Genomic DNA, 144,179 nt, shown 5'->3' with positions numbered 1-144,179 from the left:
CGAGCCGCCCATTGCAATCCCCTGAAGCACAGTTGAAAATTCTGACACCTCCATCCCACCCCAGAGAGACTGACTGAATTACTGGAGAAGAGGAGAACCTGGACCTGGTTGTTGATTGTTTCAAATTCCTCAGGTGAGACTGAGAACAACCGGACTGCAAGTTTGAGTCAAATCAGAGTCAGCAAGAAGCCCAGCTTCACATTCGGGGGGAGCAAGGCTCAACCTCATGTCCAAAAAGCCAGCAAAATGATTGGAGTCCACAATGCAAAGCCAAGAGTTTGAAGCGGGGCACAAATGAAGCACAGGATAAAAAAAAAAAAAAAAAAAGCCAACCAGACGAGAGCCACAAGGACCTACAACAGCTTCTATAAGAGCTGTGGCCTGGTGGGACCCACAGCTCAGCCTCAGAGGCCAGCCAAAGTGTCTGGAGACCCACTGGGTCAGCTTGGCTTAATGTCTGAGGGAGGACCCATGGGGAGGTCTGTGACTTCTTATACACACCTCTAAGGCCCCATTCTGCCTGTGGTAGCTAAGGATTGAACCCACTTCATGACATTGCTACACTGATTATAATGACAAATACGATGGCATAAAGGCATAGAGTGTTAGAGCCCCAAGAAATAACGTAGTCTGACCTCCTCCATTACATCAAAATGAGATCAGAGCCTGTTTCTCCTCCCCAGGTTCTCCATTATAAAGACTTAAAAGACTCAAGTCAGATGTTCATAGAGACAAGCACTAATGGCTTAGAATATTAATAAGAAAATTTCAGTTATCGTCAACTCTGTTATTTATAGGGTAGTGAGAAATGGGAGAGAAACCCTAAATCAGTCTTTTCTGAACATCATTGTGTTTGAAAAGTGCCCAAGGGGAGAGTGTGTTAAAAATGTAAAGTCCTGGGCCCACTGCAGAGACTCTGATTCAGTAAGTCTGGGCAGGTGTCCAAGAATCTGCATTCTTAACATGTGAGATGCCTTACTACCTCAGGGATTTCTGGTGTATGTGGTTCCAGAGCCAGGTTCTAAGAGATTCCAGCTCAAGCAATGATATCATCACCTATTCCCAAACAGAAAAGCAATATCCCAAACGGGCAGTCATCAATCATGGTTGTACATTACAGTCACCTAGGCAGCATTTTGAAAAACATTAATGCCTGAGCCCCAACTCAAACCAATTAAATCAGAATCTTTGAGGGCTGAGGCCTTGTATTAGTCAGACATTGCTATTATGATGCTGTGGAACAAACATCTCAAAATTCAGTGGCTTAAAACAACAGACATTTATTTCTCTCTTGAAGGTCTATGGCTGGATTGGAGTTGGTGTACCTAAGCTGGGCCCGGCTGGGCAAACCCTACAGAGTGCAGGTTGCATTCAGGTCAGCTCTAAGTATATTTCATTGTCTTTAGACCAGTGGCTACCTAGGATATGCTCTCATGACAGATCATTGCAATACAAGAGACAAGCAAAACAAAGCACATTTAAGGTTTCTGCTCATATCATGTCCAGTAATATCCCATTGGCCAAAGCAAGTCCTATGTACAAGCCTGCTATCAATAGGATGGGAAAAAATATTCCGCTCAGTGGTCCAAACTATCACAGGGCCCCATCCCGGACTGGTTAAATAACAATTTCTGGGTTAGGGTATGGGCGATGAAAATGTCCCCTAAAATGTGCAGCTGGGTTGGATTCTTCCTTCTAAAGGATGATTCAGGTCCCAGGCCAACCCACAGATAGGCAGTTAACCCTGAATGAAGGAATTACAGGGCTATGTAATTGGAATAAAACATGATAAGTAGCACCATGGCAATATAATTGTTAATAATAGAGAAAATAATAAAAATCAAGCCAAGTACATTATTTGTCCATGTCCTCCTTCATATATTTGGATGTAGTGCTCTGCACTCTGAGCCTTACACAGCCTGTTTTACCAATTGTCGTCCACATGCCATGCTTTCAATTCCCCTCACCATCTGACCTCACTCTTCTCCTAATTCACTCTATATATGTGTACCCCTTAAATCCTGGATGCCCCCTCCCACAATATCCCACAGTGCTTCTACTCTGGCCTTGATACAGAGATAAATTAGATAGCCTCTCCCCTCATCTTAAGACCAAATTCCTATTAATTCAGCTCAAGTGAGACCAGCAGGGAGGGGGCATCACCCACCAACCCAGCTCAAGTACAACAAAGCTGGCTCTCTGTCAAGACCAATTTCTCAGCCAGTTACCCTCCCTTTGGGGTCTATGCCCAGCTCTGCCTCTGACTCCCTGAGTTTCATTGGATAAGTCGTTTCCTCCCAGCTTGAGCCCAGCTTCCTCATCTGGAAAAAGGGATGTCTGGAGATAGCCATGCCCTTACTACTCTAAACTTGAGTATGGGCTTATGCATGCATGAGAGTGGTCTTCAGAAAACAATGTGGGGGGATCCCTGGGTGGCGCAGCGGTTTGGCACCTGCCTTTGGCCCAGGGCGCGATCCTGGAGACCCGGGATCGAATCCCACATCGGGCTCCCGGTGCATGGAGCCTGCTTCTCCCTCTGCCTATGTCTCTGCCTCTCTGTCTCTCTGTGACTATCATAAATAAAATTAAATTAAAAAAAAAAAAGAAAACAATGTGGAGATCATTCCTCCAACTGCCTTTATCCTAAGCAATGAGGCCATCTGTGGCCTGGCCCTGCCTCCCACCCTGTGCTTGTCTCCTCTCTCCCCATACTATACCATTGACCCATCGTATTGGCCTCCTGGATATTCCTAGAATATACCTCATTCTTCACCTCTCACCAGCCTTTATGACTGCTATTTCCTCTGCCCGGAACACTCTTACACCAACCATCCTGATTTGCCTAAAATTGTCCCACTTTTAGCACTGAAGTTCCTGCTTCCCAGGAAATGCCTCAGTCTCTGGCAAATAAGAGGCCTGGCCACCCTACTGTCCTAAATACTCATGTGGATGGCTTTTTCATATACATCAGGCTCTGTTCCAGTGTTACATCTTTAGAGAAGACTTTGTAGACTACCATTATAAAATGATCCACCTAACTTCTTTTCACTCTCTTTTTAGAAAGAGAAAAAACATGTATAAGCAGGGGGTGGGGGGAGAGGGGCAGAGGGAGAGAGACAATCTTAAGAAGGCTCCACACTGAGCATGGAGCCTGATGCAGGGCTTGATCTCATGACCCTGAGATCATGACCTGAGCCAAAATCAAGAGTCATATACTTAACTGACTGAGCCACTGAGTCACCTTTTTTCACTTTTTTATCACTTACCATATGCTGAACTTGACTGATATTTACTTATTGTCTGTCTCCTCCTTCTATATGGAGATCAGAGGGCTAGTCTTATCCCCTATTTAGAAGAAAGTCTAGTGCGTAGAAGGCATTCTGTAAGTATTTTCTGTTGGGAGTTATTTTAGGTAAACTGAATTGCTGTCTTTTCTTCTCCAATCACAGACTAGAGTCCAGGGACATTGCTTTCAATACCACACTGTCCTGGAACATTTTAGGGAGTCCTTGGGTCCCAAGAACTTGGACCTTTGCTCACATCACTATTTGTTTAACAACAGAATAAGCTGCCCAGAGATGCAATAGTCTAGGCAGCAAAGAGAATTCCATTAGCTCTTTAAACCTGCAGCAAAGTTTCATGGAGAAACATGGGACCTGCTAAGCACAAATTCAAAGAGGAGAGGGATGGTATGCCCATGAATTGGAGAGTAGCTCAGGATCATGCATCTACTCTTTAATCGTAATGAACGTGGCAAGCAGGTATAAAGTGCCAACTCTCAAGGTATTTTTCCTCATTGCATCCTCATTCCTCTATAAAAGTTAGATGACATTGCTTCACTTTAGAAATGAGGTAACCAAGGAACAGTGAGAGCAAGTAATTCACATCAACTGGTAAGTGGCAGCAGATATTTGAAGAAAAGTCTGTCTGACACTAGAGCCTTTTGTCTTCTCTCAAGACCAAGTTGTTCCTTATTTCACTAGCTATGCAGAAACTTAAAACTATAGTAGGATGTTTCCATAACAACTTGGAAATTACCATGTTGTAATGTCTCATTAAAAAAAAGTAGGGTACAAACATGTATGTATGCTTTCTTAACATTTACCACATTTTTAAAAATTGTACATAGGAAAAAGCTTTAATCTAAACCAAAACGATAAAGTGGTTGTGCTGAGTAGCAGATTTTTAAGTAATATTTAAAATAGTTTCCAAATACATGGTACTTTTATGCTTTTTAAAAATCTATGTTTTTATTCAAAGGGAAAACCATACCTCGTTTACCTGTGATGAGGTGGGAGGAGAGCTCTGGAGATGTCTGATAGGTAACTTCATTTAGTTCTTCAGTGGCTGGAGGGCAAGAGGAGACTAGAGAATGTAAGCAATTTTTTAAGCAAGGAATTGGACATGGAACAGAGAAAGGTTGGTGGGACTGGGCAGTGTTTTGGTTGGCATCAAAACTAAGGCAGGGTCTCAGCAACAAAGGCCAAAGACTCCTGTGGTCTGACCACCCTGAGTTAGTGCACCCAGGATGAGGCCACTAGCAGGGAAGGGCCTTGAACCAAGATTATTTCAGAAAGAAGGTAGAGAATGATGCGCAGCCCACCTTTCACTCACAGGAGAAAATATCAAGCATGATTTCCTTTTGTCTTAGGTATTTTGGATCTGATGAGTTCTCTGAGAAGCTCTCAGTATGGCTCAGCTTTACATGCTCTGATGAAATGTATGCTCGACCATGAACAAGCTTTGTATGCACTTTCAACTCAGTCTATTTTTCAAAGGCGAAAATTAGAGAATAGTGAAAGAAGGACTTCTCTGTAAGGGTAAATTTTATTGTTTAGGATTTTTAAATAATTTCTATGAAATAGAGTTTTTTAAAAAAGATTTTATTTATTCATGAGACACACACACACAGAGAGAGAGAGATTGAGAGAGAGGCAGAGACACAGGTAGAGGGAGAAGCAGGCTCCATGCAGAGAGCCCAACGTGGGACTCGATCCCGGGTCTCCAGGACCACACCCTGGGCTGAAGGCAGCACTAAACCACTGAGCCACCCAGGGTTGCCCTGAAAATAGAGCTTTATACAACCCAGAACCATATATGATAGATGGATTTCTATGGATGGTGGAATCACTGATTATAGATTCCTTTCTTTCAAAGGAAGCAAATTAAATGTCTCTTTTTGAACAGCATCCTTATGACAAGTTTAAAGACCAAAAAATATCCCAAGAATATTACAGATTTCTCAGGACAGTTTACATGTGCTTTGTCCTAAATTATTTTATCATTATTGTGTGATATGTTAGCAGAATGGCATAGTAGAATCATGGATCATCCCAAAGAGGTGGCAGGGTACACTGGGATGAATATGGCTGCTCCAGTCAGAAAGACAAGGATTAAAACCCAGTGTCACAGTCAGCTCAGACTTCCATAACAAAATACCATAGACTGGGTGGCTTCCATAACAGACGCTTATTTTCTCACAGTCCTGAAAGCTGGAAGTCCCGATCAAGGTGCCAGCATGATCGAGTTCTGGTCAGAACTCTCTTCCTCATTTGCAGACCAGCCACCTTCTTGCTGTGTCCTCACATGCAGGAAAGAAAGAGCAAGTTCTCTGATGTCACTTCTTATAAGAGTGATAAGCCCATCATGAAGGTCCCTATCCTCATGATTTCATCCTAACTTAATTATCCCCCAATGGCCTCATTGCCAAGTACCATTTTATTGAGGGTTGGGGCTTCAACATAGGAATTTGGGGGAGATACAAACATTCATTCCATAGTACTCAGGCTCACCACTCACTAGCAAGGGGTTCTTGGGCAGGCTATGTAACCTTTCTGAGTCTCAATTTTGTCACCTGCAAAACTGGGAAAGTTGGACAGCTCTCCAAGTTCAATGAAAACCTCAACATAGTTCATGGCACATAGAAAGCATCCCACATATGTTATTGGTGCAGAATACTTTTTTCATAGACAGAAGCACCATCTATGCAGGTAATAAGGGCAGAACTGCTTCTGTTCAGGCAGCCCTTCCATCTGAGTCTCACTTCCCTCTGGAAACAACACTAAGACCCAGGACTTCAAAGGACATCATTTCAAAACTACTCATCTGGCACAAGTCCACCACATCTGCTGGGTGGTGAACCCACCCTCACTTCCAAGGTTCTAAATATAAAACGCATATTCATGTGAAGACACTGTCATAGTTCAGGCAAGCCTAGACTCCTGTGGCCACATCCACACTCTCAAAACAGGTCTGCACCACCAACACCCTATATTCTCTCTTCGATGTCTGTACTATGCCTCCCTCTCCAAGCATGCACTTTGAGAGATTCTCACCCCCTTTCAACTTGTGTTTAATGCCCCACACACACACAGAAAAGGAAAAGGAATCCAAAAGATTTATTTATTTCACATTCCAGTTTTAAAAATTTGGAACAGCACAGTGTGTATATGTACCATGGGTCTCAGTGTAGACAAACTTACTAGATTTAGGAGTCTTATTTTCTCTTAAGGAGTTGTACAGCAGGTTAAAAAGTGTATGATTCATAAGTTTTGCATATATTAGTATCATTTCTGTGCTGCTGAATGCATAATTCTGACTCACATTTCCCACTGAACCTATAAGGAAAAGGATTTATTTTATCCTTTCATTTTATTTATTACTTTTCCTTTCAGTGTTTCCCTAGGATGTGTCATGGGCAAAATTTCAGCTGCGGGTTAGAAGTGGGATTACAGCAGTGGGAGTTGGGAATCTGGGTACCAGTCTCCCATTCGCTGGTACCTACACCTGGGTGGGTTGAGGATGTTTCTGAGGAGAGTTGTGGCCACAGCCAAAATGTTTCTAGCCAAGGCAGAGGAAGACTTAGCCCTAAAGTATTAGGACCCCCTCCTTAGTGTTTTGTATTTTTGCTCAGTAGCTCAGACACTATATTTTCCTTTTAATCTGAGTATTCTAAAATTCACAAGTAGTTTCCATCATGAATAGCAGTTCACAGAAGAAAGATAAGAAAATACGTTCATTCTCACATATAATGAAATAATTTGCATTTAAACCAACAAAATACCATTTTTTTTCCACCTAGCAGATGGCAAAGATCAACAAGTTTGATACAATGCTATATTAACAGGTGTGGAGAAACATTTTGATGGAAGAGTATATTTGCATAGCTCTTTGGCAATGGCCACGAAAATGTAAAGTGTGTATGATCCTTGATTCAGCAGTTCTGTTCCTGGGATTTCTCAGAGCTACAGTGGCCCACGTGAACATAGCTGGAGAAAATCTCATGCCTGTACAGATTGGACTCCCTTTAGGTTTACCCTGAAATCTCAAACAGGAACCCAGATCCTGCTCAGAGATTCCACCATTCTTTTCCTGGTCTCATGACTTCCTGCTTTTCTAGATGACCGCATCAAATGGGCACCAGACTTCTTAAACCTCCAACTTGGCTGGAGACCCCTCCTCAGTCTTCAAGGAGAAAGAAATGTGGATACAAACTAGTTTTCCCAATTAAAAAATCGTGGCAGGTCTATCTATCATGGGAAGGGAAGACAGCATAGGATTTGCTAGTCAGCCTCAAAGGTAAATGGGTTTAAATGTCACATATTAGCATGAGATTTCGGCCAAGCCATATAAACTATCTGAAATTCAGCTTTTTCCTCTAAATAGTCTAGATCCTGGCCATGCCCTTGAAGAAAAGAGAATTGAGAATAATCAAGAATGACCAAAGTCTCATACAAATCAGTGGCATTTAAGTCCTTTTCCCTGAGGCTGACCCATCACCAAATCCTGTGCTGTCTTCCCTGCACAGACAGACCCTCCACAAATTTTCAGCATGTTTTTTTTCTCCTCTGGGTTTGTTTTCCTATAGTTATGAGAAACAAACTAAGTCCCCTAGTTATCCCTCAAAGCCTCTTGTCAGGAAATGACTTTTTTAATTAGAAAAGTGATACTGTTAGACAGAAACAGGGATGAGTCCCTAGGCAGGTCTTTGTATCTTCAAAAGCAAAGAAAGACCTTCTACTAATTTCCTCCCCTAAGTACTTTCACAGAAGGGGAACATTCAAAGACACAACGGGGAGAAGAAAGATCCACACTTCTTCTCCTTGATTGTTTCAGGTTAATAAGCCAGTATTTGGGCAAACGGATTGGTTCTGATGGCCACATGAATATGACCTTGCCAAAAAAGATTACTCCAAAAATGAGCACAACATGGACAAATCAATGCCACACTGAGATGGGGTCATGATCTGCCTGTCACTCACTGTCTTCCTAAAGACATCAGATGCCATTACCTCCTAGGGTCGGGGCCATCAGATGGGCCATTAAATATGAATTCATCTTGTGTAGATGCAAAATGCACATGATTTAGTCAACTCAAGAGAGGCTGAAAACCAGCAGAGGGTTCCATAAAGGTTTTAAAGTTATCTCCTGATCAAGAAGGATGTGAGTGCCAGCCAACACGCACCTGCAGAAGCTGGGGGAATATTTGTGGGTGCTTTATCAAGGGAGCCAGACATAAGTTTGGATTGGGCAGGGCTGTGGGAATCATTACTGTGTATGCTTGCCATGGTGTAGGGTCCTTCCTCCTGGGATTCAGGCACCTCTTTAGTGCCTGAATTTAGCCACCTATTAGTCACTTTAATCTAAAACTGGCTGAAACCAAGAATACAGGTAAGGGGGTACAATATTTTATTGAGGTGATTGCCTGCAGCCTTTTACTCATCCATCCTTAATTTATTCTGCCTGTACTGCTTAGAAGTACCTGGTTGGATTTCATATATTTCATTTCTAGTGCCATTGGTTCTACTACCTGTGTCCATAAAGCTCTGAATTTTCTGTGGGTCAAGCCTCTTGGATGTCACTCCTGCCCTGGTCCTCATCATGATAAATGTGCCCACCTGGTCTTCATTGTTCCAGTACCCTATCATTCCCACTGCTGCCAGTGTGCCCAGCTCCATGATAGCTCCTCCTACCACCAGCCCCCTGGCTTACAGAAAAGTGATACCACTGAACTTCTTAGTGGTCATGGTGCCCTCACCATTGGTCTTAGAAAATGGTATCTTCTTTGAGACTTCCTTAGAACATTTATTGAATCTCCTGGCTTTACATGGTATGTTTACTCCAGTCCTTCATAAGGGACCTACAGCTATTAATTTATATAGCTTATACCAGGGGAAGGGGAATACTCAAATGTTTGAATGGACACAGGACTAAGTTAGCACTGACACTCATAAGCCTAAAGCATCACTATCCTCCCATGCTCTGTTAAAGTGGGGAGCACATGGAGGCCAGGAGATAAGTGAGGTCTGGCCAAGTTCTGGCTCATAGTAGATCCTCTCCATGCATGGACCCACCTATTAGTCACTTCTGAACTCCAAATGCATATTTAGAGTTTTACATACTCAAGAATTGATGCAAACCAAATATTGGGTTCTTGATCTATGGGGTGAAAACTATCATAATGGGGAACACCAAATGGAAGCCTCTAGAATGGTATTATTTGGAGGTGATTCTCCATAACTCTGACATTTCTGCTTATCTTTTGAGCCTAAGGCCCTGCAAAGAAAAAAAAAATGTTTCTATAACAGACAGCCTTCGAAGCTAGAAAGAGTGTCTCCCTAAAGATAGAAATCCTAGGAAACATTCCAGGAAAATAAAATCTCCCTCCTCCCAGGAGAGGATTTTCATACCTTCCAGGATAATAAGTCTAATCTTTCTCTGGAGAGAAGGATGGGTATGTTTGCCAACAACCCTTATAAGATTTAGCATTCTCTAAGCTCAATGTTTCTTGGCTGTGACACAGATCTGTGTGTGCAACATCCACTAGGCCCACTCCACATCAACCCATGGAACTTGGGGGTAATGGGAAAATCCATGCAAATATGTTGTGTCATGACTAATAGATTATCTAAATTCTTTTTGCCACATTGTTCTCTTACCAAATTTATGGAAATGTGGAAAGCAAATTTTAAGAACTGCTTGACTTCACACATCCTTCTCCACAGCAACATAGCAAATCTTTCTTAGGATGGCAGAAATTAGTGACACTCTTAAAGACCGAAAGCTGGGATTGGCAAATTCCACAGGCCAAATCCAGCCCACCACCTGTTTCTCTAAATAAAGTTTTGTTGGAACACAGCCATGTTCATTTGTTTATATATTGCCTATGACTGTTTTTGCACTATAGCAGTAGTGTTAAACAGCTATAATAGAAATTATGTGGCCACATAGCCGAAAATATTTATCTGGTGCTTTAAAGGTTTGCTAAACTTTGATTTAAAGATGGCAGGGGACGCAATTCCCGTCATACCTCAAATGAATTCATCAATCTGGTCTCTGGCAAAAACCAAATGGATCCTGAAAAATGACAATAAACTACCACAAACTCAATCAAGAAGTAGCCCTAATAGCAGCTGTTATGTCAGATGTATTGACTTTGTTAGGGCACATTAACGTGGTCTCAGGTACATGGTATGAAAAGAGGATCTGAAACAGTTTGCATTCACCTGGAATGGGCAACAAAAAAAGTCATAGTTTTCTTCCAGGAATATAGGAACCCTCCTGATAAAAGAGATATGGATGATTTGGACATCCCACAGAGCCTCACATCTATCTTCTACATTGATGACAGTGTGATAATTGGGCCAGATAAGGAAGAGCTGGCTAGCACACTGGTTGAGTTGGTATGACACATGCTCCTGATGTTGGAAGGTAAGCTATGTATAAGTAGGTCATGCTACATCAATACAATTTTTAGGGTGACAGTGGTCAGAGGTATGCCAAGACATCTCCTTCCAAGTCTAAGATAATACATTTTATATCTCTGGCCATGAAGAAGGAAGGAAACACAGTGTCTGGTAGGCTTAGTGAAGTCCTGGATGTATCATATTCCACACCTTGCAGTATGGTTCCAGCCCATATTGGGGGTAAATTGAAACACTGTATACTTTGAGTGGAGCCCAGAACCAAAAAGGATTTTGCAGCTGGGCTGTAGTGAAAGCATGTGGCTATTTCCACCATATGACCCAGGAGGACCTATAATATTGAGTTATTGCTGGTGGGGAAAGGTGCTGTGTGAAGCAAAAGGTCCATTCCAGTTAAAAAACCACAGGGCAGGTTGCTAGGATTGTGGCAAGACCTTGGCATCTGCAGTGGAGAATTGTATACCTTTTTGAAAACAGCTCCTAGTACAGATGGAGCACTTGACCATGGAAACATCACATGTGGTCATGAGTCCAGAACTTTCCATTATGATCTAAGTTTGTCAGACCCTCTATGCCCTAAGGTTGGATTGGCCCAGTAGCAGCCCATCATAAAATGGAAAAGGATAAGACTGGACAACAGTGTACCCAGGGAGGCACAAACAAGCTGCATGAACAGAGAGCCCAGATGTCCATGACTTCTTCCTCAGTCCATGCCTGTAGCTATATCAGAACCATGTATGACTAGCTAAAGGAAGAAAAAGCCAAACCTTGGCTTATAGATGGATCAGTACTATAGGGTACATGCTGTGTGCTCTCAAAATTCATATGTTGAAGCTTTAACCCCCAATGTAATAGTATTGGGGGCGTCTTTGGGAGGTAATTAGGTTTAGATAAGGTTGTGAGGGTAGGGCCATTGTGATGGGATAAGTGTCCCTATAAAAAGAGGAAGAAGCACCAAAACTCCCTCTATCTGCCATGTGAGGATACAGAGTGAAGGCAGCTATCTGCAGGCCAGGAAAAGAGCCCTCACCCAGAACTGAATCTGTGAGAAAATAAATGTCTATTGTTTAAGCTACACAGTTCATGGTAGTTTGTTATAGTAGCCTGAACTAAGACAGCTTGGTATATGAATTCAAGCCAAAAATGGACGACAGATGCACAAGAACCTCACTCAGGTGCAAGGGGGTGCCTTGGAAGACAGTGGTGAGGGACATTCTTCCAATGGGTGGCACTTCCAGCAGTGCACTTCATTGTCCACTTTATACAGAAGGAGAAATGGCCAAAGGTGGGAACATATATGGCTTATGGGTAGTGTGACTAGTCTGACTTGGTGGTCAAGAGTCTGAACAGAAAGTATTGGAGATTAAGAACAGAGAGATTTGGGTAGTGCCATATGGATGGACATAGGCAGTGGACACAAGGTGTGAAGATCTTTATATTGAATGGTAATATCTACCAGTGAGCATCTACTGTGGATGAAGCACAAAACAGCCACTAGGACAAAATGACTCAGCCATTTGAATCATCAATCCTAGGTTATTGGTCACCTCAGTGCTGGCATAATAGGCAGAGTGGACAGAGAGGGCTGAATGCTATGCATGATCCCACCTACTAAAGCTAGTAAACTACTGCTGCTGTTGAGGTCCATTTGCCAGCCACAGAGAAAACACTGAGTGCCTAATATGGCAACAAACTTTAAGGAATACAGCTGGCCACTTCAATTTTTCCTTTCTGGAAGAGCTAGAGATTCCTTCTAAGAGAAACATATATATTCCAAGTATGGATTTGCCTTTCCTGCCCACATGGCCTTGGCCAGCACCACTCTCCAAGGGCTTAAAATGTTTGACCCACCAACATGAGAGCTTATACAACATTGCATCATAAGAGACACACTTTGCAGCAGAGGAGATGAGGAAGTTGGCTCATATAGAATCCACTGGTCATATCACATAATGCACCACCCAGAAACTGCCATGCTTATGGAGCAATGGAATGGTTTGCTGAAAGTTCAGTTGAAGCACCCTTTAGATGCAGTACTTCATAAGGATGGGGTACCACTCTCCAAGATGCAGTATGCACATTGAGTTAAAGACCTATATATGGCGCTGTGCGCCCAACGGGAAGAGTGCATGAGTCTGGGAACCAATAGGTGGAAGCAGGAATGACCTTACTTAACACCCCTCCCACAGGACAACTTTGTGTTTTCCATTCCTGTAACTGGGTTCTTCAAAGTTAGAGGTCCTGTTTCCCAATGGGGCTATACTTTTGCCAGAGCCAGAGCAAGAATTTCTTTGAATTATAAGCTGCACTTCCCACGGGGCACTTCAAAATCCTTCGGTCAAGAGACAAACAGGTGAAGCAAGGTATCACCATCTCAACAGATAAAATGGTCCCTGAATGTGAGGTAGAGCTCCAGGTGATCTACCCAGTGCCTCTTGGTCAGTCCTCCCTTCCAAATGTGAAGGTGAGCAGGTAAATGCACAACCCTGGCCTGAGGAAGGCACAGTGATGAGGGACTCAGACCTCCGAATCACTTTAGCTGGTAAGCCGCTGAGACTAGCAGAGGTGCTAGGTGATGGTAAGGGAAATCTAAAGAATAATCAGTTCCAGGTGGGGCCCCAAGACCAACTGCTATAAGTCCTTCTAATCTACGTTTCCACAGGAAGGGGGGAGTACACTGAGGTCTTGAGAATGTATATAAAGAAGTGGATGTTGGTGATACTAATAGTAGACCATGATCACAGAGACATCCACCAAGATACCTCCAGGAGAGAAGACTTGCTGTCACAGCTGTGGGAAGTGCTGCCAGAGGACAACTTCTGGTTGTCAACTCCTCCAGGTTTTCTCAGCTGCAGAAAGTCACCTCACCTAACGGCATGTCTTTCCTAGGATAACACATCCAATGACCCATTGTGGGGAATATAAATATCTAGCATTTTCCACTCAATGGGGAAAAACTCTGATTGGCCAAATATAGTCAAGATTTCTCCATGTGGTTTGCCAAACTTTTTGTTAGGTCCACGCAGTAGTTCCACTCCCCCCTCCCATTCAGCCCAGCCTTGCTCTTTTTCCCTATTTTCCACTGTGGTTGACAGAGAAATGAGCTGCCCAGAATCCCATTCAAGGAAGGATGTGGTGTCCAGTGTGGAAGGTGCAGTCAGCAGCCTCCAGTGTCAGCGCCTTCCAGGTCTTTGTCAGGGGCAGAAAGCCACCGAGCAGAAGCCACTCCTCTTTCGGGGGCAGCCTGCATTCAGTGGCTCAGCAAGCAGGGCTATAGAGGCTCTGCCATTTTAGCCCCATTCAAGATACATCTACTGGACAATATCTGCTCCAGAGTCCCTCAATCCTGGTTAGATGAGGCTGTATTAGACTGCATTGCAGTTCAATTTGCTTTCTGCTCAATCCTGTTCCCCCTACCCTCCTTTCACAGGTGTTGATCCCTGGTAAACATCTTGCAACCCAAATTCTGTTTCAGAGAACCCAACCTGCAACAAAGAGAAGGGGTAAATGTGAATTAAAGTCACCCCAAATCACAGTTCCCACCATAAATACAGAGTGTGTCTCAGAGACATGATAACTCTGTCATAAGTATATGAAACCAGCCAAATAAATTGTAAACTGTTAAGTCACCCTTCTGTTTACTCAATGACAGTGTCAAAATCTCAATGTTTTCATCAGGGTAAAATATAAAAGCCTGCCAGTACCTCATCTAAGTGATGTGTAGTCCCCAAACATTTTAAGAATGCTACATTTATGCCATCAAGACACACTGACATCCACTATTCTCCTATATATACCTCCAGATCTCTCACCCTGGGTATTAGTTGTCTATTGCTATGTAACAAATCACCACAAATGTAGTAGCTCAAATCAGCACACATTTATCTCACAATTTCTGTGGGCCAGGAATCTAGGTATAGTTACACAGCTTAGTTGGATCCTCTTTTTTAGAGTCTCCCAAAGGCTGCAATCAAAAATATTGTCCAGAGTAGGGTCTCATCTGGAGGGTCAGTGGGAGAAGCTCACTCAATGGTTGTTGGCAAGAATCAGTTCCCTATGGGCTACTGGACTGAGGGCCTCAGTTCTCCACTGGTTGTTGGCTAGAGGCCACCCTCCATTCCCTGCCACACGGCTTTTCTAACATAGTGATTGCCTTCATCAATGTGAGCAAGCCAAAAAAGCAACAGAGAGAGCCCAAAAGCAAGACAAAAGTCACAACCGTTTGTAACCTAATCATGAAATTGACATCCCCTCAAAGTTCCTGTACTCTGTTGGTTAGAAACAAGTTATTTACAGGAAAAGGGTCATATAAGGCTGTAAATACCAGGAGGCAGACATCATTGGGTGCCATCTTGAAGGATGCCCACCACACCATGCAAATATATACATGTTAATGTTTGCAAAAATGGGATCATATTGTTTTATAATCCTCAACTTACTAAAATGCAAAGTGACTTCTATATATATAAATTTCAACAATTTATGACTGTTAATGACCACACTGAAGAACTGTCACATGATTTGTTCATGATGGCCTACTGCCAGCCGTTAGATTGTTCTCAATATCTCATTTCTATAAATGATATTGTTATAAGCATCTTTGTATCTAGACATAGCCACATTCATTTATGTATTTCCTGAGGAAAAAATTTCTAAAGATTTGGAATTTAGATGGGTGTTGAGGGCATGTCCTTTTTAAAGACTTCTGTTACGTTATGAGATGTTTCCAACTCCAATTAATGGACTTGTTTGGTTAACAAGAGGCCTCCATTCCTCTCTGTAAATCATACTACTAACTGCTCCCAGGGCATGCGGCTATGCAGGAGGAGCAGGCCTCCTGGTGGGTCTGCATACTTCTCACTGACCATCAATTCACCTTACAGACAAGCGCCTCCTATAATAGGGCTTCCATATATCACTAAATTGCCCTCCAGAGAAGGTGTTCTAATTTACCCTCCTGTGAACAATATGTGGGATTCTCCCCCATTTATTTAAAATCTATTATATGAGAAGGTGCTGACCCATCATCAGTGAAGTACACATATTCTGGGTTCTTTTTCCCATTAATATGGGTTTCGTGTTGGTCTAATTCCTAGATGCCCATGGGGTGAGGCAAAGCTCACAAGTGTGTGAATCAGACCAGATGTAAAAGAACAAGTGGTGGGGTCTATTGAGAGCTGGGAAGTCTGTGGTCCTCTAAAGTTTTCCAGACTCAAAAACATTTTCAAATACTTTGCTGGTCCAAGAAAATATTTGAGGGGGCTCAGATTAAACTTGGGCTATGAGATTATGATCCATAATTTACACTTGAGAGAAAGTTGGTGAAGATCAGTTATTGCCTCTGCACATGGAAAAAAAGCACTGCCTAAGTAAAGCTGATTGCCTCATACAGGTCATTTCCTTACTACAAAGAACAACAACAACAAAAAAAAGCAACAACTGAAACACCTCATACAAAATGGGTCAGTATGGACTGCAAGATGGGTGAAGTACACAAAAATTAATAAGCTTTCTCTTCTTGGGAAGCAAAACTAAGTGTCATAAAAAAGCATAAATGAATGAACAAACGATGACAGCTTTTGGGTACGGTGCTCACTTCCTCCTTATCTGCTGCAGGAGCAGAGCTCACCCGCTTTCAGAACCTGGGAGCAGTGGGAGACGCACTTATAAATACTCCCACACTTGCTGTGAATCGCAGTCGCTTCAACTCCACATCCCTGGGGGACTGACTACACGAATCCATTAAGTTAATGAGGGGTTGGGTGCAGCTATATCTGTGCAACATGTGACAAGCATCACCCCATAAGTGAAGCAGGGATCTTTCCCAAAGACTCTAGGGAGAGTATGCAGGGCTGATGTCTATTTCTTACTATCAGAGCAGTGGGCACAGTTCTGGGCTCAGAAAGGGGAGATACTGTATATAGTGCCTCATGGCTGGTGCATGAGCTGTGAGGACACAGATGCTGCACAAATATCACCCTCTTCCTCCATCCCCAAGGAAGTGGGTTTGCTGTTTCATATACCTGCCTTGGGGGAGAGGGAGGGGCATCCAGAGAAAGGCTGATTCTTGGTCTAATTATATGTCAGGATAACTGAGGAAGTGGAAACATTTCATATTTTTCTAACTCTTCAGTTTAAACAACTAGAAACGCACATCTATTATAGTTGTGCCCAAATCAGGAACAGTGCAAGGTATTAATCTATTATTGATTTTCACTGATAGTGCAAAGTGTCTATTATTGATTTCCATTACTGATTATCTGAAGAACTGCTCAAATTTCATTTCTTCACCAAGACTAGAAGGGGCGTTAAGAAAAGGACCCCTCTGCAGAGATAACTGGGATCATCCAACCAATTTTTTGGTGATTCACACCCATCTCCCATTTTGTTTGCCTTGCATACTGATTTCCGGAGACACTGTGTCTACTTCTTATCTCAATTCCAGTTACATGCTTGAAATTGATGGCTAATGGAAACTGGCTTCCGTGGGTCTAACACAGGTCAATAAGCAAAATGCAAGATTTTTGTCCTCTGGGTGGTTGTTTCCTTTCTCTGTTCGCATTGTCTCGATTTCTCTTTTGACCCTACCTTGCCCAGTATCTACCTGGCACGCTCAGCCCTGCAATTCCGCTTCATTTTGGAGACCCTGATCTAGCACAGTGCCACCTGGTGGCCCTTCTCCACTATCGCAACAGGACAACAAAAGCCGCGAAAAGACCACCCCTCAGGTGAGCATGAGTACACCCAGGATTGACCCCATGCAAGAAATCAAATGACAGAGAGAGAGACAGAGAAATTCCTCCTTTTGTGGAATTGCCCATAAATTCCCAAGTTGTATGAAGGCACAGGAAGGACTGATTCTACAGAGACTATTTTACAAACATCAAAACTATACTCTCTATGCCTTCTCTCAAAATACCTTTTCTATTGTATGTTGTCAGAGGACAAGGATCACTTTTGAGTGGGTAACCAGTCCCTCTGGAAGCCTTGTCTTTACTGGCTTCTGAAAGCAAGACTGTAAAATGGTTTTCTATTATCTAGCAAATTATGATGAATCATCAATATTATTGATACTAAAGAGATTATCCTTTCAAATGGTTGCAGCAACCTTAGAAGGATAATTCCTGCTTCCCGGGAGGCCACGGGCTCTCACAATGGCTAGCTGTGTGCTACAGTCCCAGATCCGGGTGGGTAGTCTGCCCCATAAACAGGAAAACACACACACACACACACACACACCCCAAAGCGGCAATTATCCCTTTTCTTTTAGCTATGCTTTGGAAATGACAACAAAAATGTGTGTTGGGTGTGATTTTTAAATTTCTTCACCTTTTAAAGTGGATGCTGCTTAGTGATTTCCACCCCATCATTATTTGTGGTCAATTCAATTCTAGAAACAGAGAAATCGTTTTTTTCTTGCCAGCTTCATCTTTCCTATTGGTTTCCCTGTGCCATACGTGCCCCTAATGGATCCTGAAATGAATGCAGCATTGTTATTGCTTCTTTCCTTTGTGGGCACACGTCTGCCAGGGGCCAGCTGTTGTCAGAGCCCTGGGACCCTCATTCTGCAGGAAGGGTGTTGGCCCCTCCCAAGAGATGGCCAAGAGGAAGGAAGAAAGGGGAAGGGAAGATGTGTTCCCCTTTGCTGGGCCTGGAATTAATTATAAGAGAATGTTATCCTTTGACACGAGCCTCACTACAGAAAGTAAAATCTTCCTGAAATACATGAGAGTCAGGAAGTTAGCAATTCACATGGAAAGGTAGAAGGGCAATGCTAGAAACATGAAAGGTCCTTAAAAAAAGCCAGATGAAGTCCCTTATACCTTTCATGTTTTTAAACTACAAAATAGGTACTACAAGACTCATCTTAAATGGTCCAAATTGGGGATTATTCACATAGAGAGTAAGAGAAAAGGAAGGACATTGTAAAGAAGATCTTTTGAGTCCAACCTTCAATGGTTCTTCCTTTTTCACCTTCCCTGCGCACTCAAGAACCACAATCTACACACACAGCCGAATCAGCGGACATGAGCCAGTGGGTCCCTCTAGTAAAATTTAGAGTTTGGCCAAGAATCTTATGGGCACTTAGAGAAGTATAATAACTCGCTATGGAGCCTTTTTGGATATGAGACCCTGGCATTCCTTTTGGAATAAAACTGAAAGATCATACTTCCTAATCTCTCTTGGATGTATGTTCTGCTGTATTGGGAAAATCACATAGCATTTTTTTGACTCAATATGTGAGTAACTAAATGCTCACAGGGGTTGCTGTTATGTGCCCAATCCACCTCTCGTGATATCAGATGGCTGGAGGCCACGGCTGCTCCCAGGGCCACTCAAGAAAATTTATTAAACTGCTTTCAGACTGAAAGAGTGACCCAGCACTTATTTGTCATCTCTATGAGTTTCCAGAAAACTGCAAAATGGACTATGTTTCCTCCATTGGATCAACTCTATAACTGGGGTTCTGTTACTGATCAAGGTCTTAGAAGAAATAAAACATAGCTATTACCAATAATATGTTGACCCAAAGGCAGGTACGCAGCCACAAATCTCCATAATTGTTAAGAATTATCAAAATTATCTCCCTATTGGTAAACATTTAAACTTTAGTTACTTTTTACTTTTATTTTATTTTATTTTGAGAGGAGGAGAGAGATAAAGGAAGGAGGGCGGAGGGAGAGGGAGAGAGAGACTCTTAAGCAGCCTCCATACCCAGCGTGGAGACCTATGTGGGGCTCTATCTCAATTCCCTGAGATCATGACCTGAGCTGATATCAAGAGTCTGACACTTGATCGACTGAGTCACCCAGGTACCTTCTAAGTTTTAGTTATGTGCGGTATCCCAATGCTCTCTGAAAAATATTTGTAACAAAAAAACATACAATACTACTACATCATAAAGATCATCTTTCCCGCAAAAATGTTAATGATGATGAATGTTAGATAGTAATAATGCCCTCTTAGAATTTGGACAAGTTTCAGAGTTTGTATTTTGCAGCTTGAATTAAAAAATAAACCATTGGGGAGACTTAAATTATTGCCTTCTTTTTCATCTCAATGAATTTCATCCCACCAAAAAAGGCGGGGGGCGGGCAGATATTCCAAAATATGAAACGGTCACATAGTTGCATTCAAGACAAGGATCATTTTCTCAAAGAGAGCTTTGCATAGTGAGATGACCTGATGATCTGGCCAAGGACTTTATGTGAGGACTTGAAGAGGAAGGTTGTCTTCATTATGACCCTCATGTTTGTCCTTTCCCCTTGGTCCCTCATTTTAATATGTCCTCAGTATCACTGCCTGCACAGAACTATCAGCAGCAGAGTTTGAGCCATGGTGAGGAAGAGGGGAGAGTCAGTCCCTTCAGCCCTGGGGGCTGGGGTGGGGTTGGGGTGCCATGTGGGTATAAAGCTATTGCCTGCTTTCCTTGCACACAGCTCTCTGAGTCACCGCTTTGCTCTGGAAGCTGGGACTTGGCTGTGACACAGAGCAATCAACAGAGAAGTCCAGGCTAGGTGATGATCGGGTGACATCAAGTGAGAAAATAGGGGAGGGAAGAATCTCCAGGGCTTTCTGATGCCAGTGGGCAAAGTTTTGTAGACCGTGTTTTTCTTCATCAAAAACTGCAGTGTGAATATCAGGTAGCTGCTCACAAAACATCAAAGAAAGGTTGGAAATTGTTTGCAAAACCAATTTTCTTTACTAAATATGTGTGTTTCTACTGGGTTATTAAGAAAGGATATTAAACTCCAGCAGAAAAAAAAAATTCAGTGCAGAGGAAATAGGCACCACAAATTGTAATGACTTTTTTCCTGATTACAGAGTAATTTATGGTCATCGTAGAAAATTTGTAAAATGGAGAAAAGTGTGTAGAAAAATAAAGATCAACCCAAATTCCACCATCCAGAGATAACCAGTTTGTATTTTGTATATATACATCCTTTCTATTTTTGCATTATCCTAAATAATAAATTGAAGTCCATACGTAATGAACAGTTACTTTATGCCAGCATGCTCCTAAGTACTTGGGTTATATAATTTAGTTCATTCTTACCAAAACTCATGAGCTAAGCATTATTATCTTCTCTATTTAATAGAGAGAAAACTGGAACTTAGATCAAGACCACACAAAAAGCTAAGTTCCGAACAGCAATCTGTGTGGTCTCAAAATCAGCTCAGAACCAGAACTACTCAAAGTATGGTCCAGGGGCCAACGTATGAACTGGACGTTTGTGGTCCATGCTGAGATAAGTACAGAAATTGAAGACAAGAAACGTTTAGAAACATTCATAACAGTTTCACATGTTGCAGCATCTGAGTATGTGATCAGTGACTCTCCTGGATGAAGAGTTTGAAGATTCTCCACATGCATGGTGAGTAGCACATGACGTGAACTGCATACTGGTATGTGGTAGGAGACTTGTTGCTCTGCAATGGTTGAGATTTAAAAACGAATAAAAATCCTGGTCCTATACCGCAAGTAATTTGAGAAGTTCTGCTCCAAACCATTTTTTAAATGTAGGTGTTGTTGTAATTCAGCTATGGTGAAGCCCATGATCAGGAGACTGTAGCCATTGAAAAGATCATTTGTTATAGCTCCCAAGAGAAGGTCACAGGCCATGACATACAGGAACACAGGGAGAGGCTCCAGGGTCGGTCAGCAGTCAGAGGAGTGGGAAGAAAATGTGGGCAAGAGGCTTCCTTGTGGTTTTCATGGGAAGGAAGAGGCGATCGTGGTAAACAGGCTTAGGATTCATTCTGTGTAATTTCAGTCAGCTCTGGGGCACAGGGGCTGTCCCTGCCTGTCTGGTACCAGGTATTGCGGGGGATTAGGAAAGAGGGGATAGTGGCCTAGAGAGTGAGAGGCCATACAAGACTTGGATGGGGTATGGGACCTGGACTGGCTGGCTTACACATGAAAAGAACACTCCCAGGCAAACGCTTTACTCTCTCCAGGATCGACTAGCCCGAGGAGAGTACTTTCCAGGTTCAGCGAAGCCCTAGATGTCAGAACACTAGAAAAAAAGAATCTTCTTGATACAAATCACTATGCTGCCTCCCTAGGGTGATAACAATGACATAGTGTGGCAAAGTAGGGCACAAAGAAATAGGAAGATATGACAATATGAAACTTGGCTTCAGGAACAGATTCGGGTGTTTCTGGTCAGTCCACACAATCATCTTAAGGCAGGGCTAACAAGGAGAGAAAAACTCTATGGTGGTCTTTTCTATCCCAGAGCCCGCCACATGTCCCTCACACCTGCCCTTCCCTTCTTCCACAGATTCCCTTCTTCCTGCAGGTTCTCAGTCTGGTTTGTCAAACCAGACTGGGGGAACTGGGAAGAGGGTATGAAACAGCCATAGGGACCTGTCTGAGCCAGGGAGAGGGAAAAAAAGGATTCCCAAAGGGCCATTTCACAAGAAGCCTACTTGGGGCCCAGGGCACGCTCCTTTGGCCATGCTTTATGCCAAGATCCTAGCAAGTGGACATTCCGTTGAGTACTGAGGCTTTGGAGACTATCCCATCTGGAGTTTCCTTTAGAAATGGTATTTCACCCAACCATGCTCACCAAGTTAATTGTAATTGTGCCAAATTCCCGTTGCCCCTGATCACCAGTATTGTGCTGGAGGTGGCTCATGCTGATGGTGAAACAGAGCCGTTATTAGAAATGGAAGCATAAAAACTTCCAACTACAAAAATTCATTAAAAACAAAGACCACACATACTCAGAACTCATCACTTCCTAATCTGATTATCTACCTTTTGCCATTATCCATACTCTCGAGATTATTTCATTTATTGTATGTAAGTGGTGGACATTCTACATCATGGCAGGCCCATGCACATGTCAGTGACATGATGGGGGTGGCTTGTAATTAGCCATGGTGGGAACATGTATTCACTGGGTCTCTACCATGCTAGGTAATGTGGGACCAGAAGAAGAATAAAGCTCCCTTACTCCTTGGGAGTTTACAATCTCATTGAACTGTCAAGAAAAAGATGAAAGAGTGTATGTGCAGGAAATCTGGCTCCAACCTCAGCTAGGAGACAGGAGAGACAGAATTCTGCTCTCGGCTCTGAAACTAGCAAGACCTGTGAGCCAGCTCTTGGTCTCCGGGTCCCAGGGTTTTCTATCGGTAAAATCCCATGGGACTCCAAATTCCACAAGGGTAGAAACTGTGCATGCCAGCCTTCTAGCATGATTCCAGACACACCATAGTTGAGTGAGTGAATGGTCAGGGGTGCATCCTCTCTACCCAACTTCCTTCCCAGCTCTGAGAATGCCCAGAAGTCCGTGATCCAAACAGAGGTTAGAGAAAGTGACACAAGACAAGAGGGAGAGTCAGGGATGGCTGACCAGGGCCAGCTTCCTTAGATGCTCTTGGGGAGGAGGTCATGCTGGAGTCTGGGCAAAGCTGGATGAGTTGATTCAAATATCCCAGTTTTAATTTCATAGAAGCACTGATGAGAGTCTGAAAGAGGACATTCCTTTTCATTTATCTCTGCCATCTGGTCCTTGACTTCATGCTTTGGTTCAAAACCACCTTTAATCCTGACTGAAGAATTTGGAAAAATCTCAGGAAAAAAATTGAACCACTGCCCTCTCCCTCCACCTTCTGCTATCACTTCCAGCTCCCCATGGAGTTCATTCCCACGTCCCTCCCAAGGCCTCTTGCAGATAATCCCAGAAACATTTAGCACTTGCCTGGGTATATTTCTTTTCTTTCTTCAGCTAATATACAATCTTGCTATTTACAAAAGCTACAAATGAAATGCAAATGTGCCCGTTTATTTTCCCATATTGTTATCGCTGGATTCTGATTTTGAAGGGGGGAAACGTTGCATTTGTGAGAACATTCAAATTTAGTGTAAATTTCAAAAGGGAAGGCAGGTTCTCTCAGTTATGGGATGTGCAGAAATACAATAGCCTATTAGTCTATTCCAACTAGGCTATTCTCCTTCTTTCCACACACCCCTCTTCCCCCACCCCACACTAAGCAATTCACAGCTCCTCATTCAGAGATGATGATAAAGCAAGGCTGTAACCACTCTAGTTTTTTTTTCTTAAACATTCTAAACTGCTTTCAGAGTGAGTTAAAGGGTGGTCGATACTGGTTCAGAATTTTGGATCAGAAATTTATTATTTATTATTGAGGTGGGTTTTTTTTTTTTCTAAAAAAAAGATTGGATTAAAAGGATTGGTATCTTCTGTGTGGAGAAATGAAAATTGAGATTTATGATTATGGTCTCATCGATGATGGAGGGTGTGCAGTGAGTGAAGATAAATTTGTTCCCCAAATCCTGACATACCAGAATGGAGGGGATTTGGTAAAAGTCAAAGGTGGTCCCTATTTACAAATTCATTCAGAATTGCCCAATGTGTTGGAGGGGACCTTGGCATTCCCAGGATCCCAGAAGTTGTTGAGGCCCAAGGGAGGCCGGCTGCATTAAAATTCCCTCCCTGCCAACTAAGCTATCTTGCACAATTGAGCTTCTCCTGACCTAGGTTGCCTCCAATGTAAAATGAAGTTGATGGTATCTGTGTAAGAAGAATGCCAGAAGAGTCTTTATTTCCAGTTGCTGACCTGAAGAGTTGAGATGAAAACTCTCCACTTCTGGAGAGAAGACACGGAGTATTTAGTTGATGTGCAAATGATACATATGGTTTTGGTGTTTTTAGGAATTTCAACTCTTCAGGTCAGCACCTGGAAGGAGAAATACACCCTTAGTCCGAGTCAGAGATGAGGAAGGACTGCCTGATTGCTGCATGTGACTCCACTGGACCCCTTCTGGGCTCTGCAGAGCTTCCTGCTCCTCTACCCCTCATTAATATGAACTTCCAGAGCCTTATCAGTGGTCAAATAGCTAATCTACTCTATTAATTTGAATTAAAATGTTAATGGGTAGTAATGACTTTTAATTTGCTACCTCTCCCATATAACTCTTATGTTTTAACCCAAATATACAGAAACTTGACCTAAAGAAGTGATTACTGTGGGTTCTCCCAATTTTTTGGAAAGACCAAGGCAGGAAAGGGGACTTGTTTAAACAGAGGGGTCAGAAAGAGGGGAGGGATCAGGATGGCTGTATGCCTGTGTGGCATTCATACAGCATTGGCAGACATGACACTTGCTGCCCATCCAATCATCTTCCCTCTTTCCAGACCCCAGGAATAAACTCAGTTTTCAGAGACAGCCTTGAGGCAGTGAGTGTGAGCAGACACCACTGTAAAAGGAGCTGGCCCACGCAGATTCAAACGCAAGCGCTTCCGGACAGCATTCTGGGTCAACTATCACAAGGATCCCCTACCACTCTCCAAGTAAAATCCTGTCTCAGTGACTCTCAGTGCAAGGATAGCCTCAACATCACAAAGTTAGCTCTTTCTCAGCAGGTGTACTTGGCAGGGGTTGTTCTGTGGGTCTGGTTACAAGGGTTTCTATATAAGGATAGAAGGATAGAAGTGTTCAACGATTTCCACGTTTCCTGTCCACTCAAGTGAGTCCAAAGAAGGGAGGCCCTGAGCCTGGGATAACAACTGGGTCACCTGACAGGAAATGGGTACAGCAACCTCTCCATGAGGTTCAGCATAGTAAGAGTGTAGTTGGTAGAGAAGCAGAGAGCAGAGAAGAGAGAGGCCAGCCAGTTTCTTCTTGTTCTCTTGCATGGTCTTATTAACCAATTACAAGTTATACAGGAGACCATAGCTGTACTGTAGCTTGCTCACATCCCATACCATAATTACATCTGTCTTCCTTCTTCTAAACCATGAGCCACTAGAGGGCAGGAAATGCCTCTCTCTCTCTCTCTATCTCTATCTCTATCTCTATCTCTCTCTCTCCTTTTTGTAGCTCTAGCCCCAAGCACAGAGTGTCTAGCACAGGGTAAGTGCTCAATAAACATTGCTGAGTAATGCAGTCAATGAATGATTGAAATATGAGGCAGCATAACAGGTGCACCTCGTTCTTACCTCTCAGAAAAAAACAGACAAAGCAACAACAAATACAATTCTACAACTCCTTAACCACTCATGAAGCAAGATGAGGGAAAGATCAAAGCATGCAGAAAACTTAGAGATACAAAGGTTATACCGCATGGCCAGCGACCCTGATGGTAAACCCTCTTTTGATGCCTGCTACCACCTCTAATGGACTGGAAGACTTAATTTTAACATTGTACTCAATATCACAAAATTGCAGTCCAATCAAAATATGTGGTATTCTGGAGGAGCTCACTGCGGGAGTGGAGGTACACAGATTTTGCAAGGGGCTAGGAAAGAAATGAAGTGCTGTCACGCAGATTGGTACACCCCTCCTCTGGGGAAAAGACATCTGTTCCCCACACCCAGAGCTTTCCCGTCTCTCTCTGGGCTGCTTCCCTCTCCTGCTCTCTAGGCAGGGTTCTGGGAACACCTCCTGCAGGAGAGAACTGATCTTGGCTTCTAGGGCCAACAAGAGCTGTCCAGCAGCCCCTAGCTTGGAAGGCTTCCACCTGTCCCTCCTTCCTACACAAAAAAAGTAGAAGGACTCTGGGCACAGACAGCCCTCTTATCCCCCCAAGGTACCCATGAAGGGACTTAGCCACTGCCAGCCGGTCCCCAAACCCCTCTAAGAACTGGCTCTGTGTGGGTGGTCCTGGAGGAAACAGTCAATCTGCACTGCCCCCCACCTTCATTCTTGAGTCCTTTCCAGGCAGTTAGGATGTTCCACATGGCTTCTTGAACAGGACCCTTTTCCCCAAACTCAGACCTCAAGGACCCTTTCATAAACCCGATGACCACTTCTGGGAAGTTACGTTTCCTGATTTGAGGATTGTTACAATTAGTGCAAGAAAAAAAATTGGTAATTATCTAATTCCAGTAAAACTTAATGGGGCCCTTCCCAGGCTAATGGTCGGTGCAAAATGTAATTTGAATTAAATTGTCTCAGGCTGGGGAAGCGAAAAATATTCAGCATGGGGGGCATTGCCCCTTGTGGGAGCCATATTTTCTAGCAGGCCTTTAGATCAAGACAGGGTGGGTACTGATTTTGCAAGGAGAGGGCAAAAGCTGGGGAGGCAAGCCCAGTCCGGAGTCAGAAGGGGGAGGGCCCAGGGTGGGCAGGGCGGACGCCGCGGAGTCTGCCTTTGTGGGTAGAGCAGCCGCTCCAGCAGGAGCCCAGAGTTCTAGCCAAGACTGCGAGACCTCGGACAGCTCGGGGAGCCTCTCTGGATCCAGTCTGGGTTCTCCCAATGGTGACCAGGATGACCGGCCCCGAGGGGGTGGTTTCCCGCGGGCTGAGCACCTCGCCCGGAGATTGCGATCAGCATCTCCGCTGAAGTTGGCCTATCCTGGATATCTCGTCTCTCCTCCCCTTCCCCCACCACCCCTTCTAATTCGTCAACTGCTGAAACATCTGCCTGGTTGAAACCGCCTCCTCGCCGCCGAGCGCTGGGGGCTGTCCCCAGGTGTAGGTCTTTGTGTCGCCAAAACTTTGCGAGAAAGCGAGGGCGCTGGACAAAGAGCGAGCGCGGTAGGGCGTTTGCCGGCGGGCGGGGGACGCCGGGCGCTGCGCTCTCTGCCCCGGGCTCAGCTCGCTACCCGGACGCCCGCCGTGCCCCGGGCCCGGCCTCCCTAGGCGGGGAGTGGCGGGTTGTGGCGGGTTGTGGCGGGTTCCGGCCACCTCCCGGCGCCCTCGGGGGCTGCAAGCAGCCAGGCGGGAGGAGCAAAGGCGGAGGGCTGGACGCCGGAGTTGACTGGGGTGGGAGCAGGCGAGCAGAGGCGCGGAGCAAAGCTGTCAAACTGCACTGGGAGCCCGGCGCGGGGCGGAGGAGGGAGGAGAAGGGAAGGGGAGGGGAGGAGAGGGGAGGGGAGAGGAGGGGAGAGGAGAGGAGGGGCGGGCGGGAGCGGAGAGGGAGCGAGCGGGCTCGCCGCGCCTGAGCAACCCCTGTCTGCCGCTGCCGCCGCCGCCGCCGCTGGCCCGCGCTCCCCGAGTGCCGCGCGCGGAGGCTCCGGCGCCCGCCGCTGCGCCCTCCAGCCCCCGCTCCTCGCGCCGGCCCGCGCGGCTCCAGGCGGGCGCGAACCCACCATGCAGCTTCAGTTCCGGAGCTGGATGCTGGCTGCGCTCACGCTGCTCGTGGTCTTCCTCATCTTCGCAGACATCTCGGAGATCGAAGAAGAAATCGGGTAAATAGCTGCGCCCAGGCCCGTGCGGAGCCCCGGCGGGATCTCTCCCTCCCCGGTACTCCGCCCCCCGCACCCGCTTTGTGTGCGCCGCGCCCCCCTGCCGCTCGCCGGGAGAAGTGGGGGAAGGTTTCGGCCCGGGAGGCGGTGCCGAGGGACCGGGACGGTTTGGGGAGCGGAGCTTGGGGGCGCGGCCGCCGTGGGGTGTCCCCAAGAGGGGAGCACGGGCAGCCTCCGGCTGGCCCGCGTCGGGGGGCAGACTCGCCCACCCACCCCCCTTCCCCAGTGCGCCCGCGAGCGCTGTCGCCGGGGTCGAGGGAGGGCGCCGGGGAGTGTCTGGGGCGGGCGGAGGGGCCGAGAGTGGAGGAGGCAGGAGTTTCTTTGTCTCCAGCTCGGCCGTTTTCTCGCCTTGGCAAAGTGGGCAGGGGGCGCGCGGGTATCTCTGCGCTGGGGGAGGGGATGCCCGGGTTGGGGCGGAGGGCGGGGGCTCTGCACTGGCTCCCGGGAAGGGGAGTGTCCCCAGTACCTACGGACTGGCACACGCTCCTCCCGCCGGCCCGGGAGCCCGGGAGCCGGGGAGCCCGGGCTGGGGGCGCCGGCGGGTAGCGCTGGAGGCGGCACGCGCGGGGCTGGGCTGAGACTCTCGTCCTCGCCTGGCTTTGCACGCTCGGCTAACCCCGCGGCGGCCCCTGAGCCCCCGATTCCCGTGCGCTCTCAGCGCGGAGACCGAGACCTTCCGGGAAAGTGTGAACCGCCGCCGGTGGTCTTCGCGGCCCCCAGGCGCGCGGTCTCGCCTCGGCTTCTCTCCGGATCTCTCCAGGGGTGGGGAGGGGCCTCGAGCCGCTGCCCCCGCGCGGGACTTGGAGGAGCGCGCACTTGCGGCGCGGGACGCACCTGCGGCGGGCCCCGGAGGCTGAGAGCGAGCCCGGCCGGCGGCCTCCCGCACGCTCGGGGGTGGCTCTGCTTCAGCGCCGCAAAGAGCGTCCGGCCCGCGGCGGGCAGGTGGGGAGGCAGCCAGGGCGCTCAGGGGCCCTGAGGAGCGCTCCCTGGCCCAGGGCAGGGAACAGGTGAGGTCGCGGAGTGGGCACGAGGTCCCTCCCTCCTCGGGGCTAGAGCCGAGCCTGGCGCCCCGCTCGAGCCCCGCGCCGCGTGCGCCCACTCCTTTGTCCCATTTGTTTCATTCATTATCTGCGCGAGTTGAGAGCCCGCTGCGCTGACAGGTCCCTCGAAAGGGAAATGCCAGGATCCCAAGGCCCTAAGGACCCAAACCTGGGGCAGACGCCACTTCCTGCTCTCTCCTTCTCTCCCTGCCCCTTCCCATCTCAGGAACGCAAGAATTCCTTCTGTGAACTCCACTACACTTCTGTCTGCCTCCTCCTCTTCCTCATCCTGGGCTCCCCAAGAGCTCCAAAACTTTCACAAATACTATTCAGCTAATACGTGACGTGTTCCCAGGCGGAGATAGAGAAATACGTTACTTTCCAGAGCTGTTAGCCTCAAAAACCAGGGTGGGAGAGGAAATCAGGCAAGCCAAGTCTTGGGGTGGTAGACGGCGGTGGGGAGGGCCTTCCTCTCCATTCTCCCTCTCTTCTCCCACCTGTGGGCTCTGCTTGGCCCAGACCACTTGCTGACCTTGACAGGTGAGCGGGAAGGAGCAGCAGCTGCCCATTGTTCTGCTATAAAATCATAAGAAGTGCGGAGCTCATTCAGGCATCCCTGGCTTAGCCATTCACTGAACTTTTACTGAATAGCTTCTACATGGCCCAGGGACTTTTAATTTTTAAAATGCAATCAGGAAATCACTTTGCACATAATGTCGCACCTTCCTGCCAAATGCGTTGTAGGGACCCCCACCGCCACCCCACATCATGTTATTCCAACAGGGTATCTAGAAGTAAGCTCCTAGGCTGGAGCTAAGAAGGGCATTTACACATGTATTTAAAACCCAGGGCTCCTCTGCTATGGGTATGCCCCTGGGACCTGTTTCATTGGTGGGGGGAGAGGGGTCCCTGTTTGGGTTGACCCTGGAGAAAATTGTCGGATGGGTCAAACGTGTTATCTTCTGTGGCATTATCCTTCCTTTTCGGTGTCTGTCCCCAGGCTGACCCCTGGCTAGACCAGTTTTGACTCCAGCTTGAGACATCTCCCCGCTCCACACACACACACACAATCCCTCTGTGAGTCCCACTCACGGTCTGTCCCACACATATTTAAGGAGAATGGAGGTATAACTGGGATTTGCCATAGCTGGAGGACGAAGGACGTGGAGCAGAGGACTAGAATACCAACAGGTCTGATATCTGCTTAGAAGCCAGGTTTCAAGCTCCGTCGCTTTAATCCTTGGAACCACCCCAACTTTGAGTAGCCAGCCAGGGCTCAGTGGGTTAAGGGTCCTGGCACAGTGGCCAGTGAGGGGTGCCAGGAGTAGGGCTCTGTCTTCCTCATCATATTCCTTCCTGGGAGACCTGGGCTCAAACTCAAGACCATGGTGCTACTCCACCAGCCGTGCCCACCCTTCCCCAACTTGATCTCAACCTGTGCCAGGGAAGATTGCAAATAACCTGCCAGTGTCAGTCCCTGGAAGAAAACATTGGTTCTATAAAAGGATGGCTTGTTTCTGGAAGGTAGGACTCTGTGATGCTGTTAGGAAGGCAGGAAGGAAGACGTCTCTTTCTGGAGTAAACATCTATGTATGATTCAGGAATGAGAAGTGAAAGAGAATTGTGTGTGCATTGTCTGGTGGAACAAAACTGAGACACACTTTTCTTAAGCCCTTGATCCTCTTTCTTATAAAATGAAGCTTTTGGTGTGGTACTCTCAGAGGTCCTGTCCTGCCCAAGCAATCATGCAGTGGGTTACCAGGGGCAGGTTTTTCTTCCTGAAGCTTTTTCTGGGAGACTTGTTTCTTTTCCTCAGTGATGATTTTCAACTCCTAACTTGCTTATGGAAATGTCTCCCTGGGGCTGAAAGAGAAAAGGAAGTGTAGCAAGATGAGATCTCTGCAAAGCACTCAAACAAAGAGCAAATTCAAATTCTACATCAGACGTTGGGTGGGACTTTGGTAAACTGGCCCCCAACAATTCATGCAGTGCCCCAGTTTTTAGACCAAGTTGCAAGCTAAGATGTTTTTCCAATTGTCCCTTGAGCTTTAATCTTGAGTGTAACCTACAACAGAGGGGTGTGAGGCATGACTCCCTTGCCCACCGAGGTATCCCCAGAACTGGGTGCACAAAGTCATCCAATAAACTTCTATTGCACTGGCCTGGTGACAGACGCACATGGCATCATTGGGCAAAGCAGACACCCACAGAGCCTTAGGATGGGAAGGAAGTGTGAGGTTCTGACTAGGAAACTTCCTCTCTTTTTACGGTGAGGGTAAATTTGACCCTGCGAAGCAATATTATCTATCCAATATCACACCCTGATCTGGTAAAAGGGAGGGCAAGCCTGCACACGTCTCCTTGTTTGCAACCCAATGCCCTTATTCCTAGATGAGCTCTTCAGACTCTCCAGAAGAGTCTCTGGTTTAAAAGAATGTAACTAGTAATAATAGCAATAATCATCATAATGGTGAAGATGAAGGTGATGATGGTCATTAGCATTTATTGATTTGCTGAGAGCTTACTATGAGCCAAGAGCTATTCCAAGTGCTTCATAGGTATTAACATAGGTTCTCCTCATGGCAACCCAGTGGTCACATTCTGGTGGCAACAGGAGCTACTATTTGACAAGTTCTGTGTGCCGGACACTAGGCTAATGGCTCTAAAGTACTACTTCATTCAATCCTCCTGAACTTCTTTAAGCAAGGTACTGTGGCTATCTCCAGATTATCAGTGAGGAAACTGAGGCTCAGAGAGGTTTGGTGATCAAGTAAGTGATGCTGGTTCTATGAGAAGCCAAAGCCTGTGTTCTTGACTGCCTTGCTAGACCTGCCCTGTCCTCTGGGTTCTTCCACACTGTGGTAATACTACAGACTGGGTCTCAGGACTTAACCCTTTCTCCAGGGATCTGACAGGCCCACAGTTTTCCTAAGAGCATGGTCTGGCCTCAGCAGCTTACAAAGAGGGAAGATGAATGAAGGAGACTAGGAGAAGGACTAGTCTCCCTGAAATGCCCCTTTGGTCCTGTCAAGTTCAGCGTGATGCTAGAGGACAGAATGGCACATCTCTCTCCCTGGCTTGTCAGACAAGCTCACATGCCACAGACATGAGCATCCTAGACTCACAGGTGGGGTCTTGGGCTGAAGCTTCTGGAGGGAAAAGCCATCTCTTTGCAAATCTGATTTGGTTATCAATTGAAAGAGAATTCTGGCATCTGCATGCCATTTGATTGGGCATCTGGGGGCCTGCAGCAGAGGTGATAGTAGAGATATTTAGTAACAGGTCCCTGTGAGCACTGGCCTATTGGAATGGACGTCCTCAAAACGGATGCCATCCAGTCACCCTCGCCAGGGGTCCCCAGTGCACCCCAGACAGACCTCAAGCCACATCTGGGGAACAGTTAAGATGGGGGCGGGGCAGCCTAGCTCTGGTCCTTGGCTGTGACCAGGTCTGTGAGCAGGCCACAGCTGTGGCCATTGGCCAGGAGTGAGGTGAGGTGCACCTTTTGGTGGTGGATGAGTCCAGGCTGATGTGAAAAAAAGGAGCTCCTTTTTTGAGCACTTGAAGTGCAAGGAGCATACATATTTGCTCAAGAAGATGCAATCTTTTTTTTTCATTCTTTTTTTTTTTTTTTTTTGGAAAAGCTCATTCTTCTTCCCAGTCCTGGTGTACTTCCCTCTCGTATAAACATGACTGGAGGATAAAATAGGAGAGAAAGCTCTGGTTTTTAACTCACTTGCTCCAAGTCCTGTTGCCAACTGTTCCTAGCATCAAATTTAAATTGTAAATAGATATCCGTCTTAGAAACCAATTCACCACTCAGGGCCTCTTTCCCCTTATAAAGCAGGGTTGCTAGGTTTTAAAATTGTTTAGGTTTTACAAATTGGGGACGTTGTAAATTGCAAATTATAAATACTTCTGAGAGAGAGTGGAATTCTAGAAAGGCTCCTATGCTTTTAGCACGGTGTACAAGGTAATACATAATCTGGCCCCCGTCTCCTGTTTCTGCCTCCCTGGGCTCCAGCCTTCCTGTTTTGCTCACAGTTTCCTAGAATGAGCCATGACTCCATGCCTCCACGCTTTTGCACACATTCTTCCTCCTTTCTAGAAAAACCTCCTTCCACACACTATCCTCCCTGACTCCAACCCCACGCTATCCTGCCTTCCCTTAACTCATCTTTCAAGGCTAAGGTCTGGTAGCCGTTCCTTTGTAAAGCATTCTCAGGGCCCAGACCCTCCTTGGACAGTCTGGGATAGCTGCGCCTCCCGTATGTACCCTTAGCATGCCTTTATGCCGGTATCTATGCCAATGGAGATGGGCTCACTGATTCTGTTTTATTTCTCCCTGCCCCCAGATCCTGGTGATAAGCATATGGTTTAGTGCTTGAAACCCATAATATATTTTTCAGGCCTAGGACACGGCCAAAATAAGATTTCAGTCTTCCTGCCCCCGGAAGCTCTATACTATTTTAATAACAAGGAAACACCCTCTGCTTACACAGAAGGCCCTGTTTTTCCCACCTTATGTATCCAACATAGAGGGCACAGCCCAATTAAGGGCATTGTCCATCATCTTAGAATGTTGGAGGCGGGCCAGTGGAAAAGCCCTTTCTAGTTTGTAAAAGAAGAGGACCAGTGGTATGTTTCCAACTGTCAGTTCAGATAAAAACCAAAGCTGCAGAAACCCACCTCCACACCTCTGTTTAGCCCTTTCTTCGCCAGAGAGCTCTTCCTAGCCCTGCCACTGCTAATAGTGCCACTGCCCCCCAGCCACCGTCCTTCTGCCTGGAGAGAAAGTGCCAGCTCTGTCCCCCTTTGTCACCCTAATGCTTCCATACTGGAGTCAACTGTTTCCTTCCAAGGGCTGGTGGTCCCTAGGAAGGATGCTAGAAGTTGGATGTTTGAAACATTGCAAGAGCAAAGGAACAGGAGGTCAGATCAATGTGTGTGATCTCCAAGACATTTTTTATTAAGCATTTTTAGGTGGCGTTTTGATTCTCAAACACTGATCAAACCAGGGAATCGTGATGGATGGACTTGTGGCAACTGTGTGGACCCTAGAGAAGCTCCTAGAGAAGCTCCAGATCCTCCTATCTCTTAGCTCTCTGAAGCAAAAGTGAGTTCTGGAGACGATGGAAAGGTATAGGGAGAAGATTGTGGGAGGGGCAGGCACATAAACACCACAGAGGGCAGGAGGGGGATGCCTGTCAGGTGGCTGTCTCCTGCCAGGGAGGGGGATAGGTCCATTTCTCCAAGAGAAGCCACAGGGTGAGACACTTGGGTGCCATCTGCGTCCAGGAAAACCGTCTCTTGTGTCTGAACGACTGCCGGTCTGGGGCTTGTCCTTAAGTGTGGAGATTAGTCACTCTCCTGGGTGGCAGCTGGGCTGGTTTTAAATTCTCCCCAGTCGCCTGCAATTCGTCACTCTGCTAGGAAGCCGCCCGGTGTCCTGACGGGACCTGTTTGTCCCAACATTTTCTCAGCTTCAGCTGTCACAGACCTCACAGTGGCAAAGGGAACTGCTCCATCTGGGGAAAGAGCAGTGGCCGTGACAAGCCTGTATCTGTGTTTTGCGCCGGCAGGAGTGGCTCCTCCCGACACTTGTCCACTTAGAATCCTGATCCGCTGCTCTTGGAAATCCGGTGTCCCGCCTTGTGGTGTGGGTGTGTGTGCCAGTGTGATTCTTCGATTTCTCTGCCAGAAGAAGGCTCTCACTTTGTCGGAGAGTTTCCCAGCACTTTTTTGTTCTTGGGGGGATTGGGAGAGACACGGAGTCCCTTAGCCCTGCCTCCCAACCTGTTTCTGAGGCTCGAGATGACAACAATTTTTCCTCCTCCTCTGGCCTCTTAGCAGCTAACGGGGGGGGGGGGGGGGGGGGGGAGTGACCCCAAGGTCAGTGGTCCCCAAAGCTGATTTGCAGAAGGCCGGGGATCCCAAAGGGAGAAGAAAAGAAAAAAGAAAAAGAAAGAGCACCATGTGTCCATGACGATTATGTTCATTTGCTAACCACCATTCCTGAGAATGACTTTTCTTTGTTCTGAGACGACATTCTTTTTTCCTATAAAGGGGTCCTCTCTTTCCTGAGAGAGGGTGATGCTAGGATGGTGGTTGTGATGGTCTTCCATAGCCAAAGAGGCTGTTGATCCTATGACTCCCTGACCTCAATTTTGGGGAATTGTTATCTGATCCCTGAAATCTAACAGTCTAGGCTCCAAGTTCACTTTGAAGGGTAAATGGAGAGCATCGCTCCTGGAAGCACAGATAGCTTCACTCCTCACCCGCCTTTTCCTCCCAGAGGCTGATGCCGCAGAGAATATCACATCACTTTGGGGTGTCTTCTCTGCACCAAACGATACTCAAAGCCCATTAGCCTTCTTCATACCTGTCCTCTCAGCAATCCTATGAGGTCTGGGCTACTGTTACCTCCATTTCACAGATGAGCAAACCGAGGAACAGAACAGCTAAAGAAAGTGGCCAAAGTCACACAGCTAGTAAGTTGCATAGCTGGGATTTGAACCCAAGCACCCAGAAACAAGGAGAACTACTCAGAAATGATGTACTAAATGGCATTCGGGTGGGGAAATCTTCATGGTCCTCATTCCAGAAGCTAAAGCTGGAAAACATGAAAGTCTGTAGGGAGCAGTGATGCTGAAAGAGAGCCACAGGGCAGCGTGCCAGCGCCAGGCCAGGGTGGCATCCTGGCAGCCCACAGACCTATGCCACTGAGGGCTGCCTGCTGTGACTCAATAACCTGTTGCACAGCGGTGCCCCCACTCTGCCCGCCCTGTTGCTGCCTCTGCTAGCTACCTGCTTGTCCCCATCTCATCTCATCAAAATGGCTCTGGAGCATGGCATTTGTGTGACTGTCTCATTACCAGAGAGACAGATACACACTGAAGAAAGAGGAACACAACACAAATGATTAAGGCCAGGAGGAAGTTTCTTCTGGGGAAAGAGAAAAGGACTAGTGCTTCCAGCTTCCTCAGGCCGGGAGGGGCCTGGCAAGGAAGAAGGAAGGAAAGAAGGAAGGAAAGAAGGAAAGAAGGGAGGAAGGAAGAGAGGAAGGAAGCTGGCAGGGAGAGGGTATGTGCCCAGGGAGCCCTGTTTCCCAGGGACTGACGCCATGCTTGCCATTCTACTGGGAGCTCCACAGCTCACTTCCTTAACCACCACAACCACCCTGTTTGCCCTCTTGCAGATGAGGAAGTGGAGGCCCAGACAGATTCCAGGATTTGCTTAAGGTCACACAGGTGGGAAACTGAGGCACCAGAATCCCAGACTTCATGGCCCATGTGGGCCTTAGCTACTTTCAGGTACTAGAATTATGGGCCTGCTGCTCCTGTTCCCTCCAGCCCCCTAGGCCACCTCTGTACCCTCTGTACCACACCAAGAGTTTGTAAAGGGCAACTAGGGACATCTAAGACTGCAGACAAGGCTCATGGCATGTCAGAGGAGCCCCCCAAATGCATCAGTGGCCGCTGCCATCGGGTGCCCCATTTCAGCAGATGCTTAGGAAGGGGCAGCCACACTTGGACTCTGCCCAGTGAGGCGTGGGTGAGTGTTCTTAGTTCCCCATCTCCAATTTCAAGAACAGGAACATTGGCAGTGCTCGGAGGAGTGATACTCAGGATTAATTCACACTTTCTTTCTTGGTAAATGCCAGCATGGCTTAAATAATGAAGCGAGGAGGCCGAAGATCTCTGGAGAAAATGAGTTGGTAAATTGATAAGGCCGGTGACTTTCTCCTATAAGAAGCAAAGTTTCTCCAACTGTACCTCCGTGGTTCCCGAAACTTGGGAATTGACGCTCCAAGGACTCTGTAGGATGTCTGAGTATCCCTGGATCAATAAACTGAGTTCCAAGGAGAAGCAAAGAGAAGGGCAAGACAGAAACCCCCAGTGCTGAATCCATCCGGGCCTGGGCAGGATGCCTTTTAGGCCGCTGTACCTGAGGGCCGCATGCTGACGAATGGCCTCGCACAGACCCGCATGGTCCAGCCAAGGCTCTGCAGCCCCTTCCCTAGCCTGCCTGGTGCTGCCCACTAAAGCTCTAGCCTCTAGCAATGTCAGAATAACTCACTTAGGTCTTCACTGTAAATTTTTCCCAGGCTTCAAGCCAAGGGTAACTGTGGGAAGATTGAGGCTGTATCTCTGGAGGAACACTTACTACCTGTGTGACCTCAGGCAGGTGACCTCATCTCTCTGAGCCCCAGCTCCTAACCTAAATAACGGGGTGAATAATACCCAATTCACAGTGCTCTGAGGATTAAATAAAACACAAGACATGAGAAAGAAAAATGGTGCAGCCATTATGGAAATCAATATGGCAGTTCCTCAAAAAATTAAAACTAGAATTACCATAGGATCCAGTAATCCCACTCCTGGGGGGTACCCAGAAGAATTGAAAGCCCTTGCTTTCAATTCTGTGTCGTATCGATATTATTTGCAATAGCCAAAAGATGTCCATGGATGGTTGGATGAAAGGATAAGTAAAATGTGGCATAAACTTACAATGGAATGTTACTCAGCCTTAAAAAGGAAGGACATTCTGACACAGACTACAACATGGATGGACCTTGAGGACAGTATGCTAAGTGAAATAACCAGTCATAAAAAGATAAATACTATATGATTCCACCTCCTTGAGATGCCAAGAGTCATCAAATTCCCAGAGACAGAAAGCAGAATGATGGTTGCCAAGGGCTGGGGGAGGAGGGAGTTACTATTTAATGCATGCAGAGTTTCAGCTTTGCAAGATGAGAACTCTGGAGATTGGTTGTACAACAACGTGAATGCACTTAACACTACTGAACTCTACAGTTAAAAATGGCTAAGATGGCAAATTTTATGTTATGTGTATTTTACCACAATTAAAAACACACATACAGATGCGAACCGCCAAAAAAGCGCCTGGCAGGTGTTCAAGACACATTGATTTATTTTAAGAGAGCAGTTATGATCTTAACAAAGCAACATCAATGGGAGTATTATTTAATTCAAAAAATAATATAGTACCAAAAATCATGGTGGGAAGGAAGTAGAGGGAGAAAAGGAAGAAGGAATATAGACCTAGATTTACAGATATACAAACCACTTGCTGGAGGTGGTGGCCCAAATACCCAACACCTGGGAATTAGGACTGTGGAAAGTGCAAACACATAACTTTATGGGGCACTCTGTAAATAGTTGTTGGCCTGCCTGCCTGTCTAAATTCAATGGAGGGGCCCAGGAGGTCTTGTAAAAGCCCAAGCCACATAGAAACATGGAATGGTGGAGGAGTAGGTTGGGTAGGGATGTAGACAGCCCAAACCACTCTCCCTTCCAGATCTAGGTCCCTAGCTGCCTCTTGCCTTACTACCTGCCTAGGGTAGCCTTGTTTAGTGTTTTTTGGGGTCAGTGGTGAATCTGAAAAGAGAAGAGAGCCCCCAAATGCTAATCCCCAGAGTTTTGGCTGTCTCTGGTCTAGGAAGGGCTGAGATACAGCTGTCTTTCTCCATTTTAGGCTCAGGCCACACGCTTCCCCTAACAAAAGAGGAATGAGCAAGTGCTGTGGATTGCAGGGCCAGGAAGTGCCAAAGCTGTGGCTCAGCCTTACATGAGGGTTGTAAGAAACAGTGCTAGCTCCTCAACATCAGTGTTTCTGATTCAGCAGATCTGGAGCAGGGTCTTAGTATCGAAATCTCAAACAAGTTCCAGATGATGCTGTTACCCTTGATCCCTCCAAGGACTGTACTTGGAGAACCACTGGTCTAGAGCCTTGTCATTCAAAGAGTGGTCCTCAGACCAACCACATGGCATCATCTGGAGTTTTGGTAGAAATGCAAAATCTCAGGCCTCACCCAGATCCAAACCTAATGAAATTGAATCTGCATCATTAGGTAATTTGTATGCACACTCCTTCCACTGGGGGGACTAGTTGGTTTCCTGGCTTTTCACAGAGCCCCAGCCCAAGACAGTGACATTGACCCATCAGACCAGGGAGGAGTTGTCCAAAGATCCCTGTTACCCATCACAGAGTTGGCCTAGAGTGACCCTCAAATGGATGTCAGAAAAACTTAATAATAGTTATTATAGTCACTTGCTGGATGCCTGTATATGACCAGGAGCTTTTCATACATTATTTCACACATTTATTATGAAACCCCTACAAAACCCACTTAATGGAGAGGTAAACTGAAACTCTGGTAAAGTAACTGCTGAATAAACACATGCAAAAAATCCCCCGAATTTTCTCAAGGTCTAGCTGGCCATGTCCCAGGTGCTGGAGATTTAGCCCTAGGGATTAGCCTGCTTCTCTTTCTTTGTCCTTCTAGATGAGGCTCGAGACAGAGGCAAGACAAGGAGAAGTCCTAACCAAGGGTTGAATTGATTTATGAAATCAGTTTTTAAGGAGGTTGCAGTGTGCCCATACCAGAAATAACCTCGACCCAGGACTATAGCACATGATTGAAATTTCTGGAGAAGCTAGACAGCAAAGCACTTTTTGGCTGGATCATTAAGCCCCCTCATGAGCTTGGCTGGGATGTGGTCATTCATACAGCAAATGACCCCTCTCTATAGTTGGTGTACACAGTAACAGTGCCCTGGAGTTCCTGGGGTTCATGAGATATTCTGGTGGCTTACCCAGCCTGCAGTCTCATTCCAAACTGAAACCATTATAGAAAGCAGATGAAAAAAAAAAAAAAGGCAGATGAATTGATATGGGGGAAGCCTCTGGGGATGATCGAAAAAGACAAGTATAAGGGAACCTTTTAGAACCAACCTGCTCCTTCAGGTAAAGACAGCCTCTGGGCAGGCTGGTAGCCAAGAACTTAATTATATTTATTTTTGCCATAACTTTCTATTTAGAGCAAGGGATATTGGTATTCTATTTGCGGCAATGATATAAAGATTCCTTTTATGATAAATTCATTTACGTTTTTTAGTGGGTCATTGCAAAGAAACATGTTAGGTCAATGAAGTGGAGTTCACAAAACACATGAAGGTAGATCCAGGAGAAGATTAACGTCTATGCAGTGATGATGTGCTGGTCTTAACTTCTTCCCCCAGAGCTACCAAAGCTCTGCCTCTTTGGTAGCAAAGCTATGACAATTCTTGCAAAACTTCTATAGAGAGGAAGTGAGTTAATCTTCCCCAAAAGTACCTAGCTACAGAGATACTTGCTCACTGTACGTGGGAAATTGCCCAGTGTACAAATGAGGAATTGCCCAATGAAACCGTCTTGTGAATGACACAAAAGGCAAGGGCAATTTAGGCCGGAGAGGCCCCTCCACCCCAGCAACACCACTAGATTAGACCCCTATCTTGTAGTCTCCAGGCACACTCTACTCTTTTGTGCAGCTCCCTCCGCTTTGTGTGTCTTGCGTGGTATCTTTCTTGCCTACTAGATGGTAGCCCTAGGAGGGCTGGAGCCATTTCAGAGCTGTGCTACGTTGAGCACAGTGCCTGGCAGAGACTAAGTGCTGGTTTGGAAAACACAGGAAGGAAAGGAGAGACAGCAGGAAAGGGGGGGATTTGTTTCTTTTTTTTTTTTTTTAAGATTTTATTTATTTATTCATTAGAGACAGAGAGAGAGAGAGGCAAAGACACAGGCAGAGGGAGAAGCAGGCTCCATGCAGGGAGCCCGATGTGGGACTAGATCCCAGGACTCCAGGATCCCGCCCTGGGCCGAAGGCAGGCACTAAACTGCTGAGCCATCCAGGGATCCCTGGGGAATTCGTTTCTTGAGGCTCAGAAAGACCCCTGCCACCTACACCCTGAGATCATGTCTATATTTCTCTCCATAGCCAAAGGAGAGAAAATGTGCTGGGTTATACAAGCCCCCATAGAACAGTCTGATTTGAAATCCATTGAGTTCCATCTATTTACAGATGAAGCACCCTTTCCATTTCCTGTTTCCATGAAGCAACACCAGCCCCCTATTAACATAAGTATTCCTCGCAGGGATCTCATGGTTCTATACAGGCTCCATGGCCTGGTACACAGAAACCCAAGGACTGGAGGGATGTGGCCGGAATTGGGAATCAGACGAGCTAGTTCCTGGCAGGCTGAGATCAAGCTGATAACAAGGAGATTAATAAGGGTCTGCAACCTCCTCCATCCTGTACCATCAAGGAGGGTTTTTAAATCAATGCTAGTCTGGCTGGCTTAATGGTACCTAATCTTACCTTTTGAAGCTGGAACATTTGGGAGTTGAGATCAATTGAGAGAAAATAAAGTAAAATGTGTTGACTTTTGGATTTTTTTAGTCCTCATCAGAGTGCCATTGTGTAGCGTTGTTTTTATTTTCTGTCTTGGAAATCGGCAGAGATTAGCCACTGAGAGGATCATTCAGCCTGGACTAGGAAGGTAGTGTATTTACTTTTGTTCTTATTGTTTTCATCTACCATAAGACAATCTCCATAAGGAAAGGGTCCATTTCCGTCCCGTTTACCAATGTGTCCCCAGTGCATGGCACGTGGTAAGTGCTCAGTAACAGTTTCTCAAAAGCAACTTTTTGGTGTTGTTTTTGAGACCAGCGCATGCTATCTGACATGGGCCAGCCCACTGGAAAAGTTAATCTGCTCTCGATAAGGTGCAAGAACAACAGCCTTACAAGGTACTCATGGTGCCCCTGGAGAAAAACTTCCCTGGTACCTGGTCTCTGGGACAGTTACCATGAGCTTCATGTGGTTGTCACAAAGCTATATGAGTAAAATGCATCCAACTCACTATACACAGGTACTCACAAGCCCGGTGTTGAATACTGGTGCCATGAAAAGCTGAACCCAGTACAGAGAAAAGGCTCAAGGCCTTTATGGTCTGGCGGCACAGAGACTTACTAGGGGTTGATGACAGATGTGTCTGCAGTGAGCAGCAATTTGGGAATCTGGGCTTTGGTTGTGGATTCACCACTACTAGGCCATTGCCTTAAGGGCAGGCCCTAAGCTCTCTAGGCCTCAGTTTCCCCATCTGTAGAATGAGTGTTAGATGAACCCATAGGTCTTCTCTGGCTCCAGTGCATCACAAGTGGATGTCTCCCTCAATGAATTTCCCTGTTGTATGGAGTCCAGACTCACTGGAAATAGCAAATCCTTTTGTGATGCCTCTGAATTCCTTGCCCTGAAATTTTAGAGCAGGGCAAAAAATAGGTGCTGGTTTATTTTCAAGCACCACCTGCTCTACATTAAACAGGAAAAAAAAAAAAAAAGGCCACCATCGAGAAGGCAAACTAACATACTGAGCACCTGCTACATGCCAGACATTGCAGTAGACACTCTCACATCTCAATGAAGTGCCTTGATAAACTTGCAAGAGAGGTTCAGTTAGCATTGCTGTTTCCCATCTTCCAGTACCACTTGGAGAATCATTATATTACAGCAGGATTGGTGTTCCAGATAAATTATGCTCAATATTCCATGTGTTAGAAAAGCACCTGAGTGTGGGTAATAAAATATAAAGAAGCTATTATCAACATAACTAAATTGGGGACTTTGGAAGCCTTCTTCCTTCAGTTATCAGGAAGATTCATCGTCACCAACAAACCTCTAGTGTGCACAATGGCAGTGCCTGTCCTCAGCAGTGAGCCCTGCCTTGTAATAAAAATGAAAGTGACATTGTTGTACTAATGATACTGATGATTCAGACAATAGGAGCTGCAAAGAGGACTGAGGACCTGAAAGACATTTTCCAGAGAAGGCGGGATCAGAGTAGGACTTCAGTCCAAAAAAGGGTCCAAGGACTTAGCCGAATAAAGAATGAAGGTGGTAATCCAGATGGGGATAATGGCCCAAGGCAAAGAAGCAATGAGCTTGACAGCAAAGAGCTTGGCTGGAGTGGAGGTTTCAGGAATACCTGGAGGTGAAGGGAAATACAACAGGACAAAGAGCTCTGAGCAAAGCTGTCAGTGCTGAGGATCTCACAGTTGGTTCTTTTGGGAACCACTTTGGTTTAAGCTGTGGTCCAAAAACCTCTAAAGAATCTGTGATGGATTTCAGGAGATCCATGAACCTCTTGAAATTTTAGGCATTTTTCTGAGCAAAAGATTTATATATTTTAAAGGATTCTCAAAGGGATCCACAAAGCTAAAGAGAAGATGCTATGGACAATAGGGACCCTTGAAGAGTTTTGAACAGGATGGTGCAGAGAATATGTGAGTTGCTCAGAGGGGACAAGTTAGGGAGACCACTCAGGTAATCCACAGGAGGAACATGGGGGGTATGGGCTGCAGTCGTGTCAATGGAAAGGAAGAGAGAGTTAGGGCATCATGGTACAGAGAAGAAGAAACAGCACTCGGGACCACCAGTGGTGGCAAGGACAATGGTTTGGTCTTAAACATGATGATTATAAGAGGATGGAGTTTATCTATGTGGAAATGAAAACATTTAAAAATCACTTACTGAACCACCAATTATTGGAGAATAGGGACAAAAGTCCAGCCAGCCCATTCCTCTTTATTTTTTCAAGTATGGCAACAAAGACCTTGAGATGGGAAGAGATTGTCCATGCTCACATAGATGGTGGGCAACCAGGGACCATCCATAAGAGAATAATATTTAGGAAGGAAGTCATGGAAGATGGAGATGGAAATTGGAATCCATTTGTAGGGAGATGTTAGTTGAAGCCATTAAGTGGAGACAAAATCCCTAAAGAAGCAGAGACCCCAGGATTAAGCCTTGGTCATCACCCTCATTTAGAGGGTGGGAAGGAGAAGCCAAGGTAGCAAAGACCATGGAGAAGGATGGACAAAGAGATGAGAGGGGAACCAAGGGAGCAAAGCAGTAAGAGAGGCAAGTGCTCCCAGCAGGAGGATTTTAGGTTTGAGAGTGCTCAGAGCCACTGGGCTTGGCCATCAGCAGGTCCCTGGTGACATCTAGGAGAATGACGAAATGGAAGGAGATTTCAAAGAGAAGTCCCTGATCAAAGGGGCAGTGATTACAGCGTGGCCACGCCAGAGTTTTGAGAAGGAAAGAGAAGCAGATCAGGGGTGGGGAGACCAGGCAGGAGGAATTTACATAGGAAAGAGTGCATTTGTAAAAATAAGGTAGGGAAACAAGCAGTGGGAGAAGGAAAGGAGAGGTTATAAGACAAAGCCACAATGTTGAGGTGGAAATAGGACCAATAACCAGAGGTGGGGAGGGGAAGAGGGAAATGAAGCCTTACAGACCATATTCTGGAGTGGGGAGGGTCCAGAAACATGAATTTAAAGGAGGGAAGATTTGGGATCCACTGACCCATTGGGCTCTTCTTGCCTGAGCAGACCCCTCTTCCTGAGGCACTTCCCAAAGCCCTTTGTGGGGCTGGCTCCTCCTCAGATTTCAAGTCTGATGGAATGCTGGCACCTCCAGCAGCAATTCCCTGTCCCCTGCCAAGCCCACCCCCAGTCCATACACCTCCATCACCATTCCTCCTACTTCCTTCTCAGTGTCACTGGGTACCTGAATAACAGGTACTCACTCTTCCTTTGCTGGGGTATTTGCCTTTCTTGTATGTGTATGTGTGTGCTTCCGGTCTCCAAATTTAGATTTTAAGCACCTTCAAACTGGAGTGGAGCGGGTGGCTATCTGTCTATCCCCACTGTGCCCCCAGGGCCTGTCACATAGTAGGTGCTCAATAAGTGCATGCTAACTGGAACAAAATGACAGGAAGGCAGAGGAATCCAGCCATGACCTATCTCTCTTCTCAGAAATGATTTAATGAGAACAATAATAAAAATAGAACAAAAATAGCATCTGCCAAGCTGTTTGTATGTATTCATTACCTCATTTACTCTTCAAAGTTTACTCACTTTAAGGAGTGAGGAGGCTCAGTTTTAAATACTCTGCTCGTGAAGACAGAGCTAGGGATCACACCAAAGCCCATGTTCTTCTGCCAATCTTTTTTTTTTTTTTTTTTTTTGACAGTATTGGATCAAAGAGGCATTTCTGTCAAAAAAAAATAATAAAAATTCAGAGATGCTAGATCCTTCTGCCAACCCTCTACCAGGGGGTGTGTAGTTTCTGGGCATCCTCTCCCCATTCCTCCCCATTCTGATGTGGCCACACAAAGCCCTTCACATGCCAGGGTGTTCTACAAGAGCTTAAGAAGGGTTAAATTTCCATCCACTTGTCCAGTCCACTGTAGTCACATGAAGAAGTCAGCTGGCAAAGAATTTTCTTCGCCTCTGGTTTATTCTAAAGTCCAGGGAGGGGCAGACTAGCCCCCACTTCACCATAGCTTCTTCCTTGGTGTTTTCTAGATGAATTCGGTGGCAAGAGAAGTGGGGAGGGGGTAAAGGCTTTGAGGCAGCCCCAGTATCAAAGCCCAAAATGATACCTTGAGCTATTGACCCCAGAGCACCGTGCAGAGCCCCCAGCCCAAACTTGGGAGGCAGACAGGCAGACTCTCCCTGGAAGTCCAAACTGATGCTCAGGGCAAGAGTAAAAGCAAAGGAGGTGCCACTTGTCCCGTTCTCTTTGCTCCTTTCACTTTCGTGTGTTCACAACAGAAACCAGGCTCCTGGCCTTTCACACAGCCTGAACTTCCTGAAAAGCTGCTAGAAACATTCGAAGCATGAGGGCCAAACCCTCCTAGAATGAGAGGGTAGCAATCTAGTCAGATGCACACACCTCCTATAGGACGTGGCTTCGTGCTTCCTCCTCTTACTCTGCCAGGTGATGTTTGGAGCATCTGTCTGGAGTCAGGTGTAGTGTCTCAGGTACAATGGCTGTCTGGCCTGGCTCTCCGGCTTCTCTTCTGGGTTTGCTTCAGTTACACAGAACCCCAGTTTTGACTCCACTCAGGCTTTGACCGCCCCCACCCCCAACCCCTTGCACCATGTTTCCAAATTGGAGACAGTTTCAGACAAAGCTGGGTTCAGATTCTGCCTCCAGCCCCTCTTTGCTATAAATCCTTGGATTCAATGCTTAACATCTCTAATTGAATGGGAATACGAAAACATCCACCTCATAGGGATGTGATAGAGACGAAGCAAGACAATCCACAGCCAGTGTGTGGCCTGCGAGTGCTGCATGCTAGGTGCCCAGGCAATAGTAACTCAGGATGGTCACTCCTCTGGGCTCTGTCTATCCAAGCAAAGTCCTTCTCAAGTTCCCACCCAGACACCTATTTCTAGCATCAACCTGACATAGCCTTGGGTGCCACCATCCTCCCTATGCCCATCTCCACCCCAGGCCCACCAGCTATAAGCTACAGTGACGTTTGTTGAGTGAAGTCATTTTCCATGCCCAAACTCAACATGGCTGGAGGTCCTGTTTTCCATCCTGAGCACTGTCTTTGGGCTTTTCTCCAAGGCAATCAGGAATTGGCTCATAGGGAGGACCCAATTGGCAGAAACCCTCCACAATTCCTCCTCAGAGCCTCAAACTCCTACAGAACACAGGGTGGGGGTGGGGATGGAGGCCATGGCTGACAGCTGAAGACATCAGGGCTAAGTAGCCTTCCAGAACTGGGGCTGGCTTCCTCTTACTATGCTATTAGTTGGTGATTCAATTAGTAAGCTCTGGGGAGCAGTTTCTTACTGCATGGTAAGAAGAACGAAGCTCCCAGATTTTCTTTCCAGCAGCTTTGTCTTCTACATGTTGCAGGGGGCAAAGGACTGGGCCCCTGGGTGTTCTTCTGCTTATGGTTGACTTTATCAATAAGCATCTTGTAAATTGTCGCTGGGAAGGAACAAGAAACTAGTACCCCTGCTGCTCCCTGCCCACCCTCAGGTCCAGCAGGCTTGGTATACCTGGCATAAGAGGGGTTTCTGAGTCAGGGAAGTTAACGGAGAAGGTGACATGCACGGTTGTGCTACCTGAGTAGCAAGGAGTTGGTCCAGGTATCTCAAACTACCAAGTCCAAGCAGGGCACATACATAAGTGAGGTATCTCAGGGTAAGACAAAAGGGAGTGGTGAGGACTGTGGGGGAAATGTAGCATATACCTCCTCTACCCCTAGTCCCACCAACCTGATGCATGGCTGCTTCTCAACTCAACTCAACTCAACCAATGACTATGGTTCAGTATGGCCAGACCTTCTGATTGTTCAAAAGAAGCCAGATATTACCATGCTTTACAATAACTATTCCCTTGAATTTTAAAATATTGGCCTCTGATTTTTAAAATGTTTAGCATATGCAAGCCACCCCCACCCAACCAGGTATTTAGGCCAGATATGATGGGGGGTTCATAAATTCTGAATTAAATAAATGGAGATAGAATAAAAGATTCCCGAGGGGGAGCCTGAGGCTCAAAAACACAATCTTGGATCCGACCTTCATTCCAGAAACTTCCCTCTGCTTGGTGGTGTTAGCAGCTGTCTCTATGGGAAAATGGAAGACAAGGACAGAGAGGGCCAGCTCAGAAAGTGTCTCCTGTGTTCTGCTAAGGATTCTGAACTTTATTTTGAAAGCTGGGAGGGTCTGTGAGGGAACCCAAAAGAGTTTCAAGGAGGGAGTGCCACACTGTACTTTACATCTGCAGTGATCCAGGGTAAGGACATGAAGGTTGACACCTGCTCCCCTCAGGTGTATAATCTGAAGGCTGAGTGGTCTTGGAAGGGGGAACATAGTGAGAGGTGGAGAGTGTAGATGCCACCTTGATTCTGAATGAACTGGGTGGGCTGCCATCCTGGTCAGGTTTGAGTTCTGTGTGGAGGTATCCAGGATGTGCATGATTCTGGGGCCAGGAGTGAGGGATGCCTGCCAGTACATCAGGCAGTCATGGCCTATAGACAAGCGATGGAAATTGGGGTTTGGACAAGTGACCCATGCTCAGAGGGTGCTGAGCTATGAACATGGAGAGGAGAGCAGGTGTGGAGGAGCTGGGAAAAAGTAATGGGAAAGGTTCAAGGAGCACTTGGAGAAGTGAGACCACTCAAGGGAAGAGGACAATGTCCATGGCTCTCAGCATATTTTGGGTCTTGCTCAGTTTACCATCAGAGCAGAGAGAACAGAGAACCACTAGGCAGTCAGACCTGCCCAAGGACTAGGTGGCACTTCAAGAATCTCCACAAGACAGTCCCTTGGGGGCTCAGTCCAGCACAGCTTGGCAGCCAGTGGACATACCATGCCCAGCTCTTGACAATGTGATCTTCAGAGGTGCCTCCTGCTATTTATCTGAGAGTTTCTTTGGGGAAGAAAAGGAAATGCACTAATTCAATCTCTGGCACACCATCAGTGAGAGCAGTGGCAGCAGGAACCATGGCTCTGCCATGGTGAACACACCCATTTGCTTCCATCCGCTGATCCTTATTTCTCCCTTGTGGGCTGTACTGCTGAAAGGCAGGTTCCCTGAGGATAGCTGTTCCAAGGCGCCTTGGCAGAGTCCACGCACAGCAATGGACTCTAATGCCCTCTAATCAGAAGGGCAGCAGCCATCCCCTGAACACCACAACTGACATCCCTGTCTGTCCAGCGCTTCTCACTGCAGCCCCACAACAGGACCCTGCTTTACCAAGAAGGACATCAGGACCTAGAGACATCTGGAGCTGCAAAGCCAGAACCATCAGGAGCCAGACCCCAGTTCCTTACTGATGGTCCTGGCTATCTTCTTTCTGCATGATGCCAACTCTCCCTGCATGGTGGCTGCTGAAAAGGCAGGGTGGGGGACACATCTGACACCCAGAAGAAATAGGACTTCAAAGTTCACTCCAACACTGGTGCCCTTGTTGGGGGGGGGGGGACAGTTTCCTCAGGAAAAGGCTGCAGCTGACATTAATGGGGATGCTGTTTCTGAATGCGGCTCCATCAAGAATTGAACAAAAGAGAGGGAAGAAAGGCTGGCTTAGGGTAAAGGCCTTTCAAGTGCTGGCGAGGCGAGGAGGGTTCAAGAGCAAAGCACTGCGCATTGGACAGGTATTCTGCTTCTTTTTAAAGAGTAAGATTTATCCATAGCAGTCCACATGAATGAAATGAGAACTTTTCAGAGCTGCCAACCTCTTGCTTCAGGTTTTTTTTTTTTTTTTTTTGCAAGAGTATATTTCTAATGCAATACAAAAGGAAAAAAATTACAGCCCAGGTTAACACTATGTCTGTAGCAGGAGGCCCAGGGACTGCCAATAAATGGACACCAAGTGACTGGCCAGTGGAGGTGCTATGGTCGAGTGTTTGTGTCCTCCCAAATTCACATATCGGAACCCTAACCCTCACTGTGATGCTGTTAGGAAGTGGAGCCCTCTGGGTGGGAATTCAGTCATGCAGGTGAGGCCTCATGATAGGATGAGTGCCCTATCCAAGAGACCCCACAGAGCTCCCTCACTTGTTCCATCACTAGAAGTTAGAACAAAAAGTCAGATTCAGATGAGGGAGGAGGGCTTCACCCTACCAAGTTGGCTCCCTGATCTCAAACTCTCCACCTCCAGGACTGTGAGGAATACATATCTGTTTATAAGCCAGGCTATGGTATTATGTTCCAGTACCCCAAATGGAATGAGACAGTAAGATTGAAAGATTTTTCATATAAAACCACTCCTGGATCACATTTTATCCGTACTGGTGCGGTGCAGGTGAAGAATCTAATTTGAATATTTCTCCAGTTAGCTCACCAACTGTCTCACATCTACTTGTTGAGTTAACCTTTGCTTCCTCTCAACTTCCTGGTGTCTCCCTGACAGTATATTAAATCCTTATCTGCAGCAGGTGAAGGGCAGGATGCTGGGGCCAGCTTTCTGCAGGCACAGAAAACCCCAATGCCGGCTCTGCCAGTGTTTTCACTGCACAAATCACTTAATCTTTTGGAGCCTGTCTGTCTTATTTCTAAAACCAAAATATGGAAATTAACATGTCCCTGGTAAAGAGTCAGCACATGGTGGGGTCAAGCAAATGAGGTTATTAATATTTTTCACTGCTCTCTTGAAATCTGCATCCCCTTCCTAAAAATATGTTTTATTAACGTATCCATCTGGGACAGGGATTGTCACCTGGGTTGCTTCCTAATTCTTAGGAAGTAAATTTTGCTGGGGAAAGAGAGGCTGTTTCATTTGAAAAACAAAACAAAAGCATATTCTGGTATACTTTGTATTTGAAAATTTTATAAAACTAATATTTTGTAAGAAAAACTATAGAAAGTAATACTGGATGAAATCTTGCTGGGTGTGAATATAGCGAAAAATCAAGACTTTTAATTGGGGGCTCTCTCGGTCTAGGGAGTAGTGAGAATCAAGGAGGGATTTTTATGTCATTATAAGTGGAACCTTAAAGTGTTGAGAGGAGATGATTTAATATAATAATGGATTTTCTGAGCCAGAAGGAATCTTAATGATGCCCCGAGGACTTTAACCCATCTCTTTGTTGGGAATCGTTCATCATGTCCCTCCATAGTAGCATATTTCCTATTTCCTCCAGAGGGAGATCTGTCCCATGGCCAGACCCAGGAAACCCTGATTTTACCTATTCAGGAAGGAAGAAGCGGCCACTGTCATCACACAAGATTGGGATTCGAATAAGATGGGGAATGAGTAGCATCCATTGCAAGATGTTCACACAAGAGCTCGTTTGATAGTGTGACAGGCACATAGACCAGATTGGAGTGATGCCAAGAGAGGGCAGAATGAGGAACACAGAGGGTTAGTGTAGACAATGCTGTAAGAAGTTTGCAGAGTACTGGCAAGACATAGAGAAGATGCTGAGGGGAATATCGAGTTAAGGTTGGGTTGTTTATTTAAGATGAGGAAAGCAAACATATATATAAATGCTGGTGGGTATGAGCCAGTTACATGGCAGATAATCAGGAGCTGGGCTCCTGAGCCTGTCTACTGGGTTCAAATCCTGGTGTCCCTACTTAGTTTCTGTGCTGCCCACAGAGAAGTATTTCACCTTCTTGGTGCCTGAGTGTCTTCTCACATAGAATGGATAAGCATTTCTGCTTCACGGGGCTCTTGTGAGGTCCAAGATAAGTATCAGAAGTATTAGCAAGCTGAAAGGATGCTGTTGAATATATGGAAGAGAGAGGAAATAGTTGATAGAACAAGAGTTTCAAAAGGCAGGAAGGGATACAATCCAGAGCACAGGTGGAGGTGCTGGGTTTGGATAAGAGAACAGCTAGCTCCTCTCTTGTAACAAAGGAAGGGAGGAGGCAGGCTCCTTCTATTTACAAATATTCACTGAGCCCTTATGATGTCCAGGCACTGTGCCCAACACTGGGGGTGCAGCAGTCAACAAGGCAGACACACGCTTCTGTCATGAAGCTTACAATCCAGGAGCAGAGTCAGATAGTGTGTTTAAGACATGAATATGGTGATAAGAAGACAAAAGGAGCTGGGAGTGGGGAGGGCCACGATGAGGGGAATAGCAGAGCAGAGCAGTTAAAGGGGCTGGTCAGAAAAGGCCTCTCCAAGGAAGTGACATCTGAGCCAAGGTTTGAAGGATCAAGGAGTGAATCATGGAGCTATCTATAGGAAGAGTGTTCCAGGGAGAGGGAATAGCCAGTGCAAAAGCTCTGCGGCTGGAGCACCCCTATGGGGACATGGGTAGGTGGGCAGTGGTGATGGAAGTGAGACTAGGGTTTCCCTACTTCCTACCCTGGCCATGGTTCTGGGAGGCTGAGTCCTCTTCTCTAAAATGGAAGGACACCTTCAGCTTTTCTGACTCATCTATTCGTTCAGCAGCCCTCTCCCGAGCATGTTTGGCATACAGGAGAAACACACCCCACTCCTCACAATACAGAAACGAGCAGGCCCCTGTCCTATGTTCAACCCCAGTCTGGCAAAGCCACAGGCTAGTGACGCTGCAGTGGTAGGGAGAACCTTGGTGCAGGTAGGACCAGGACATGGAAGTAGGATGAGTACACTGGCCCACTATAAAGCAGGGCCTTCAGAATGGGTCAGGGGGACTCAGGAATATCTCTATAGCCATGAACGACTAACAGAGGTCTTATCTACCAAGAACCTCACTGTCTCCAGCTTAAGCAACAGAATAAGTATGTCTCATCTCTGAGTTTTAACTGTCTTGGTTTCTGGTTTTTGAGTGGTCAGGGTTTTGGAACACAGCATTCTCTTAGAAGTCTCTCTATTATAAAGTCTGTCTTTATAAAATGGGTACAGATGGGAGGATGGCGAGTCCCACATGGATTGGTGATCAGTGCCTCAGTTTACCCTGAAAGGGCTCTGGTTTGGATGATAAATCATAGGGCCCCCTCCCCACCACCACCCCATTAGAGGTGACAGTTTCATGATGAGAAAGGATCAGCAATAAACATGGTACAAAATGTTTGGCATCCAAGTGACTTGTTTACTTGAATGTTGATCTGCAGATGCCTATCTGTACTTTTATATGAAGACTAGGGAAATTGGCTGGAATATAATCAAAGCCCTAAGTTCACACAGATGTTTTCTGAAGTTGAGCGAAGGGAGAGCCAGGAGTGAACTGGTTCCTTTTTGTATACTGACAGAAGCTGATTAACAAGCAAAAGTTTCCTAAAATCAAAGCAAATGAGTAATATTTAATAATTTAATAATAAGCTAATATTTAAAGTGAAAAAAGGGAGAACAGCCGAGAAAGGAGCTGAACAGTGGATGAGGAGAGCTCAGGGGCATTACAGATACACCCATGAGCTTGCCGACCTCACCCTTGTCCCTGGTATCAACAGCAGAGATCTCGATCGTCATGGGAACATCATTGTCAGGGACAAACCCTACACAGGTCTCTTCAGAGCTCTCTTCCCGGCATGTTTCAATATCTGTGAGGTTCAAGGGATCCACAGGAAGACTCGCTGTATAGGAAAGCTGTCCCAGAGACTGTTAGCAGGTAAGTAAAGCTTTAGACTTGACCTGATGAGCAAGAAGCTGAGTTCATGGAACCAGAGAGAGACAAACTGGTGACAGGCATGAGGGCACTGGGGATAAGTCTAAATTTGATGGAACTACCATAGCAGAAGTGTCACTTGCTGCCTATAAAACTGACCTTTACGGTCACACCCAGTCCTGGCTGGCAGTCCAGAAGTGACTGGCCAGTTCCAGCTCTCAGTATGATCCACAGTAGTTGTCACGCTAGCGAAGAGCTGGCAGTGAAGTTCATGGTCCTTCTTGTTGGAGCTATGACTTCAGGAAAGCTGTGCTCAATCAGAAGGATGTCATCAAAAAGAAATACGGCAAAGACGCCTCCCACGTGGAGGATGAGAGGCATTTTGCTCTTCACTCCCTAGAGCAGAGGTCAACAAAGTGTAGCTCATAGATCGTATCCAGCCAGCTACCTGTTATCATGTGGCCCTCAAGCCAAGAATGTTTTGACATTTTTTAAAGGTTGGGGGAAAAAAATCAAAGGGCGTGTAACACTAATATCGAGTGCTTTATAATATGTCCTGCAGTGTTCTAAAGCCTTGCATTCATTAGCTCATGCAATCTCTACAAAAACTCCGTGAAGTGGATACTGTTACTCATTCTGTAGATGAGAAAACAAACGAAAGCTTCTAGATAGGTTAAATAATGGTCAAAGATCACACAGCTAATGGCTAGTTCAGCTAGAACTCAGACCCAGGGAGTCTTATCACAGAGCCTTGTGCTCTTAACCTGCATTCCTGAATGAAAGGTTCTCCAACCCTGTAAGCGTAGATAGAGTAGAAGTCCAAATGAGAGATTCGATGAGTGGCAAAAATTAGAGAGGGTGACAGAACATGAGAGACTCTTAACTCTGGGAAACAAACAAGGAGCAGTGGAAGGGGAGGCGGGTGGGGCATGGGGGTAGGGTAACTGGGTGATGGGCACTGAGGGGGGCACTTGACGGGATGAGCACTGGATGTTATACTATATGTTGGCAAATCGAACTCCAATTAAAGAAAAAAGAAAAAAAAACAAAAGAGAGATTCGAGACACGTGTTCTGATGAGTTCACAGGAGGAAAGAAGGAAAGGAAGGCTCTATAGAGGATATCATGATGACAGGACTACTAGCTTTAAGTCTCAATTAAGCAAATTCTAATCTCTGCCCCTCCCCCAAAGAATTGCATTCTTCTCATTGTAAAATCTTCCATTTTTTCCTCTTGGTCCACAAAGCCTAAAATATTTGCTGCCTGGCCCTTTAAAGGAAAAGTTTGCTGACTCATAATCCTGGAGAATGCAGCCCCTTGGAGTTGCTATGAAATGTGACTAGAAAGGCTGGCTACACTTATAAGGTTGTGAATGGCATGAATGCAGTAACCTCTAGTTCTTAGAGTTTGGAAAATATAACCTCGAGCTTCAGGTCTCTTGATGACTTCAGCCATTATATCACTCCTGACTAGCTTGTGGCTGGGTGCAAGTCCTTCATCAGGGACTACCCAGTGTGTCTACTGAAGATGCCTTAGATCAGGATGACTGGAAAGCTGGGAAGAAGTTCCCACTAATGCAGGTAATATACAGGTGGTAGGGGATGGTCTCACAGTGCCCAACCCAAAACGAATCACTAAGCCTATGGGCAACAACACATGTTACTGCCTTCTGCTCCGAATGAATCAGAAACCAGTGACAGAGTCTCCTCGGGAATGCAAATTGGCCTAGTCCAAAGGATGGGGGTGCCATGTTTCCCACTGTGCTAGGGCAACTGAAAATAATTTTATTGCCAGCCTCGTGGTGAGGATCTGCAGTGGATCAACGAGGCTGGGCCTCTTGCCCATGTGAGCCCTTGGCCAAGTAAAACTAGCCCCATGGAGGAGGAGATGGACAGAAAAGCTTAATTTTCCAGCAACGAATTCAGGAAGCTCCTAGCCAAGTAAGCCCTGAGCAGAGGAGAGCCACTGAACTATTCAAAGCCGGGTCAGCTGGTAGAACCTGTACTCCTCTTCTAATCACAGATGCTCAAGGATCAAGATACAAACATCTTGGAGGAGTCTTTCCCTCTTTTGTCTTTGTGATGTCCTGCCTCCTGAGAAGGGCCACATCAAAAGTCAGGTTTCTGATGCATGAGCTACGTGGAAGAGTCTTTAAAAAATTATACTAAGTGAAAGAAGCCAGACACAAAGGTCAAATATTGTATGATTCCACTTATATAAAATATCTAGAATAGAGAAATTCATGAGGATAGGAAGTTGATAGAGGTTACCAGGGTCTAGGGGCAAGGGGATTATTAGGAAGATACTATTTAATGGGTGCAGAGTTTCACTTTGGTTGATTAAAGAAAAACTTCTAGAGCTACATAGTGGTAATGGCTACACAATATACTTATGCCACTGAATTGTACACTTTAGAAGGGTTAAAATGGGAATTTCATGTTAAGTATATTTTGCCACAAAAAAATTTTTAAAAAAACTCACCCTTAAGGCCTGTAGGAAGCCCTTGCTCTGTCCATGTGACTGACCCCAAATGAATCATCCCTTTCCTTACTGTCCTCCCCACATGCATCTCTGGGGCCATATACTTAGTGTGTCCCTTGGATGTCAACAGGTACAAACTACAAGTGGTTTTATACAAAAATTGGAGGGGGGAAAAAAAAGCACTTTCAGTATCCTCCCAAAACTGTGAAGGAAGAACATCTGCAAATTCATGATTTGTGCTTTAGTTTAATCTTTTATTCTCAAGACTAGTCAGTTGTTTAAGTTGGGTCTAGACTCTTAATTAAAGCTGACAGTTTGTTTACTGGGCCTGATTCTCCAGTGAGAAACAGAGAAGACAGGAATTCTAACACAGCTACAAGACTCCAACCCACTGGATGTTACCTTACCCATAAACAACTGGGCTTGGGTGAAAAGTCAACATAGAAATGCAGTTCTCAGGTTTGCTAACTGCTTTGCATCAAAAACAGAACTAATTGTGCATGTTTTTTTTTTAATAACATAATATTTTTCTGTATTGTCTTATTAGTTTACCAAGTATAATCTACTTGGAGAGAGTATTGGGTCAGTGGTGGAAAGGAGATCACTGTCCTAAAATGTAGAGCTCTAAAGCAGTGAATCTCTATCATTGCTATGGCTGAGAATATTTAGCAGGGTCAAATATACAGTGGTTATTACCAGTATTATTCCTCATTTTATAGAGTTCTTTATGTGGGCGTAGTGCTTTCCCATATATTTTTTTCCTTTGGATGATCTAAGCAACTTTGTTTCTATGACTTCAGCACACTGTGAATTATCTCTAGCAAATTCTTCTCACCTGATAATCTTCTTATGTTACTCAACCAAGCAGGTATCAGTAGTCTCCCATTGTAAGGAATATAAATTCATTTTAATAACATTGAAGGCAAAACCTAATTAGAAGAAAAAAAAAACCCTCCTTGTCAATTCATGTGATTCTTGCTGAGCCGAACATCTGCAGTTTACTTCTTTTAGTGACAGTCTGCCCCGTTCTATGGATATCTGAAAGGTGAAACTGTGTCTTGTATAGTGTAAATAATATGCACGGTGTGCACACTGGGAAGGGAAGATTTGGGGAAAAAGTCCCACTTAACCTTGAAGTTAGATTTGATTCACTGAGCCCCATTTACACAAGGCTGTGAAGGTGAACAAGACAGAGTTCCCCCCTGTTTTAATATTAGTTTTATTATTATTTAGGTATGGTCAGGCCAACAGGTCAGGAGACAATTGCCATTAAAAAGATGATTTGTTATACTCCTAGATCCCAAGGGGCATGCCACACCATACAGGGCCACATAGAGAAGCTCTAGGTCACTCAGAAGGCAGTGAGACAGGGAAAACTGTGGGCTAGAGCCTTTATTGTTGTTCTCACAGGAAGGAAGAGTAAGGCAGGGCCAACAGGCTGAGGTTGGCTAGTTTGAATAATGTCAGCAGGCTCTGGGACATAGGGGCTGGTCCTAGCTGTCTAATACCTGGCTCTGGGGTGATTAGGGCAGGGGGATAGTAGCCCAGAGTGCAAGACACCAATAGGGAGGTAGCAGGGGTGTGGACTGTAAATTGGTTGGTTTGTCTTTGAAAGGTACACTCCCAAATAAGTTGTTTATTGTCTCTAGGAATTGGCTAACCCTCAGAGGGGCAGGCCCTTCAGAATACAGAAAATAAAAGACCTGATTAATGCATGCTCTCCAGGGGCTGATATTCTAAAGTGGCGAGCAGCTGGGGAAGCTGCAACGAGGACCAAATCTCCAGGCCCTGGTTTCAACTCTAAGAAGAGGAGTTTGGACTAGACACCTAAGATTTCTTTAAAGTTCCTCCATTTGTGAGTCCATGAAATAGTTGAAATAATTAAATACAGAATGAAGGTGACAAATGGCTATAAGACAATTGAATGCTCTGGAAAAAGAAGGAAAAGATGGTAGAGAAGTGAAAATGGGGATGGTTTGAAAGGGAGGCATAGATGTTGGCTTGGTGTTCAGCTTGAGAAGGTGATGCAGATGGGCTGGCTGGGGGAGGAATCCATGTTCCCCGGGGCAATGGGCAGAAAGCAAGAGTTAGAGCAGAGATTCTGAATGGAGACAATTTTGCCCCCCTGCCCCCAGGGGATATTCGGTCATGTCTGGACACATTTTTGGTTGTCATAACTTGGCGGGTGGGTGCATAAAGTGATGGAAGCCAAGATGCTGCTGAACACCCTACTCCCAACCGCACCATTAAAGAAATCTCCCACCCAAATGTCAACAGTGCTGAAGCTGGGAAGTCCTGAGGTAAAAGAAGAACTGATATGAAAAATGCCCCAGAGGGATGCCTGGGTGGCTCAGTGGTTAAGCGTCTGCCTTTGGCTCAGGGCGTGATCCCAGAGTCCTGGGATTGAGTCCCACATCAGGATCCCGGCAGGAGCCTGCTTCTCCCTCTGCCTATGTCTCTGCCTCTCTCTGTGTGTCTCATGAATAAATAAATAAAATCTTAAAAAAAAAAAAAGAAAGAAAAAAGAAAAGAAGAGAAGAGAAAAAGAAAGAAAAAGGCCTTGGATTTGCAGTGCCCACATCAGGTCTTAGTGCCATTCGGGATCTGGCCTGGTGAGAAAGACTCAGGGAAGTAGTTGTTGTTGGGCACATGGTTCTCTCCAAATGCTTGGTCACATTAATTCAGAGGGCTGCATAGAGACAGTGCTCTCTCACCTGGTCCCTGCTTCAATTTCCTGAAAGACACTATGCACAGAGTTTACTGAGGATTGCTTTTTTGTATAAGCAGAGTCTTAGATTTTTATAAAGTCAAATCTGTCTTATATTTTCTCTTATGATTTATGTTTACCTTTCTGAATTTTAAAGTCTTTCACATACACTCTTCATACCTCATCAAAGATTTGATAAGTATTCTCTTTCATTTTCTCACCAATTTCTTATGGGATACCTTCCTTAAAAATGTGCCTCTTCAATTCATTCTTTCCCAGATGGTACTACAAGTATTCTTGGGGATAATATGACTTTAGGAATTCCACTGATAAATATTTTTTTGTTAAGGACTTTGTGTTCTTTTCAAATGCATATATAATCATGGTTTCAAATCTGTATTTTTCACAGATGGCATTGCTTAGGATAAGGAGTTTTTAAAGATGAGTCCATTTTAAAACTTAAGTAGGTAATGGTGTGAGTGATAAATGAAACATGGTGAACTGGTGGTAGGAGTATGAGAATCTCTATTGTTTAGGAAACACTAGTTAAATCACTTGAAATTTATTTTGCTGTGTAGAATAAAGTATCACTCAACTCGTTCCCCTCCACCTCATCTCTAGATTGTTAACCAACTACTCCAAACCATTTATTGAATTTCTCATTGATCATGACTTTTTAAAGCCATATATCAATTCTTATATGCAGTCTTTCTGCATGATCTTTTTTTGTTCCATTAACCTTTCATTAGCCTTGAGCTATTACCACACTTTTAATTACTGCACTTGACTTAATATCTGGCTCTGCAGGTCTTCCCTCCCCACAAAGAGTACTGATTTTGAGGACAGGGGTCAGGGTGCAGGGATGTGAAAGGTCAGTGACATGTGGACGGTGGTACACCCAAGAAAGCCCTTGGGGTTTGATCTGAGTAGACATAGTTACAGGGCCAGAGTTGGACAGATATGCCCAGATCTCTGAGTTAAAAGTGCTAGAGCTCTGTCATCTCAGGGAGAAATGAGGAGGGACAAAAAGGAAATATTAGGCATTGATTTAAGATGTGAAGAGCCAATCCATGAAATCAAGAACTAGACCGGGAATGATGGAAATTTGAGACCTGAGGAAAGACCTGAGGAAAGAGACTCTGGACAGGACATAGCACACTTCCTGTTGTCTGGCTATTTGGCTATGAAATAGGAGAATGTTGCCTGTTGCCAAATAATGCTGAAAGGACATTTCAGTCCATTAGGAAAAGACATGTATGCTTTCACACACATGCATACACACAACACACGCACAGTGTTATAACTACAGATATGATAACCCTAAAAAGCAGACAGAAAAATCCAGACTTACAGCCAGTGTAGAGATAGGTGTTAACTTCCCCCAAAGAATTTTCATTAAATCACAGAATCCCTTGAAACACACAGCTTTGCCAGTGATTTAATTGTTTCTTTGGAGTGCTCCAATACCCTGACTGAAAGGCAAGATGGAACTTTAAAAAATAAGAAAAGTATGAAGAAATAGCTCCTCAACCACACATCCTATAAATCAGTGGGGGAAAAAATATTTAATTTAATAAAAATAATTAGTCTCACCACTTTTTAAAAACCAACACAGTGCACAGGGTGGACTAAGGTACCAAGGGTAAAAGGATTCATCTATCCCCCAGCCCAATGTGATAACAAAGCAGGGTGAAACTTCATGGTCCTACAGCCCCCCTTCAGAATGGAATTTTCCAGAATTGAATGGATGGTGGGGCTAGAAAGGGCCTTGGAAGGCTTTTACCCCAAAAACATATTCCAGAGTGAGAAGCAGAGGACTGACTCCATTATTCACAGATCACCTGCTCCCCCCTACAAAGTGACACGACTTATTATTTTTTTCTGCCACCAAAAGGCAAATCATTATCACATCTGGTATCACATTGAGTTAATCATTGCTGCCTCTGTTGAACTTCTGGTGTCTCAGGTTTGGAATGTGATGGACAACATTCTAACACATGTGAGAGCAAGAGAAGACTGGGGGCAGATACTGAATCATGCTAGAGTGAATGCCAAGTCCTGCTGAGTCATGGAGAGCAGATGCTGAGTCATGTTAGAGCAGATGCTGAGTCATGCTGAGGGGTACTATCCTGTTGGATTAACTAGGGCAGATTAACCCAAAGGAGTTTGTCTCAAGACTCAAATGAAAGTCTCAACTGGAAACCCTGGTATGAATTAAAATAGTGTTCAAGTGGGAGGTGGGAAGGATCTGGGAGGCCTACTTCCCTGTAAAATGCTTGGGTCTGTGTCTGGGCCAGGATGATGCCCATTCTGGAGAAGCCAGAGTGAGATCTCATTCTCCCTCTATAGTTCTCCAGGCCGGCTGCGGGATCTCCTGGTGATTGAAGAGGGCTTTACAAAGAAGAGCTGGGTTTATAAATAATGCATTTCCTTTGTCTTGCAGGGATTCTGGAGGCAGAGGTACAATCAGATCAGCTGTGAACAGCTTACATAGCAAATCTAATAGGTTTGTAAATTAGATTTTGTGTTCATTTGTTTTTGCTGTAAGGCAGCTATTAATCTGCTTCTCCTCTTTGCTGGATGGTGCCCTTCTTACTTAGCAAATAGATCTGTTTCCTTTCACTTTGGCTTTGCATTTCCCTAATCACTTTTGGGGAGGAGCTGTCGATAGAAGAGACCATGAAATGGCCCAGGGTCTAGAGGCTGCAAAGATGGAAGACTCAGATGGGTAAGAGCTACTTTCTGGAAAAGAGCCCACATACTTTGAAGCACTTGAGCCACCAATGTGCTTATTCATAACTTGTGTTTTTGCTGAGCAATGGAAGCTCTAAAGAGAATCAGGAGTTTCTCTCAGTTTCATTGTGGTAGGTGGCTTATCTAGGAGTTTAAGATGGAAAATAAAACATTCTGGAACTTCACAAAAACCTCTTAAAAATATTTAGGGAGTCAACCTAATAATATTTATCTTGATTGTTGAATGCACAAGCTAAATTCTGAAAGAGTGTTTTCTCCTGTGATGATCGTTGGCCAGGGGCAGCTCAATACACAGGAGTGAGCAAATGCTTTGCAAGCCACAGACCCCACTTGCCACTGACTATAGTTGGGCCATACCTCTGAGTCCCCATTGTCCACTGATGACAACTGTCCCATAGCTCTGACCTACAGTCTATGAGCCTGAACTCAAGGAACATTGAAAGGAAGAAAGAATGCCACATTATTTGACATAAGCAACCACTACTAAAAATGAAGGCCTTGTTTTACTTCCTAAATATCCTATCGTGGTCAGTCTGGGAATGAGAAATCCAAATTATTTGGAGTAGAGTCTGCTATTTGCCCTTACATAGATATTTTTTAGGTTTCTTGACCCTATCAGACCTATTCAATATATCCATTCCTAACCCCACATGATTCAGGAAAGTGACCTCTCTCTCCCTGACATCATTGCTTCTAGATCTCAAATGACCTCTTAACTACCTGGAAGCTACAAATGAAGTTCACACTATGCCTGGTTAAATGCAAGAAAAAAAAAAGAGAGAGAGAGAGAAGGCCATGTGGCCTAAGTTTCTTTCTCCTCTACTGTGGAAAAAAACGTCCCCTTTTGGAGAAAAAAGATCTTGCCCCTTGATCTTGCCACAGCTAAGCCCCATGGTAACTTGAGGGTGGAAGAGTCTTAATCAAAATTGATTATGAGAAGCAGGAAGAAAGAGTCTTAAGAGCCAGTCAAACCTGGATTCATTTCCTGTGCTTGTTAAATGGGGCCATGGGCAAATTATTTCTCCCCCTGAGCCTGTTTCCTCATTGAATTAGGACAACTCCCCAATCCAGCTGGGTTTGTGCAATGTAAAGCATGTAAAACCAGTGACCTGAGGTGGTTCCTGGGTCACCTAATCCATCCCCTCAATCTTACAGAGAAGAAGGCAGAGGCCAGAGACCTGAAGTGATTTGACCAAGTCCCCTACCTCAGTAGCCACAGAGCCAGGGTTGACATCCAGGAAGACCATGGTTGGCAGTGCCAGGTCCCCTCCACAGTTTCACTAGGAAGTGGAGAGAGAAATGGAATTTTGCCAATAGTCATGCCAGTGTTTACCTCTTTCCCTTCCTCACCTCCTCCACTCTGTCCCAGAGAAGCCTAGAAACTCCTTCTGGAGTTTTCCAAGCAAATCCCCTGGGCAAGCATCCAGGATAGGAACCTCTGCAAAACCTTATGGCCTCAGAGAGCCTGGGATCACCCAATGTGCCCCAGTTTCTAGGGAGCTTCACTTTAGATGAAATCCACATCAAGCCATAAGAGGCCAGGTTCTGGTCACTTATTACCAATGGGAACATCAGCTAGCCCCTTAGGAAGACAATGCCCCATCACAAGCAGTCAAGTTTTTCTATCACAGATTTAAGCTGCAGTGAAGTTTGTGCTCTTGGGGTGTGGCAGCTGGATCTGTGGTCCTGAGCATCACTGCTCCTGCCTGTGGCCTGTGCAGAAGGAGGCAGTACCAAAGGGTTAAAGCCACAAGCAGCTCCTCCTGGAGCTTCATGAGAGGGCAGTTAGTGAGAGGTGCAGGAGACATCATGGTCCTTATAGAATTCCAGAACCTGAATGTTAGATATCTTCCTCTTCTATACCCTTTTTCTATAAATGGGGAAACTGAAGCTCAGAGAGGTAAAGTGATTTATCCACAGTCACACAGCTTGTGGAATCTTTTCATGCACACCTTCTGCTTCCTTTCATGGAAACAGCAACATTTCCAAGGTCGGGTCCTCTGTTTCCTCTTCTAGTCCTCTGCAAAAGTTACATATGTTTGAATCCAAGACCAGCTATAGCAGCCAGAAGAGTAAGGAATATTGAGAAATGAAGGTATGCGGGGAGAATGTGCAGAGACAATTTGCACCCCCAACTGAATTTCTTCTCTACCTATAAAAAGCAAAGTAGAGCATTGGCTGTAGACCTTGTTAAAAGGATTGCGTCTTTTTTAACTTGGCTCTTTCGAGATAAATGCTGAGGACGTAGATGTTTGGTTTGAACTCTTTAGAGCTCCAAAATTTGGCATCACAAATCCACTTATCACTCTAAGTGGGAGAATCTGCTGTCAGCACAGACAAAAGGAAGTTCTGATGTGACCCACATGCATCTGTGTCTGACAGAGGCAGGCTGGCTACTACGCTGCATTTAGAGATGTAATTGTAACCTAGTTTCTTAGAAACCTACTAGCATAGATTTCAAACCTCAGAATTCAAGCAGACCCGGAATACCTAGTGTTCCTGATTCAGGTGGAGAAATGGTGTGCAGCCAGAACTGTGATTTGCCTCGGGCACACAGGGCCAACCAGCTCCTTCATCCATCCAGGCTCCCCCAGGGTAAAATTCAAATTTCAATTCAACAAACATTTATTAAACACCTGCTATGTTAGACCACTGGGAATAAAGAAATGAATGAGGGAGCTCCCCTGCTTACAGCCTAGTGATAGAGCGAGACATAGCACTGAGAACTGTGAAACAAGGTGTGAGGTGGCATCTGAAAGTACAAACGAGGTAGTGATGGGATAAGCGGAAGTAGGGGAAGTTGCAGGCTGCATCGCATTCCCCTGGTATGAGCTTTGTTTTCTCTTTATTAAGTTTGTAGACCATCTTATGACACCCAGCTGCTAATGCAACTGTGGACTTTTGCAAAAGTCACTTGAAGATCTATTACTATTCCAACAGTGACAGCTAGGTTTCACTGGGAGGAGACACTGGGGCGGGGATGTCGGGAGGAAAAACATTCCTTCCTTCTCCACCACCCCCTCCCCCATCTCCAAACTGTATGCAGCTTATACCTGAGGGAGAGAGTTTGTGCATTCTAGAGGATAAATAGACTTCCTTCCCTTCTCAGGTAATAACTGCAATTTTGCTCTCCCGAAGTTTACATCCAAGCCCGTGCAAAAACAAAACTATTAGACTTGTCATCGGCATGCTAACAGATCATGTCTACCCTCTTTCTCTTTTTTCTTTTCCCTTCCAGAGCTGAAGTTGTAATAAATGGCTCCTCGTCGCCAGCTGTTGTTGACAGAAGTAATGAAAGCATTAAGCACAACATCCAGCCAGCCTCGGCCAAATGGAGGCACAACCAGACGCTCTCTCTGAGGATCAGGTAGTGGTAATTACCTATAGGACAAGAGACAGCCTTGGCCTTCTTTGGCGCAAGCCAGCAAATTGCCGCTCTCCATCATCTAAAGAAGTCAGGATAGAAATAAAATGTTTACCCCCCGCTGAGACAAGTGTCATCTGTAAGCGATCAATTGGAAATAAAAACCTGAGACAAGCCCAGCAGCCCAGCACATGTGTGCAGTGACTGGGGCGTGGGAGGTGGCCCTGCTGAGGTCCTTGGTTCCAGAAGGAGCGAGGCCCTCGGATCTGTGGCAGCAGGAGCCTGGGGGTGGAGACCACAGGTGGCTTCTCCCAGAGGATGCAAAGCAGGAGTCCTTCTCTGGCAGGAGACGTTTCCTGCTTGCGCCAGCCCGGCACCTGTGCCGCCTTTCTGTGGAGGCGACCCAGGAGCTGACATGAAGAGAAGAGGTGTGCTTAGCCAGAGAGCACTCTTGTCCTGAGCTTTCGAGGGTGATGTCTCAGAACTCTGTAGTCACTGCTGGCTGGCAGGGACGGAGAGCTGTAAAGAAGGGATTACAGTGTCAGCAGTTTGAGTACTTGACTTTCATGTAGCCACGACTGACCCAGGAAAGCTTGGTCAGGATAACCCTGGCATCGTACTGGGGGCCCTGGGGTGCTGACATGAGCCGGACATGCTGGCGGGGAGATGCAGCTATGAGGCAGCACAGTGCCATGTGATGCACACATTAGGTGCATCTCATGAATAGGTGGAAATCCAGAGATCACACTGAGGAGAGGACACTTCATTTTGTAAGGGGATTAAGCAGGATAGCCAGGAAAGGAGCAGTGGGTTTTGAAAGGTAATTAGGAGTTTGCCAGGCATGCCAAGCTGCGTCCCGCTTGCACACACAGCCTGACGTCTGCTATTTGTGCTCAGTGCTGCTGGAACCCAAAGTAGGAAGTAGGAAACGTGGGTGGCGAGGTCAGTGAGATGGTGGCTGGTGGGGGGGGGGGGGGCGGTGGGGAGAGGGGAGTGCGGCTAGAAAGGTGTGAGACCCAGGACCCAGGAGCTGAGAAGCCATCTGAAGGAACTAAATCCTGTTGCCATCATTCTGCCACCCTCACCAGTGCCCTTTCTAAGGCCCCCTGGGTGGACCAGCTGCACGCCTACGTCACTCACCCTTGGATCAGCAGCACCCTTAGGTTGGTCAGTGGAATACCTGCAGTAGTCTCCCAGGATTGGCTTGCTCTTAAGCAATCCCTGCCCCCTAAGTGGCTTAGGACAATAGAAACATATTCTCTCGAAGCTCTGAGGCCCGAGTTCCAAATGCCCCCTCCGCAGGGGCGGGCGGTGCCCCAACCCTTCTGCAGGCCCTGTGGCCTCATCGCTTCAATCCCTGCCCCCATCTCACATGGTCTTCTCTATGTCTGGGTGTTTCCCTCTCCTGCCTCTTGTAAGGACACTTGTCATTGGCTTTAGGGCCCAGGGTAATAATCCAGGACCATCTTGATGAAGGACCATCCTTCATTTCATGACATCTGCAAAAATGCTATTTCCAAATAAAGCCACAGCACAGGCTCTGAGGGTTAGGAAGTAGATATATATTTGGGGGGACCCCCCCACCACACCATCTGAGAGTGAAATCCTCCCTGCATCCCCATGGCCCTTCCTCTGCCACCGGGTAGACAAGTGGACGCTTCACACATACACATTTTCAGAGACCAGACCACGGAAGCCTGCAAACACACAGCCACCCTGGCAGGAACAATGTGCCTTTCCCCAGGGGGAGAAAAGAATTTCCTTCAGCTTCTTTCAATTAATCACCAAAATTATTCTTCATAAAAGATGCTGTGAGTGATTTGGAATGATGTTTAATAATTGATAGTAATTTTTCATAATTAGTTATAAATTAATTCGCTCACAGAGGTGTTTATGAAGTTTCTGGGGACTCTCCTTACTTTTAAATACTTTGGGGTAAGTTATTATGGAGGTCTTAGCAATTATCACACTGTATCAGTTTGTCAAGTTGTATAATCCTTGGTAAAGGGCAGTGAATAAGTATAATGCCTCTTTTCCCATCCAGAGATACAAATTATTCAGCATGGGGGTGCCTCTCCTGCATGATGGCTATAGATCCCAGGTCACTAATAAGGAAAGGCTAGTGGAAGAAGAGCCTTGGGCCCCACCCAGCATTCTAGCTGCCCCTTGGCTATGCCAGAGTGCTCCCAAATCCGGGTACACTTTAGAGCCACTTGCGAGCTTGAGAAAGGATGCAGAGACCTGAACCATTCTCAAAGTCAGGATTTCTCAGCTGTGAGCCCAGCGCTTCTGGATTTATCATTTCCCGAAGGGTGGGGGTGGGGTGGGTTGTTGAATGGGCACCCTGCTGGGACACACCACAGATTGTCAACATCCCCAGTCACACAGGCTCTCAGGCATCAGTATTACCATCTACACGATGGGGCAACCATCTTGCAAATTCTCACATTTGCAAAGTGCAGGAAGGTTTTGTGGAAAAGAAGACTGGCATCATTGTATCTATGCTAGATAAGGGCTTGTTGCAGGAAATGAAGTTCGTTTAGGCTAATGTGGGTACCAAATTTCTTTCTCTCTATGACTTAAGTCATTTCTAAAGATCTTTTAGGAGAGTCAGACAGTAAACACCCAGCTAGGCCTGGGTGGTTTGAGTAAATCTCCCCAGGTGATTCTAAGAAGACACCTACCCTCTTTCTGACCACACCTCATTCCTGTTGTGTACTGTGCTAGATGATTCTAGAACTCCACCCCCCCACCCCCACCCCAATCAAAGTCATCCTAGAGCCTAGAGAGCCATGCTTTGCTCATCTTTGTTCTGAAACAGCACAAAGGAACTTGCTCTGAGGGACCAGAGAGGTATCAATTTTTACAATCCCCGAACTAGACAGCAGTGGAAGACAGGGCAGCACCCTCCACGGAACGGACTAGTTCAGGGACGGCAGGCCACATTCTCAGTCTCTCAAAGGTAGAGGGGTTGACACACCTCACAGTATCCACACTCCCATTCACCCCTTTGCCCAGAGAAGATCTTTGTGGAAGCAAACAGATGACTGAGGAGTGAAGGACAGGTGTCATCCTGGCTTCCTATTCCTGGATCAGGACCTCCTGTCAGATGATCTCCCAGAACCCCATGAGAGGGAAATGACAGTACAGTGACCACTGTCTGGATTTGTCCAAGATGGGGAAGGGCTCCCTGGGGCATGAGATTTTCAATGCTAAAAGCAGGCTGTCCTGGGCAAACCAGAATGCTGGATCACCCTTCTTTACAGGGCCTTCTATGATGAGCTCATGATATGTCTTCATGGAGTTATCTCCCTGGGCAGTTATTGCCCTTCATAGGAAGAGGCCATAACCCCCCAAAACCAGACTGGCCCCCGCTATAATTGCCTCTGGGCCATCTCTGATGCTCCCCACCCAGAACCCATCCTCAGAGGGCACCTGAACTCCGCTTCACCTGTGTACTGGCTGCAGCACGCTACAAGGTGACAGGGGACAGCAAAAGTTGGGTTGGCAAAAGGCAGCTAGCAACAGGGAAACTTTTTCCTCACGTGTGTTTGGTTTTTGTAGGAAGCAAATCTTAAAGTTCTTGGATGCTGAAAAGGACATCTCTGTCCTCAAGGGGACCCTGAAGCCCGGAGACATTATTCATTACATCTTTGACCGCGACAGCACCATGAACGTGTCCCAGAACCTCTACGATCTCCTCCCCAGAACCTCACCCCTGAAGAACAAGCACTTCCGGACTTGTGCCATCGTGGGGAACTCCGGGGTCTTGCTGAACAGTGGCTGCGGGCAGGAGATTGACACACACAGCTTTGTCATAAGGTAACCGCAGCAGGGGCTCTGGGTGCAAAGCCACAGGCAGTTTTTAAGTTGAGCATGGCCAGTTGTCCCAAGAGGTTGAAACAAGAGACAGAGACATTGCTTTGGGTTAGTCCTCATTCTCAAGTTTGTGCATTAGAATTTCTTGAGGTATCCAGACTGCACCCCAGATCAGTCAAGTCAATCTGAGGGATCTGGAGCCCTGGCATGTGGCCCAGGGAGCCTAAATGTTTCTGGTGCACAGCCAAGGTTGAGAATCCCTAATCTGGCACAGAGGTAGGCAGACTATGGCCCACAGCCTGTTTTTATCAATAAAGTGTTATTGGAACATGGTTGTGCCCATTCATTTTCATATCCTCAATAGCTAGATTAGTTGGGCAGAGTTGAAGTATTGCAACCAGAGAACAAATGCCAGAATCCTAAAACATTTATTATCTATCCCTTTACGGAAAAAGTTTGCTGACCCCTAGAAAAAGCCTCAGCCGGCCAGTTGTCAGTCCAAGTTTACAAACCTCTTGTAAGTGTTCTTGAAGGTGGTGCTCTGCCAGTAACTATTATCCTGTAGTCAAAATCTGGGAAGTGAGTGGGGGGTGGGGGGACAGAGAAACTTGGACTTGACCATCATTCTTCCTGAAATATCAGCTCTCGTTGTTCATTCCCCTGGGGACACATTTGGAGTCAGTTACCAATGGCCCTGCTACCTGACCCCCAACCCAGACAGACTCAGAACAAGGCCTTGCTGTCCCCTCATCAGAAGTAGGGCACACAGAGCCTCGAGTTTCATACCAAACAGTGCCCCAGCCCTGGCAGGAGTGCATACCGCATCTCACGTTTCCTCTGGGGCTGTCCTGATGCAAAGAGGGCCTTGTCCTGGGGCTTTGGGAATCGGCCATCTCACAGGACACCCTGAACTTCAGGACGTGGGATTAGATGGTGTGTTTACTTCTGCATCCACCGCAATGGAAGAGCCACAGCTGCCTAGCAGCCAAACTTGTTTTAGTTCGGAAGCCTTGCCGGATTCTGCTTGCACCTGGCATAGCCAGTGGCTCACCCCCATTCTTAAAGCCCCCAGTCTGGAGACTCAGGGATGGAGTGGGATGCAAGGGGGGAAGGAAGCAGGGCTTCCTTGCTCTTGTCTGATGGAAGCCAGAGCAAAGGTGGAGTGGGGTGACGGAGGTATTAAGGCTGCATGCAGAGGGTACAAGTATGGGTGCCAGGCACATGGAATGGGAGGCCTTCCTGACGTGGTGTCACACCTGTAAGCCACGCCTCTTACTTTGTCACAAGCTTCAGTGGTGAGGTTTGCATGCTCCACCCAGCCCTGCCCTAGCATTTTCCAGAGGCAAGGGCAGATTCCAGCCAGCGGCTACTTACAGAGCAAGATGAGCAATGTGGTGTTAGGGTCCAGTCTTGGCTCTGCTGCTCACTTGTCACATGACTTGGACCTCAGTTTCATCACCTGTAAAACGAGCGGGCTGGACTCAGCCTGTTGGAATCCTTCCATTAGGAATAGTCTGTGCTCTGGCCCCGTGCTCGCAAACTCGGACCAGCCCAGGAGTCCGCTGAGTGTATTCACGTGCAGAGTCATCAGGGATGGGGCCTGAGACTCTGCATTCCCAATACCGTTCCTGCTGCTGCTTGGACTGCGCTTTGAGAATAAGCACAGCCACAGTTTGCTTTGCCTTTTCCCAAAGGTCATGTCCACACCTGTCCACACGTGCTTAGAAAGGAGGGCCCTGAGACACGGAGAGCTCCCCAGAGCACCATGAAGTTGTCCGTTGACCTTTAGGTCTGTCTCTTGCACACACCTGCATGTCTTGGGGAGGTGACCTTGGTGCTCTTTTAGGGAAAAATTACCAAACTGTACTGTGCACAGACCCTTCTCGATGCCGAGTGGTAGCACTGGCTCCTCCACCCCACCAGGGCAACTCCTCTGGGCTCATCCCACTTGGGCAATCATCTGCCTTCCCCCTAGGGGATCCTATGGGCCAAAGCCCTCACAAAGAGTAAATGGGGTGCAATTCTGTGGCCACTGCCTGAGTCAGCATGTGTGAGTGTGCTGGATGGTGTCTCCCACAGTAGAGCACACTGAGTGTTCATTCCCTCCCCTGCCTTTCCGTGGGGTGCCAGGAGGTGACCCTACGACTCCACACTACCTCTCCTGTAGCATTTGCCTATCTGAATGAGAGTGCACAGTGGAGCCTGTGTCTCCACCCCAACTGCCTCACACTGACCATGAGCTCCCCAAAGCAGGCTGCTCCCATCCATCTCTGGACACCTGTTCAAGCCTGTGCCTGGCACAGACAAGGGGCTCCCAGTTCAGGCTCCAGTCTCCATGAGATAACAGACACCAGGAGGTCCTGATGAGATGTTCTGGGTCTCTGTCAATTGAAGTCTTCAATCACTTTGCCTAGCTCCTCGTTAATCGGGCGCCTTCTCTGCCCGGGAGACACTGAGACCTTGCCCCCCTCTCAGAACGCTTTACACTATACAGTGAGAAGACGCCCTGTGTGCAAAACAGAATGAGCTTGCAAAACAGCCTCCTGGAAGAGTTCAGGGCAGGCTTCTGGAAGAAGCATAATTCCTCTTGGTTGACTTTGGCAAGTGAAAAAGGTGAGCAGGAGAAGCAGCGTGAGGAAAAGTATAGAAGCAAGAAGCTCAATCCATGGACCCTGGAGGCTGGTGCTTGACTGACCACAGGTTGCCAACCTCAAGTACTGCTGAGAATTGGGGCTGGACAGGAAGGCTGGTCCCCGCAGGGTCCCCGTGAGCCTTCAGGGGCAGCTTGAGGAGACTGCCTCACTCGGGATCATATATGTACAAAATAAATTCCCAGATGTTTGGGGATCAAAACTTCATTGTGTGCTCACACTCTCACACACACACACACACACACACACACACACACACTCACTCACCTAATGAACCAATGCCTCTTCACAGACAAATCTCCACCATCATCGTCATGTTCATTAGGCACTTAGCATGTACCAGGTGCAATTCTACACACTTCATGTTCATTAACTTATATAATTCTCACAACAACCCTGACAGGAATGTTCTATTTTGCCCTGGCTTTTGCAGTGAGGAAACTGAGGTGCAGAGAGCCATAGGTCCATGGCAGGCTGGGGCAGCTGGGCTCATGCTGTGGGCCCAGGCAATATGGGTCAGAGCCAAACATGAGCTGCCTCCTTCCCCAGCAGATTACTCCTCACCCTATACCTGTGGACATGCCTGCTTCTGGAAGGGACAGACTCCTTTCCAGCCCAGAGCCATGCCCATAAAAGCAGTGCAGCCCACCCACAGTCCACCCAGAATTTGCTTCAGGAGGCCTGGCCTACTGTTAGATCAAGCTTACTCCCATCCTGATTCCCCCCAGCCATCTGCTTGAAGAAAATTGCCTTGTGAGTGAGGGGCACGTCAGGGCAGAGCTGTCCCCATCATCCTCACTAAAGAAGTGGCCCTGGGACATGGTCATGGGAATAACCTGGCCCTCACAAAACACCTGCCTAGAACACCTGCCATGAGTCGGGTCCCATGTTGAGTGAGGTTGGGAGCCTGCCTCACATTGCTTACAGCCCCAGGGTTCCCCCAGAGTCTCCAGCACTGCACTTGGATGACACCCCAACTGACCAATATTGTAGCTGGGTATGCACTTCCCCATTTCCTTTCCCCTGACCAACCTGGAAGCCTACTGGGGGCAGGCTCCACATCACTTCCTTCTTTGCCTCTCCCACAGCCCTCACTGGCCCATGATAGATTTGGTAGATCTGAACTGCATTGAATCCATCTCACCCTGCCCTTAGGACTTGGAAGTTGGCCCAGAAGAGGTCCCAGGCTCTTGGGAATGTCTTGGAAGCCTGGCTCAGCCAAGCTTCAGGACAGTAGGAATAATTGTCTCAAACTGGTGGACATGAAAATGACTCCTCGTTTTTCTGAGGTCTGAGGCAGGGGCCCCTAAAGCTGTCCCAAAGCAGTTCCACCCCCTTGCAATGTGTAGCCACAGTCAGAGATAGCAAGGCCAGGGTGAGAATGGGGACAGTGGCTATTTTAGGGAGTCTAGTCTGAGCACCAAACAGGCTTTTGAGTCAGACACATCAGAAACAATCCTGGATGCCCTCCTACTAGCTCTGGGACTCCAGCAAGTTACGTTGCACATTCTGGCCTTGGCTTCCTCATCTGTAAGGCAATGGAGTCAGAATACTGATTCAGAATAAAATACTGAGTCAGAATAAAATGAGCTTAGTTAAAGGACCAGGGGCTAGCACACACCAGGAGCTCAAGGATGTTAGTTTTCTTTCTGATTGTCTTACCTTTTCTCCCCAAATGTTGAAGGAAGAAAGTCCTGGCTTGAAAGGAGGCTAAGTGGTAACTCTGTGGATCACATCATTTGGCAATGACCCATGGCCCTGGTCTTCATGTCTCCAGCCTCCATTCTGTAAACACTTATTCTAGCTTCTCAGACTTGATTCCACTGGTCAAAGGGCTTTTCCACCATCAAATCCTCCATGCAGGCAGCAGCCAGCCCTCCTCAGCAGCACTCCATGGCCACCTCAGTCCCATCAGCTTGCAGCATGGACAAGAAGCTCCAGTGTGCACACCCAAGCTGGACCCATGAAGGTGGGAAGGTCCCCCACAAAGCAGGCCTCTGGTGAGATATCAGAGGTTTCCCACCCAGGGTCCCTGGCTAGTTCAACAAGAGATTGTCATGGCCTTTTTAGTTTGTCCTCCCAGACCTAATTCCATCCAATCCAATACCTACTACAACTTCATCTTATTGTTGTCTATCTGCTGCCTAAAATGCAAGTTTGTCATGTTACTCTCTTGCTCAAGAATCTTCTGTGGCTCCCTTTTGCCCTTGGAACTGCATCCCTGACATACAGGCTCTGCTTGCCTCTCCACTTCATCTCCTCCACACAATATGCCCCAAGCAGAGCAAATCACTTGCCTCCCCCTAAATACCGACACTGTTTCACACCTCTATGACCTTAAATACACTTCTTGTGCCTGCAATGCCATAGCATGATGTTTCTTAAACTGCTTGGTCATAAGAGTTACCTGAAGACCTTGTAAAAATAAGTATCAGTTCCTAGGCTCACTGGCTGAATCTGGATCCCCAGGTAAGAGACCTGGCAAATCTGTATTTTTACTGCCTGAGGTGATTCTTCTGCTCTGGCAAGCTGGAGAAACACTCTTCTAATTGCCCCATCCACAAAGGGATTAATGCTCATCCATCCTAGATTTTCCTCAGTGGTCACCGCCTCCAAGAATACCACCTAATGTTCCTCCTTTCTGTAGTAATATAACACTACTTCACGTTTATTGAGATCTTAGTGTGGTGGAGCAGTGTTCTAAGTACTGGCTATGTGGCGACTCCTTGAATCCCTGGGAGGGGGTGTTGTGATCTTTATCATAGCTAAACAAACTGTTGTGCATATTCCTTTGTGGTAGGGAAGCACAAAGAGGTTAAGCAAGTTGTGCAGAATCACACAGGTAGAAAGTAGCAGAGCTGAATTCTGAACCTGGGAGTGTGCCTTCAGAGCCCTCACTGTTACCTAACGTGGCCAGGTCACACCTGCCTGTAGCATGATTGTCTTGTGGGCTGAGGCTGACTTACCAGCTTCCTTTGTCCTCTACTAGATCTGGAACTGCAGAAGGCAGGTATTGTATAGCCCAGAGACCTGCACAGCTCTATGTGTGTGGTAAGAGCCTAGTAAACATATGGGTCACAGAAGAAGAAGCAGGGATGATTGGGGGTGGGGTGGGGGGGATGGTGCTGGAAGATGCCCTTGGGTCTTTGGGGATGAGGAGGAGGGGAGAGGAGGCAAAAGTTGGATAAAATGAACTATAAGCAGCAACATCTTGTGTTTCCCAAAGGGACTGTGACACCTTTCTCTCTGACAGGTGCAACCTGGCACCCGTGCAGGAGTATGGCCGGGATGTGGGGCTCAAGACCGACCTGGTGACCATGAACCCCTCTGTCATCCAACGGGCCTTTGAGGACTTGGTCAACGCCACCTGGCGGGAGAAGCTGCTACAGCGGCTGCGCAGTCTCAATGGCAGCATCCTGTGGATTCCCGCCTTCATGGCCAGGGGTGGCAAGGAGCGTGTTGAGTGGGTCAACGAGCTCATCTTGAAGCACCACGTCAACGTGCGTACTGCATACCCCTCTCTGCGCCTGCTGCACGCCGTCCGCGGGTGAGCCGCCTCTCCAAAGCCAGCGGGGCCATCACCAAGTCTGGGAGGGGCTTGGTGGGCCATGTTCCTTTCCCAGATGCACTTCCATCTCAGCTTACCACTCACTCGTTGTATGACCTCAGCAAGTCCCCTGGCCTTTCTGAGCCTCCCTTCCTGGAGAAAGGAGGAGGGCTGGCAGATGAGTTTCATCTGCCCAGAGAGCTGTGTTGAGAACGATGGTCCCATGACTGCTGTGTGGGGAATAAACCAGGAGGGGCAAGGATGTAAGGAGGAATGTGTGCTGGAAGCTCTTGCATTAGTCTGGGTCACAACTGACTGTGGCTAAGACTGGGATAGTGGTGGAGGATAGGCAACAGGTAGCTCAGATCAGCTGAAAATTTTGGAGTAGAGGCAGCAGGATTTACTGATGGGTTCTATTTAAGGACCTTAAGGAGTGAGAGAAAGAGAAACATCCAGGATGGCTGTTAGGATTAAAGTTTGAGCACATGGGTGGACAGTGGTGCCATTTTCTGTGAGAGGAGAGTCTGGGAGAAGCCCATGCATGTTTTGGGGTATTAAGTTTGCTCTAATTTCAAGATACCTGTTACAAAGACACCCCTCCACATGCCTGACCTTACAGCTTGGGATCAGGCTCTGCATCCATCTGCCCATCCAACCAAATGGCAGTTTACTGACCTGCTCTAGGGGGACAAGTAAGCTCATTGTACAGATCCCCACTGACATTAAAATGCTCTTTTGCTCTTTACTGGAGCCTGAGCATAACTCAGTGTGACCCAGGGAAGCTCTCTGACCAACTCACAAAGGGCTCTTGCTGTCTCACAAAGGTGACCCCTGAAGCACCCAAGCCTGCGACCAGCACTGACTGGTCTCATTAGGTTGAGTTGCCAGCACAGAAACCCATTGCCTCCAAGAAAAGCCAAGAGAAACATTCAGAAAGAGGTGGACATACTTGTGGCTGATGGAGCAGAGTGATACCTGATGGACACAAGGTTCACTGGAACCACATCCTTATTCTGGAGGTTGACCTGTTAGATCTTCCTTGAGCATCCACTTCATCCCTGTCACAGCGTGGGTCTGCCACAGCAACCCCCATCTCACAGATTTAGGCTCTGTGCCTTAAATGTTGTCTTTTTCCAGAGGAGGAAAGTCTTTACATGGTTTGGGGGTGAGAGGAGATGAGAGAAGGAGAAGGGCTAGCCCATGGTAAAGAGAAACAGTCCCTTGGACAGGGAATGGGCTACTCCCTAGAAGAAACTTATGCAGCCAGAGCTATTTCCAGCTATAATTGACTCACTTTCATCTGTCAAAATAGCATTAAGCACCAGTAATAAGTCCTTTAAACAAACAGGCTGTTAATCCTGAGATGGTACCATCTTCCCTTGCAGGAACTCCCGGGAGGAAATACTGCAGGAGAGAGAACAGGGCAGGCTTCTTCTTTTAGCAAGGGGAGAAGGTGGTGAGGAAGAAGGCTTCAGGGGCCTTAGAATGGATTTCTGCCAATAGCCCTCTCTCTCTGTAGGATGTGGGGTCCAGTAGGGCATTACAGGAAAGGTGGGCAGCATCTGTAGTAAGAGTGAGGGCTTGCCTGGACTTGGTGGGAACCTACCTGTGTTTGCTGCCAAAGGAGGAATGGGCTGGGGGCTGGGGGGTATGCAGAACAAAGCCACAAGAGAAAAGACCAAGGGTTCGTAGAAAAGATAGCTGAGAAAAAACCTGGCCAGGGCAGTCTGGTCTAGCATGAGAATCATGGGCTCTGCAGTTAGGGACAACTGGGTTCAAATCCTACTTCCATGACTCATGTGGTTGAATAGGTCCCTTGTTTCCCTGAGCCCTGCTTTCTGTGTCATCACTGTGGAACGCTGCCTACATCCAAATGTGTGTCCTGTGCTGGCCAAGGGAGACACACAGTCAGTCGATCGTACCTACTGCCACCATGGCAGCTGCCACCACCCACCCACCAAGAGATTAGATTTGTCCTATGGATTTAAGCGGTAGAAATAGGACCAGAGAGTGAAACCACAGGGAGGAGCATATATATTTAGGCTCAGTTTGATCAAAGATTCTGTAGTAGAATGGTGGATTAAGTCAAAAACATCTGTCAAGACTTGTTCACCTCAACATTCAAATATGGAACAGGATAATCTTGTTTCCATATTTAAAAATCTATTGTTCAGTAAACCCCCTATTTATGAGATTGGGGTGATAAACATTTTCATTGTGGCAAAATATATACACAACCTAAACTTTACTATTTTAACCATTGTTAACTGTGCAGCTCAGTAGTGTTAAGTATATTCACACTGTTGTGAAACAAATCTCCAGAACTTTTTTACCGTGCAAGTCTGAAACTCTATACCCATTAAACAAGTCCCCCTTCCCTCCCTCTAGCTCCTGATACTGTAACCTTTCTACTTCGGTTTCCATGAACTTGGCTATTTTAGATACCTCATATCTACCTCATACAAGTAGATGCATACTGCTTTTGCCTTTTTGTGACTGATTCCACTTAACATAACATCCTCAAGGTTTATCCATGCTGTAGCATGTGTCAGAATGGCCTTTCTTTTGAGGACTGAATAATACTCTGTTGTATGTATACGCCAGATTTTGTCTGTCCATCCATCCATCAGTAGACATTTGGGTGGCTTTCACCTTGTTGACTATTGTGAAGAGTGCTATTGTCAACATGGGTGTGCAGATTATCTCTTTGAGACTCTGCTTTCAATGGCTGCATCGTATGGTAGTCCTATTTTTTATTTTTTTAAAGAATCTCCATCCCACTTTCCATAGTGGCTGCACCATTTTACAATCCACCAGCAGTGCACAAGGTTTTAGTTTCTCTACATTTTCACTGACACTTGTTATTCCATCTCCACATCTTTGCCAACACTTGTTATTTGGTAGTAGCCCATTTTAACCACTTTTACGTGTACAATTCAATCAGAAGAAATGTACTGTTAGAGGAAAATGTGGCAGAAAATTTTTATGACATTAGGTTTAGCAGTGGCTTCTTAAGTATCACACCAGAACACAGGAAACAAAAGAAAAAAGAGATAAAAGGGACTTCATCAAAATTCAACCTTTCATGAACCAAAAAGTCAATATATTATAAGAGTGGAAAAAACCCACCTGTAGAACAGGGGGAAATATTTGCAAATCATGTATCTGATAAGGGATTAATATCCAGAGTATACGTGGAACTCCTAGATCTCAACAACACCACAAATAAATTAAACAACCCAATTTTTAAATGGGCAAATGACTTGAATAGACTTTTCTACAGAGAAGATATACAGATGGCCAATAAGCACATGAAAAAATGCTCAACATCACTCATCATTTGGAAAGTGTAAATCAAAACCACAATGAGTTACCACTTTCCACCCACTGGGATGGCTGCTATCAAAAAAGGGAGGAGGAAAAAAAAAAAGGGAGGAAGTAACAAGTGTTGGTGAGGATGTGAAGAAATTGGAACCTTGTGTCTGCTGGCGAGAATGCAAGTGGGAGTCACCTTTGAGGCATCCAAGTGTCTTTGTTCTGCAAAAGAGAAAGCTGACGCCCAGATAAGTGGGGTGATTTGTAGGAGGACACCCAGCCAGTGAGGAACACATCCAGGAACTGAAGCACAGCCCTTTACTCTAGCCAGGGCATCAGATGCAGCAAATTCATACCTAGCCAGTTCTAGATTAGGGGCCTCAGGGAGTTCAGTGGTCTGAGTACTGTCACACCTGAGAATTGGAGTTAGGAGACCACATTGGATAGCAGTGTATGAAGACTCTCTGTGTACATGGCAGTTCTTCTGAGTCTGGGACAGCTTTTCCAACAGACAGAACAAGCTGAAAGGTCAGAATGCCTCAGAGTCTCACCAAACACCCGCTGGCAGCTGAGGCTTGATAGAGCCCTGTGGAAAATCCCGTTGAGGTTCTCAGTTTTGTTTGCCCCTTGACCTCACCTTGGCCTTTGCCTCCCTCATTTGCTTGATTGCTCTTTCACATCTAAGCCATTCAGAAGAAAAGCAGCCATCCTCAGATAGCAGCTGTGCATCCACACACTCTGAATGCAGCTGGGTGGCTTGAAATGTCCAGACATGTCCATATACAAGTCATTGTGCTCCTAGGGCTGATTTAGTGTCCCCAGTCCATCCATTCATGGGGAAAAAAACTGTGAGATGCTCTAGTAACAGCAAATAGGCTTGTCACAAAGACCAAATGAGATCATTTATACAAATCACTTTAGAACCCAATGCTGTTCATATTAAGCCCATCTAACACTAAAACCTGGCACATGGTAGAGCCAGGCTTCATGTGAAGAAACCAAATGACCATGGTTTTAGTTCCCCTGGTTAAACAATCTCCTTCTACACATTTGTGGTTATTAGCCTACTTCTTATTGTTAGTTATTTGAGTAATAAGTGCCTTAAGGCCAGGATAATGCCACTTTGTGCTGCATTCCTGTCCCCTACACAGTGCCTGATACTGAGAGAGCATCTGGTGACTGGCCAGGGGGTCCCCAAGTGAACTCAGATTGATGAAGGACATGTAGGAGAATAAATGAGGGGCACAAGAAAAAAATCCCTAACATTACTGTACCAGATACCATGCTAAGCATTATGACATGTAATGAGAGAACTAGTACCAATATCCTATTTTAAAGACGACAAATTGAGTCTCAGGTGGAAGTAACTTGTACAAGGCCACATGGCTGGTAAGAGACAGATTCAGGACTCCTCCCTTGCTCCTGATCACTACCCATTTGCCCCTGTGGCAATAACCAGCAAATAAAGACAGGGACCCTAGAAGAATAATGTCAGGAAGGCCAAAGTCAGAGTGTGAGCTTATGAAAATATTAAGAAAAACAGAAAGGGGGCACCTGGGTAGCTCAGTCAGTGGAGCCTCTGATTTGTGATTTCAGCTTAGGTCATGATCTCAGGGTGGTGAGATTAAGCCCTGAATCAGGCTTGGAGCTGGGTATGGAGCTTGCCTAAGAGTCTTCTCTCTATCCCTCTCTATCTACCCCTCCCCCCTAAAAAGAAAAAGAAAAACAGGGCATTTTAGTTTCAAGTAAGAAGAACCAAAAAGTTAAGGGCAGGCACTGTAAAAGCTACAAAAGACAGATAGGAACTGGACCTTGGTTTGTCTTCTACACCTGTATTCTCAGCAAAGGAGAGCTATCTTTTATCTGAATAGCATAATGAAGCCTTTGATGTCATTATTTACAGTCCTGCTTCATTGTCCTAAACCAGTGGTTCTCAACATGGTCCCTGGACCAGCGACATTAGCATCACCTGGGTACTTGTTAGAAAGGCAAATTCTCAGGCCCACCCTACACTTACTGAATCAGAAACTATATGTCTGGGGACCAGAAATCTGCATTTTAGCAAACCCTACAGTTGATTCTGATGCACAGCACAAGTTTGAGAACCTCTACACTCAACAAAACCAAGACCTATTAACATCCCAGGAGATATCATGCACTTAGACCACAGAGCAGCTGGCCCTGATCTTCCCCAAATCATACAAAATTGGAGAAGGACAATCTGGAGCAGGCCATTCTTGCCCAATTTTCTAAAAGTGGGGAAAAGATGGACTCTAGTGAGCTTGTTATCAACCCCAAGCCATAGTCTCAAAACGGTTATCAGTGTAGTGGCTTATGAACACCTGAAGATGAAGAAGCAAACATCAAGAGCAGGTGTGCTCATGGGGCAAACAGCAGAGCACACTGTCCTGGTCTGCTCTTCTGGGAAGGGTAGGAGACAGGTAGATCTGGAGTCAGTGTAGTCATTTCATATCTTGGTTTAGGTCGGATACTTTGATAAAGTATTTCTTGAGCAGCATGGAGAACAGTGATATTTCAGCAGGTAAAAGGGAACAAATGTTAAGTCTCAGAGAAAACTTGTAAAATAGATACTGTTTTCATCCCCATTTTACTCATAAGGAAACAGGCTCAGGGATGTTAAGTGAAGTGCTCCAGCTCACTCAGATGAGGAGGAGAGGGACTAAAACCTATGTGTATGGGTTTCAGTTGGGTCTTCTCTTCCACTGCCATCCCTCTTCTCATGTCCTTGACAGACTGACCACTGTTGACCATGGACACCCAAAAGACACTAATTAAAAGTTGACTTCATGCGGATCTCTCAGAACACAACACCAGCCTCCTATACTACCAGCTGTCCTCATTTTTACCAATGACTTAAACAAAGGCATCAATTGTTTTCTTAGCCAGTTCATAGAAGACATGACTTTGGGGGGATTCCTAATATTTGAGTTGAATCCAAACTACCTTTGATGGGATGAAATAAGAAGCCAATTTAAAAGGGTTAAATATAATACAGACAAATGCAAAATTCTGTACTTAGGTTCTAAATAATTGTATAGGTGCAATGAACATTGCCAACCAGCAATAGGAGTGTGGTTGGTTGCTCAAAGGGATAAGATGATCTTAGATCACAGCGATGTATGTATATCAGTTTGAGAGTTGAGGTCAGCAATGACCTTGGTTGGGTCCCACTTGGAGAAATTTGGGGTTCCAGGCTGGAGAGGGACCACAATGGCAGAGAAATTCAAAAGTTGAAAGTTTTGGGAGAGAAATCTCCGAAGAGCATGAGAGCAATCTTTCTTCAGTTAGCAAATACTTATTTGCTATAAGCTAGAACGCCCCAGGCCTGTGTTGAGGGAACACAAAAACCAAAGAAACAGGGCTTTTGCCCTTGAGGGGCTCACAGATTTGGCCTGCAAGGCTCCAGGTGTAGAACTAGGGCTGAGAAGGGATCTACAATGAGTCAGGTGTCATCTGGACCCTGGGAAAAGCATTCCCACAAATAAGGGTCATCTGAAATGAGCTTGGTTGCCTCTTGTTCAGACAGCAATGAATGCCCCTTGCTGGGCCATGACTTGGGAAATCCGCGTCATACAGAGTTAGTGTATCAGTCTTCCAGCGCTGCTGTAGGATCACAGGCCAGGTGGCCTCAATTGACAACAGTAAGTTATTGTCTCACAAATCTGGAGGCTGGAAGTCCTTCTGAGAGCTCTGAGGTTAGAATCTGTTCCAAGCCTTCCTTTTGTGGAGGAGCATCTCCATCATTTTCTGTGTCTGCTTGTTTATCTCCAAATCCACCCCCACCCCGCCCCCGCTTATAAGAACATCAGTTGGATTGGAATAGAGGCCACCCTATTGATTCTTGCTGGTCTGAGGCAGTTATTGGGCCTGGGTATCACAGAGAGGGGACAATGTGGTGCAGAGAAGGCCTGTCCTTTGACTCTTACTGGCTGAACAGCTCTTCCAGGGGGCTTCCAGCTCTGCCAGCCTGCAAGAGTGGCACAGTGCCCTGGCTGGCTGTTGGCAAGGGAGGTGAACAGCCCAGGGGAAGGACACCCAGGCAGTTGAATATGGCTGCAGGAAGGGGAAAACTCTGGTCTGCAGATGGTAGTGAATGGCTCAGATTCAATTATGACAATAGAGAAGGCTGTGACCCATAGAGAGGGTGGCCCTCGGGCAGGAAAGCAGTCCGCTGCCTGGCCCATTTAGCTGCCCAGACCATGGGCCTGGTGCGGAGGAAGCCTGTGAATTGGTGCTTAATTAGGCACCAAAAGTGCTGAACGTCGGCCTGGGATGGCAGTGATCCAGCGGGCATCCCTGCCAGAGCTGGAGCAGTAGATCAGCAGAGTGGGCATTGCTGCCTGGCAGCAGGGAGCAGATACCCAAGCGCTAGATGGGTGAGAGAGCAAGCATGATGCAGAGAATGAGAGGCAAGACCAGCACAGGTTGGAGGTGCCCTCTCCCAAGCATGCCCATCACGGTCCCAAGAATATGTCCCTAGGGTCCGTCCAGTAGCTGGGTTCCAGTCTCCTCTAGGGGACATGGAGTATGGAAGTACATTTCAGGGCAGTGCTACATAGAGAAAAGGAGGGAAGTCTGTGGTATTAAGGCACAGATGGCATTTTGTCACTTTTCATAGACTATTTTTTTTCAAACAGCAATGCACATAGTAAAAAGAAAAATCCAAACAATATAAAAGGATCTGAAGTGGAAAGTGAGTGAGTCCACCTCCACAGAGGCAGCCTGTTACACTGGTTTTCTGTGTTTATTCTTCCAGAAATATCCACTTTTTACACATAAGGGAGCATGTTTTAAGCACTGTACCTTGCTAAATTCTGGAAATCCTTCCACATCAAGACACACCACCCTGTTCTCCTTCACAGTGTCTGGACCATAATTTATGGGGGCACAAGCCATGGTGGACATTGCAGTTTTTCCCAATCTTTTGCTAGTATCATCAGTGCTACGGTGATCATCTATACCGACATCTGCACTTACGTACCTCTGTAGGCTTGTTCTTTAGACAGGCCATCGCTAAAAAGAGACGCATGTGAGCCTTGTTAGTTTTTATAGAGGTTACCAAATTGCCCTCCCTAGAGGCAGGTACCAATTTACACTCCTACTTATGATTATTGAAAATGCCTGCTTTCCCATAACCTCACCAGCAAGGTAAATTACCAACATTTGTTATCTTTGCCAATCCAGCGGAAAATGCCATCTGATTGTTGTGTGAAATTAGATTCCTTTAATTATGAATGAGGTTAATTATAATTTTTTTCCTATTTGGAGCGGCATCAGTTTAGATCCCAGAATCCAGCCAGAAGTTTTTGGCCCTCAAGAGGTGGTCTTTCTGGATCACTGCTGGGCCAGAGGTGATCCCTGTAGGTGAGTGACAGTCACTTGACTCTTCCAGTCAATGTAAATGTCCCTTCCAGGGACCTGCCCTATAGCAGAAGGAAGCTCTGAAGTAATCGGTGTCATGGTTTTCCTCCTTTCTTTCAGCAACAAAGGTCTAAGGCAACGTTAGCCTGCCTTTCACATGGGCAGACCTAGTGGCAGCTTAGAAGGGTCTGTGGGAAGCCAGCCTCTTCCACTTCCAGTGCCCCCACAGGGAGCCACTAGCCCCCACTTGCTCATTTTCACTCCTGGCTTCATTAAATAGAGATTTGTGATGCACCCATTTTGTGCTTGAGCTATCCTAGCTAGCATCTGGAGCTATATAGAAACAGGAAGCCAGTCCACTTGCTCACAGAATTTTAAATTGTAAGGGAGGAGAAAGGCAAGTAAATGAATAATTATACCATGGCATGATAAGTGCTGTGATCAGAAAAGAACAGCACACAGGGCACAAACCCACTGGGGGAGGTCCAGGAAGTGCCATTGAAGCCGAGACCAGAAAAAGGGGCTACCAGCCAGGAGAACTGGGAGTTGCTATGTCCTCATAGGAAACAAGAAGATCCTTATAGCAGTGTGGCTATGCATGCTGGGTGGTGAGAGGGATCCCAGGCCCAGGCCACAAGGGCTTGGTGACTGGATGTTGTCCTGGGGACTCCGAGAGTCACTAGGGAGTTTTTGGTGGCGTGGTTATCCTTGAAGTTAACCTTGCTTATGTGAGTGTAGAGCACTGCCGTGCGTGAGCATGAAGGCCTGGGGACCAGGAATCAGCCTCAAGCATCCACGGGACTTGGTCGGCCCTGCACTCCAGCCCCAGATTTTGAGACAAAAGCCCCAGCTCTCCATTTTCACAAAGCTGAGCAGCCTTGTCCTGAGATGTTCCTCAGGATACCAGAGCCCTCAGCAGTGTTCCCAAAGAAAAGACAGCAATGGGCTGTGGGTCCTTAGATCAGGGCCCAGGCTGCTGATGTGGATAATGGGAGACCAGGGTTCTGAGGGTCCTGTCCCCGACTTTGCTGCTCATCTTGCACAAAGCGTCACCGAGTGTCCCATGGCAACCACCTGTAAGGCAGTCCTGCTTTTAAGGGACAATATGAGCTAGTTCCCACAAAGTGCTCTTAGCATCTTACAGAAAGCCTTTTGGTTCCTTTTTCCAACAGTGGCAGCCACTGTGCTTGCCACATACCGAGCTCAGAAATTCAGAAAGAAGGATAAATGTGCTTTGGAGATGATTTTGGCGATCCTCATCTATAGCTGTCTATGCACATAAAATACGGCACTTAATCGTCTTAGCAATTGGGGTAACCAATTTGGAAAATAATTACTGCCTTCTTTGAGATTACTTTGCCTTCTAATTAAAATCTCAAGACTGGGATATTAAAGGTGCATTGTCAATACAATGTCCCGGATGCACCCAGCTAACCTCATTTGGGAAGGCAAAATTAATTAGTTTGTGTTTTAACACCCAGCTGTTATCCTGAGGAAGGAAATCGTCTGCAAGTCGGCCACACACACAGTGTCTAAATTGGCCAGAGTGACTGAGGGGGGATAGAAAGGAAATCAAGGATGATTTGTTCCCACATAACTCAGTCAGCTCCCATTACAAGCTGCTCATTAAATGGCGTCCCCGCATCCCCATCAGACATTGCTCAAGAGTGTTCTTGTTCACCCGTGGAGGCAGAATGGAAAATAAGTGGGTCCCTCCATGCCATTGAGCTCTCCATTCATTCTGGAGCCTCCTTTGCTGTTAACACCTGTCTCAGTGATTGATTCTCCTGGGGAAAGCCGACAGCAGATCGAAGAGGGTGGGCACCTCTCTCCCTGTCCCTGCTGGCCACAGGTACAAGGCTGTGTGCCTTCCTGGCTTCCCTCTTTCTCCTTTTCAACTTCTATTTCTCAGTTCCATCTAAGTCAAACATTTGCTGAGCACAATGGAAGCCAGGATAATAATGTTTCTAGGCTGTGCTGCGGTAATGACCCCAGGGCCTCGTGGTTTAGCACAACAGAAGCTGATTTCTCGTTTATGCAAAGTGTGATGCAGGTCAACATGAGCTCTCTTCCAGCCAGTGATCCAGGGATCTAGGATCCTTCCTTCTTAGACTGACATGGCCATTATGAGACACTCTGAGGTTCCTCATGGCAGAAGAGAAAGAAGGACTGCGGGCCCTTAAGGCACATTGGCCCCCCCAAGGGACACCCTTCCTGTCACAGCCTGTTGGCCAGAACTGGTTACATGACCCCAGTTCCATTGCAAGAGACGCTGGGAGATGTAGAAGGGCACATGGAGTGTTTGCTGACCACTTCTGTCCCTGCCACAGTGCTCTGGCTGCCCTATGCATTGAGCCAGGTACCTCTGAACCCCCTACCAGGAGTGTGAGGCATGGCCCCTGCTCTTAAGGAGATGGTAGCACAGTTTTGTGTGGGAGGCCCACTCACCGAGTAATGGATTATCAGGCTGGATTGATAAGCATAACAGTAGAAGTAGAAGCAAAGTTCATGAAAGTAGGTGGAAGTGATTCCCTAAGCATGAACCAGGAAGAAGAGGGTGGAACAGAAGGAACATTTCCAGGAAGATGTAATTCATGTGCTTGGTTTTGGGGCAGAGGAGAGACAGTTCACCACTGGGATATGTGGAGGAAAGTCACATCTGCAGGGAGGGCACAGCACATGTCCATGTAACCTCAGACCTCCTAATGATCAAATTCTTCCCTCCCCACCCCTGAGCACAGCACTGATGTCCTGAAAAGAAATTCATTTCCAAAAGCCTCCTCACACTAAGGCCTTATAATCTGAAAATAAACAAACCACAAATCCCTAATATGGCATTGGTGACCTATGTTAGGGTTTGAATTTGCTCAGGGAGCAAACAGCCCTATGCTCTCATGCAGGGACACTGCAGTGGCTTGCATGTCCCTGAGGAGTACTAACAGCTACTACAGCCAGCTTGTGCCCACCCTGACCCTCCAGAACCACCATGGGGTGGAAAAGGCCCAAGAATCAGAAGTAGGGAGGCTGCATTTTATCTAAGCCCTGTCTAACCAGCTGCATGAGGAGCACCACTGCTCAGGCACATCTCCCTGGACTCCCACGTTTTCCTCTGGAACCTGATAGAACAGGACAAATCCAATCTAGGAGGCCCATGGATCACCTGCAAATACAACCTGTTGACTCACCCAACAGGGCCTCACATGGTGTTTTTAAATTTTTTTCAATAGTTGCCAGCATTCAAAAATTTGAAGAAATTGCATAGAAATCCAGATCTCTGGTAACTCTGGAAAACAATCAGAAAATTTGGCAGCACCACACTAGACAACAGTAAAACTGCCTACCCCTTTAGATGCCACAGTCCCCACTACTCCCTGTTGCCTTGGCAACCCTGAGGCCAGGCACTGGTTTTTCCTGCACATGTTCCAGCTCCCAGCACACTCGGTTACATCCCCTACCAGGCCATTGGGCTAGACGAGTCTCCAGGACTCAACCATCTTTAAAACTCAATGAGTATTCCTTAGGCTTACTCTTTTCCCATATTTTCTCTAAATATACCTTATTCTTAGCAGAACTACCCACCAGTGAGAGCAGGGCTTCTTGTCCTTGGCTGAACATTTGAACTACTGGGGGAGGTTTTTAAAAACCTCAGTGTCCAGCCTGCACCTGGAGGTTTCACTCAGGATCAGTCTTCTTAAAGCTCTAGGTCAAGAAGCACTGAGTTAGAACCGAAAATGCAATGGACCAGCTCAGGAGGGTGTTGAGATCCCTGTTATAGGAGGTGGTTAAGCCAGGGCAGATGAGCACTTTGCAACAATGTGTGGGTGAACCAAAGATCAGCTGCTACTCTCCCAGGATTCTTCTCCTTCCATTCTCCCTGCCTTTACCCCTCAGCACCTTCCCAAGCTCAGCTCAACCCCATTAAATCTATAGGGCACAGGTGGTCTCAGGAAGGGCACCTTATCTCTTAAGCCTCAACCTCAGCATCAAGCCCCCCAACCCCCAAGCCAGCACCATGCCTTCCACATGTCAGTTGGGAGTAAGCCTCTCAGCAGTTCAGGAAAGAAGACATGATGAAGGTCTGCAGGATGCCCATACAGGCTTTTCCCTATTACTTCCCAGTTGTGCTTGTAATTAACAGAGCCATTGTCTTGCTCCCCATCTTTGTCCTCTTCATCTGATTTCGGGTTGAAAAATTCAGCTGCAGGGAAGTTTCTTGGCCCAGACAGGATGAAACAGGAGGAGATGCAACCAGAGTGGTCTTCAACTGAAAGACTTACAACAAAAGCCTGGGTGTCTAGGTGCTGCCCTGGAGGCTAGCATGGTGCCCTAGAGAATCATGCTCACGGGATGGTGTGGGGATTGGGGTGGGGGATATGTTTCACTATATCACATATTACATGATTTACTAAAATTATATGGGTTACTAGGAATCTGTAACTTGTCTGATTCAAAGGCTAATACCTCCTCCCAAAAAAAAAGGATTTAAGGTTAACTTTCTGGAATGTCTTGGTGTTTCCTTTTTGAGGCTGCAGAAAGAACCACTGGTGAAAGGAAGGGCATACTGGAACTTCTCGAAAATCTTACCCCTGCCCACCCAACTTTTTTCCTAAAAGTGCTGTGAAGAATGTGAAACATTTTCAACTTTCAGCAATATGTAAATGTCCTGCCTGGCATACTTTTACTTCCAGCATGAATTTAACTGGTGTGTTTGACTATAAAGTCACACCTGTCACTGTGCTGAGGGTCATCAGAGGCTGCGCTGCCGCTGGGAAGTGGATGTTCCTCACAATGGCAGGCGGAGCACGTGAGATGAGGCGCACAGAGGTTGAGGGCAGAAAAACGTGGTAGTGTCTGGGGTGTGGGCGCGCAGCAGGAAGGAGTTGGTGGTAAGGAATTCTTTCTACCAAGGCATACCCATTGCATTTAAGAGGACTCAGGGTAAGGTAAGGAGAAGCTTCTTACAAGGAATCAAGAGGGTAAACCACACATCCCAATGAGTTCTAAATCCAAGCGGAAGAACCACAGTGGAAAGTCAAACTGGTGGCAAACAGAATGGATGTTTTCCCACTTCTGGAGAAACGTCTAGATTGTGTTGAAACTTGGAGATCCCCTGGTCTATGGCCCACCATAATAGAGATGCGAAAAATTAGGTCCAGCAGGGAGAAGTAACCTGCTACAGCATACAGGTAGCTGTGGACAGAACTGTCACTTGAAACTCAAGTCTAAAAAGTTGGTAGCTCCCCCAGACCTCTGTTTCCTAGACTGTGGAATGGAGATGGGTTCTTCCTCACTGCTGGCTGAAGGAAACTGAGGCCCTCTGTGTGCAGAGATAGCTCGTGCCTTGCCCAGCACTGGGCCCCTGAGCCCAGTGCCATGCTCTCTCCACTTCTCTGTAGCTCATCTTGTTACCCCCAACAGATTCCTAGGTAGGAAGCGGGAACTCCCATTTCAGAGGGAGGTATGCCAATGCCATGGCAGGCCGTGAGAAGAGAGCACAGTAGAACCCGGCTTCGCCAAGCAGAGCACCATCTGGTGTCCCCTCAGCTCTCAGGGAAGCCACCCATGGTCAGAGGTGGGCAGCCTGCTTGAGAGATTGGGGGTCCTGCAGGCAGGGATGGGAAGGAAATCCAATTATGCTCAAGAGACAAGGAAGTCAATCTCTGCTGGGGTCAGGAATGGTGACAGGCAAAGGCACATACCACAGGACCCTCCACAAAGGGAAGGTGGTGGGCACCGTGCATGAGCCACCCTTTAATCAGGGGTCTGCATTCTGTGGCCCGAGCAGCAAGTTGCCACGCCCACATGTGTCATCTGTGGCTCTCTCGTGCTCCAACAGCAGAGGCCGGGAGCATGACTGCAAAGCCAAAAATATCTACCAGCTGGCTCTTTATAGGAAAAGTTTGCCTGCCCCTGCTTTAGATTTCAACAAGCCTGAGCTCAGGTCAAGGTCTTGCCCTTTCTACCTAGGTGACCTTGGACAAGCCACTTTTGTCTGAGCCTCATTTCTGCATCTGGACCTACTAACAGGCTCATTATATTCCCACAAAAGTCATGTATGTGAAAGAACACAGCACAGGGAACATTTCTGTTGCTTAATAAATGTTGGTAGTCAATCCCTGTGAAGGGAATAGGTAACCAGTGGCTCGATTGATCGCCACAATTCTTGGAGTGGCAGGAAGCAGGCTGCTGGACAGTTTAAAGTTGTCCTCTTCCTGGAAAGGAGGATTCACAAACTCATGTTTCTTTTTTGTTTCTTTCCTCACTTCTTTTATTTTTCCAGATACTGGCTGACCAACAAAGTTCACATCAAAAGACCCACCACTGGTCTCTTGATGTATACCCTGGCCACACGCTTCTGTAACCAGATCTACCTCTACGGCTTCTGGCCCTTTCCACTAGATCAGAACCAGAACCCGGTCAAATACCACTATTACGACAGCCTCAAGTATGGCTACACCTCCCAGGCCAGCCCCCACACCATGCCCTTGGAGTTCAAGGCCCTCAAGAGCCTGCATGAGCAGGGGGCTTTGAAACTGACTGTTGGCCAGTGCGACGGGGCTACGTAAGGTGGGCACCCCATGGGACTCAGTGGCTCACATTTCCTGCCAGCTACACCACAGGCAGATGGGAGTCGGGGTGGCACAAACTATAGAACAAGCAGGCTAGTGGTTTTCTTTGTTAAAGTGTAAAACAGTGACCAGAATATATATATCTATACCTGCATATATATATTGACCTGAGTATTTATAACTGTGTGGTGTTCATCTAGCATTAGGCAGATAAGCCACAGGAAGAAGGTGTGGAGAACCCACCCAAACTGGATTGAGACTCAGTCCATCTTTAGGGGCAGAAGGACTTGGCATGAAAAGAAGCCAGTCCCATGACTTTGGATGACAAACTGCCTCCTGGGTTGGAGAGATCTTTGGGCTCATGGATGGATAGAGAGCCACCTGTTGGCAGCTGCCCCGAGCCGCTGAGATACGCAGATTCTGGGTGAGCCAAGACCCAGAGGGGACAACCTGACCCAAGTCTGAAATGGTGCTGTTCACAGAGGAGAAGGAGGTTGAGGGGTCCAGCCTGGCAAAAGAGTACAAGGATACCAAGAACCAGAGGCTACTTCAGAGCTGTGGGCCTGGCCCCGCAGACTTAGAGGTGAACTGTCCAAGGGATGATCCACAGTGGACCCGGCTGTCCCAGACAGGCTTCCACAGCTATGGAGAGAAGGCTAGCGAAGAATCCATGGACAGTCCAAATTCTGGCTTTGCAAGAACCACCAAGACCTAGACAGAGCAGACAGATGATACTAAAGAGCTGGTATGTTTCCCTGGTGTTTTTGGAAAATTGAGATTTCCTGCTCAGGGGCAGCACTCCACCCCACAACAGGGCAGAAGAGTGTCCAAAATGTGGTTGTTTGATGGATGTTCTTTAAAGAGACTAGTGCCCCCCAAGGAGGAAGGGACCCTGAGATCTCACCCTCTGGGTTAGCCCACTTCCTGCTCTATTAGAATGTCACATGAGGGATGGTACTGTCCCCTTCTCCCACTAGGGAAACCACAGCAGAGGCTTGAAAGGGCTCTGTCAAGATAAATGTCACCCCTTTAAAAATATATATGATTGCCTTTCGGGGTGCCTCACAGAGCCCCAGAGTGTGAGACCTGAACATATGTTAAGCACCTAGCTCCATTTCTCTGACACCACTCTGTTTGCTTTCTGCATCGTGCACTCACGGGGCTTCTGCAGCCAGACTGCTGTGTCAATGTCACTTTCTCATCATCTTCCTATCCTGATGGTCACACAAGCCGGCATGGAGCTCCAACACCAAGCTTCTCAAGTCTGCAGGGAGAGGTTCCAATGTCCACCCCCATCCCCACCTACCCACCGTCCTCCAGAGGCAACAATTTTAGAATTTCACAAAATCCTTTTTGCCCTCTATTAAGATTAATTGTTAAGATTCTTCTTTTTTTTTTTTTTTTTAACCCAAAGCCAAATGCAGTATCCAAACACTGGGCATAATCTCCCCCAGGGAAATCTGGGCTCCATGCCAATCACTTAGGGGCTGGAATCAGAGGTCACATATAGACAAGCCTTGGCAGGCTTGATTTGTTGGATGTATTTCCCTGCCTGATAAATAACAGTGTTTTAAAACATATTTGAAAGATAAGTAAAAAACCATTATCTTGAAGGTGAAGGGAGTTAAGAAAAGTTAACCAAGATCTGCTCCTAAGCACACGAGACCGGACATAATTAATCAGCGGCGACTCAGAACAGGACATTTGCTCTAAATTAATGGCTGCTGGGAAGCAAGCGGAGGCGTTAGGAGGATACTCAGAACCATTCACCCCACACGTGGGTGCTCCAGCTCCAAACCACAGCTGCGATCGCCACCCTGCATCTCTCTGCTTCTTCCCTTCTTGTCCTTGCTTCAAGTCTGATGCTTCAAGTTGATGCTTCAAAGTCTGAGATTTGGGATTTGCATCATAAAAATGAATATTTAAAAAAGCAACAGCCCTAACAGCCTCTGTGGGAACTGAGTGGTTTGGACTCCCTTGCAAGAAGTGGAAATAATTAACATCATATTTTACGCTTCTCCAGAGCCTTTCATCTTGAGGATCTCAAAGGCCCTGGAAGACATTTAATATCTGAAGCTGGCAATGCCCTGGGGAACAGGTAGTCTTGCCTGGGCCTCAGTGGATTAACCAAGGCTTTGGACTCCAGAATGTTCCAGTGGTGAGTCCTGAGGGGAGCCGGGATGTCAGGTCCTGGAGTTGGCCCCACGCTCCGTGTACCAGCCAACAGCCTGCCCTGCAGGGCACTTCAAAGCAAGAGCTCCGTGGAAGAGATGGCTTTCCTTCGGTCCCATATTGGTCTTGGTTCCTTAGACGGACACTAGTGGCTGCTGAAGTAGAAGGAGTCCTGAGAACGTGCCCTCAGGTTCTCTCCAGAGAAGAGCTGGGAAGCCAGGACCGTCCACATCCCTCCATTCCCCTACTCACAGGTCCTGCGCTGCCGAGTGCTTCCCATCTGATGGCAGGAGCTCCAGGGGCCTGGGCTTCCCACCTGGGTGTGCCCCTCCACCTGGGTGTGCAGGCAGGAGGCAGCCCATCCCCTCTGCCCACTGAGAGTAGCTAACTGCACAGGCCAGCTAGCTTGTGTGGCCCCGAGGAGTCCCAGCCTGCACCCTGCTACCCTCCTCCACCGCCTTGTGACTGCAGTGGTCACAGCCATCCTCGGAGCAGGAGACCCTTTCAGTCACCTCCTATTGACCATGAGTCAGTCTCCAAATGCCCCACCATCACTCACCCTGGAGCCTCTGAGACCTGCATGCTCCTCAAGCCCCCAAATGCCCACCAATTTGCCATCGGCCACCTCCTTGGCTGAAGAGAGGGAGCCATCTGAAATGCCAACTCTCCTCCAGATCTCTTGATCCCTTTCCTCCCCACTCCTCTCCTTCCTCCCATTTCTGAAGAAGTGACATCCTCCTCTGGCCAGTGACATATTGCCACACACCCCAGCCACTCCTCTGCCACGTCTGTCCTCACTTCCACCAGGACACACTCGTCCACCCATCCCGGCTCCTACAGCCTCTTCCCTCACCTTCCCTCCACCACCAGCCCCGGGAAGGGGTCTCTGGTGCTTGCACTGCCGTCCCCTACACCTGTCTGGCCTCCTTGCTCTGGGGACCTGCGATTCAGGGCCCTCCATGTTGCCACATGGAAAGACCCTTTGTCGTCCCCCAGCTCCCCACCTCGCTGGGCTCCACAGCGACACCTGCTGGACACCTGCCCTTCTGTGCCCAGGATGCCATGTTCTCCTGGTGTTTCTCTTCCCTTCCCAGAGCCTCTTCATCATTTATTTATGTATTTATTTATTTAAGTATTTATGATTTATTTATTGCCACCCTTCCCTTGATCTTAAAAAGGACCCAAGGTGGGTCAGACCATTATTTCCCTCCCTCCACCTTGCCTCACTGCACGGACACTCCCTACTTTGGCACTTTCCATTGTGCCCCTACCCCCCTGCTCCCATGGCACCATAGATTCCATATATCCGAAGCCAAGTTTATCATCTCTGCCTCCCCTTACTCCACGATCCCCCCTCTTCTTGCTAGAGGCCCCGCGAGCCTCTCACCCCCCAAGTCTGAGACCCTAAAATCATCTTCGACTCTTCTCCATGGGTTCCCTTGTCACCCCTCCCCACCAGCACTGCCCTTGCTTCCCTTGCTTGCACAATTTTAGCAGCCCTCTCCTCCCTCCTGCTTCCCCTCTGGGCATGTTTGCACAGCCCCCATCTGTCCTGCACCTGCGTAGGCATTTATCTCCAGGCATTCACAAACCTTCAAAAGTCACCCCCACCCTGGCCCACAAAATAAGGTACAAGTCTCCACCCTGACATTACAGATCACCCAATAAGGCCCCGTTCCTTCTTTACATCCTGTACCGGTCCATCTGGAATCGTCATTTCTGGAAAGGGTGCCTGGTTTCCCTGTCTCTGTGCCTTTGGTCTTGCTGTTTTCATCTCCTGGGACTCTCTCTTCTGTTCCCTTTAAGGCCCATGCAGAAACCACATCTTCCATGAAGCCCTCCCTGATCTACCAACCACTGGGATCTCTCCCTCCACTGAACCACCGTAGCACTTTATTTGTGCCTTTCTAATGGCACTTACCATATTCTGCCTTGTATTATAGTTATCGTGCACTTGTCCTATGAGTGTTCTTAGATTGTAAGCTCGCCAAGGGCAGGGACTGTGTTTTATTCATCTGTATCCATCACAGCACCCGGAGTGGTGCATAGCACATAGCAGTTGCTCAATAAATGTTTGTTGGATTAAATCCTGAATGCCTGTGGAGGACTGTGTAATTAATGGTCATTTTGCATCAGGAATGTCATAAGAACCTCCAAAAAATCCTATGAGTTGGGCAGATGCAGAGATCATTATTCCTATTGGATGGGTCATAAAATTGAGGCAGAAAACCTACAGGAAATCCCTGTAGGGGGCTCACTGGCAGAATTTGCACCCAGGTCCTATCCCCACTCCATGGCATCTTCTGCTAATCCTTGTGGCTGGGTCACTGCAAATTGGAAATTGACCCCAAGCACAGTCTTGGCTGTCATGGGTCTGGCATTACCTTCACAGAGTCAGACAAACCTCAGCATGAACCCCAGCTTGTGTGCCCATCAACAAAGGCAAAGTCTCCCTCCTTTTGGAGGAAGACAAAAGCCATTCAGGTTTTATCAGGCCCAGGGGGTGGAGCTGTGGGACCTCATAAATCATTCCCACTGCTGTTGTCACAGGGTACGAAGCCATCCGTCCAGATGGCAAAGAGACCAACAGCTCCAAGGGGCTGCTGTTTGATAAATCTCTTCATGCCTAATTAAAGCTCCCCTTCCAAAATGAATGGAACAGGGACATTCGTTGATGCCGGTCAGATGGGACTCCAGACGTGCATGCTGCCTCATGAATGCCCTCAATAGCATCCCCAATGACACCAACAGCCTGCCCTAGCCCGCCTGTCTCTCACCAGCACTGCTAGATGTCATCATTCCTTCCTGTCTTCATCTCCTTCCTTCTGCTTCCCCTCCCCAAGGCTGTTCCCTTTGGCATCTACCAAGAACCTGGCGAGCCTAGGGACCTAGGTTGCAGCTCTTCTTGGGTACCTAAGCCTTGACTAGGGTACTGTGGTGGGATGGCAGGAAGGGAGGAGGTTGGGAGCAGTCTACGCCATCTCTTCAGGAAGCAAAAACACAAGGGGCTCTGATCTAATGGCAGGTTTTCCATAACAGAGGGTGAGTGTAGTGGTTTCCATGGTTACTATGTGGAAGCAATGTTTTTGTTGCCCTTGGGCTTCATGGTGAGGGTAGGAGTTTCATTTCCATCCTTAGTGATCCAGGTAGTGGGGCTAGTTTCCACATACTGTGCATAGAGCCATCCAGCCCCACATCATTTTCCAGAATCCCGCCCCAGTTGTGTATAGCCACAGCCCAACGGAACAACCCAACGAGATCACTAAACATTCCTCATGGCCCCTCCTGTTCTCACAACATCCTTCCCCTCTCCAGAACCTCGGGTGGGAAACGGGTCTTCCAGGGGTTCCAAGAGCTGTGTCAGGAAGGACCCAAATGCTCCAGCCACAACCGCATGTTCTAATATCAAAGACGTTTCTCCTGGGTGCCTGTGTTGCTCAGTCGGTTAAGCATCTGCCTTCAGCTCAGGTCATGATCTCAGAGTCCCGGGATCAAGCCCTATGTTGGGCTCTCTGCTCAGTGGGGAGCCTGCTTCTCCCTCACCCGCTGCCTACTCCCCCTGCTTGTGCTCTCTCTTTTTCTCTCTCTCATTCTATGTCTAAATAGATAAATAAAATACTTAAAATAAGAAGAAGGAAGGAAGGTAGGAAGGAAGGAAGGAACAAAGAAAGAAACAAAGAAAGAAAAAACGAGGTTTTTCCAAAACTGACCTAGCAGCAACAGCTGGGAGCAGCCAGTCCTTGGGGAATTAATAGAAAATGAGAGCCAAGCAGTGGGGTGACGCCCAGAGGCCTGCACGGATCCTAACAGTGCAGATTCCAGTGACAAACACTGAGGTGAGTCAGAGCAGGTGATTCCACAAAACAGCCCTTCAATTTGGTTCAAAGCACTTTCATTCCCAAAATGAGGTTGTCACAGTGGAGCTGCTAGATAGAGTCTGTGAAGGGACGACTGGCAATCAGAATAATTAGTTCTTCAGGGAAGTTGGGTGTTGCAAAGAAGACCAGTCTGGGGCGAGCTGTTTTGCTCAAGAAGGGCCAGCCTTGTGCTTTTTCCTTCCAACCAGGGGTTGGCAAGCATGTAATTCACTGTAGTAACAACCAGGCTGCTGGTGCTCAGGAGCAACCCACCTCGCCTCAAGAGCTCTGGGACCTGCTCTTGGTGGGGAGGATCCAGAGGATCCAGAAGCCTGCACTCAAGAGCAGCAGGACACGAGGGAAGCCGGTCAACATGGTATCATCTCATCCGTAATATGGAGAAGCCACCTACCTACCTCCTTCACAGAGTTACTGTGAAAATGCAAATAAAGAATGGGGGTAGAGAGAGAGAGAGAAAAGCTGGGTGGGAAGGTGGTTAGGGACATGAAGCAAATCAAGTGTATACAGCTGTGAGTTTGCAGGGCTCTCCCCATGTCATCGCCCTGCTTAAACATGTTAGTGGTTTTCCTTTGCTCTTGGAAGAAAATGCTTATGTTTGCAAGTCTGCAAACCATTCCATGGTTTATGTGGTCTTGAAACCTCTTCCCTTCTGGTTCACTACATTCCAGCCACAAGGGCCCTTTTGCTTCTCCTAAAACTTTCCAACTTCATTCCAGTCTCCGAGGCTTTGCACGTGCTGTTCCCTCTGCCTGGAAAGCCGCTTCCCCTGCTCCTTGCAAGCTGTCTCTTGCTCATCTTTCAAGTTTTGTATTGAGTGTCACCTCCTGAGGAGTCCAACCCTGGTATCCCTCAGCTAATTACTCTCTATTATCTTTCACATTATCCTGCTAGGCAGGTGGTCTATAGAACCTATCTGAATTATCTCATTTATTTTGTAGTTCTCAACCCTGAGAAATTTCATGAAAGACCTCGATGCCCAGGCCACACCCTGCAGAAGTTTAATCAGTATTTCTGGAAAATAATCAGGGACATCAGTATTTTTTAAAATATTTTATTTAAATTCGGGACCCCTGGGTGGCTCAGTGGCTAAGCGTCTGCCTTTGGTTCAGGTTCTGATCCTGGGGTCCTGGGATCGAGTCCCGCATCGCTTCTCCCTCTGCCTATGTCTCTGCCTCTCTCTGTGTGTCTCTCATGAATGAATAAATAACATCTTTAAAAATGTTTTTTCTTTAAATTCTGTTTGCCAACATATAGTATAGACATCACCATTTTTAAAAAGCTCCTTCTAATGCACAGCCAAGACTGAGAAACAATGACATGTTTGCTTCCCCATTTATTGTCCGCCTGCCCTAGTAGAATGTTCAGTGGAAACTGATTTCTTACAGTAGTATCTTGTGCCCCAGGCAGCGGAGTGGTCACCTTCGACGTTATTGTTCATGCATCTGCTCCAGGCTCTGGCAATAGTCTGGCAATGGGACCACTTCCCTGGCACTCCTAGGAGGTACAGATCAGCTTTGAATTCTCCTGAGTGACATACTGTCCCCTGCATCTGCAAGTAGATGGCCAGTGTTTTACCCTGTTAGTGGAGCTGCTGGGTAGAGTTTTTCTAGTGTCCTCTGCACCTATTCAGAGAACTTCACGACTCCTGCCGTACTGGGGATCCCACTCATTCCTGTTCTGAGCAGGCATTAGAACCCCTGCTCCTTGGGATGCCTGGGTGGCTCAGCAGTTGAGCATCTGCCTTTGGCTCAGGGCGTGATCCCGTGATCCCAGATCAAGTCACATCTGGCTTCTTGCATGGAGCCTGTTTCTCCCTCTGCCTAGGTCTCTGCCTCTCTCTCTCTCTCTCTCTCTCTCTCTCTCTCTCTCTTTTTCTCTGTCTCTCATGAATAAATAAATAAAATCTTAAAAAAAAAAAAAAACCAAACCCATCCTACTGCAGGCAATGAGTGAGTACATCCAGCAGAGTACCTGGATCTGCTCACAGGGACGCTGATGCAATTGATTTGAGATATGCCCCAGACATCTCTAGAAGCCCCCTAGCGGTTGCTGAGCCGCAGCCCCAGCTCCGGAATCCCTGCACATCTTCCATGGCAACTTCACTCAGGCCTCTGGTTTGCAGGATGTTCTTTTGTTTACGGCTTCTGGAGTTTTCGTTCTTTGATTTCAGGCTTGGCTCTGTTTCATCTGATGGGTTTGGTTGATGCTGCTGCTGTGTCAGTCACCTCTGGAAGGTGGGATTTCTGTGTGCTTGCACCAGGAGGAAAAGCCTGGCTGGCCTTGCCTGCCTCCCCTTCCAAAATGTAAACTGTGGGAGCACCCCCAGCCACTGAAATGGTGCTTGGCACAGCACAGATGCTTAGTAAACTCCTGTTGCCTGAATGAAAGCATGGGCCTGAGCTGCAGGGACCCACGAGTACTTTAGGGGAGACGTGCACCCCATTAACCCCTAGAGTGGGGAGGATTCCTATCTAATGGAAAGAACACCAGGGCCTCCTGAAGAGGGGCAGGGATTGCTCCCACTTGCTCTGCTAGGCCCAGCATTCTGCGTCCTGTGCTTTCTAGAACACTTATCCAGGACACTTATCCTTACAACCCTGTGAGCTTTATTGCCTCCATTTTATAGATTAGATGACCAAGGTTCTCAGAGGCTAAAAATGTGCTCAAGATGCCAGGGCTCATGAGTGGATGTTTGATGCCAAAGCTAACAACTAGCACCAGCCCCCCTAACTTCTACTATCTGCTCACAGGGTGTGCCTGCATACAGGAAGGAGGGGAAGAACAGACTTGTTCTCTTTCCACTCAGACTCTTCACAGGCTGCTGCTTGCACTGGCCCTTCCCACTGGCAGAGCCGCTATAGACTCAGAACACGTGTAACAATGCAAATTGTTAAAAACACTTCCTTGCCAGTAGGTTAAGAGCCTGTGTGGTGAGCCGCCGGCCTGAGAGTGCCATGCTCCAACACCATGACCAGAGTCCATTCTCACTGGCCAGGACCCCTCCGAGTTCTTAACTATTTCACACATCATCCTCTGCTCCCAGAGCCTCTGGGCAAGAGGGCGGTTTGAGCGCCTGGACCAGAACACCAGAGCCCCGTCTCATTGGCGTGTTCATGGTAGCCAGGCCTGAGAAGTGGCTGGCTTTCCACACTCTTGTTTTCCATGGACATATCCTTGACCTAGAGCAGATGTTCCGTGCAGCTCATGTGAGTACAGATTGCAAATTCAATTGTGGAAGCATCGAGAGGCATAAGAAGCAGGAGGAGCATCTTCGGGCAATCAGCCAGGACTGGTAATGAGAAATGATTGCCTTGAAGAGTATCTGCGAGGCACAAGTGGAGGGCGGGAGACGAGCCAGGAACAGAGGGACCTGAAAAGGCAGTCACGTTTACTGAACACTCACTGAGCACTTTACTTGGACGAATGCATTTAATCCTCACAGAGGCCCCTTGCAGGTGGACATTATGATCATCCCCACTTCACAGATGGGGAAACTAAGTCCAAGAGTTTATTAACTTGCCCAAGGTCAAAAAGCTAGGAAGTGGTTGACCTGGGATTTAAACTTAGGCCCACGGGTTCCAAAGTGGTGCACGAAGTCCCTCAACCTCACTTTGATCAGAGTACATCAGTGCTCTGGGGGCTGCCTTAGCCTTGCCACTGAGAGATGCAGCCACTTCCCACAGCTGCTATTCCCACACCAGCCACTGGCCCCTCCTGACCCCCAGCTGCCATCACCAGGCCCACTGAGTGACAGTGCGGTGATGGTGACAGGCTCTGGTGGCACCACCTCAGGCCCAGTGGATACAGTTGCTGCCTCTTGAACTTGGCAAGGAAGCTGGGACTGGACATTTCCCTCTGCACATGCCAGGCCACTTGGCCCAGTGTCTGAGGACGAGACGGAGGATAGCCAAGCCACAGGCTGCTGGGAAAATGTGGAAGCGCCCTCTGGCAGAGGCCAGCCTGTAAAGGAGAAGTGAAAGTGAGCAGAGGACAGGAATGAATGAGAAAAGAGCAGGATAAGAACAGATAGAGTGTGGGAAAGGTCATGGCCCTGTCCTGCAAACTCTGCTAGATGCCACCAGCTGTCCTAGTCAAGCTGTTTGCTCCAACAGCCTGCCTCCAAACCACATATTCACATGAGACTGGGTAACATCAGAGAAGGGGGCACATATTCGCATGAGACTGGGTAACATCAGAGAAGGGGGCACCTCTAGACCTCCTTTATAGCTCTGGGGAAACCCAGGGATCCCAGATGACTGACACCCAGGTCCCAAACCTTCCTCCACAGCATCTGATCAGAATGGCCTCGGTCCAGCCATTTCATGTCTTGTCTCTGTTTCCCCAACAACAAACTGGGAAAATGAACATTTGCCTGCATGGATGCTCTTGTGATGAAGCCTGACCAGGCACTTTGAGCTCTTTGCCCCTGGAAGGCCAAAGATGCATGGCAACTCACTGCCTTCTCCGGCCACTTGGGCCAAGCCAGTGAAGATTAGCCCATGAGTTGTGCTCAGTCCCCGCCTGGCTCAGCCTGGCTCTGCAGCTGTTGCAGAAGTGAGTGACAGGCTTGGCCTGCAGTAGGTGCCAAATAATGAATGAATGTCTATTGAGACATCAAATGTTTCCCAATTTCCTGAAATCACTTCTCCCCAGCTATGCAGCAGATGGGCTCCTCAGCCTTGAGTTTCATTCCTAAACAAAAGAGGTACATTCCTCTGCCTTCCTCAACCTGAAAGCCACAGCTAGGATCATAGTAGCACAGCAAATAACTATGGGTTTTGAGGGCTAGTCGGCACCCCTAAATTCCCTCCTTGCTGCATGCCAGAAGAGGCCTTTTCCTAAGTGGCTTGGTGTCCCTGCAACACTCCAACTCAAGTACTGTTAGAACCTGCCATCTGTTGAGTGTCTGTCATGTACCTGCCACTGCACTGGGCACTTTGCCCTCTGGGGTCAATAGTATTATCCCCATCTTATAGATGAGAAAGCCAAGGCCCAGAGCTTATCAGCTGGCTAGTATGACAGAGCTGGAATCTAACTCAGAGGGAGAATTCCTTCTATGACTCTCTCCCTCCCTAATCTTTGCAGCAGTGGGAGCTCATTCATTCATGCCTGTATACCCCTCCTCACTCATTCATCTCTTCACTCACTTAAGAAACACTGGGGTGCCTGGGTGGTTCAGTCAGTTAAGCATCTGCCTTCAGCTCAGGTTATGATCCAAGGCTCCTGGGATTGAGTCCTGTGTAGGGCTCCCTGCTCAGTGGGGAGCCTGCTTCTCCCTCTCTCTCATGCACTCTCATGTGCACTCTGTCAAATAAATAACTAAAATCTTCAAAAAAGAAGGAAAGAAAAACAGACTGGAGAGTTGTGTCTGGGTTCACAGCACATGAGCAGCCTGTCCTCACTCCCAAAGGGCTCACAGTCCAGTGGTGGGAATGGTGGAGGGCGGGCAGACACACAGCACAGCACTGTAAGGGCAGGTGTAAGGGGAATGAACAGATTGCCCAGGGAGAGCAGAAAGAAAAGAGTGAGGAACTCTGCTTGCAGGAGGGCACACCAGGGAGAAGCACCCCTGGAAGTGTGGCTCGAAGGGGAAGAGGCATTTGAATTCATACAGTGAGTGTTCCCCTTGCTGCTCATTCTCCAGCCCACCCATGTCAGCTCCTTCCCCTCCAAGAACTTTGAAGCATGCCCTAGGGACTGAGTCCATGAACCTGTGAGGACAAGTCTCCTTCCCTCTACAGAAACAGGAATCACCAGGGGAGTGAGGGCTGGGATATCCAGGCCCCTTCTTCTCCATGCTCTCAAAGCTTGGCGACCCTCTAGCTCAGGGGCTGTGGGGTGTCGTCCACATGCATAGCACACAGCCCCCACCAGGGAGCTCGCCAAGAGCAACGGGGCAAGGAGAGCTGCCTAAGCACATCTGCTTCTAGTTGGTCATTCAATACCAAACACACTGAGAGTCGGCAATGAACTGGTTCTGCTCTGGGCACTGTGGGAGACACAGGCCCTGCTCCTTGGGAGCTGGGCCTGATGGGAGTAACAGTTATGCACAACCAATGGCAGAATGAAACAAAAGGGAAACACCAGCCCAAGTCACCAGGGAGATTCAGAGCAGGCTTCAGACAGGAGTTGATAGATGAGCTGAGCCTTAAGGAATGAGGAGGATTTTGATAGTTGGATGTTGAGTCTCTTGATTACCCCTCTGGGATGGCTCCACCCTCCTCAGCAGCAGCAAGGGACCTGGAAGGTTCAAGCAGCTGTCTGCCACACTGCTGCCAATCCCACCAATTTACAAAAGCCACCAAGGGAATAAGCCTTGCTGCCACCTGTCCAGCCTCCCCGCTAAGTCGAAATGCCACCCCAGGTGAGGTTACTTGGATGCATGAGACCCTTGATCTGTGGGTAATGGTCTCTGCCATGCCAGATGAGAAAGGACAGGCAGGTGCCTGCCCAAAATGCCCCAAGACCTGCAGTGGCAGCTTCTTTCCGAGTCCACCTCTCATGCCCTCATCCTTTTCCCACTTCACTTTCTTCCAAGGTGTGCCTGGTAAGACCTCAGTGTCCCACTTCTATTCACAGCCTCCTTAGTCCGTTTGCAGCAATTCTCACTGTAACACCAGTCACAGGCCCAGTCCTCGAGGAAATGCTACAGCTTCCCAGGACTGCTGGTAACTGTGCAGGCCATTGAGGCACAAAGTCCCTTTCTCCTGGTCTTTCTCGGAGAGATAGAAGCCTCTTACTGCTCACCAATGGGAATTAAGTGGGTAGAAAGGAGGAGCTAAGGATGAAAGTAGTGGCAGCTCCATAAACCACTGAACTGGGTGAACAGGATCCCACCCTTTTCTTCAGCCCTGGAGAAAAAAAGACCTGTCCTGGATGTGAGAAGCAGCCTCAGCACCTAATGATGTCATCAGTTGGAATCCCACCAAGCTCACCAGAATCTTCAGGAGACATGGTGTCCTAACCCAAATGAGGGTGTTACTCTTACCCTGCTGTGAGCACAAAGGATATATGACAGGGTCCTAAATCTGATCCCTCCCACCTACAAGAAGAAGAGGTGGGCAGCAGGAATAAATGGGGCAGAGTAAATAATGATGCACCTCACAATTTGCATCCTCCATTAAAAAGAAAGGAGAAACTAACAAGATGATCTACCCTGAATCATATCTGGATGTGGGGATAGAGGATGGGAGAGTAGTCCATTCTACAAAGTGGCACATTTTCCAAAATATTTAAGGTAATAAGCTGACATGACAATCATTAAGACTGATGAAAAGACGCAAGACGGACCGAAGTGAAATCAAGACATAGAGGTACATGGCAAAGTGGTGGCATTTAGCTGGGGCTTACAACCTCGCACCCAACAATGCAAGTGCCAACAGGGCTCTCCTTGCTTTCATTCCCAAAGGGACACACAAGCTATACTTCTGTCTGCAACAGATGGTGACTTTGAACTCAACATATTTAAAAACAGTGTGCACAGGGACACCTGGGTGGCTCAGTCATTAAGTGTCCAACTCTTGGTCTCAGCTCAGTTCTCGGTGTCAGAGTCATGAGTTCAAACCCCACCTTGGACTCCACACTGGGCATGGAGCCTACTTAAAAAGGAAGGAAGGAAGGAAGGAAGGAAGGAAGGAAGGAAGGAAGGAAGGAAGGAAGGAAGGAAGGAAAGAGAGAAGAAAGAAAGAAAGAAAGAAAGAAAGAAAGAAAGAAAGAAAGAAAGAAAGAAAGAAAGAAAGAAGAAAGAAAGAAAGAAAGAAAAAGAAAGAAAGAAAGAAAGAAAGAAAGAAAGAAAGAAAGAAAGAAGAAAGAAGAAGAAAGAAAAAGAAAAAGAAAGAAGAGAATAGCATGTACAATGTAGGGGGCTAACCTTTCTCAAAAGCTGGGGGACAAACAGGAATCATGCCTGCTTTTGACTCAGGCATTGTCCTTGCCAATCATGAGAGAGAATTTTAAGAACAATGGGATTTCCATTATGGAATTACAACAAGGCTTCCCAGGGAAACACTAGGTCATAGACTAGATACGAACCAAACTTTTCCTCCTGCCTGTGCCAAAGATGGGAAGCTGGCCTAGATGGTTCTATAACTCCAGCCCATGTTTCCTATTCTTAACATAGGGCAGCTGCCACCAGAGCTTAACTTGGAAGGGCCTTAGCTGTACAGCAGGGGACCAGAAAATGTCAAATGTTCACATGTAAATCTGTATATAGGAGCCAGACCCAAGATGACTCATACCCAGAGTGGGTTTAAAAGTAGAGTTGATTAAGTGAGACCCAACCATCTTCTAAACACCATACCAAACCCTAAGCACAAAGCATGTGTTTGTCTTCACTTTGGAAAGCACAAACAATGACCCATTTCTACTGGAGACAAAACAAGGCCTGTGAGAGTATTCCAGGCTGTACCTTCAATATAGTGTCCCTGTGTCCCACAGACACTCCCTTAAAATCTCCTTTCATTCTGCCATATTCTCCAAGAAAAAAACAGATAAATTACAAACTGTTTCTGGAAATAAGGTCTTTTATAACTCCCTATAAAGAGAACAAAGTGGGCTCTCATCAAGCTTTCAGTAAAGCATCAAATAAACTCTTAAAACATTAAGAGATACTGTGCCTCTTCTAATTTGAAAAAGCCCATGATAAAGCCACAATATGCTACTCTTCACACCCTGAAGGTTCTTGGTAACAGAGTCACAGCACAACGCTTTCAGAGCTTGAGGGCATATGCGGTGGATGAATTTGTGTTCCAGGTGATGAAAAAGAAAACTCCCTCTCTACATTCAATGGTCCTACTCTACCAAGCTTCTTTGAATTAACTAAGGTCCTGTCATCTACAAAACTGCTCCAAAGCTGAGATACCTACTTAGAACCCTTACTAAAGAGAAGGAGGACAGGGTGAGTAAAGTGCCCTGTTTTGCCTCCTGAGCGGGAGTAGACCAGAACTGCTCTAAGTTCCAACAAAAACAACTTGAAATGATAGGATGTATGTAAGATTGTAGGCTTTATCGTTTATTGAGAAAGGGAGTTTTATAAAAATTGTGAGTCCAGGTCTTCTGCACGTAGATGGGAATTGAAAAATCCATTTATTTCAACTTACTTTACAAACCCTATTAAAGTGATTCTTTAAAAAAGGATACAAATCTGGCAGCACATAAATAATGGGAGAGAAAACAAGAGAAAATTGAAAGATGAAAAGCAGATGGATAAATGGGAACTGACTTAACTGTGTTGTAAGCTGGCAGCAGGAAAGGTGGCACCAGGTGCCCATGAATGTGGGGATAAAGATGAGGCTAAAACAGGAAAATTGGTTAAGAGACATTAAAGAAGTGATTAGATCCTCTGATTTCCTCTCCCCTCTGGGAAACTGGGTGATGGCTCTTCACACACCTAACACTGGTGAGGATAAAACCAAAGAACTGTGAATACCAGGTACGGATACAGGACAGAGGGACTGAGTGACTCTAGCATATTAAATGTTGAGATTTCACACACACACACACACACACACACACACACACACACCACATTTTAGCCTTCCTCCTACCTTCCAGAGCATTGGCTACAAGGATTTGCTCTATAGGTAAGAGATTAGAAGGACTTCTTTGGGAATATGACCAGCTCAAGCCAGATCACTATACACTGGAGCCCATGGTCTAAAAAACTTGTGGTAAAGGCAGTAATGGTCAACATGCATTCCATCCACTCTCCCACATTTTCCAACATACTTGCAGTGATGCAGAACTTAACTCTAACTAGATATGGCCAATTGACTACAGGCAGAAGTGGCATAGTACTTTTGAAATAAGACATCCAAGAACCAGCATACACACAACCATCTGGTTATCTATTCCTATACTAGGGTGCCCAGAGAGACAACATGACCTAGATGAATCAACTACAGAATGATGGAACCTCCATCAGCCTGGGTCTCTGAGTGTGGATCAGAGTTCTAAAGCAATCTTCATTGAGCATGTTGTGTTAAGTCACTGAGAACTGGAGATTGTTTGTTCCCAGACATAAGTCTATGGGAGCTTCCCTCTACTTGCTAAATGGGATACTGCCCAATTCATAAATTGCTTAATAAAGCCAATTAGACCTTCAAATTTAAAAAAGCATAAATTTAGTTTTCCATAACTAATACAAAGCCACACACACACACACACACACGTGCATGCGCACACACGCACACACGCACACACAAGTTTTCAAATGTTATTTTGATTTGCAGTGCTAAAACACGAGCACTCCAGAATCACCAGACATCTGTTCCATCATCCTTCCAATGGGTACCTCTTGGGCAAAGTCTCCAGATCAAATCTCCTTCTCACATCCATGCGACTCATAGAAAATCCACAGCATTGCCTCCCAGCAGCCCCCATCCTCCCACCTCTGCTGCCTAAATCTATAACTTAATCTTTATTCCATAATCTGTAACTCCAACATGTATCAGGCCACAGTCCACTGTGTTCCACAATTCCAGGGAAGAACAGAATTCCAGGTGGTCTTCCAGAGGCTCCTCTCACTTCTTTTGCTTCCTCTCTCCTATGGCGTATGGTCTGGAGTACGGCGGGGGGAAGGGGGGGAGGAGGAGTCATATCCTCTCTTTTCAATTGTTATTTTCAACAATTCTATACCTTTGAGATGGGCAATGGGCTAAGGATCAGGATCCTTTTGCAAGTCCTGCATGGATGTGTAACTCCTGGTTTGGGAATGTAAGAGTGCATGGCTGTTTTTGTTTTGTTCTTGGCCTGTGGCATCTCAGCTAAAAGAGAAGGAGGGCGGTCTCAGTGGCTCAGTTGGTTGAGCATCCAACTCCTGGTTTCAGCTCAAGTCATGATCTCAGGATTGAGAGATCAAGCCCCACATAGGGCTCCTCACTTGGTGGAGTGTCTGCTTGAGATTCTGTCTCTCCCTTTGCCCTTCTCCCACTTATGCTCTCTCTCAAATAAATAAAGAAATCTTTAGAAAAAGAAAGAGAAGCAGAATGTTGCATTTTAATACACTGTTACAGGTAATGGTTCAGACTGCTTGCTGAAAGCCCATCCTACAGGGTTAAGCAATCTCAAGGGCTTAGATTTCTCAATGTTCAATCTCTAAGGACCCAGAAAATAGACATTTGGCATGATTATGGCTGGGTGAAACCTGAAGAGTTTGAAGAAGATGTGGGCCATACCTCAGTGATCTGAAAAATGATGAGATTCCGTTATCTTCCCCCTTGCTTCTGGTTTACAATCTCATGAAAATCAGAATTCCAGATTAGCTGCATCTGTGTTTCCATGACATCAAATGGTCTGTTGTTAGAACTGTTCCCTGGCTCAGGAGTAACACTTCACAGCAATGGGCAGATGGACACAGGGGTTTGCATGTAGGCACTCCTCGTGTTAGAGAATGGCTTGAAGCTCAAGCACTCTTCTTCAGTTACTGTGAGATTTCCAAACGGTGCCAAATCTTCTTAAGGTCAGTTGTTGGACAAACTGAATCACAGTTACATAGTTACAAAATGCTATCACTGGAAAGGACCAGAGAGACATTCATTCTAAACCAAATAAGCGGGGACCTCAGATTGCAAGCTCACAGTGAACATCTAATTGATCTCACTACCGTGCACACTAAGCCCAGCCTCAGCCAATACCCACCAGTGCAAGATGGCATGAGAAATGAAATCTATTTGCCATTGCCAATTCTGTGTAATTCCCTTATTTTATACGTGAGGAATGCAATCTTAGCACTTGCTTAAAGTCACACAGCTAGTCAACAGCAGAAAAAAGACCAGACACCCTATTCAATGTTCTTTTAACTACCTCAACCTAGGTAAACAGGAAAATGAGCCCTTCCCCCTTACTATCTTTTCTCTGCCCCTTCAGTCAAGTTTCTCCAAACATTCAAGGCTAATTCTAGTTGTAGATATGATCAAGATGCCATATTTACTGGTCTCTCCTGAGCCACATTACTTCTGCTTTTCTGTTCTGAGATGCCCCCAAGAAGCATCAAGTTAAGTTCAAATGTGTTCTAAAGGACCAGAACTATTTAACTCATTATTTATGGAGCCTCCAGACTTCAGCAAAAAGTCAAGTGTTATGCTTTCAAATTAAAAGGTCTAACATATTCCTGGAAAAGTAAAAATGGAACACTTCCAAGTGACATATTATGGGTGCACTAAACTCTTAGAACTGATTGCATTTGAGGTCTTGAGTCTAGAAGGGGCCAAAGAAAACAAAAATCATCTCTTCAGACTCTCAGCATCTTTCTGAATCTTTTCCAGATGAACTTGCCTACCTTTGTCCAGAATAGAAAGTGCTTATGGGTTAAGGGTGACCAGCAATGCAGACATAGAGAAATAGTGCATTCTATTCTTGGATTGCATATTACTGTTCCATATGGGGGGGCAAGCCAAAACATATGGCGTTCCATCTGCAAGATGGGGCTGGCTGAGTCCCATGAATGGCTTTTAATGTGAGTAGATTCAGCCTGATTTGGTCTGCCTCCAAAGGAGAAGAAAAACCAGTGATTCAAATATTGTGTAAAACCATTGAAATTAATGGCACAAAACAAGACTCATTTGTATTCGGCCTAATTTAAAAGATGTCTGCTTGGTGTAAAGTAATGAATTAGCTACGGGGGTGTTTGGACTGAATGTTCGACATTCTCCTTGAAGGAATAAATGCCTTTTTTCCTTCTCTCAAGCCACTCTCTGTTATTTTGTGCTGTTTCCCCCCAGGAGATTCACTAAGCATTTTGGCTTCTATAACAGGCCGGATTTGATGAAGTTCACAACATTGGGTACAGCTGATCCTGTCTCAACTCCCCAAGACCAGGTTGGGAGAGAGGATTCAAGAAGATGCTCTTTTAAAAGCTACCTAATGGGGAGTTGAGCTCAAGACAGTAGTATAGGAAGATCCTAAATTCACTCCTTCCCATGGATACAATAAGCATACAACTGCATATGGAATAATTTCCTCTGAAAAAGACCAGAAAACTGAATTAACAGAACAGCCACAACAAAGGACAAAAAGGACAATATCAAGACAGGTAGGAGAGATAAAGACACCATCACTTAAAAAACAAAAACAAAAACAAAAAATGCATCCCGGAAATGACAATCAACAATTGGATAGGATCTAAAAAATACAGAACTTTTTCCTGAGGAGTCAGTGGCTTATGCTCCACATCAGGTACCTCAACCCTTAGATATTTAACCAAAGAAATAGGCCCCCTAAATACCAGGCTTTGGAAAACATTGGGGATTATGCCCAGGAAAACTATAGAACTGTAGGAAACAGAGAAACCAATCTTAAAGAGTTCATGCACAGACAGATTCTCTCACCCTAGGATGCAGCACAAACCATCAATTTGAAAAGCACTTTTACCATATGTGAAAAAGAACCACTTATTAACCTTAAATCACCTGCCAAAGAGGCAGGAAACTATTAGGACTTCCTTCAGGGACAGAGACATTGGCGGGTACCATATTAGCAACCTCATTCTATTTTGCTAACTTTGGAAATGGCAGGCACCATTTTGAAACTATCCCTCTAACATGCTCAAGCTGGTGAGCTTACTCAGCTGAGAATACTGTCCACCTCTACAGTGCAACCAAAAGTCACAGACGGGCCAGCCAATAGCCCTGCCTGCCCCTGCACCATAGCACAACTGCACATTGCAGCCAGGCCAGGTGCCAGCCTTGCCTACTCTTATGCCACAGATATAGCCCTTATGACACACACACATGGCATGTGCAGCCCACAAAGGGGACACCCCTTGAGCAACTATTTCTGGTAGTCAGAGGTGATTGTATTCCTGGACTCCATATGAAATCTACACAAAACCACTCCTTCAAGACTAGGAGAGGTAATTGATTTGCCTATCACATAAAAACTAATGCAGAAAGTCAGGCAAAATGAGGAGACAGAGGAATATGTTCCAAATGAAAGACCAAGACAAAACAACAGAAAAAGACTCTAATGAAATGGAGATAAGCAATGTACCTGAAAAAGCCTCAAAGTAAATATTATAAAGATGCTCATTGAACTTGGAAGAAGAATAAACAGAATAAGACCATCAATAAAGACATAGAAAATATAAGAAAGTTCCAAACAGAAGTTACAGAGCTGAGGAATACAATATCTGAACTGACAAACACTCTCTAGAATGGCTCGACAACAGACTGGATGAAGCCAAAGACAAGATCAGCAAGCTGGAAGACAAAGCAATAGAATTCATCTAGACAGAGCAGAAAAAAGAAAAAAAGAATTTTTGAAAAATGAAGATAATTCAAGGAACCTTTGAGACAACATCAAATGCCATAACATTATCATTATAGAATTCCCAGAAGGAGGAGAGAAAAAAGAGACCAGAAAACTTATTGGAAAAATATAGCTGAAAACTTTCTTAATTTGAAGACAAAAACAAACATCCAGGTCTAGGAAGCCCAGAGAGTTCAAATAAGATGACTCAAAAGAGATCTACACCAAGAAGATAAAAGTTAAAGAGAATTTTAAAAGCAGGAAGAAAAAAAGACTTATCACATACAAGAGAAAACACATATGGCTATCAACAGATTTTTAAAAAAGATTTTAGTTATTTATTTCAGAAAGAGTGAAAGAGAAAGTGAGCACAAGTAGGGTAAGGAGGGAGGAGCAAAGGGAGAGGGAGAAGCAGACTCCCCACTGAGTAGGGATCCCAGCGTGGGGCTCAACCCTAGGACTTCAAGATCATAACCTGAGCCAAAGGCAGATGCATAACTGGCTGAGCCAGCTAAGCACCCCTCAACAGACCTTTAAGCAGAAACTTTTTTTTTTAATTTTTCATTTGAGAGAGAGAGAGGACAAGTAGGGAGGAGGGTCAGAGGGGGAGAAAGAAGCTGACTCCCTGCTGAGCAGGGAGCCTGATACAGGGCTTGATCCCAGGACCCCACAATCATGACCTGAGCTGAAGAAACATGCTTAAGTGACTGAGCCACCCAGGCTCCCCAAACAGAAACTTTGTAAGCCAGAAGACAGTGTCATGACATATTCAAACTACTGAAAGGAAAAAACTTCCAGTGAACAATTCTCTACCTAGGAAAGTTGTTATTCAGAATTGAAGGAGAAATTATTAAGAGTTTTCCAGATAAGCAAAAGCTAACAGAGTTCATGACCATTAAACCAGCCTTACAAGAAACGTTAAAGGAACTTCTCTAAACTGAAAAGAACTGGCACTAATTTATAACAAGAAAATACACAAAAGTAAAAACCTCACCAGAAAAGGGAAATATATAGTAAAGGTAGTAGGATCAGTTACTTATAAAGCAACTATTAAGGTTAGATGACAAAAATAGTAAAATTAACTAAATCTATAATAATTAGAAAAGGGATGCATAAATTAAAAGATGGGAAATTGTGACATCAAAAATACAAAATGGGTGGCAATGTCAAGTTTGTGATGCATTCAAATTTAAGTTGTTATCAACTTAAAACACTTTTATATACTTAGGTAATTATATGTGAACCTCATAGTAACCATAAAGCGAAAACTTATAGTAAATACACAAAAGAAAATGAGAAAGGGATCTAAGCATAACACTAAAGGGAAACCACAGAAAAAAAAGAAAGAGAAAACAAAAGAGAGAGGAACTATAAAAACAGCCAGAAAACAATTAACAACATGACAATAAATACATACCTATCAATAATCACTTTAAATGTAAATGGACTAAACTCTCCAATCAAGACACAGAGTGACTGGAAGAAAAAGAAAAGAAAAGAAAGAAAGAAAAGAAAAGAAAAGAAAGAAAAGAAAAGAAAAGAACAAGACCCATCTACATGGTGTCTCCAAAAGACTCACTTTAGTTGCAAGGACACACAGACTGAAAGTAAAGGGTTGGAGGAAAATATTCCATGAAAATGGAAAGGAAAAGAAAACTGATATATCTATACTCATAGCAGACAAAACAGACTTTAAAACAAAGACTGTAAAAATAGACAAAAAGGGCATTACCTAACGATAAAGGGGCCAATCCAACAAAAGACATAATATATAAATATCTATGCACCCATCATAGGAACACCAAGATATATAAAGCAAATATTAGCAGACCTAAAGGGAGAAATTGACAGCAATACAATAATAGAGAATTCAAACACCCCACTTACATCAATGGATAGATATTCCAAACAAAATTAATTAGGAAACTTTGACCTTTACAACACATTAAACCAGGTAGATTTGATAGATATATGCAGAGCACCCTATCCAAAAGCAATAGAATACAGATACCTTCTCAAGGGCAAAGGAGACATTTACTAGAATAGATCACGTTAGGCCACAAAACAAGTCTCAATAAATTCAAGAACGATCATATCAAGCATCTTCTGACCACAATGGTATAAAAATAGAAATAAATTATAAGATGAAAACTGGAGAAAACATTCCTGAACAACCAATGGCTCATCAAAAAATCAAAGAAGAAATAAAAAATACATAGAGACAAATGAAACCAGAAATATGACATACCAAAATCTGTGGTATGCAGCAAAATTGGTTCTAAGAGAGATGATGATAGCAGTACCGTCCTGCCTCAAGAAACAAGAAAAATTCAAATAATCTAACTAGAACCTTAAGGAACTAGAAAAAGAAGAACAAAGCATAAGGTCAGTAGAACTTAAGGAACTAGAAAAAGAAGAACAAAGCATAAAATCAGTAGAGGAAAGGAAATAATAAGATCAGAGCAAAAACAAGTGAAATAGAGACAAAGAAAGAAAGGAGGAAAGAGGAGAGGAGAGGAGAAGAGTGGAGAGGAAAGGAGAGGCGAGATCAATGACACTAAGAGCTGGTTCTTTGAAAAAAAGTTTAATGGACAAATATTTACATAAACTAATTAAGAAAAGAGAGTTCTAATAAACAAAATGAGAAATGGAAGAAGAGAAATTCCAACTGATACATAGAAATACAAAAGATCATAAGAAACTACAATGAGTAATTATATGCCAACAAATTGGCCAATCTAGAAGAAATGGATAAATTCTTAGAAATACACAATCTTCCCAGACTAAATCATTAAGAAACCGAAAATCTTAGCAAGACTGATTATTAGTGAGAAGATTGAATCAGTAATCAGAAACCTCCCAACAAACAAAAGTGCAGGACCAGATGGTTTCACTGGTAAATTATACCAAACATTCAAAAGAGATTTAGTACCTATCCTTAAAAGCTTCTAGAAAGTTGAAGAGAAAGGGACATTTCCAAACTCATTTTATGAGGCCAGCACCGCTCTGATAACAAAACCAGACAAGGATATCATTAAAAAAAGAAAATTATAGGCTAAAATCATTGATGAACACTGATGCAAAATTTCTCAACAAAACATTAGCAACTCAAATTCAACAACACATTAAAAATGATCATTCACCATGATCAAGTGGGATTTATTCCAGGGATGCCAAAATGGTTCAGCATCTGCAAATCAACCAACGTGGTACACCACATTAACAAAATGAAGGATAAAAATCACATGATCATCTCAATAGATGCAGAAAAAGCATTTGACAAAATTCAACATTCATTTATGATAAAAATGCTCAACAACAGAGGGAACATACCTACACATAATAAAGGCCACATATAACCAATGCACAGCTAACATCACATCCAATGGTGAAAAGATGAAATCTTTTCCTCTGAGATCAGGACAAGATAAGAATGCCCACTCTTGCTGCTTTTATTCAACATAGTATTGGAAGTCCTAGCCACAGCGAATAGGAAAGACAAAGAAATAAAAGCATCCAAATCAGAAAGGAAGAAGTAAAACTCACTATTTGCAGATGACATACTATTTTTATAGAAACTCAAAGACTGTTAGAATAACTGTTAGAACTAATAAGTGAATTCAGTAAAGTAACAGGATACCAAATCAATGTACATAAATCTGTTGTGTTTCTGTACACTAATAACAAAATGTCATAAAGAGAGATTAAGAAAACAATCCCATTTACAATTGCATCACAAAGAAAATACCTAAGATAAATTTAATGAAGAGGGTGAAAGGCATTTACAGTGAAAACTATAAAAAGCCCAGAAAGAAATTGAAGAAGACACAAGTAAATAATAGATATTTCGTACTCATGGATTGGAAGAATTTATATTGTTAAAATGTTCATAACACCCAAAGAAATCTACGGATTTGACGTAATTTCTACCAAAAATTCCAATGGCATTTTTCACAAAACTAGAAAAAATAATTCTAAAATTTGCATGTAACCATAAAAGATCCCAAAGAGCCAAGTCAATCTTAAAAAGAAGAATAAAATTGGAGATATCGTGGTCCTTGATTTCAAACTATATTACAAAGCTATAATAATCAAAATGGACACATAGAACAGTAGAACAAAATTGAGAACCCAAAATTAAACTCACACATACATGCACAATTAGCTTATGACAAGGAGCCAACAATATACAATGGAGAAAGGACAATCTCTTCAATAAATGGTATTTGGAAAACTGGATACTTACCAGCAAAAGGATGAAACTAGAACACTATCTCATACTATACACAAAAATGGAATAAAAAACTGTATTAAAGACTTGAATATAAGACCTAAAACCATAAAATTCCCAGAAGAAAACATAGGCAGTAAGCTTCTCAACATTGGTCTTGGAGATATTTTTGTAGATCTGACTCCAAAAGGAAAGGAAAGAAAAGCAAAAGTAAACAAATAGGATTCCATCAAACTAAAAAGCTTCTGCATTGTGGAAAAAAAGCCAGCATCAACATGAAAAGGCAATCTACTGAATGGGAGAAAATTTTTGCAAGTCATATATATGACAAGGGATTAATATCCAAAATATATAAAAAGCCAACATAATTCAAAAACAAAAACAACAAAAAACAACCCAGTTAAAAAATGGGCAGAGGACCTGAATAAACATTTTTCCAAAGAAGACATACAGATGGCCAACAGGTACATTAAAAGATGCATAGCATCATTAATCATTACAGAAATGCATATTAAAACCACAATAAGTATTACCTTACACTGGTTAGAATGTCTACTATCAACAACAGAAGAAATAACAAGTGTTGGAGAGGATGTGGAGAAAAGGAAACACAGTGTTGGTGGGAATGTAAACTGGTACAGACACTATGAAAAACAGTATGGAGATTCCTCAAAAAATTGAGAATAGAACTACAATATGTTCCAGCTATTTCATTCCTGGGTATCTATTCAAAGAATACAAAAATATCCGTTCAAAAATATGTAGGCACCACTATTCACAGCAGCATTATTTACAATAGCCAGGAAATGGTAACAATCTAAGTGTTCATCAGTGGATGAATGGATAAAGAAGATGAGGTAATGGAATACGAATCAGCCATTTAAAAAAAAAAATCTTGCCATTTGCAACAATATGGATGGACCTAGAGAGGGTATTATGCTAAGTGAAATAAGTTAGAGAAGTACAAATATCATGTGATTTCACTCATATGTGAAATCTAAAAAGTAAAACAAAATAAAAATGAACTCATAAATAGATGAGATTGGTGGTTACCAGAGGGGACTGGGGTGGGGGGGCAAGTGCCAATAGTACAGAGATGGACAGCAACTAGACTTTTAATGGTGATCACTCTGAGCATATTGTCAAATTATTATGTCACCTACCTAAAACTTATATAACATTGTATACCAATTTGACCACAACTGAAAAAAAAAATTTCCTAATGGAATCATCTTGTTCATGCTCCTCCAGTAAGTCTCCAAGGGCCACTTAGCATCAGAGGACCAGTGGGCAGACCTTGCCCTTCTTCAATGTAGGAAGACAGAATTTGGAGTTCATCCTTGAATAATTGCAATGTGCCTCCATGTTGTCACTTTCACGTCCCAAAGGGCTCACCTGCAGCCCTTGCACTACTCAGACAAAGAACAACAGGCCATCCACTCCTGAGATGATGATGATGATGATGATGATGATGATGATGATGATGATGATGATTCATGATTCAGTGAGACTGATTTGTGCCAGAGTTACATGTGAATGATCTAATTGCATTTTACAATAACTTCATAAGGTGAGCTCTGTCCTCTCCACTTTTCAGATGAAGAGGCTAAAGTTCAAAGAGTTAGTTGCCAAGATCACAGAGTTAGTGAATGGCAGACCAAGAACACCAGTGTTCCTGCCTCAAAGCCCATGCTGGGATCAAACAGGAAAAGATGGGGTGACTGCCCCTGTGAATACTTCCCTAAACTGCTGCATTTTTCAATGGGACAGCCCAACGTGCTTAAAGTACTAGGTTGCTCAAATCATGGCTGACAAGAAAAGCGACTACTCTCTCTAGTCACGATGCTGAATCAAAGCAGTACCAACGGAAGCCTGTACATCACTACATCACTTCAATGGCATCATTCCCTCCTGGGTGGGACTGGCTTCCTCAATGCTATTATTTGACTCAGACTGGGACACTCTTGATCAAGGCCAAAGTTAACCCAAAACCCCACACTCCATCTTTCCCTGTGGAGTGAAGGCATTGTGCTTTATGGTCCATTTGCGGCTGTCCTAGCCACATGGCTTTCAAACCTATGTCAGCAATGTAGGTCTTTTACCCTCCAAATGAAATCAGCAAACAGAACCCCTCCATTTGAAAAGAGAGTGGGGGGCTCATGGCTTCCTTGTCCACTGAAGGACAAACTCTGAAAATCCTAAGGATTGTAAAGGCTCCAAGCACCACTGCTGGAAATCTATAGTTTTAGACCCATTCTTCACCTTCTACCTGTAAGGGTCCTGAAAACCAGCCATAGACACATCCCCTAGCTTCATGCAAGGAAGCAGAATTGCTGGGGCATGGGTGTGTGGAGTGTGCCATCTGGTCCTGGTGTCAACTGTTAACTCAGGCATCTGCTGGCATTCCCTTTGTCTCTCTCCTCAGTGCCCTTCAGGCCAGCTCTCCACTGCTTCTATGCCTGTTGGAAGGCCCAGGGATGATTTTGCTCTTCTGTGCCCTAAGGTGGGGTTGGTGGGGCTGGGGGGTGGTCGCTCACCTCTAGGTTCTCCTCTTGGTGTGTCCTTGAACATGCTCACTGCCTGAGGCTCTCACCTCCCCTGAAACACAGTTGCCTGTGGAACCCCATTGATTTTGTTTAGAGATGACTCGGTGCTGTGGTTTGCAGGTAAGTGCAGTGGAGTAGGGCCAGCAAATCAGGGATTGTTAAGTCACAACAACAGAACAAAACCTTAACATCTTTTAAAAATAGGACACCTTTAGGTGGCCACACAGCAGCAAGCCATGGTGGGACCTGTCTTCCACCCTCTTAAGAAGATGAATAAAGCCTGAGAGGATGGGAGACAGGGCTCCTTGGAGTCATGGTGAGGACACCCTAAGACACCCTCCCTACCCAGCAGGTTGTAAACTAGAATGGGCAATGGGGTATTTCTGGAAAGGATGTCCCGGTGCAGATGGGGCTGGTTTGCCCCAGAGCTCCAGCCACCTATGCGGTGAGCTCGTAAGGAACTCAGAACACTTGCAGCTGCTACATTCCTTCGTCTGACACAACATGCTCAGGATGTGTGCCCCTAAACTCCTGGGGTCCTTCCAACGATCCAGGGAATTGAGACTACAGCTGCTGTTGCAATGAAGATGTTTTTATTTGTCATTCTCCACCTCTTAAGTGTGAGTTTTTCAAACCCACTCAGGAGCACTCTGTCTCCACCCACTAGGGGAGAGTAGTGAGAACCCATGGGCCAGAACCCTTGAGAGGGCAGGTTTTGGGATCAGGGGATCCAGATTTAAAGTCTTGCCATCACTCAACCTAGCAGTGTGATCTAGGTCTTCTGGAGTCTCCCATTTCTTTGTTTAGTAACTCACAGGTACCTGTAAGAATTGGATGAGAACATTTGTGTGCAATTCTTAGTACAGGGTCAGGAACGCAGTAAAAGCTGATGACACAGAGAATTTAGCTAATTTCAATGTCATAATCACCAGCTTCACCCCCCAGCCATTCCCAGGTCCCTCTTCCTGGGCTGGCAGAGCCAGGGAGGGGTTTTCCAAGACTCCCACCCTTCCTCTGAGGAGGGGGGCATAGGCTTCAGCTACCCTTCCCCAGGGAAGCCCTGACTCTAGGACCTGATCCTGTGGGCCCTGATTTTGTCGCATGTTTATAGAGTTAAGAGGGGAGGTGGGAAGGGTAATGACCACCTAGGATTGACTCTGAGACCCTCTCTTCTTTCCCACTCCACTTAACCCTGCAAAGGGACATGTTCTGAGTCCCCCAGATAAGCATCAGGGGGTAGAGATGGTGCTATTTCTGTGCCAGCAACTCCTCTCTGGGCAATCTACTGCCTCTAGAAGCTGAGCCTTTCTGGGCCTACCCACTATCCCTTAATGTCTTAAAATATCACTTGGACCCTAGTTTGTGGGCAAAGAGATCTGCAAAACCGAGGTCCCTGACACTAAATCCCAATATCTCTGAGGCTCAGAGAGCTAGAAGCCAAAACCTGGAAGAGTCATTTCTAGTGGCTTTGGGCAGAAGTTGTGGTTTTTCTTTGAGGCAGGTTTTGCCTGGTGTTGGGAAAAGCCATTCCGTTGGCTGTTTCCAGGGTGCAGACACAAGTCCCCATGTAAGTGTCCTGAAACAGGGAGTGCTTGACAATCCAGAAGCAAATGCTATGCTCTGAATGTGGGTCTCTGGGTGTAATAACCTAAGGAGAATTTCACAGAAGGTAGAGGATATCCCTCCAAAGACAGTTTTGACACCAGCTCTGCTCTGGTCAGGCACAGGGGGAGTGGGTGCTCTAGAACTGAGGTGGAGGGTTAAGGGGATCACATCAGATTGATTCAGCTGTGGAAGGACAGGCCTTAGGACCTAGGGACAGGCCTGGGGAGGGGAAGGAGCTGGAGGGAGGAACTCTGAGACCTGGAGAGAACACTCTTTGATAAAGTGAAAACTCAGGACCCTTTAAAGGTTTTATTTTCTTTAATATAAATCCTTCAAGCCTTGGTGAAGTTTTTAAAACAGATCCATGTTTGTGTTCATCCCTTAGAAGACAAAGGGAAGAACCAGTGTTTAACTCTGGGGCCAAGGCAGCTGGAGGAGGTGGAAACCCCTCCCCAGTAGAGGATCCTCCTTCAGCAGGTGGGTGGATTTTCCAGATGCATGCAGGAGTTGGACACTGACTTACCAGAAAAGCACTTGAGGTGTGGTCATTTTTCTAAGAGAGAAAGAAATAAGCATGCTTATAAATTCATTTACTCACCATGTATTTATTTATTTGTTTCAAGTTTTTCTTTAAGTTTTAGTTAACATATAATGTAATATTGGTTTCAGGTGTAGAATTCAGTGATTCTTCATTTACATATAACACTCATCACAATGAGTGTGCTCCTCAATACCCATCACCATCACCGTTTAGCCCATCCCCCACCCGGTCATTTAGCCCATCCCCGCATCGGCCTCCCCTCTGGTAACCCTCAGTTTGTTTTCTACAGTTAAGAGTCTCTTATGATTTGCTTCTCTCTCTCTTTTTCCCTCCTTCCCTTATGTGCATCTGTTTTGTTTCTTAAATTTCACACGTGAATGAAATCATGTGGTATTTATCTTTCTCTGACTTATTTTGCTTAGTGTAATACACTCTATCTCCATCCACGTCCTTGCCAATGACTAGATTACATTCTTTCTGATGAGTGAATAATATTCCATATTCACCATTTCTTTTTTTTTTTAAAGATTTTATTTATCCATGAGAAACAGAGAGAGAGAGAGAGAGAGAGAGAGAGAGGCAGAGACACAGGCAGAGGGAGAAGCAGGCTCCATGCAGGGAGCTTGACAGGGGACTGGATTCCGGGTCTCCAGGATCACGCCCTGGGCTGAAGGTGGCGCTAAACCACTGAGCCACCAGGCTGCCCTCACCATTTCTTTTTAAGCACATGCTATGCACTAGACCCTGTGTAAGGTGGTCAGCATGCAGGGTGAAGAAAACAGTCATGCTTCTTGCCCAGATGGAGCTTCCAACACCAAGGGTGAATGAACAGTAAACTAATAATGTTGCACGCAGTGTATTAATTAGGGATCTGCTGAGTGCAGAGAGAGACCAGAGAACTAGGAGAGGACATAATGAGCGACCTAACCTACAACTTTTAATATCTTATTGGAACATTGTACTTTGTTATATTTTTAACAGCAGATCATTATATTATTTAAACATCAAATTTTGTTAGCATTCCATTATAATAGCAACTGACATCCAGGAAAAATGAGGTCCCAGACACTGTTCCGGTTTGCTTCTGAGACATGCTTCCAGAATAAAATTGAGGCTGCTCCCCACAACAGACACAGCACGAGGGCAAGAATGGCCCCGAAAAGAAGGCTGGTCAGGAGTCGATGACTATTTGGGGCTGAACTGCATCCTACCAGAGTTTTTATGTTGAAGTCCTAATCCTCAGCATCTCAGAATGCAGCTGTATTTGGAGACGGGGTCATCAAAGAAGTAATCACAGTAAAGTGGGGTCATACAGAGGGCCCCAATGCAATCTGACTGGCGTCCTTCTAAGAAGGGGCGATTAAGGTACTCACTTGGAAGACCATGTGAGGACACACGAAGACAGCCATCTGCAAGCCAAGGAGAGAGGCCTCGGAGGCAAACAACTGTACTGCCATTTTGATCTCAGACTTCCGGCTTCTGGAACTGCCAGGAAATAAATGGTGTTTAATAAATACCCAGCCTGTGGTATTTTGTCATGGCAGCCCTAGCAGACTAGTATGGGGGGAAGACCTTCTGGTAGGAGGTGAGGACCAGCAGAACCCTCTCTTCTGCCTGCACAGATCCCCATCCCCTCTTCTCTGTGTGCTGGCCAGAGGGTCAGGCCTCCCCTCCTCTCAGAGCAGATGCGGGGGCTCTGCATCTAAAGCTGGGCGACCTGCAGAATGATGGCAGCACCTGCCCTTTCCAGGAGCGACCTTTATCTTCCGTGATGCCCAATCATCCCTTTTGCCAGACTGACTGTTAGCGAAGGATTGAGAGCCTGATCTATCCTCCCGCAGATGCTGTGAGTGTCACATATTTCTTGCCTTCTCCCCTCTTCTTTTAACCATGGGGTGAATACAAAACAACCTCTTGAAAGTCCCCAGCAGCAATTGTGCATTCCAGCATCTCTCCCAGAACAAGGAGCACCGAGCTTGTAGTTTAAAGATTATCTCCTCAGATTTAATGAGAGTCACTGTGAAAACAGAGTCCCCAGGAAAAGGAGAAAAACACCACAACAAAAAAAAAAGGAAGGAAAGAAAAAGAATATCCATCCAATTAGTGTCTCTAACACGGACTCATTATATATCCACTTCTGACATTTGCCAGTGGTGTTCGAATTGAGCTGCGAAAGAGTGCAAATTGACATTTGCCATAACCATCCCCCACCCCTTCGCCCCCTAAAATGTAAGCATTTACCACCACAGCTGGGATTAGGGAAAGGAGAGGCAGGGCAGTGACTGAATCCACAGCAGAGGAGGGGAGGCCGCTAATCAGGGAGGGAGACAGGGCGAGAGCGCATCATGGCTACATGTGAATGACCCTCATCGTCCATGTCTCAGTGTGATTTCCTTTTTAGGGAACATTTAATAAGATACAGAAGCCAGATTTGGTTGAGCTGAATGCAAGATCGCCATGGCAACCTTCCTTTGGAGGTTATCCAAGTCAGGTAGTGACAGCAAAGCTGAGTTAAAGGTCATCCCTGCAGAGAAAGATGGGCATTGATAAAGTATTTTAACAAGACCCAGAGGAGCTGGTATTTGAAAGCTACCTACAGAGGACCAGCTAAGCATCGAGAATGGGAAGCAAACAACAGCAGGGACAGAGGGGGCGTCCTGTGGGGGATTCCACCAGAGACAACACTGTAAACACCTCGTCCTACAGACAGAGAACCCAAGTCTCCACCGAAAACTCAGACTTGCCACAGTCCATCTGTGTTCAACAGAGGGCTTACCAATTTTTTTACTCAGGCATTTAAATGGTGAAGAAACCTGCTCGTGCCCAGACATGGATTCCCGAAAAGTCCCAAACAACCATATTCTTGCAACGGGAACAGCACTGACCTTCTTTATCACCCTGCAGATGACTTATTCACTCTCTTTTATATATGAACTGTCACTTTAAAATCTTGGAGTTCAGAAGCCCCTCCTTTGCATGATGGTGAAGCCAGAAACTTTTGAGGAAACCATTTATATGTGAATGTCTATGTGGCTGGCCCCTCATGAAAGATGTAAAGATGAATTTTAAGCCTAAGAAGATAGGGAAAATTAACCCAAACTTCCTTACATATAAATAAATGCCAATTTAAATAACAAATAGAAAGATGTACATTAAAATAATAAATTTTGGCTTTTCAGATAAGCAAAAATCAAGAGGTGTGGTACTACCTAGAGCTGGTGGAGGATGAATCTCATACACTGTTCATGGGAGTGTAAATTGGTACCACTCCAATGCGAAATAATTTGCAAATAACTATCAAAATTTAAAATGGACCTCCCTCTGAGCTGGAATTCCCATTGTATACATCTGGTACCATAAGCAAAGATATGTGGTCATAGATGTTCATTGCAGCATTGTTTATATTAGCAAAAGATTAGAAAAATCTTCAAGGTCCATCGGTAGGAAAGCGACAGAATAAATTATGGCACATTTGTGAAATAGAATAATATACAGCTTTTAGAAAGACAGATTTATGGGTGTGGGCATAAAACAATCTCCCTGATATACTGAATGAAAAAGCAAGTATACCATCTTGAGCATTGTATGCTCACCTATACTTTCCACAATTGGCACATTTTGTTATGTGCATGTATTAATTTTTCTTTTTTTTTGAAATTTTATTTATTTATTCACGAGAGACACAGAAAGAGGCACAGACATAGGCAGAGGGAGAGGCAGCCTCCCTGCAGGGATCCTGATGTAGGACTTGGTCCCAAGACCCCAGGATCACAACCTGAGCCAAAGGCATCCAACCACTGAGCCACCCAGGTGCCCCTAATTTTTCCATTTAAAAAGTCAACTTTATTTTTTTTAAATTTTTTATTTATTTATGATAGTCACAGAGAGAGAGAGAGAGGCAGAGACATAGGCAGAGGGAGAAGCAGGCTCCATGCACCGGGAGCCTGATGTGGGATTCGATCCCGGGTCTCCAGGATCGCGCCCTGGGCCAAAGGCAGGTGCCAAACCGCTGTGCCACCCAGGGATCCCCTAAAAAGTCAACTTTAAAAGATCATCTGGTGTTTGAATTATGGGCCATTTGTCCCATGTGGTGGACTTTGTTGGTACCTTTCCAGCTTTCATTTCTCCCTTCCTCCCTCACAGAACCTCAGCTTTGTTCGGGGGCTCTATCCCTCCATTAAGTACCCTATGTGATTCAAGGAACATAACCAACTCAACTCCTGTTCGTGGGCTCTGAGCTAGTGAGTCTCATACTTGAGGGGGCATCAGAACCAACTGGAAGACTTATTAAATCAGAAAATTTCTGATACGTGGACCCAAAGTGGGGCCCTGAGAACTTTTATTTCAAAGAAGGGTTGATGCTGTTGGTCTGAGAACCACATCATGAGAATCCCGATTTAGGCCAAGTGCATAATACCCCTCCTTTTTGCCAATGATTGCTCCCAAGATACAGCACCTACACCTTCTAAGACTTTCAATAGAAGTTTTTTGGAAGAAAATTTCCTTCTCTTAAGTGAAAGCCACAGGGCAAGTCAGACTTTCTCTCTTTCTTCTCCCCTAAATGCCCTAAACGTGAATAAGAGGAGAATGAAGCCCTATCATTACTGGCAGATGTCCTAGAACAAGAGAAATCGGCCTTAAGATGTTGCTAATATTCGGCAGCCCGGCTGGCTCAGCGGTTTGGCACTGCCTTCAGCCCAAGGCGTGATCCTGGAGACCCGGGATCGAATACCACATCAGGCTCCCTGCACGGAGCCTGCTTCTCCCTCTGCCTGTGTCTCTGCCCCTCTCTCTTTGTCTCTAATAAATAAAATCTTGAGAAAAAAAAAGATGTTGCTGACACTCTGAAAGGTGGAAAGATCTGATGCCCATCCCACTGCTAGACTTCCCATTTTATTAGCCAATATGTCTAATTACAGTTTAAACCCCTCTGCATTGTGTCTTCTGTTACCTGCAGACATATACATCATCACCAACACAAGCTTAGGAAATGTTATCTTAAAATATTTAAAGTTAAAACAATTTTTTTCCTTTATGGCAAAATGCCATAAACTTAGTACAAAGACTAGTGACAGATTAAGGAAAATGTTTGCAAAATGCACCTCACATACCCTGGTCAAGTGAGCCTTCTTGTTCTTTTTAAATCCAGTGTCACACAGAGGTAAGTACTAAAGAAATATAGCTCTGAATCAAAGCTCAGAAAAGGAATTTTATTGAATAAATAGCTCAGGGAGAGGGGCGGAACCAATGTCTACAAAAGAAAGTTTACAATGCCCAGAAAAAGGTCCTTTAAAAAAAATATTTAGCCCATCTATCTTCCCCACATCCCAGAGTGGAACTTCTGTCCTCAGTCTTCTCTCTCTACATGTGTCCTCCATTGATTTTTCTCTTCATGCTTCCTGCCTTCTCTGGATATGTCACTATTATGTAAAGACAGCCAAACATGGCTGCTACCAACACTGTCTTTCCCAGTTGTCCCTAGAGAGGTGTAGTTGAGGTGGCACATATGAGAGGAGAGGAGTAATATTTTGTACCTGTCCAATATGGACTGATTTACAGATGAAGACATGAAAGCAGATTTTAAGTATCTTAGTCCAAAGTCACATCTCGAAAACCCAAGCTCTCTTGCACTACTGCCATCAACAAAGGACTGAGATCCCTAACACAAAAATAAGTCTTACAAATCAGAGGGAAAAACCACCCTAATGGAATAATTTGCAGAGAACATGCACAAGCAAATTAAAGAAGAAAAACAAATTGAAAAAGATGTTCAAGCTCACTAGTAATAAAATGAATGGAAATTAAAACAATATTTCAGCTAGCAGATGAGCAAAGATTTTTTAAATTAATTACCACCAATGTTGGCTAGGGTATGGAGGAAAAGGAACTCCTCCTACACTGCTAGCAAGAGAGTAACAGAAGAATAATTAGGTAATACCCCTCCAAATTTAAAATTAGCATACGTTTGACCCTGTGATACTGCTTTGAACAATTTATCCTAATGAGTTCATCAGACAAGTAGGAAAGAAATATATACAAGAATGTTTACAAAGTCTGTGTTTTAATAGTAAAACATGAAAACAACTTAATGCATCCACAGGGGATGATACGATAGAGAGAGAGAAATACTGACTATGGCTCCCCAGTACAGAACCCCACCACTGACTGTCTTGCCTACTAGATCACAAGTGACAGTGGGAAAACACAGGCTCCTTCAGCAGGATCAAATCCTGTGCCTTTAAAACTCACAGCAAGGAGCCCCATGACAGAGTGGGGGCTCTTTGCATGTCTCAGGAAGGTGATAGTACTGAGCTCCTCCAAGCCCCTCATCTTCAGAGGACTAAGTGAGGCATAGAGAAAGGCTGAAATGTTCCTCTAATGGAAGTCTTACCACATGGAAACATGAAGAGCAGAGAAAAGATATTTCCTCTACCCCCCCACCCTAAAATAGATATACAGTCACGGACAAAAGTCTGGAGATGGATAGCTATCTGAAAGAGAGGGTAATTATTTCTGAGCAGTGGACCCATTTACTTTTCTTCCTTTTAGTCCACTATTCTTGCATATTGAGTTAGTGAAACAATCAGAGCCAGACATATGGTTGCCTAGTACAGAAAAAGAAGGGAAGGAAAACCAATGTCTTTTGCATACCTACTATGTGCTGGGTGGGGCAGTTTATCTGCCTTGTCTCCAAGTATATAAGTTGGCCACTTTAGGATGTTTCCACAGTGAGAGAGGAGCCAGAAACTTCACCCCTGAGACATGCAGGACAAAGTAGAACATTTTGAGTCAGCAGGTATATAGTGACACTACAGAGGTGAGGAGCAAGGTAAGTCACTGAAGACAGAGATTGCAGAAGAGATGTCCCAAGCCAATGGCCAGATGGAAAATAAAGAGTGACTCAAGATCTGCAAGGCCTTCAAGAACCCTGGTAGGACCTAACCAGTGGGGGTTGGGGTAGAAATGGGCCCCACCTTGACAGATACAAGCAACAGATGCCAGTAAGATACCCACTGAGCAGGCAGCATAAAGATGGAATATTACTCCGCCATTAGAAATGACAAATACCCACCATTTGCTTCAATGTGGATGGAACTGGAGGGTATTATGCTGAGTGAAATAAGTCAATCGGAGAAGGACAAACATTAAATGGTCTCATTCATTTGGGGAACATAAATAATAGTGAAAGGGAATAGAAGGGAAGGGAGAAGAAATGGGTAGGAAATATCAGAAAGGAAGACAGAACATGAAGATTCCTAACTCTGGGAAACGAACTATGGGTGGTGCAAGGGGAGGAGGGCGGGGGGTGGGGGTGACTGGATGGCGGGCACTGAGGGGGGCACTTGACGGGATGGGCACTGGTTATTCTGTATGTTGGCAAATTGAACACCAATAAAAAATAAATTTATTATTAAAAAAAAAAGATCCTCTACAAGGGAGTCATCAGGAATCCAGATGATGGCAAAAAGACTCTCCATGAACCGGTTGCCTGATTTGGTTCAAATCACATATACCTATAACTATACCCAGATGCCATCTTGAAAAGATGGAAAATAGAAAAAAGCATTTGAAAGAAGAAAAACTGGCCTAGGAGAAGTTTAAACATAGATTTTGATTGGATATTTTTGGATGAGAGAACTTATGAGAGCTATTACAAGACTGCAAGACTGTGTTAAAAAATTTTTAATTATATCTGGTATTTGACTAGCACATGGAGGAAAAAGAATGCCCATACTCTGCTGATAAGACAACAACTGAAGAAAAATTAGTTAATACCTCTCCAAATTTAAAAATCAGCATACATTTGACCCTGTGATTCTGTTTCTAGTAATTTATCCTAACAAGTTCATCAGGCAGCAAGAAAGAAAGAAATACAACTCTGCTTACAGAGCACTGTTACAGTGAAGGAGTCCTCAGTCTCGGCTAGAGGTGGCAGTAACTGACAGTCCCAGATGTTTTCTCATATCTGAGTTGTTAATTTCTACCATATTATTTCCACCATACATTAGTCATACTTAAAGGGGGAAAAATGAGGGGAATTAAATGCTTTGCTGATTGACCTCTACTGGTACCCTGCAAAGAACTTGAAGAACATTTCTAGAGCAAGAAAATTATGTGTGAGCCTTGAGGCAGGAGGAAATAGGTGAGGTGTTAGAAACCCACACCATGCCTTCAGGTAAGCATGTAAGGATTTTGTTCCTACTCCTTGGTCTTGCTTTTCCTCACATTGGAGTGTGTTTAATGTGATTTTCTTTTCTTTTTTTTTATTTTATTTTACTTAAGAGAGAGAGAGAGCATGGGGATGGGGGGTGACATAGGGAGAGGGAAAGAGAGTCTGAAGCCAACTCCATCCTGAGCACAGAGCCTCACTTGGGGCTCCATCCCATGGCCCTGAGATCACGACCTGAGCTGAAACCAAGAGTTGGACACTTAACTGACTTTGCCACTCAGGCACCCCTAATGTGATTTACATGTAAGATAATGTTTTCAGCACATGGGATTGGTTACCTGTCCTATTCTGTTCCGTTCCTTTTTTTCCTGCCAGCAGAGCAAAGCCCAGGGCTCCCTCAAAGTAGAGCATGTAATTTGACACCTCCAATAAAAAGCTGGGACCCTAAAAGCTATCCCTTAGTGTAAGAATGATCTAGAAACAAACCCACCCCTTGAGGACTACAAAGAAAATGACCTGTCTCAAGCCTCTGTAGTGAGTAGAGAAGAAAAAAAACCTCCCCTGAGATTTTGTAATCTCAAGTCTGACTCATGCAGGTTCACAGAATGAAATAAAATTACCTGCTTGATTTGAAGAACCTCAAGGAGAGAATGTAGTTCAAATAGTTTTGGGTTGGTGATTCCCCAGCAAGCAGCACCTTCCCTACATGAGGGAAAACATCTTCAATCCAGCCCTCAGAGCATTTCCTCAGATAATGATCCAAATAATATGAGCTCACAATCTATAACAAGAAATCATGAACCACAGCCAGGAAAAAAAACAACAAAATGAGATCTGAAAACATGGTAGATAAGGGGATTATTAGACACAGGATATGAAGTAGGTTTGATATGTTTTTAAAAGTAGAGGAGAGTCAAGTAAGGAACAAGCATATCTAAAAAGGACTAAGTATATTTGAAAAAAAAATGAATAGAACCTCTAGAAATGAAAAATATAATTGAAATTGCAAATATATTGCAGAAACACTATACACCCAATACAACACTAAACTTAAAAAGTGTTGGCATGGATGTGAAGCAATTAAAATACTCATATATTGCCAGTGGGAATGCAAAATGGTATGGAAACTTTGGCAAATGTTCTGGCAGTGTTTTATAAAATTAAACATACATTTACCCTATGACCCAGAAATCCTACGCCTAGGTATTTATTTATAATAAGTGAAACACATGTCCACATAAAGACCTGTAAGCAAGTGTTCATGACATTTTTATTCATAATAGCCAAAAACTGGAAACAACTCAAATTCTGTCATTTGAAGAATGGATACACAAACTATGGTACAACCATTCGATGGGATACTATTCAGCAATAAAATAGAATGAACTACTTACATGAATGAATCTCAAAAACATACTAAGTGAAAGAAGCCAAACACAGAAAAATTGTATACTATATGATTCCATTTAGATGGCATTCTGGAAAAGACAAAACTATAAAGAAAGAAAATAAGCCACTGGTCTCCAGGAGCTGGGAGAGGATGGAGGGAAATGATTATGAAAGAGCTGGAGGAAAATATTTGAGGGGATGGAAAGGCTCTATGTATGAATTGTGGTGATGATTATTACACTATTGTATAAATGTGTCAAAACTGATCAAATCAAACAACTAAAAATGGTGAATTTTACTGGCTGTAAATCATGTCTCAATAAACGTAACTTTTTAAAAAAAAGAACATGGGGAAAATTTTCTTTTCTAAAAACACACTACAGAAGTAGAGCACCTTAGACACAGCTGAAGAGAGAATTAATTAACCAGAAGTTACAACTGAATAAATTATCTAAAAGGCAGCACATGGAGAAACAGATGGTAAGTATGAAAGAAAAAAAAAGAACCAAAAGTACCCTCATATATACCTAATCAGAGCCCAGAAGACAGACATAACCTACAAGACTCATCAACTTGAGTCTTTCCCTACATGACTCTTCTAACCATAAAGAAAATATATTTTAAAATAAGACATAATTCCCCATATCAACAACTAGAATATATCTAAGAAAAAGCTCCACCAAGAACATGCAAGACATTTACAGAAAAAATTTAAGTTTCAATAAAGAATATTCAAAAGTATCTAATTAAATGCAGAGATATGGCATTTCATTTTCTTGAATGATATATCTTATTTTTACAAAATATACATTCTGCCCAAAGGAATTTATAAATCCTATGCAATTAAAATCTGTTTGGATTTTTTAAGGAACTCAATAAATTTATTTTAAAACATACAGAAATAAAGATTTATGAATAAGTAAATCACCTTTTAAAAGTACAGTTAAGGGACACCTGTGTGGCTCAGTGGTTGAGTGTCTGCCTTCAGCTCAGGTCATGATCCTGGGGTCCTGGGATTGAGTCTTGCATCAGGCTCCCTGCAGGGAGTCTGCTTCTCTCTCTGCCTATGTTTCTCCCTCTCTCTGTGTGTCTCTCATGAATAAATAAATAAAATCTTTTTAAAAAATAAAATTAAAGTACAGTTAAGAAAGAGTCTTGGCTTAAGACAGTCTCCAATGACATACTTATATATTAACAAAAATTTTGGTAATAGAGGAAAAAAGCACATAAGTAAGCCAGTGGAAGAGAATGAAGAGCTCAGGTCAGACCTACCGATTTGGGCTAAACCTATGTATACATACACACACATATACTTGCATACATACACACACACGGGTATGCTTAGGATTGAATATGTGACAAAAGTGCCACCATGAATCAGTTGGAAAAGAATGGGTCATTAAATCTGAATTTAAACCTGTTACTACATACAAAGGTGGACTTCTGACGGATCAAAGACCTAAATATGAAAGATAGTATGAACATAAAATTAATCAAAGAAAATGCATCATAACATTCTTGCGATATGGGGACAAGGATTGACCTTGTAAACAAATTTTCCAAAAGTATAAATCATAAGGCAAACACATGGATAAAACTGATTTCATCAAAATGAAAGATTTCTGTTCTATGTTCGATCTCATGTGCAAGCTTACTAAGATGACAATCGGATAGGAAAAGATATTTGCAATGACTATAATCAATGAGGGAATGATATCTAGAATATACAAGGAATGTCTGTAAATTAACAGGAAAAAAAAGAAGAGGAATTCAAGAGAAAAATGAGGAAAAATATAAACAATATTTTATAAAACAGAAACCCCAAAAAAGTATATGAAGAGATGCTCAAATTCAACATGCAAATTAAAATAACAATGAAATATCCATTCACATGTATAAGATTGGTGACGTTAGGAAGATGGCCCATGCCACAAGTTAGAGGACATGTGAACACAGAAACACCATGCGATACTGGCAGGAGGTGTTTGGAAGCACCATGTAGACTACTTCATCAAATTAGGAATATGCATCCCTATGAGCCCATGATTCTACCCCCAGCTATAGATTCCAAATATGCTCTTATGAAGGTCTTTAAGGGGATATTTATGGAGATGTTCATTGTAGCTCTATTTGTGTGGCAAAGAGGTTTTTCTGGGCATCCATTACTGAGAAACTAAAGAAGTAAATTATGATAAAATTACTACGAAGCAGTTAAAAACTATAGATGAAGTATTCCTATATTGCTTATTATAAAAAGAAACAGAATGACCTATATAATACAACATATTTGTGTAAATAAAAAATATATTCCTACCAAACAATAACATCTACCTTCCAAGAATACATACTAAGGAAAACATGCTGGAGCGGTTGCCTCTGGAGTATGGGGAGGGCAGTGGGAGTATCAGAAATAGGGAATAAATAAATAATGCAAGAGAGGTGCCTTGCATGAATCAATTATGATAATTCACCATGCACCATGAACTAAGAAGCATAATTAACTTGACCCTCTGCTCTTGAGGCCTCAAAAAAAAAAAAAACAGAATAATAAGAAGAATTTTCTTTCTTCAAGAAAGAAAATAAATAAGGATTGGAAAGAAAGAAACAAAGCCATCATGGTTTGCAGCATACACTATGAAGTATGCAGAAAATCCAAAGCACCTACAGATAATTAGAATTAGTAAAAGTTTAAGGTTACCAGATTTGAAATCAAAATATAAAAATAGATTTCATTGCTATATACCAGCAGAAAATTGCTCAAAATATATTTTTTGAAAGATGCAATTTAGAACGGTACACAACTGACAACACTTGTCAACATATAGACAGTATCTAAGAATAAATTTAATTAAAATTGTGCAACACTGGGCTTTTTACCTTATTATTTACATAGCATGGCTCTATATGAATTATATATAGCATTGATTTGACAACAATTACCTTGGCCCCCTGAATCTTGTCCTCAGAGCAAGTATCTCCAGCTCCTTCTATGGCACATGTCCAGACCCCTGTTTACCTTATTCTCAAAAACCCTGGCTTGTTGCTATTTCTCTTAAAGTGTATTGACCCAGAGTATACCAAATTCGAGCCTGAAAAGTGAGCCAAGGCAGGTTATGGAGGTGATTTTTCTGTCATAGCACTCAGCAATAAGGTGCTGGCAAGGATTTGGCCCTTGGCACAACTCTTCTGGCCCCAACTTAAAAGTCCCTCTTCAAGAATCTGAAAACAATTCAAAGGTCCTGTCTCCTGACCTTGCATTCTGAGTGAGCCCGCACTCATCCAGCCACCCAGAACTGGCCTTCTGATCCAGACTTCACTCTTTCTTGACCAAAATTGAATTCCCTGGCCTGAGTTGCTCAGGTCTGGTCTGACTTCCAGGATCCTTCCTGTGTTGTTTGTACTAAAAACCTCAGCCACAAGTGTTAGCATCTCCTTAATAAAAAGAAAAGGGTGTGTTTTGTACCATGATGAAAGAAGGAGGGAGGAAGGGAGGGAGAGAAGGAAGGAAAGAAAAGAAGAAAGAAAGAAAGAAAGAAAGAAAGAAAAGAAAGAAAGAAAGAAAGAAAGAAAGAAAGAAAGAAAGAAAGAAAGAAAGAAAGAAGAAAGAAAGAAAGAAAGAAAGAAGAAAGAAAGAAAGAAAGAAAGAAAGAAAGAAAGAAAGAAAGAAAGAAAGAAAGAAAGAAAGAAAGAAAAACGACCAGTGATAGGTAGGTGCAGGCTAAGCATGGTATTTGCAGCACCCAGGAGAACGGTACTCCCCACCCCCAGCTTATCCTTTTTCTTTTCCATCCTGACTTCATGGAACACCACAAAAGGCTTCCCATGCACACTCATGTCCTGCCTAGCCCATAAGTGAAAGTCCACATGACAGCATTAGAAGTGGCTGTCCCTCTGACCTCAATGTGTGCAACACAACCTCTCAGGCCCTGGAAGCAGGCTGGAGCCCTGTGAAGAGAATATTCCTGGACGCTGAGGCTCAGGGCATGGTCCAGATGAGAACACAGCAGGGGTGGGTTGGCAGGGGCCCAGCTATCTGTCTATAAGGGGTCCTACACAGAATGGCCCAGGGTGGCAGGGCAACCACCATGAGAACGGCTCCCCAGAGGAGTAACTCTTTGGCTGAATCTTCAGGGTTGGGCAGAACCTTGCTCATTCTAGACAGGAAAGAAAACCTGGGGCAAAGCAGTGATGGTACAAGAGAGTCAAGGAACCCTAGGTGCTGCCAACAACTCTGTGCAGAGCAAGTGTCATGGGTGGCGGTGTAGGTGAGGGGCAGAGCCGGGAATAAATGGCCAGGAGAGCAAAGGCCAGATCAGGCCTGAGAGGCCATCCTTGGATTCTGTCTAGAAAGCAGTGCAGAAGCATGACTAATTTTAGGCTAAGGGGCAATGTGATGGATTTGTATTTTAAAGAGGCAGCACCCTGCCATGGAGGAAGATAATGGAATAGAAAATGAACAAGAACAAAAGATAATGGCTAGGAAAATATAGCCTGCTGAAAGCAGATGTTGTAGGGGGCAGCCAGAGAAAACAGGGGTCAGTGGGCGGGTGGGAGGCAGCCTATGGGAGGACAGTGCACAGTGTAGACTTCAGACCTGCACTGAATGCAAGTTCTCCTTCTGGAGGAAGCCAGCAATGTTATTTGACGTTCCTGGGCCTCGGTTTCTCTCCTCTCTAAAATAGCACAGTAATCTACTGAGAGAATTAAAGTGAGTTCACAGAATATAAATTGCAAAGACAGACCTTACTCACTGGAGGTGGCCGGACTTGGACACTCTCCCCAGAAGACTTTTGGAGAGCAATAGGTACAGCAGGAAAGGCTGGGGGGAAAAGCATCAGTTATTTCCAATTTTGCCAAGGTCCTTGGCCAAGGGACCCAAAGAAGGAAATGGAAAGAAAGACAAGTTGAAGTTTTATGAAACTGTAGAGACCCAGACAGGTCTTGGGAAGGTGTTGCATGCTTCTCTGACAAGTACTCTGGCAACTGCTAGTAGCAAAACAGGAATAGCATGAATTTATTTTTTCTAAAGATTTTATCTATTTATTCATGAGAGAGAGACATAGGCAGAGGGAGAAGCAGGCTCCCTGCAAGGAGCCCAATGCAGAACTCGATCCCGAGGATCCTGGGATCCTACCTGAGCCAAAGGTAGATGCTCGACCACTGAGCCACCCAGGCATCCCAGAACAGCTTTAATTTATTAAGAGCATAATTTTTTATTAAGGTTTTGTTTTAATTCCAGTTACTTAACAGAGTATAATATTAGTTTCAGGTGTACAAAATAGTGATTCAACACTTCTATATATCACCTGGTGCTCATCACAACAAGTGCACGCTTTCATCCTCATCACTTATTTCCCCCAACCCCCCATCAGTTTGTTGGGTGCCAGAGTGAAGAGTCTGTGAAGAGTCTGTTTCTTAGTTTGTCTCTCTCATTTTTTTTTTCTTTCCTCGTTCGTTTTGTTTCTTAAATTCCCCATCTGACTGAACTCATAGGGTATTTGTCTTTCTCTCATTCATTTCACTTAGCATTTTATCCTCTAACTCCATCCATACCATTTCATTCTTTATGGCTGAATAATATTCCATTATATATCTATACACAATTACTGGAGTGTAGGGTAGTTTTATTGCATAAAAGAGGGGTTTTGAGGAACCCCTGTACTGTTTTCCACAGTGGCTACACCAGTTTTCATTCCCACCAACAGTGCAAGAGGGTTCCCCTGTCTCCACATCCTTGCCAACATTTGTTCCTTGTGTTTTTATTTTAGTCATTCGAACAGGTGTAAGGTGATATTACATTGTGGTTTCAATCTGCACTTCTCTTATGATGAATAATGTTGAGCATCTTTTCATGTGTTTCTTGGTCATCTGGGTGTGTGATTGGAGAAATGTCTGTTCATGTCTTCTGTACATTTTTTAATGGAGTTATTTGGGGCATTGATTTGTATTGGTTCTTTATATATTTTGGATACTAGCCCTTTATCAGAAATGTCATTTGCAAATATCTTCTCCCATTGGATAGGTTTCCCTTTAGTTTTGTTGATTTTTTCCTTCACTGTGCAGAAGCTTTTTATTTTCATGTAATTCCAATAGTTTATTTTTGCTTTTATCTCCCTAGCCTCAGGAGACATATCTAGAAAAATGTTGCTATGGCCAATGTCTGAGGGATTACTTACCACCTGTGATCTCTTCTAGGATTTTTATATCTAGAAAAATGTTGCTAGGCCAATGTCTGAGGGATTACTTACCACCTGTGATCTCTTCTAGGTCACATTTAGGTTTTTCTTATCTTTTTAATTTATTTTTACATGTGATGTAAGTGGTATAATTTCATTCTTTCATATGTTGCTGTCCAGTTTTCTCAACACCATTTGTTCAAGAACCTTTTTTCCATTGCATATTATTTCCTGGTTTGTCTAAGATTAATTGACCATATAATTATGGGATTATTTCTGGGCTTTCTATTCTGTTCCATTGATCTGTGTCTATTTTTATGCCAGTACCATACTGTTTTGATCACTACAGCTTTATAATATAACTTGAAGTCAGGAATTGTAATGCCTCCAGTTTTTTCTTTTTCAAGACTGGTTTAGCTATTTGGAGTCTTCTGTGGTTTCATACAAATTTAGGACAATTTGTTCTAATTCTGTGAAAAATGTTGTTGTATTTTGGTAGGGATCATATTAAATCTGTAGACTGCTTTGGGTAGTATAGACATTTTATCAATATTTGCTCTTCTAATCCATAAGCATGGAATGTCTTTCCATTTCTTTGTGTCGTTTTCAATTTCTTTCATCAGTGTTTTATAGTTTTCAGAGTACAGCTCTTTTATCTCTTAAGTTTATTCCTAGGTCTCTTATTATTTTTGGTACAATTCTAAACGGGACTGCTTTAATTTCTTTTTCTGCTGCTTCCTTATTGATGTGTGAAAACACAACAGATTTCTGTACATTGATTTTGTATCCTGTGACTTTACTGAATTCATTTATCAGTTCTAGTAGTTTTTTGGTGAAGCCTACAGTCTTTCTAATCTGGATGACTTTTATTTCTTTTTGTTGTCTGCTTGCTATGGCTAGGACTTCAAGTGCTATGTTGAATAATAAAAGTGGTGAGAATAGACATCCCTGTCTTGTTCCTGACCTTAGGGGAAAAGCTCTGTTTTCCCCCATTGAGTATGATGTTAGCTGTGGGTTTGTAAAAAATGGTCTTTATTATGTTGAAGTATGTTCCCTCTAGCCCTATTTTGTTGAGGGTTTTTATCATGAATGGATGTTGTATTCTGTCAATTGCTTTTTCTGCATCTATTGAAATGATTATATGGATTTTATCCTTTCTAAGAGAATAATTTTGTGAGCCTTGGAGAACCACCTTGGGGGCCAACAGTGACCTCCAGCTCACCCACCCCCATCCAGAAACATACTTCCAGGGCATTGAAATAGGCCACATTCTTGGAGTTTCTCCCAAGCAGGCTTTTCAAGGAGCTGTTCCCATAAAAATGACTGGAGCTAGAGCCTCAGTTTCCTGGTGAACCGAGGAGCCAATAATTCTCAATGACCAGGACACATAAAACAGGACAGTTTCAAGGAAGGTGCTGGTAAGAACTGGCAGCAATGATACAGGCAATGGAGAGGAAATGGAAATCCACCAGCTGGCTCAGAAATTTATCAATTGTCCTTTTAAGCCTCTACATACACAATGCCTTCATCAAGAAATAACATTTATTGGATGGACAACAGATAATAAAATCCCATTATATCGAAATCAATTAATCATCAATCTACAGTAATTTATTTTGGGATTTTGGGCTAAGGTAAAGCTTGCCCTTAACCTATGGCAACTGGGCTTCCCCGCTATATGGTAATTGGGATAGCAAGAGACATGGAAAACCATCTCACAAAGGTGCGCCCTCCTTGCCATTTATATCATAGGTACCAAACACACATTCTCTCTCTCTCTCTCTCTCTCTCTCTTTTTTACCTGATGGAGTAACACCTAAGGCAAAATTAACTTGAAAATAATATGCTTCTTCCACTGCCACCCAATTTATTAGTAAAGTCCTTTTTTTTTCTTTTTTTGCAACTGAGATAAACCCTTTTATTTATTTATGCTTCTCCATTTTGTTTAAAACAACAACAACCACCTTAATATAACTGACAGCCCTTCCCCCTCACCCTTCCTCGGGCTAGGGGGTGGTGAGCGGGGAAATGGCCCCCAGGGGTGGGGCTGACCATAAGAGCCCCTCGGGGAGGTGATGGAGCCCAAATCCCCTGCCCAGGGGATGGGGCACCTGTAGCGTATGAACTGGGGAGTTAACAGGGTTCTTGAACCTCTTCTTGTACCAACCTATATGCCCTTGGCCATCAAGGGTCAGGAAGCACGTGGGGGAGGGGATTCCTACCGCTCCTCTATGTCCCGGCCCAGCCCCAATTTCACGCACTAGGGGCTGGGGAGCAAAAAGAGTGGAGGAAGAGCGGGGTAGGGTGTCTCACACGAAGGAGTACTGACTATTAATGGCTCTGGGACGGCCCCCTTCTTCTCCATCGCCCCCCAGTGTAACTGCCGGAGCTGCACCATCGGGGTGGCTCCGGGCCCCACCGGATCCAGCGCCTCCCTGGGCCTCCGGGCCTGGTGCTACGGCCTCTTGCAGTTCAACCGCGGGGACCAGCTCCTCCTGGACCCCTCCACGGCCCGCTTTCTCTCTCTCTTGCCTCTCTTTGGCTGCTGCGACTGCTGCTGCCGCCACTTCTGGCGCCCCCGACACCTCTTCTGCCCCAAGATGTGGGGGACCTGTCCATGAAGGGGATTCAGGGGGCTGGGGTGGGTCATGGGAGGTGTTCGGTTACACAGTCCCTCGCCCCAAAGGGTGTGGGGGTGGAGGAGGCATCGGGGTAGCATCCATCTCCCTCATACACCCCTGCCTGGCTCCCGGCCTGCTCCCGGCCTCCTCACTTCTGGGGTGCACGGGCACCTCCTCCCCTGCAGACCTGCTCTGCTCACCCTGCTGTCGCTGGGAGGACACACCATAGCTGACAAGAACAACGTCACTGGAGCCTCCAACTCCAGAGGGATGGGGTGCACCCGGAAATGCTCGAGCACATCGAAAATGGACTGGAGCCACAAGTGCTGGACCCGGCACTGACCCTCCTCGCTCAGCGACAGGCGCAGGTGCTTGGCCTTGCCCTGGCAGTTGAAAGTGAGGACGGGCTCGCCCGCGTCTCACTCTGCAGTACCAGGACACAGAGGGAGCCAGTGTCTCCGGCCAGCACCAGCTGCACGGCCTTGAGTCGAAAGAGCATCCAGTGGAACCAAGGGTACCCGGGAGGGGCTGGTCCCCTTCACCTACCTCTGACTCCCCCTGGAAAAGCAATGATCCTCCGGTACCTGTGGCTGTCTCTGGAGTGTCCAGGGGTGGGTAGGGGGCCGAGAGGGGATGAACTATGCCCACTGGGGGACCCTCTTCAATGGGGATGCGGTGAGGGGCAACTCGGGGAGGAGGAGTTCCATTGAGTCAAAGTGGGAGGCAGCGATGGAGGCAGAGCTGGGGGAGATGGATGCTGAAGGGCGGTTGGAAAAACCCCCATAGGTCCCCTGCAACAGGCAGTCATTGCTCTCACTGGGTCCAGCAGCAGATCCTGGCAGACTCTCTGAGTAACTGAGACAGGGCAGCTCCAGGCTGTCTGTGTTCTCCCATGTGAGGAATGAGGGTCACAGGGTGGGGACTGGTGGAAGGGCAGGGTCCTGGGCTCAGGCATTCTTGGATGTCAGACACCCAGGCCTTCACATGTAGAGCATTGGCTGTCTCCAGGGTGTACTCCGAGGGGCCTTCCACCCTAACCACAAACGTGTTCTCCCGGTCAGGCATCTCCAGGGCTGTTGTCTGCATGTCCGTGATGGTAGAGCAGAGAATGCTGAGTCGAGGCCGAGATGCCTTAGGCGGTACAAAGAACTCCAGACGACTTCCTCCTCCTCCTTCTCCTTCACTTCAGAACAGTAAGTGACACTTCTGCCACTGAGGCTGCCCTCCTCCCGCTGAGGTAGGCCCGGCTGCCCCTTCTCCCCGGCCCATGCCGGCTGGGTCAGGGGCTGCCTCTTCGGCCCCCATGAAACTCAGCAGCTCTTCCCTCTGCACCATCCCTGCTGCGTCCTTCAAGGTGCCCCCTCCCCGACTGAGTCTCAGCCTCTCAAATCGGTGAGTCCATCTGTCTCCAGGGGATGTTCCATCACTAACCAGTCCCCTGCCAATGGTCCCAGCCCCACCAGAGGAGTTGAAGTTGCTGTTTCCACCCAGGACTGGGGGCACCCGATGAGGTCTCGAGGGGCCCAGCAGGGGAGGGGGGGATCAACAGTCCCCCACCACTGTAGGATGCCATGGACTGAACTGTGAACCTCTTTTTTTTCTTTGTTGTCTTGTTATTCACCATGGCAGAAATGGTAAACACAGCACACATGCTACCTCTTATCCTGCCTAAGCCCCCTACAGACATGACTAGCCAATCAGAGCTGAAGGATCCTCCTCAATTCCGTGCTCCAAAAGAAGCAAGTCATTCTAAATGTTCCTTTTTCCGAAATAACAAATGTGCTGTCCTCCTTCCAATGAGAAAACATCTAATCTGTGCCCAAGGCCCTAGGAGCTGAAGGTATTTATTCAGCAGAAATACACTTTCTGTTCCAGAAAGAACTGGCAAAGCAGGTGGTAGAACCAGGCTTTCTGGAGTGGCTGGTGGAGGAGAGGAAGGATTCCCTGATGCCCATTCAACTGAGAGCCAGCCTAGTATAGGGGTTAAGCACATGGCTTTGAGTTCAAATCCTACCTCTCTTCTACCTACTGTGTGTCCTTAACATCTCTGTGCCTTGGTTTTCTCATCTATAAAATGGTACCAACAACACCTGCCTCACACCATTGTGAAAATTAAATGAGATAACCTATGAAAAGTCCCTCGTGCATAATACTATGTACAACACATATTGCTTTTTTGCTGCTATAATTCCTGTTATCAGACAGTGTGTAAGTAACACAAAATTCAGACAAAGGCACCAGTTACCTTGCAGGGAGTCCAGAGGCAGAGAGTTGCAGGCACAACTGGTCATACCCCAGCTGCTTTCATCATTTTGAGTTTCTATGAGGTCAACAATTTTTTCCCACTGTTACAAGGCACCCCTGCAGTTCCAGATATCATGTGGCCGCTAGCAAAAAAAAGAGGAGGGGGTGCACTGCCAGCAAAGGAGACCAAAGACAGCTGGTGGGATGCAATCAATAGAGTATGGCTCAGACTGAGGTCAGCGGGGACAGGAAAGATATGCTTGCAGGTGTGCAGGCTCATACATGGACTCCATATGCTTATGTTTGGTTCACCTGCATGCCTTCCAGGCATCATGGGACAAAGCAGAGGGGTTGTGCCATGGTGACCACCCATCTGGCCCTGGGTGCAATTTGTATGATCTTGTCTCCACCTAGGACTCTCCATTGCATATCAAAGCCCTCAGTTGGGTTTAACCAGGTTACTTTGCTCTTGAGTAACTAGCGCTTTGAGGAATTTATAGGTTGTGATTCATCAGATGCTGGAACTTATTCATTGGAAGCAGAATTTCCTCTAGGTGCTGCATCATATGTAAATAGAGTTGCCTAAAACCACATATATACAAACTGTGACAAGAATACAAGTAGGCAGACTTCTTGTGTGGACTGTAAAATGGTTTAGAAGCAGAAGGGCCCAGAAATCTTTTAAGCAGCAGTGCTTTGGAGAAAACGACTCTTACTTGGATTTATCTAAAACTCCACAGGTTTGAGAATAAGACTTAAGTCTATCTTCTGGCTCCTACTATTGTGTGACCTTAGACAATTGCTTAAAGTCCCTAAAAGCCGGTTCAGTTTCACAGTCTTTAAAACAGGTATGTAAGACCTACTTCTGAGACTTACTGGAGAGATGAGTCAGGTAAACATAAACCACCTGGCAAAATGGCTGGCATTAAGAAACTATTGATGCAGTGGGTTGAATGGTGGCCCCCAAAAGATGTGTCCACTTAGAACCTGTAAATGTGACCTTATCTGAAGAAAGGGTCTCTGCAGATGTAATTAAGTTTCTCAGGGTGAGAGCCCTCCAGATTATCCAGGTGGACCATGAACCCCATGACGAGTGTCCATATAAGAGAAGGGCAGATGGAAATTTGGAGAAGGCCATGTGACCACAGGGTGATGCATCACTGAGGTGATGCAGATACAGGAATGCCATCAGCTCCCCGAAGCTGGCGGAGGCAAGAGACAGTTCTCCCCTAGAGCCTTGGGAGGGAGCATGGCCCTGCTGATACCTTGGTTTTTGGACTCCCAAACTGTGAGAGAGAGAAAAAAAAAAAAAAAAAAACCCTATTGTTTGAAGCCACTAAATCTGTGGGAATCTGTTACAGAGCCTTGGGGAATGAATGCACACTGCCCAGTAAGCTCCAGGAGAGGAGAGGCTGCATCTCAGTTTTTCCTGCTGTATCTCCAGCAACAAGCGCATTCATCCATTTCGTTTTGTTTTGTTTTGTTTTGTTTTGTTTGGACTTTGCTTTGTTCTGGTCTTTCAGTTGTGTGACAAAATCTATACCGGATTTCCTGAATGAGCTGATGCAACACCACCTCAGGTAGAAAGGGTTTACAGAATGAAAAGGACAACAGATTATTTCTCGCTCACTGTGCCCCCCCCACGCCCACTGTCCGGCCTGGGTGGAGTCTGGAGGGCTTCTGCTTTGTGGGGTCCACCCTCTGGGTGAGTTACTTCTGCCACATGGCAAAGACTCGAACCCCTGGCCTGGGACTGGGCGATGCTCGGTGCACCAGTATTAGGAATGAAGCAGACACCAGAGGGTATCAGAACTCCCTTCAGCGGGTATGAATCCAGCCATCTCTGGGCCTCCACATTTTAACAATTGCTGAGAACCCTGGTCCGAGCTGACAGTGAATGAGACAATCGCCAGGCCTGGGTGTCTGCTATCTAGCCGTCCAAACCTCGGCCCTGACCCCACAGATGCCTCCATGAGGAGGCTATGGATGGTAAAAAGTGCCGTGTACAGGTGTCATTGTAATTTTTTTTTCCTCTTGGGCCACCACTCCCTCCCACCATGAGATTCATAGGCACTCAGGCCCCAAGAGCCCATTAACCTTCGATGCTCCACAGGGTCCGATGTAAAGAGCTCTGGATCGATGCGGTCAAGCAAACAGTTTCTCAGAAGTCTATAACAAAAAGCAGCCGGCTGGCAGCCAGCACGAGACACAGAGGCTCGTCTTTGTGGATGGCTGGAGGGGGCCTGGGATGCTGTCATTTTTTGAACAGGCCTCAGAGTGAAAATGGATTTTTTTACCTGCCGCCAGAGCCACTGGTTAGCAAACACACCTCTTCCAGGAAAACAAATACACAGCTGGGATACTCATTTTTCTTCTGTGACTAAATATTGGGAGCTCAGCTGAAAAAGATTTCAAATACAGAAGCTCTTTAGAATTCCCTCCCTCTCTCTCTTTCTTCTCCTTCCCTCCTGCTCCCCTGCCCCTTGATGGAGCCGTAACAACTGCTATTTCATCTTAAATTTCTATAGCAGCAAATGTAGGTCACTGATCTTAGAAGTGGCCTAGTTTCCCAGCCCTAAATAGAAACCTTTCCCCGGGTTGAGGGTTGTTTTTTTTCCCTAGGTTTGTGGCTAATAAAAGTGTAACCTGGGATCCCTGGGTGGCGCAGCGGTTTGGCGCCTGCCTTTGGCCCGGGGCACGATCCTGGAGACCCGGGATCGAGTCCCACGTCGGGCTCCCGGTGCATGGAGCCTGCTTCTCCCTCTGCCTGTGTCTCTGCCTCTCTCTCTCTCTCTCTCTCTCTCTGTGTGTGACTATCATAAATAAATAAAAATTTAAAAAAAAATTTTTAAAAAACGTGTAACCTGCTCAGATAGGCCAAACACACCGAGCTCTGGTCTCCTCTTCACACAGCTGCGCACCAAGGAGTTTGGAAGGACAGCCCACAGGGCTTGCAGCGTGAGGAATGTCCAAGGCCACTGCTTTCCTTGCAAGAGACACGAGGGCCAGAACGTGGCTCTGAGAGCACAGGTGGTAGGGCCTCACGAGGAGAGTGTGGCCTCTTCTGCTCGACCAGGTGAGCAAGGACAGGGCAGCCAGGATTTGTCAGATGCCCACTTGTGCTGGACACCTGCACTCTTCACATTGCGCCCTTGTCGGGGTTAGCTCTGGGTTCTTGCCTTGATTGCTTGCGTTTTTTCCCTTCCTTCTTTCCTTCTTCCTTCCTTCCTTTCTTTGTTTTTAATCCAAATTCATTGCAGATAATTAGAAAGAACAAATAAACAAAAAGAAAAACTAAAAATATCCAAAATGCTATTAGAGAAAAACCCTGGCCACATGTCTTTGTGTATCTTTCCAGTTATTTTTCTATACATGTATACCCGATATAGACTTATTTTCAACAAAATTAGGTTCATAATATTCTGTGACCTGATTCTCTCTCTTATGTTGTAAATGTAAACTCTTCCTGGTTAATTCACCTGTGTGGGTGTGTGAGCGTGTGTGACCTTGGATGTTTTTTCCTTAAAATTATTCACAGAATTTTATAAAATGAAATCTAATCTGAGAGATAGCTTGTCAGTTTATTTAGATTATTTTATTTAGGGTGTAAAAACACCCCTAATACCGTCATGTAGCTTTACCTCCCCTCCCCAACATCCTACCTCCCCAATCCTGATTTCCCCAAGTAACCACTTTTACCAATTTAATGGACTAAAGGACTCTAGCCAGATGTTTGTTCCTGCATTCATACAGAACTAAAGATACATGCATGTCTACATTCTTTAATGGGAACATGCCATCTTTGTTTTTGCAACTTGTCTTTTTCACTGAACAATATGGCATGGACACCTTCATGTCAGCTCAAACATGAGATCAAGCACATTCTTTTTAGTGGATGCGCCAAACTCGGTTAGGAACGTATTAGAATATGCTGAATCATTCCCCACTGAAGGGGATTTAGGACTTTTTGTGGTTTCCCATCTTAAATCAAGCTTGTAGATACTCATAAACATACCCCTGTAAGACAGGGACCTGCTAGAAATACTAGGTCATGGACAGGAGACACGTGACATTTTGACTGATCCTGCCAGATAACCCTCCCAAAGATGACACTTTACTCCCAGACCAACACATATTAAAATTTCCATTTCCTCACACATCTTTAACACATCAAATCTTTTAATTTGCCAATAAGATATAAAAATATGCTTCACTTATAATAGCTATACTGTACTTCACTTTATGATAATACCATAATTACTTTATCAACTCTCTCTTTGGGGCCATTGAGGTGTTTGTGACTATATGTTGGAATAAACATCTTTGCACATCTATCTTTCTAGTTCCCTGGTTTCCTTTCTATGTTACATATTCACACGTCAACTTCTAAGCTAAGGAGTGTTCTGAAGGCCCAAGATGTACTGCCAAATTTTTTTTAAGTTTGCTAAATGAAGTGTACACCAATATGTTAAATATTTTGCCCCGTGTCACAAGAGAGGAATCCATCCCAGATGTGTGTGTCCCTGAGTCAGGACCTCTGTGTGTCCCGGCTCTCTCTGAAATAATCCAGGTATCTGAAATAATCCAGGTGCTCCGTGCCAGCATATGTGCCAGGGCACTAAGCCACTGAATATTGGGTAGAAAAAGGTATTCCTTTCCAATTCTCTTTCACTCTTTCTGATCCGATTAATGAGAGATTCTCAATCGGTACTTCTTAGCACTGATTGAGAGATTCTCAATCGGTCCCTTTTTAGCAAAGAAGGCTTCGTGCTCATGTCTTTGGCTATTCACAGTATCTAGCCTGATACAAAGATCGATTTCAATGTATTTGCAGTTCCTTTCTCTGAAGCAAGTTATACTGGTTTTCCATTACTGAAAGTGATACAGACTTTCATTTTGAAGTCATTTTTTAAAAGATTTTATTTATTTATTTGACAGAGAGAGAGAAAGCACAAGCAGGGGGAGCAGCAGGCAGAGGGAGAGGGAGAAGCAGGTTCCTTGCTGAGCAGGGAGCCTGATTTGGGGGTCAATGACAGGATCCTGGGATCATGACCTGAGCTGAAGGCAGGTGCTTAATCCAATGAGCCACCCAGGCACCCCTTGAAGTCA

At 45.5% G+C, this 144,179-nt stretch overlaps 1 protein-coding gene, 1 long non-coding RNA gene and 1 pseudogene across 2 annotated transcripts; 1 reads left to right on the top strand and 2 right to left on the bottom strand.

Moving 5' to 3' along the window:
- Positions 1 to 27,711: 27,711 nt before the first annotated feature.
- On the top strand, positions 27,712 to 93,484 carry ST8SIA2 (ST8 alpha-N-acetyl-neuraminide alpha-2,8-sialyltransferase 2). The gene is made up of 6 exons (XM_025437686.3): positions 27,712 to 27,868; positions 60,296 to 60,358; positions 63,845 to 63,973; positions 67,535 to 67,792; positions 73,694 to 73,987; positions 88,965 to 93,484. Exons 1-6 carry the CDS (start codon positions 27,771 to 27,773, stop codon positions 89,248 to 89,250), a joined length of 1,128 nt encoding a protein of 375 aa, XP_025293471.1. The 5' UTR covers positions 27,712 to 27,770; the 3' UTR covers positions 89,251 to 93,484.
- Positions 62,997 to 74,722, bottom strand: LOC112653494 (uncharacterized). Its single transcript, XR_003132230.3, has 3 exons — positions 72,103 to 74,722; positions 69,164 to 69,248; positions 62,997 to 64,489 (listed from the first exon to the last, which is right to left on the bottom strand). It is a non-coding gene; the product is annotated as an uncharacterized LOC112653494 (long non-coding RNA).
- Positions 93,485 to 136,851: 43,367 nt separating the features above from the next.
- LOC112653535 (SH2B adapter protein 1-like) lies at positions 136,852 to 138,161 on the bottom strand (annotated as a pseudogene).
- Between the last annotated feature and the right edge of the window lie 6,018 nt (positions 138,162 to 144,179).

The sequence above is a fragment of the Canis lupus genome, chromosome 3 (genome assembly GCF_003254725.2).
Source record: "Canis lupus dingo isolate Sandy chromosome 3, ASM325472v2, whole genome shotgun sequence".
NCBI lineage: Eukaryota > Metazoa > Chordata > Mammalia > Carnivora > Canidae > Canis > Canis lupus.
The sequence above is the reverse complement of the archived record's forward strand: the minus strand, read 5'-3'. Positions and strand labels throughout refer to the sequence as shown.

Coding starts and splice junctions, on each gene's coding strand:
- ST8SIA2 (XM_025437686.3), top strand. CDS start 27,771: ATGCAGCTTCAGTTCCGGAGCTGGATGCTGGCTGCGCTCACGCTGCTC. Junction 60,359..63,844: donor TTACATAGCAAATCTAATAG/GTTTGTAAATTA, acceptor TTTCCCTTCCAG/AGCTGAAGTTGTAATAAATG. Junction 73,988..88,964: donor CTGCTGCACGCCGTCCGCGG/GTGAGCCGCCTC, acceptor TTATTTTTCCAG/ATACTGGCTGACCAACAAAG.